This window comes from Myodes glareolus, chromosome 14, assembly GCF_982192425.1.
Source record: "Myodes glareolus chromosome 14, mMyoGla1.1, whole genome shotgun sequence".
In the NCBI taxonomy this organism is placed as follows: domain Eukaryota; kingdom Metazoa; phylum Chordata; class Mammalia; order Rodentia; family Cricetidae; genus Myodes; species Myodes glareolus.
The window spans coordinates 39,488,560-39,632,072 of NC_142039.1; the positions used below are offsets into that span (position 1 = coordinate 39,488,560).

Consider the following 143,513-nt stretch of genomic DNA (forward strand, 5'->3'; position numbering starts at 1 on the left):
TGTGGTCAATTTTCGAGAAGGTTCCATGAGCTGCAGAGAAGAAGGTATATTCTTTCCTATTTGGGAGGAATGTTCTATAGATGCCTGTTAAGTCCATTTGATTCATTACCTCTATTAATTCTCTTATTTCTGTGTTAGATTTCTGTCTGATTGACCTGTCCATTGGTGAGAGAGGTGTGTTGAAATCTTCTACTATTAGTGTGTGTGGTTTGATGACTGCCTTGAGTTCTAGAAATGTTTCTTTTACATAATTGGCTGCTTTTATATTAGGGGCATAGATATTCAGGATTGAGACTTCCTCCTGATGAATTGTTCCTGTTATGAGTATGAAATGTCCATCTCCATCTCTTCTGATTGATTTTGGTTTGAAGTCGATTTTGTTAGAAATTAGAATGGCCACACCCACTTGTTTCTTAGTTCCGTTTGCTTGAAAAACCTTTTCCCAACCCTTTACTCTGAGTAGATGTCTTACTGTTTTTGGAAGTTTGCATTTTTGTTTGTTTTTTTATTTTTGGTCACCTTTCCCATGTACTAATACTAGCTCCCTAAGATCGAAATGAGATTTCCCCCCCATCCATAACAGAATGTTCTAGTATGTCATAAGACTATTAATCACTATTTTTCAGAGGTTCTTGACTCTTCTTTTTTTAATTTTTTAAAATTTTTATTGAGCTCTACATTTTTCTTTGCTCCCCTCCCTGCCTCTCCTCTCTCCTTTAACCCTCCCCCAAGGTCCCCATGCTCCCAATTTACTCAGGAGATCTTGTCTTTTTCTTCTTTCCATGTAGATTAGATCTATGTATGTCTCTCTTAGTGTCCTCATTGTTGTCTAAGTTCTCTGGGATTGTGATTTGTGAACTTTTCTTTTTTTTTTGCTTTATGTTTAAAAACCACTTATGAGTTATACTTGACTTTCTGTGTCTGGGTTATCTCACTCAAAATGATGTTTTCTAGCTTCATTCATTTCCTGTAAAATTCAAGATGTCATTACTTTTTTCTGTTGTATAGTACTCCATTATGTAAATGTACCACATTTTCCTTATTCATTCTTCGGTCAAGGGGCATTTTAGATTGTTTTCAGGTTCAAACAATGCTGCTATGAACATAGTGGAGCACATGTCCTTGTGGCATGATTGAGCATCCTTTGGATATATACCCAAAAGTTGTATTACTGGGTCTTGAGAAAGGTTGTTTCCTAATTTTCTGAGAAATCACCACACGGACATTCAAAGGGGCTGCACCAGCTTGCATTCCCACCAGCAATGCAGAAGTGTTCCCTTTTCCCCACATTCTATCCAGCATAAGTTGTCATCAGTGTTTGTGATCTTGGCCATTCTTACAGGTATTAAATGGAATCTCAGAGTTGTTTTGATTTGCATTCCTCTGATGACTAAGGATGTTGAATATTTCCTTAAGTGTCTTTCAGCCATTTTAGATTCCTCTGTTGAGGTTTGTACTCCATTCTTTATTTTAATTTAAAAATAGTCTTTTTTTTTGTAAGTGAATTTAAATGCACTTTATTTTTAGACAACCTACATGACATGTTTTTTCTTTAAAGAAAAAAAAAAGGAAAAAAGAAAAGAAAAAAAAAACAACAATGTCTCCACTCCAGATAAATCATGGTCAAAATGAGAGCTCAAGGTGACATCAGTCCCATTTGTCCTAAGTCCTGGTGTTGTATAGATGGGAAGCAGCAGCCGGTTATTGTTATCCAATTTGTTAACATTTCTCCATCTCTAAGCCATCCTTGAAGAAAATCATGTGTGGAGTCACGCCATCTTCACGGTAGTCCGGGAGAGCAACCATGCCATTGGATTCATGTTCTCACCAATAAAAAACTGGTAGTTATTGAAATTAGCAAGGATATGCTTAATTTGCTCTGCAGCCCCAGTCATAAAAGGCTTTACTCTTTCTGGTTTCTGTTTTTCAAGTTTGCCTTTGAGTGATTTCATGTAATCTTTGATGTACTTTTTGTAGGCCTCTTTTGTGAAGCTGGTTTCTTGTAAGAAGTGGTGGTTCATGACAATGTCAACACCAGTGACTACCGTGCTTTTGGTACCTTCGCCCTCTGGGCCTTCAGCGGAAGCATTCCCACCAATGAGCGAGTCATCGTTGTTACCCTCTGTTCTACTGACCATCTTGCCCTCCACCTCCAGGCACAGATGGTCCGCGATCTCCCGGATCTTGTAGACGTCGGAGAACAGCTCGTCATGGCTGATGATGTCCCGGTAGATGATTATGGTGGCGCTGGGGACCGCGCCGCTAAACTGACAGCGCGAGAGAGCGCGGTGCAGCCGGAGACGCGCTGGGGGGGGGGGGGGGGGGGGAGGGAGGAGGGCGGACTAAAAGGAAAAATAGTCTTTAATTCTAGAAAAATATTTGTTTTTCCGAAATATCATATTTAAGAAGCGTTGACTACTTTGTTGAGTTTTTCTACCCAAGAAAAGCATATTGCTATTTAAGTTCATATTTGACCTTTTAAAGTGTGTTTTAAAGTTTCTCCCAAGCAAATGTGGTACATTTCTTGGTCTTGAATATTTCTTTATTGCTGTTTGTGTAGCTGTGGCCTTTTCATTCACTATCATATATATTAAAGCTGATTTTAGTGTTGTTTATATCCTAACTTACTAAGTTATCCTTTTAGTATATTTTTCCAATTGATCATCGTGACTTTTCAAATTTATGATCATATTACCAGTATATTAAAAAATCACACTTAAGAAGAATCATGGAAAAGGTGATAAAAACCCCATAGACTGGATTTGAGAAGCCCATCAACACCGGGAAGCATAGCTGCGTCGAGACGGGTCGGGGTGAACAACTCATTGAAGCATCACTAATCTCAGAGATACTGAAACACAAACAGGAGTTCTCTACTTCCCTATTGGGTAGACAAGCCCAGCCTGCCCGCGCAGGCGCGGGGGACAAACCACAGAGTAGAACACCACGGCTCGGTAGAGTGGCTTTGGGCGTGCGCGCGCCATCGCGTCTGCTCCGCCGTTCCGGCCTCCCTGGCAGTCTTCGAGGGCTTCCGGTTCCAGCGCGGTCTGTGTTCCCCGTCTCTACTCAGGAGCTCCTAGGTGAGCGAGCTGCTGCTCCCGGCTGGTGGGAGGGCTCGGGTTGGATGACGAGGTGTGGGGGAAGGCCTTCCTGGCACGGTGTGGCTGCCTATGCGGACGCCTGGGGCGCAGAACCGGCTGGGACCTAGGAACGCAGCGGAACTTAGATTTACAATCACAGAACTGGAGGGGCAGAAGAAAGGCAGAGTACCCTCCAACCTTTAACCTTTATGAATGATCACATCCCGGCAAAAGCCAATTTGTACATATACAGTTCTGTGTATATGATTTTGTTCCACTAGGCATCAGGTATACTGAACAGTTTCAAAAGCAGCGAGTCATGGGTACCCTAGTTGTCTGCTCTTTCACTCGTTCAGTTATTTTTGTGGTACTGGTATTGAACCTCGCTGATGGTAGGCAGCACTTGCCCTTCCCCAACGCTGTCTACTCATTCTAAAGGTCTTATTTCACATCGTTGTGTTTAACTTTAATAGTAAGTGGAGATTGTTATACCCAGATCCGCGGAGTCCCCCAGAAACCAACAAAGAGACCGAGTCCCGTATGTAAAAACAAAGACCCTTTATTCTTACACAAAGGCCGTGCGCCCAACGTATTGGCGCAATCGGAGAGCCCTGAGCACAGTTAGGGTGCGGTTTTTATATAATAGCAGAGGGATTTTTAAGGTTCAGGATCCCCGATTGACTGACGTTTGTCTAGGGGTGTACTGGTGAAAAGCGATGGGAGTGTGCTGGCAGGTGATCCTATCTTCAATGGTTGTTGGAACATTAGGAATTTTCTTTGGATAGTCTGTTTCTGAGTGGAGCACGGGTGGTCTCAATTTGTAGTCGTTCTTGGAACCAGGTATTGTCATAGGGTAAACTGAGACTCAAGCCTATCTTCCTGTTGGTCGACAGGGCCAGTCTTGGCCGGTACACACCGGCCCAAGCTTCCCTGGGTCCTACAGAGATAAGTTTATTATTAAACCTTCCTCCCCGAAGTCCTGAAACAACTTGGCATCTTTTTCACTTTTGTCTATTTTTGTGAAAGTACATGCACTACTGCTTCCGCCGAATACAGTAAATTAACTGGAGGGCAGGCTTTCAACTATCACGCTTAAACTCTTAAAATATGCAATATTTGCTTATGATAGTTTGTGTTAATAATGATGGCTTATTCCTTAGGTCCCCTCCGTAAGGACATTTACAAGGGAGTTATTGAAGTCCTGGTAAATCTTTTGTATAGCTATGATGGCTTCTACTGGTGATACCGAGATCTGTAAGAACCAGGATGTAGTTTTGGAAATAAAGATGGAGGAAGAGTGTAAGTATACCACCAGACAGGATTGGAGCCTGCAAAAGAACACTTATAACAGAGAAGTCTTCCGAAAGTTCTTCAGACAGTTTAGCTACCAGGAAACGTCTGGACCCCGGGAGGCTTTGGACCGACTCCGGGAGCTCTGCCGTCAGTGGCTGAGACCTGATACTCACACCAAAGAGCAGATCCTGGAGCTGCTGGTGCTGGAGCAGTTCCTGACCATCCTGCCAGAGGAGCTGCAGGCCTGGGTGCAGGAGCAGAACCCCGAAAGTGCGGAGGAGGTGGTGACTGTGCTGGAGGATTTAGAGAGAGAGCTTGATGAACTAGGATACCGGGTAAGAAAAAAAAATGTGGTTTCTGTTTCCTAAAATTAATTGTGGATTTGTAGGCCATAGTGAATTATATACCATTATTTCACAAGCACATTGCCACTCAGATGGATACAAAAGGGACCGTAGTTTCATGGGAATTTGGGGTCAAATTTGTATGTTACAAGCCTTGAGCTTGTAATCCTCACATCTCACCTCCTTACAGGTGCGCACCACCACTCCTATCTGGTCTTAGCTTATCTATACCTTTTCATCAGAGGGATTGTATACATCTGTGCTAAGCTACAAAATCCTATCTGATGAATATGCTGCTTGGTTCGGAAACGAGATTTATACTGCAGAGAGAAGCTATCAGACGGTAATAGATGGAGAGGGTATTAGAGAGATGGTGGGACTAAGGTGGAGAGCAGCCTTTTGTAAAGGGTATTATGTAATGTAAAACAAGTAATTAAGCAATACGGTTTTGAGCTGGGCAGGAGCACATGCTTGTCAACTAGCACTCAGAAGGGGATGGAAGCAGATGTATTGAGAGTTCGAGACCAATTTGGGCTACATAGCAAGACCCTGTCTCAAAAATACGAAGAACTGGGGGTGTAACTCAGTGCTAGAGGACTTGCTTAGTATGTACAAGGCCTGTGCTTCATCCCCAGAACTGTGGTAGCTGTGTACATGGTGATAGGGCTGTTAATATTCCTTAGCCAAAACACTGGGGAGGATACTAGCTGTTAATCCCGCTCCCCCCATACCCGCCAAGCTGTTAGTGGACAGCAGGACTCCAGTGCTGCAAATGTGATGAACTCCTCACCAGTGCTAGGGTGGGACTTGTCACCCTGATCTCGGTAAGAAACTCCTCCCCTGGACTGTAAGCAAGCTCAAGGAACTCATTGATTGGCCAAGCGAGACTTAGATGGGATCTTTATTTGGTCTGTTATCAGTGCCCTATCTGGAGCGAATGGAAGCTGGCTCACATCTCCCCAGGAAATGTCATATATCATATAGCCACTGTCCTGATTCCGCAATAAACAGTTAAAAGATGGAAAAAAAATCAAAATCATTATCCTGGATGAATGACATATGGGAGGAGCGTGGAAAGTTAGATGGGAGGGCCAGGGCGGGCAGGAAACGTTTGCAGAGAATGGAGAGTTAGATGGGAGGGCCATGCGGGCAGGACACGTTTGCGGTATAGAAAGCCCATCTGTGTGGGAAAGGTGAAGTTTGTGTAGAAAACTTGAGATACAGAGTTCATGACATTCAACATCTTGGCTTAAATTTTCTTCTAGTACAAAGGCTCTTTTCTCAGCCGTCTAAGTGAGCTATAAAAATTATGTAAAAGAGGCAGAAGAGAGAATCTTGCCTTTTTTATTTTTGTCTTAACTATGACAAGACTGGTTTTCAATCAGTGGTAATTTCTAGCCAAAGAGGACATTTGGCAATTTCTTAGAAAAATTTTGGTTGTTGTAACCTTGGAGGGCAGATATGAGTCTACATATTTTTTGCATACAAACCAGCCTCAGACAGCAATAAATGACCTTATTGAGAGTGTGTCAGAGTAGCTGAACTTAAGAAATCTCAGTATGAAGAGCATGAACCTGTGAAATAAATGAAATGTAACCTGGCATTCGAATATAAAAGAGATTGAAGAGAGAAAAGGAGCTTGTGCCAAAACGTTTAAAACAGGGTCATGAAATTATAGCTACAAAGTACAAGTGTGACTTGGATAAGAATTGAATGGAAATGATTACAGTTAGAATCTATAAAGAAGGCTTGAGGGCCAGACCTTGTGGCTCATGCCTATAGGCCCAGGTCAGTCAGCATAGTGTGAAAGACCTCGATAAATCCAGACCCATCTAGCAGAAAAAAATAGAGCCAAAAATTTAAACAGGAAGAGAAGAGCTAAAAATCTAGGTTAGCTGGTTCAGTGACTCTGTTTTAGGAACTAGCTGAAGATAAAGTCAGATTATAATCTTGAGAATAATTTTGAGAAACAGGGAGTTACCCCTTGTGATTATCACTGGTATTTTCAGAATTTTTCAGTGATCACTGGTATTTTCAGAATTTTCCAATGACACCCTGCCTACCCCCTTTCGATTACTAGGTTGTGTTTTTTTTTTTTCCTTTAAATACTCCTTCTCCCAGCTACTTGGGGTCGAACTCTACCCCTGCGTGGGAAATGAGTTTCGGCCCCAGTGCACTGACTCCTGTCCTGTCAATAAACCTCATGTGATTGCAGCAAGGATGGTCTCTCGTGAGTTCCTGGGGGGTCGTGTTATCCCGAGACTTGAGTGAGAGTCTCCCTGCTCCTGAGATCTTTCAAGTGTTTACCTTGTAAGCACAACAGTAGGCGTTTGATCCCCAGAATCTACATAGAAACTGCTGGCCATGGTGGCACACATCTTCAGTTCAGTGCTAGGAAGGCAGAAAAGGGCAGTTCCCTAGGCTCATTGGCCAATCAACCTATCCTACTTGCATTTCAGGCCGGTAACAGACCTGTCAGGGACCAGTCTAGACAAAAATACCTCTTGCCAGGGTAGAGGCGTTGTTTATTTAGAAATATAGTAAAGAATATGAAGACACAAATGAAAATAATAAAGCAGAGAAACATATAGGATAGTATCGGGAGGGAGCTCCATTTAGTACTGAAATTACCAATTGCTTTAAATACCCCTGGCCCCAAAAGGTAGGAGTAAGACAAAAAACTACATTAATGTGACGCAAGGAAATGAACATACCAATTGAAGGTCGCAGGCTACAATCATAGTTAAATATTCTGTTGCTAGAACAAAACAAGTCACACTCACACCCTAGACCAAAACATTCTGTAGGCAAACCACTCCCTGGGTGGAATCCAAAGTTATCTCAAGGGAACTGGACCCTTAGTCCTATCCTCAGACTTTTGTTTGAGGTAGAAATCTTCTTCTCTCTTCCTGAAGTACAAGAGCTGGCTGTTAGCCACACCTGTTGACAATAATCTTGAGCGATCAGAACTCTCTGAGCTACTTCTAGGCGGGACCTTTGTTGGAGGTGGAAACACAATAACCTTGAAGGAACTAGTGGTAAGTTCCTACTCTGGCCTTTGGTCATTGTGGAAATAGACTCACATTTTTGGGCCTCCATACAGACCTTGTATGAAAAAATAAGCAGATAAGTTCCAGAGGAATCAAGCCAGTGTAGTCCTCTTGGTGAGTTGTCAGTCAGTGAGAGACACTATCTTTAAAAAAAAAAAAAAAGTGTTAGCACCTGAGCTGTCTGATACACGCACATACACACACACACACACAGAAGGAAGGGAAGTTAATCTCAGTAGTCAGGTAGAAGAGGCAAGAAGGTAAGGCAACCAAAGGTAGCCTAGGCTGCATTCTGATGGGAGGTTCTTTGTCAATGGAGATGTCCTTACTGAGGAATCTGTTGTAGGCTCTGCACTCAGGGCTTAAAGCTTGTAAGAGAACTGTGATAAAGACACTTCTGGCAGAATTGAAGACTGTAGGTGGCCATTCTGCAGTAATGAAATGCCAGTTTTCCGTCACACACCATCAAAGACCCTTGGGTGCAGCAGTGAATGTCATATGCAAGTTGCTGTTCTTATGCAGATTCTAGTCTCCGAGAAGAGATAGAGGGAAAAAGATTCCAGAGATGTAAAAGGTGTCGGGTGTTGATAAATCTACTGAAAACAATAGAGAAAAAGAATAATGAAGGAATTGAGGGCTGTACCATTCAATAAACAGGCCACAGAGCTTTCAACAGAGAAAGCCTTAAGTGTTGTAGTATGCTAGAGTGGAGGTGAATTATTTGAGAAGATGAAAGAATTGAGAAATTATATCATGTAGAGCCTTGCAGACCATTATAAAGAATTTAGATTTTGGTAGATGGAAAGTCAGTTCCTAGCTTGAGCAGAAAAGAAATATAAACTAATTTTTAAAATTTAATATAAATTTTAAAATAAGCACTCTGTATTTTAAATACAAAAAAAATTCTAATATAAGCACTCAGTATATTCTACAGTGATGGTCGGAAGAAGTCATCTTAGGAAGTTGTACCGATTAACTAGAAGGACAGACAGCTGGAAGTCACGTGATTGGGATACGGGGAACCCCAAATCCCAATCCTCTGAACAGCAGCAAATGTTCTCAACTACCAAGCCTTTTCTCCAGCCACTTCTACCTAAATTCTTCTTTCCTCCTCTCTACCTTCTTTTTATCTCTTTTTACCTCTTTCCTGACTCTATTTCTTGAGCTTTAGACAATTAACAAAATGTAGAAAATTAACAAAATGTAGCTGTAGTGGGGAAGGGAAGGTTCCCTGGAGAGGGTGACATTTTAAAATGATCTTAAAAATGAGTGTGATTGAGGCAGGCTGGTGGCTGTGGAAAAGTCCTTTCGGGCTTGAGCAAGCCAGGTGCCAGTGCTATGAACACTCACTTTTGTTTGCTGTTATTAGAGGACATCTCTCTTCTCCCTCAGGCCTCAGTGCAAACTGCAGAACAGAAAGTGTTTTTGCAGGAAATGAAGACTTTAGGAGCAGAGCCAGAACCCAGTGCATCCCATCCACCTGTGAAAGCCAGGCTGAAGTGTGAACCTGCAGAATATGAAGCCCCAGAGGAGCAAGGTAAAGGAAAAAGGTGCAGACGGGAAAGCAGAGCTAAGAGGGGCCTGAGGGCTGGTTTGTACTTCCCACCGTTCTTCTCAGTAAAGTCAGGAGGGCCTGTCCAGAAGTCTGGTGCTCGTGTGTTGACTTCCAGATGTCATGGTTTGTCACTTTACTTTTCCTTCCCTCCCCCCATCTTCCTTTAAACCCAGAACCTCATGCGTGCCCGGCAAGCACTGGAGCTCTCGAAGGCACATCCACAGCCCCCTTTTTTCTTGGCTTTATTTTATTTTGCTTTACTTAATTTCATTCTTCTGATAGTTGTAATCCTTTTCTGACCTCTGCTATTTGTAGACTTTGACCTATTAAACAGTATTTTTGTCTTCTACTTAGATTGTATCCTTAGTCCTTTTAGTAATTGAGTTTTGCTCCAGGCTGTCTGCAGCTATCAAGTAGTGTGAGAGAAGAAGAAGTATTTATCTGTGAGTGAAGGAACAATAAGGAGAACATGCCAGAAATATTAGAGAAGGCGAATGGATGGGGACTTGCTGCCTTCCTCATCCTTGCTTCCTCTGGTTTTTATGGTTTTAAAAGAAAGCTTTATAAAAATTATTCAATGAAAAAAAAAGTCTGTGCCATTAATTCATCTAGTTTCCTCCCCCAACTGAAGTAAATCATCACTGTTTTTGGTTTCTTATGTGCCCTTCTAGAGACTTTTTATATTAAACATTTTCTTCTCCTTTACATTACAATGGTAGACTCTTGTGTTTTTTATTTCTTAACAGCCGCTTAGTATTAAAACGTATAGACAAACCATGAAGCAGATTAGCCAGATGCTAATTTGTCTTTGGTGTTTTGTTAGAACAAATAGTTCTATAACAGATAACATAGCTTAGTTTTCTCTTGTAGTACTCCGTGTCAGAAGTTATAAAGGTAGATGTGACATTGCTCTGCCTAACACTCTGAATGAGCTCAGAGCAGCAATGTGTGCCCATTTTGTGAGTACAGTGCACTGCCACACTAGATAAATTCAGTGAGTGGAAATTACACCTCGGGCTGATGCGGTGGCTCCGAAGTCCTTGCTATGCAAAGCTGACCCCTGAGTTTATCCCCAGACTCCATAGGAGGCGAGAACTAACTTCCAAAAGTTGTCTTTTGACCTCCACACATGTGCCATGGCATGTGCACACTCACACATAAAATAATAAAAGGTTTTCAAAAATTTTATCTGTGCTATATAACTAACTCATCTTTGCCTGACTCTGGAGCAGTTTCTCTCCCTGTGGTAAGGGCTGTGTGTTTCCTGTTTTAGAAACTGTTGTTTCCCTTTGCCTAGTTTTCTGTTGAGTTATCTCCTTACTTGTTTGTGGAGTGCTTTTTCACTTTAATCATCTTCTATCCTAATGCAGTTTTACAGTTTGTAGTAGAAACTCTGAGGTCTTGTGTGACTTTTATTTGAATAATTTTCTCTTGCTGGTTTCATGAGCTACCGTTTCCTGCCCCTGGAGAATGGGTAACACGCAGGCTCCTCTTTGCAGTTGCAGGTGTTGAGACTGGAAATGAGTCCAGGAATATAACTCTAAAGCAAGACCTTGGTGAAGGAATGGAAGCCAAACAGAATACCTCCAGTGGATTAGCAAAGGATGCACTTCAGTGTGAGGAAACCCGTGACCCTGGAGAAGAACCTTCTAGTGCTTCCAGTGAGGACAACCGGCCTTCGCCTGCTGAAAATGGGACAGACTTGCCTGAGAACTTAGACCATGTTAAAGACCAGAACGTCTGTCCAGGGCGGAAACTGTATGGATGTGAGGACTGTGGGAAAACTTATAGTCAGCACTCACGCCTCCTCGAACATAAAAGCGTCCACACTGGAGACAAGCCCTACAGATGTGAAGTATGCGGGAAAACCTTCCGGTGGAAGACTGTGCTTATTCGACACAAGGTGGTGCACACCGGAGAGAAACCTTACAAGTGTAATGAATGTGGCAGGGCCTTTGGCCAGTGGTCAGTTCTTAACCAACATCAGCGGCTTCACTCGGGAGAAAAGCACTACCACTGCAATGAGTGTGGCAAAGCCTTTTGCCAGAAAGCAGGCCTCTTTCACCATCTCAAGAGCCACAAAAGGAACAAACCTTTCCAGTGTCTAAAGTGTAGTAAAAGTTTCAATCGCCGGTCCACACTCACTCAGCACCAAGGAGTTCACACTGGTGCGAAGCCCTATGAGTGCAACGAATGTGGCAGGGCTTTTGTGTATAACTCCTCTCTTGTTAGCCATCAGGAAACGCACCACAAGGAGAAAGCCCTCGCTCAAAGGGGTCCTTCTCGGCGGCAGAGAAGCCGCACCAGGGAGAAGCCCTACACATGTGATGTCTGTGGGAAAGCCTTTGTTCAAAAATCAAGTCTTACAGAACATGAGCAAATTCATGCTGGAGAGAGACCCTATTAATGTGCTGAGTGTGGGAAGGCCTTTATTCGAAGGGCAGTCCTCAGGAAACATCTGGGAATCCACAGTGGGAGGCTCCACAAGTGTGCGGAGTGTGAGAATGCCTTCCCAGGAAGCACCGGCTTCATTCAACATCAGGGAATTGACAGTGGGGAGAGGCTCCACAAGTGTGCTGAGTATGGCAAGACCTTCTGACAGAGGTCAGACCTTAGTAAGCCCCAGAGAATTCATGGCAGAAGTGGTCCCTCTGAGTGTAACAAGTGTGGGGCATTGTCCAGGCCGAGCTCAGCTCCTGCCCATCAGACTGCTCACAAAGGAGCCGGAACTCTTTCTGTGAGGTGACTGCAGGGCAGCCGTCTCCCAGCTTGCGGGACGCAGGGCAGCCATCTCCCAGCGTGCGGGACGCAGGGCAGCCATCTCCCAGCGTGCGGGACGCAGGGCAGCCATCTCCCAGCGTGCGGGATGCAGGGCAGCCATCTCCCAGCGTGCGGGACGATGAGGAAGACTGTATTTGTACTGCTTTGTGGCCGCACTTCAGCCCTTGGTACTGTAAGAAGACCATAAATACTTGATGGCACCCACTGTTCATTGTATTGATGAAGGAAAGAAGTCTTATCACCAGATTCCTTAGAGCCCAGCCCGGGATGTGAAAATCTGCCATAGTTAGTTAAAAAGAAGGGCAGTGGATTGATGTTCAGTGTGTTTTAGAATTAAAATAGGAGAAATTCAAATTCCTCAGAACAGATTATTTGTACACCTGGTCAGGGAAGAGTTCCTGAAAGATACTGAAAATAAGAGTATGATGGATTGACTTGGTAGGCAGAAGGGAGAAACACATGTAGGTAAAACAGGTGAGCAGAAGCAAGAATCTGGGTGGTTCAGAAGCATCAGTGATGAGACTAGCCATCCTCCTAGAGAGCTGATTTTAAGTGTTTAACTGATGGGTATTAGTTGGAAATAGCTTGGGGATAGAGTAGGGGAGTTCCAATGCTAGGAATGCTAGCCAACACTTGGCAATGCTTTGACACAGAACACTCTTTTCATTGTTAAAATAGCTCTAAGTACAAGTTCATTTTAGAAATGATGTGGTTGTACATGCTTGTCTATCTCAGCACTTCTGATGCTGAGACAGGAGGATTAGGAGTTCCGTGATATCTTTGGTTTCTTAGGGAATTCAAGGCCAGACTTCAAGAAAAAGAAAAGAGGATACCAGGGGCTGGAAAGGCAGCTCAGCAGTTATGAGCACTTGTTGCTCTTGCAGAAGATTCGGATTTGGTTCCCGTCACCCACATGGTGGCTTGAAACCACCCATAACTCCAGTTTCAGGGCATCTGGTGCCCTCTTCTGATCTCTGTGGAGCACAAGGCACACAGCTGGTGCACATGCATACATGCAAAACACTCCTACATATAGAAACCTACTTCTTGGGACTGGCTTCTCAGCCTGTCTCTTATGCCTGTGAAACTCTGACGTGGTTGGACATCAGCATCACCTGGACGTCAAGTATTATTTTAAATGCCTATGTGCACTGAATGAGACCCTGGGTTCAATCCCCAAAGCTTTGAAGGAGATCAGACCCAAAATAGAGTGGAATGGGGCTAGGTAGAGCCAGATTGGCAACCCAGACTAAGGGTCAAAAGGAGGACAGCGGGGAAGTGTGTGATGGGTGCCCCAGTTGGTGACACAGTGAGCAGAGAGGGCTGTGTGATGGCCCCGAGGACATCTTTTTGTAGTTATGTAGCCCAGGGTGGTCTCTGGTTTTTGATAGCCCTCCTACCTCCGCCTTCTAAGTGCTAGGATTACAGCTCTGAGCTATGAACCTGATTTCCTTTGCATCTTAATGTATATTTTGAAATGCACAGTTGGAAGATGGGAGGAATGGAAGAACAAAGTGGGTTCAAGGAGGAAGTAATGCAGTCAGTGATTCAACAGTCAAGTAGAAGTAGCTGCTCAGGTTGTCTGACTTCTTGATTTATAATGAATTCACTTTGAGACATTTCATGGTGAAACAAAGCACAAGTGGTTGGGCAGAGCCGAGTCTCTGGAGCCCTGGAAAGACATAATCGTAAACACAGGCTGAGTTTGGATTCCATTTGCTCAAAGTCACACGGTGCAGGCTTGAACACAAGCAGCTGCGTTCCAGATCATATACTTTTAAGTTCTTACACATGGTGCTTATTTTAGTTGGACAGACCATGCATAGCAGTGGTATTCAGGACCCTGCATAATTTTCTATAGAAAATTTCAGCTCCTTTCAGCTTAAGTAGGAAAACCCAGACCCTCATCCGAACACCTCAGTATTTTGGTATAATTGTCTCTCCATAGTAAATCTTGTGTGATTTGGCCAGTGTCCCATAAACGTCAGCCCCAGTGGTAATCAGGACAGGGAAGATTTGCAGAAGACTGTCTACCTCAAAAGTGAGCCCTCATTTAAGGATCAGCTTTCATCCTAAAACCGTAATTCAGACTCTGCCTTCCTATCGAGAGATGGGATATCTGACTTTCTTCTCAGTACAAGTCATATTTAGAGAGATAGCTCAAATGGCATTGACTCAGCATGTCTGTTGTTAATTAGGATTCTTACACTGTAGCCCTGGCTGGGAAGGGAGCCTGGCGGCATAACTGTCACCCAGCACTCAGGAGACTGAGGCATGAGGATCATTAAACTCAGTAGTGTGGGACTAGTCTGGACAACAGGTTCTGTCTCACAGCAGGAAGATAGAAAGTATATTCTATAAAATGGCCCCTGGGAAGCAGCAGTTGTAGAGTAGCTTGCTTAGTCTTGGATTTGTTTTCTAGCACTGAAAAGAACATTTTCATTTGCTCCAGTTTTTCCTTTTAGAGGTCAGAAGGTGCTCTGTTAATTCTGGAGGCTACAAAACCTAGAGTAACAAGTGTTTCCACCCTGGGAATAACCACTTGCTAACTTTTACTTGAATCTCTTTCCAGCTTCTATCCCTAATTGAAAGTTCTCATACTACAACCCCTCCAAAAACTCATCTTACTAGTTTTTCATATCTCTTCCAAATGTACTTCAGAATGATTGGTAAGGCATCCTTGCACATTTTTGTAGATTTATACTGTTTCTGTATATATTGTATAGACAGTTCATATTTGTGAATTTTTATTGTAGCACAATTAATAAAAACCCAGAGACAGATATTGGGGTTTAACCTGAAGGTCAGAAAAGCAAAACAGCCAGCCACTAACTCTTATCTCTACCTCAGTACAAAATGGTGATCCTGCCTCCAGGAATTCTCAAAATGAGACTGACCAAGAGCTGTCTCCTCCCATCTTATATACCTCTTTAGTGCTGGGATTAAAGACATGCACCAGTACCACCTACCTGTTTCTATGCCAAACTAGTGTGGCTTCTGGGATTAAAGGTGTGTGTCACCACTGCCTGGTCTGTAAGGCTGACCAGGGTGACTGTTTTATTCTCTGATCTTCAAGCAAGCTTTATTTATTAAAATAAAAACAAAAATCACTATACCCTTCCCCTCGGAAGAGGAGCCGGAAAGAAAGCTAGACCAGAGGGGATGGAGGACACCAAGGAAACAAGGCCTTGTAGACAACAGGCCAATGCACATATGAGCTCAGAGACTATGGCAGCCTGCACAGGGGCTGCATGGGTCTGCACCAAGTAGGCTCCTAGAGTTGAAAGGAGAAGTGGACACGTCTCCATCCCTAACCCAGAAGCTAACTCTGATTGATAACCATTTGCAAATAAAAAGTTAGTTTTTTCCAAGAGGGTTTGACTAGGGAAACACAGTACTCTTAAGGGTAGGCCCTATGTTCAGCAGTGGACGACCAACACGGAACAAAGTCAACGGTCAGGGACATTTTTTGGTTTTGTTAGTCTTCCTTACCTTGTAGGGCTCTCTTTATATATATCATGTGCTTCCAATTTTGAGTTTTTATGGGATTCCTGAGTGTGAACATGTGTGTCCTCTGCATCTCTATGTGTTTCTTATGCTTTTTCTTTGGCTCTTTTTCTTGTTTGGTTATATTCCAATTTGTTTTTTATTTATCTTATTTTATTATCATTCCTTAGATGCTTGTTATTGGTTTGTTTTTGGAGACAGGATTTCTCTGTATAGTCCTGGCTGTCCTGGAACTCGCTCTGTAAACCAGGCTGGTGCTGTGGGATAATGCTCTTGTACACTGCAAAGATTTGTCACTTGTATTGGTTTAATAAAACACTGTTTGGCCAGTAGCCAGGCAGGAAGTATAGGTGGAACAACCAAACTAGGAGAATTCCGGGAAGAGGAAAGGCAGAGACAGAGTTGTCAACCAAATGTAGAGGAAGCAAGATGAGAATGCCTTACAGAGAAAAGGTACCAAGCCATGTACTAAACATAGATAAGAATTATGAGTTAAGTTATAAGAACTAGTTAATAATAAGCCTGAGCTAATAGGCCAAACAGTTTATAATTAATACAAGCCTCTGTGTGTTTCTTTGGGACTGAACAGCTGCAGGGCTGGGCAGAACAGAAACTTCTGTCTACAGACTGGCCTTGAACTCATAGAGATCTGCCTCCAGAGTGCTGGGACTAAATTTGTACACCACCACCGGCTAGATGCTTGTTTTTTTAAGGAGACAGAGTGTGGTCTGGATGGGAGAGGAGGTGAGAAAGAGCTGGAAGGGGAGGGGAACATAATCAGAATACATTGTTTGAAAAAACCCTTTTTGATAGAAAACAAAAAAGCTCTCCTCCTTAAGTTGCCTTTGGTCATGGTATTTTATCACAGCAACAAAAGTAATATAGTTACTCAGATCTGGAAACACCCTCATACACACACACACACACACACACACACACACACACACACAGACAGATGCCTTTCACAGGTCCAGGTATCTTCCTATTTTCATTTTTATTTTATGTGTGTATGTACTCATTCCTCAGGAGGAGGCGGTGGTGGCTGTGGCAGTGGCTGTGGCTGTGATGACAAGGATGAAAACAGCCTTGGTGTTAGCAGCATCTCTAAGTACAGTCAACATCCAAGACCAACAACCATCACATGCAGGGTGGCACCAAAAGAGATTATATGTGTGCATGCCGTTTTATAGCTAAGAAGCTCTTATCATAGCACAGATAAGCAGTTTTCATAAGTTTGGGATTATACCATAAATGAGGTAGATAGCCCCAGTCCTCTGTAGAGCAAAGCATCCATCTCATGAAAGCCTCCAGGTAGGCAGTGAGCTGAGTGGGAAGTGGTCTTATTGTTTAGAATACCCACTTATGATCAGGTTAGGTTACCGGGATTAGGTCATTTTGTGTGAAGTCTTAATCTGTGTGGCACATGCAGGCAATGCTAGTTGCCAGGCAGCTATAATACATGCAGTCAGTTCTCTGTTGGGCAGACAAGAAAAGGAAGACATAAATGAATTGGTTAGAAGGAAGAGGACTTAGTTCTTCTCATACTAGCACCCATCTTTGATTCCTTCTAACCTGTCCCAACATAACCAGGCCACCGAGGTTTTAAAGATACAATTTAGAAATAGGGAACCTTCATTTCTGAAAACAGGATAGAAACACTTTGATCTTAAGCAGTAAGCACCTGGGAATTTTATATCAAAAGAAAAGTAGAAGCAGTCAATTTTGTGAATTAAACAGGCACTCTTCTAGAATCTGAGTGTATTCTGGATGCTGTAAGAACATCCATTTCACTTATCTCAGCCTCAAGTGCTCCTCTTCTATTCTGATCTAGAAGCAGAGTAGGGAGGCTACAAACCACCTACCTTCCTTGCTCCACTACCAACGGAAAGAACAACAGAGAGAAAAGGTGGGAGAAGTCAGGTGTGATATACACACCTGTGATCCCCGCCCCTAGGACGTGCAGGCAAGAGAGGATCTGGAGCTTAACATCATCCTTGGCTACAAAGAGAAGTTGAAGTCAGTCTGGGATACAAAATACACATCGGAAGTGTGACAGCATGATGCTGAATGCGAATGTTCTGTCCGATCCTCAGCTGCAGCATCAGGAGGGTTAATTTCCTGTGTCCTCTGGACCACAGATTTTGGTCAGACGGCATTCTGAGTGTGCTTGTGAAGGTAGTTTTAGAGATTAACACTTGAATGGGTAATTCAGTAAGTACACTGCCCGCCCCCACCCCGCCCCAGCTCTCATCCAATCAGGTAAAGGCCTGAGAGAGAACAGAAAGCTGACTCTCCCTAGAAAAGTGATAGCATTTCTGCCAAAACCTTGTGCAGGACATTGGCTTCCTTAGTCCTTGGATGCAAACTGAACATTGTTCTTTTAGTCTGGAGCCATGCTGCTTTTGAACTGAAACTCACACCGTTGGTCTCCAGATTACAGAAAGCAGTGTCCGTCATCAAATAGCCCAATTCCTCAACAATATGCCCCCTCCAACACACACATACATTGTATTGATTTTCTGCAGGATCATACATAATACACATTTAGAAAGTTTAGAAACCACACCATGTATTTTTACATTTAAGCACTAACACAATAAAAATGTGGTTTATTATTATTTATCATTTATTTTTAGATTTAAATATTATTAAATGTTAACTTATTAAATTAATTAAAATAAAACTAAGCATTAAAATTCATTATTTTTAAATATGATTTATTATTGAAATGCAAACCACTTACATTAGGATTTGTCAAACACGTGTCTGTAGGTTTCTGAAAACCTTGATGTACCAAACATTGGAAACTCATAAACACAGATACCTACATAAGTCTGTGAGGGGGTTAGATTCCGAGCTTTAAAGAAATGCATTTAGTGAGAGAATATAACACATAAGCAAAATCATTGTGAAATCAAACTAAAAAAGTTTGCTATCTCCAAACTTCAGAATCTCCACATTACTACTATAACTATGGAAGATTGCTGATGCTAGAAACCAATGGAGAAATATGGCGAGATACAGTTATGGGAGTATTTCTCCTAAGAAGTGACAGACCAGTGAGTCTCAATCTGTGGGGCATTACCCCCTTGGGGGATTACATATCAGATACCTTGCATATCAGATATTTACAATTCATAACAGTAACAAAATTATGGCTATTATGTAGCAACACAGAAATTTTATGGTTGGGATCACAACATGAGTAACTGTATTAAAGGGTCGCAGCATCAGGAAGGCTGAAAACCACTGTGGATAGACTAACAAAAGTTTGCAAGAAAGCAGGTATTCTAAGACCTTTGTAGAAGCAGCTCCATTGGAAGTATGTGTAATAAATACTTTCACAGTGCTGACTTCAATTGATAAGTGTGAAATTTTCACCATGATTGAAAACAAAATAAGCAAATGAACAAATCAACCAGCCAACCAGATGCTGCTCTGCAGAGTCCAAGGCGAGCACTGAGGGCGAACATAAAGTACTTGCCTGCGCAGTTCAGCAGCGTCGGGTATGCGTGATTTGGAGTCAACACGTAAGAAAGCAAAGACTGTTGCACTGGCGCTCTGAACCCCCAAACAAGCAATCCCTATTTTCAATAGTTAGTGTGAATTCCCTGGCTTGCTCAGGTATGGACTTAGCAGGGGTAGGTTCTGTGCAGTTTATTATCCATATGTTGTAGGTGAATGATCTTCGAGAAAAGTAGAACAGCAGCTACCAGGTTCCTGAAACTTCCTATAAAAAGATGTTTAGATTTATTTGTGGGTGTTTTGCTCATATGCATGTCTGTGTACCAAGTGTGCTCAGTGGTCAGAAGAGGGTGCTGGATTCCCTGGAACTGGGTTATGGATAGTTTCAGTACACCGTGTGGGTACTGAGTATTCAACCTAGATCTTCTGCAACAACAAGTGCTCTACTGAAATACTTCTTTTTGTTGTTGTTGTTATTGTTTGTTTTTTGAGGCAGGGTTTCTCTGTGTAGCCCTAATTTTCCTAGAACTTGCTTTGTAGATCAGGCTACCCTAGATGCTGGGATTAAGCCCGGCTACTGAAATACTCTAGAGTGTTCACATAGTTCCCCAGCACTACTGTAGAGACAGGTAAACATTTGATGTTAGTTCTTTTTAGGAAGCTGGCCATACAAGGACATAGCAAACTAGCAGCGTCACTGCCTACATGGTGTTGCCTGTGAGATCCCTCTCCCTGGGGTAAACACTGGAACAGAGCACATGAAGAGAGCACGTGCTGTCTATCCAGCAGTGCGCTCCCGTGAACTCTTGTTCACACACACAGGATCTTGTGAGTAACCTGCTCGCCACACGTGCTTATGGACTGTCCCCAGCTCTGAGGGGTTTTGTTTGTTTTTATCTCTTGGTATCATAACTCCACTGCTTTAGTACAATGAGCCTGTGGTTAGGACATAAGGAGAGGAGGCAGGAGCTCCTGGTTAGGCCCAAGACAACCACCAAAGTGAGAATCAAGAGGCTAATCCTTAGACATTGATCACTTTATTCTGGAACTGGTTTTCACACTACATGAGTAGGAAAGGGTTTTTTTTTTTTCTTTCTCCCAAGAGTAACAAAATTAACAGAAAAAAAATATTACTGGAATCCTATGGGTGGCACATTCACAATGACTTAATGCTAAAGAAGCTGTTTAAGGCACTCTCACAGAATTCCTAAATTAGGTAAAGAATTAAAGGGTTCTAGCATAGTAACCTCACCCTCACCCCTCCCCTGCCAAGTCAGGGAACTTGGCAAAAAACAAAAGCAAAAATAAAAACAAGGCAGTACTACATTGACTCAATCTAAAACATCCTGTTGTTTGTTTTTTAAGATATACAAATGGCCTTGGTGAAATTTTCCAGACAATAATGGGTTTTCAGAGCTATGCAGGAAACCTCCCCAGTATATTTAATAAGTCTCTATGAGTTAGCACCTGTATACAAGGCACAAAGCAGGACATATGATTTCCAAGTCTGACCACTTGTGAAGGGCCCATTAGCCTAACAAAGTGTCAGAGTAACACCCCCAAAGCATAAGTGTCCCTCAGGAGACCTGAGATGCAGGCCAAGGGAAGGCAATTTGCCAGTCAGGAAGCCCATTTGATTCTAATGGGTGAGAACTCTTACAGACAACTCTTTCTCATAACCTCCTATGCAGTAAGTTTTTTGTTTCCCTCTGGTTACCTTCTAGCATGTAGAAGATAATGAGTCTCAGCCAGATCCCTAATATCTAAGGATGTGCATTATTAGATAGAGCCCCCAGCTATGACTTCTGCAGTCATAAGGGCTCAAGGGTGACTTCAGTTCAATGACAGTTGAACACCAACTTCGGAATGTACGGCGGGGGTCACTGTGACAGGTTTCTTCCCTGTGTGTCTTCTCTGATGTTGAATAAGGTATGAAGGTCGGGTGAAGCCTTTTCCACATGTTTTGCACTCAAAGGGTTTTTCACCAGTGTGTACTTTTTGGTGTTCAATAAGGCTTGTAATCCTACTGAAACTTCTCGCACAATCATTGCATTGATAAGACACAGGAGTTTCAATATTTTCCCAATGGCTTTCCACCCTACTATGACTTTCCCAGTAAGGTTCTGGAACAAAAAAATCTTTATCCCCAGTATGGGTCCTCTGGTGTCTCAGGAGATGTGAGCTACGCCTAAAGGCTTTGGGACACATATTGCACTGGTATGGCTTCTCCCCAGTGTGAATTCTGTGATGCTCAAGGAGGCTGCAGCTCTGGGTGAAGGTCTTCCCACAGTCATCACACTCGTAGGGCTTTTCCCCAGTGTGGGTTCGCTGGTGCTTGATGAGATCTGAGCTGTGACTGAAGGCCTTGCCGCATTCTTCACACTCATATGGCTTCTCCCCAGTGTGCACCCGCTGGTGAATGATGAGAGCTGAGCTCCCAATGAAGGCTTTGCCACACTCCTCACATTCATAGGGTTTCAATCCAGTGTGGATTCTTTTGTGTTTACTTAAGCCTGAACTCTGAGCAAAACTCTTTCCACATTCACGGCAATAGAACCGCCTATTTCCAGTGGCAGTTTTCTGTGTTGTCTGTAACTTGCCTTCCTGCTCACTGGCTTCTGTACCTGCAGGAATCTGGACAGTGTCTTCACCCAAGTAGCACAGTGTCTGCTCAGGCTTTTGTTCTGTGTACTCCTCAGCTGGAGGTAAGTCCCTAATCTTAGTCTGCATGTCCTGATCTGAAACACAAATGCCAACAACTGTTAAGTACGTTTTGTATTGGAGCACTATGATGAGTAGCATGGAGAGAATTACAAAGGTCAAACATTTAAATGTAGAAATTCGGATGGGACAAAAAGGAGGACACAGAGAAGCTAGGGAGACCTAGAGACAGGAATGGGGCTGTTAATAGACGGGTACAACTGAGAATGGAGGGAGTGGAGGAAACCAGTGAGAACCGACGACTCCCTCTAAGTTGTAATACTAGAAAGGCGGCACAGACATACACCTAAGGTTAGTACTGCACTTTCTCTGCTGGGGAGGAGTGGAGCTGAGCAAGCCTTTGGAGACCAGAAAATCATTAGTGAGTCATAGATCTTGGATACTGAACTACAAGGTGTAAAGCTATACTCTGGACTTCGGGTTTGCTTAAGTGTGATGGTTTTTATGCCCCAGTTCTTCCCTTTTGGAGTAAAGAATCTTTAACTTGTTCTTAATTTTACAGGAACCAACAGTTAAAGAGACTGGATATTTTAAAAAAGATTCTGCATTCTAAAGTGTTGAGATTTTTAAAAAGGCTATGAGATTTTAAAAAGTTATACTGCTTTATATTGGGATAAAATCTTGGGGACAAAAAAGGAAAGGTTGCTTTAATAGTGGTGCATTTTTATGTCAGGTTGACAAGGGTCAACTAATTTGTGCTGGTTACTTTCTGTCAACCTGACACAAACCAGAGTCACTCCTGAAAAGGGTATCTCAGTTGAGTAACCACCTCCATCAGACTGCTCTGTAGACAAGTCTGTGTGGCATTTTCTTGTTTGATCACTGATGTGGTGGATGTCCACCACACTGTGGGGATGCCATCCCTGGACAGGTAGTTCTGATTATACCAGAAAGTAATAGAGTAAGCCAGTTTGCAGATTTTGTCAATGGTCTCTGCTTTAGTCCCTGCCCTCAGATTCCTGTTTGAGTTCCTGCTCTAATTTCCCTCAATGGAGTCATGAAAATAAACCCTCGAGCCCTGCAAGGAGTCATAATATGTAAATCATATGGTATTTATTATTGCAGGAGAAAACAAACTAGAACAGATGTGAGAAAGACTGAGTACAGGAAGTAACAGAAAACAGGGCAAGTGTTCACATTTGCTCACGGTAAAGAGAAAGGCAGTTATGCGGAACTGTGCCGTGGCAGTGGTGGGCATACCAGAATAGAGCATCAGCTCTCTGAGACAAACTGGAGCCACTACCCTGCCACCAATGAGTTGTGTGACTTCTGACAAGTCTGACAACCCTATGTCCTTGCCTCTAGGTGTGTGTGTGTGTGTGTGTGTGTGTGTGTGTGTGTATGCATGTATATGTGTATATACACACACCTATAGCTGATATATAATGTTGCTTCATTCTCACACTCTGACTCCATGACGCATTTCTTGTGGAGAAGCTTCTCAGCTTTTTCACTAGTCATGGATGGGAATAGGAAGGGAAAGGGAAGATTTTTTTTTTTCCAGTTCATTCAAGCCACGATCTCATACATGCTAGGCAAGTGTTCTACCTCTGAGATGCACAGGCCCAGCACTCAGTCTTTACCCAGAATCTCCTCTGAGCCAGCACAGCATTAGGGGCAGGATCTACTTTATCCCACCCATCTTGACTAGATACCCAGGGAGTGTGCTACTGTTTTCGTCAACTTGACACAAATCTGGGTATATTGGGGAAAAATCTTAATTGAGATAATCCCTCTATAAGACTGGCCTGTAGGTGAGTCTGTGGGGACATTTTCTTGATTAATTATAAATGTGGGAAGGCCTAGCTCCTTATGACAGTGCCATCTCTGACATGATGTCATGGAGTATATAGTAAAACAGGCTAAATTAGCTGGGAAAAGCAAGCCAGTAAGCAGTACCCTACCATGGCTTCTGTTTCTACCTCAAGGTTTCTGATTTGAGTTTTTGTCATGACTCTGATATTGAACTCTAATGTGGAACTGTACACTGAAATAAACCCTTTCTTCCCCAAGTTGCTTTTACTCATAGTGTTTTGTGACGAAAATAGAAACCCTAACTGCGACAGAGGATAAAGAATCAAGATTACAAGCATTAAGGAGCTAGTCAATAATAGGCTTTCAAAGCGTGTTTATAATTTCAAACATAATGAACTTAATAGCTTCTAACAGCCCAACAGGGGAAGGAGGTTCTATTACAGAAAAGATAGCAAGAAGTCCGAGAAGAAATTAGCATCTTACAGTCTTACCCAGGGAAACCAGGCTGCCAGGGTTTTCCTGTATGTCGTCTTTGTAGAGGTTCATCTGAGATGAATCCTGTTCTGTCCATCTGGGAGAAAGGGCTGGAGCTACATCTTCCATTTTTAGCAACCCCTAAAAAAAATAAAAGTCCATCAAAGAGATGGAACAGGGAATATCTGGGTTGCAAGTTCACAGGCTTGAGCATTCCACCTCCAAATGGCAAAGTCTGAAGCACACTAATGGGAAGTTGAACAGTACGAAGACCTTGGGATGAAAAAGGAAATGCAGACTCCAACTAAGAATGGGGTGGAGAATGGAGGCCAGGGTAGGGATGGATGGAAAGGGGGTACACTAGTAAAGGATGTTGAAGAGGGGGACAACTCTAGCTCACCTGTAACTCGGAAGTGAGCCTGGGAGCTGCCACTCCATCTTCTCCACAGTGGACCCCCTGGGTGACTACAACAGAAAGCTCTGGGTGAGACTCCCACGAGTACCCAGTACCCTCAAATTGTGGAACCCAGGTTTAAAAGCTTGACCAATAAATTTTTGCAAATACATGTTTATAAAATATTTTCTTTTCCAAAATACCTGATTGCTACCAGAGCCAAAGATATTCTGTGAAGATACACAAAAGCTCTTGGAAAGCCAGAGTATGGGTCATTGGGAAAGCACTTGATTAGCATGTGTGAAGTCCTGGATTTCATCACATGTACTACCACAAGAAGAAAAATGACATAAAACACTAACCTCTGACTTCTGAGGGCAGGGATCCCAAAGACTCCTGCTTAAGCAGAGGCTCCATGGGCTCCATCTGGCTACTCTCTGAGCCCTGAGCTGATGTCAACAGTACTGCCTTGGAACAAAGGATTTCCTGCCCATCGTCATCATCTGGAACCTAGAAGTCATTCATTTATTTTTATTTTCCATATATTTATTAGACATTCCCAAAGTAACTTCAGTTTGACACTGTCTCCAAACTCTACAAATATGTACTTATTTAATACAGACGACTTCATGAGGGCACAGCTTACTCAAAATCACTCTACTAAATGACAAAGCTAAGAGGGGAGACCAGGCAAATGTTTCCACAGTTCATTCAATGCTTCCTATATATGTAGATTTATGAACTCACTTAGGAAAACGGTGATATAAACCCAATAATGCTAATTTCTTAGAAGAAACCTGAGGACACTATTTTTAGTTTAGTCTATAGAATGGGTGAAACCAGAAAGCCGACAGTATATGAAGCCACCCAGTAGGGCGTGGCACGTGCTATCTGAAGCAGATTTGCTTCAGATCATTGTTACAGTTTCCAAGTCCTGCTGTCTCCCACTGCTCAGCATCCCCACACCTTTCAGACTGAAGCTCAGCAGCTGTGGTGACTTCACTGTTAGAAAACTCAGGCAGTAACTCCAAGTCCAGACCTTTGACTTTGGTCACTGCTTAGAAAGTCATGTCTCCTGAATAAAAACACTAGGGAATGTAGAGAGGAAACTGTCTCCTATAATAGGCCAGAAGATGGAAGCTAAAAGCAGCTCATTTTCTGCCAGAGGGGTCCACAAGGGGTCCATAAATTTGGATAGCAAAAACCTTTTAGATTCTAAGAAAATTGTGGAATTTCCCTCTATTGTCAATGAGAACAACAAAGCAAGGTGGCTAAGTACGACAGCACTGAAGATGTCGTCACATGACAAGCCAAGAAAACTTATCAAGTCGCTTGTGCCCACTGCCCCTGTGCTCAAGCCTGTCCTCGGGTCTTACTCAGCACACCAGTTAGTTCACATCTAACCTTTCACCACTCTGCTCCACACAGTCTACCCGCGCTGCGCTAGCTTTGAGTTCTCCCCAATCCTTGTACTTTCCTTTGCGCTTTTAACTATTCTGAGGGGTGCAGGCCACTTCGCTGTTGCCTCAGGTTCCCAGTTCAGACTGAGACTTCGCAGGCTCTAAGCAATGCCTCCCTTGGATCTTGCTCGAGGTTTCTGGAAGGCACAGGGCATAGGTCTCAGACCCTAAACCTGTTCCTTCTACCTGTGGAGGCGTCTCGTCCAGCTGCCTCTCCAAGTACTCCAACAGCGCCACCACCTCCTCCCCGCTGTCGGGGTGCTGCTCGCGCACCCAGGCCTGTAGCTCCCCTGGCAGGATGGTCAGGAACTGCTCCAGCACCAGCAGCTCCAGAATCTGCTCTTTGCTGTGCATATCTGGCCGCAGCCACTGTCTGCAGAGCTCTCGGAGCCGGCTCAGCGCCTGCCGGGGTCCAGCAGCCTCTGGGTAGCGGAAAGCGCGGAAGCGCTGGCGGGAGCGGTCTGGCCCAGGGCTGCCCAGCCAACTGGCCTCCTCTGCCAAGGGCGAGGCCTCTTCCTGTTCCACCTTTATGACCAGCAACTCCATCTGGTCCTCTGCAGAGTGTGAGTCCAGGGCTGTGCTTTCCCTTGATTCTCTAGCCATCCCGAGCCAAGTAGTTCTCCTGTTTCACTGCAGCTGTGAGCTGTATTTCTGCAAGAGACTACTGAGAGGTGGAGAGGACTATGAGCCACTGGGAGTTGCAAATGCTCCCCTCCTTCTATGCCCAGGACCCCGGGGAACCTGCCAAAGAGCAGCTGGGGAGATCCCCATGTTCAAATACCTCTGTAGGTTTCCATTTGGGGGGACTTAGAATCAACTAGGTTTGTCTGAAGAGGTTAAACATAGGTCAGAAGATCCACGTGACTGCGGGTGGCATCATGCCACGTGCTCCGGCCTCACACAGAAAGGAGCCAACATGTGGAACAGCAATATTTGTCTGCTTCCTCACTACAGACAGATGAGTAGCTGCCTCCTTGTTGGACTATACCCTCAAACTGCCAAAGGAAACCCTTCCTCAGCTTGCTTCTGTCGGGTAGTTTGTCACAGCAATAAGGAAGTACCTAACTTAACTAGACCTGAGAAGAGGAGCCGCTGCTGTGATAAACTTGACCACGTGTTTCTTACCCAAGCACTAAATGGACATAACTAAAGTTTAATAGGCCATTCTGGTGAGAGTGTGGAATTCCAGAATGCCAGGAACGTGAGCAGTGGAAGCCTAGCTGACGGAGTTTCGGAGTGGAATACAGACCCTTTCAGGAACAGGAATGCAATCTCTTAATGTTTACATCCTGACAAAGAATCTGGCTGTATTCAGTCCATACCATAAGACTGAAATAAAAAATTAGCAGACTAATTTATTTGGCAGAAGAAATTCCAACCAGGATAGCATGCAGGCTATGGCATGACTAGTGCTCACTTATTCAAGTCAGTAAGTAGAGAAACCAAAAATATATGAAACTGTGGTTTGTTCAGGAAAGGCGAGTGTCCAGTGTAATGAAACAATGAGGGTGCAGGCAGATAAAGCTTCTGTAGCTATTACACTAGCATTGTGAAAGATAAATCTTGTGTTCTACATCTGGGAAATAGGAAAAGCTCTCTGAAGGCAAGACCCCACACATCCATTCAAAACCCTAACTTGTAAAATTCATGTAAAAGGGAGAAGCGAAGCTGAAAACATCACCACAAGAGTTTACTGATTCAAAATGGCAGCCTATGGAAGCATGTGCCCTGAGTCAGCCTCAAAGGTAGGCAGATACCACTATAACAGTAGTATAAAGGAATCAAGCTACATTTCAAACAAGCAATACTTGAAAGAATCATCCAAGTAGTAATGGCTTTGGAAGCATGAAAGACATAAAAGTAATCAAGGAGACTTGCACAATTCCAGAAAGACCCTCCAACTAGGCTGTGTGGTGGGGTCAGATTCCCCATAAGAAGGTCGTTGCATGAAGCTGGAAATATAAAACCTACATTGCAATGGAGATTCCAAAATATAAAAGATGCTAGGATCATGGGACATCCGCTGAGGAAAACCAAGGCACAGAGTGGAGCTGGAACGAGAGGTCATGTGCTGTAGACAACAGAGCTGGGGAGGTAGAGCTGTCCAGAGCTGTTAAGCCCAGATGACTGCATCATGAGCCTGAGGCATGCAGGATTTGATATTTTCCTCCTAGTCTTGCTTTAGTCCAATCTTGCCCTGCTATGTTCCCGTTCCTCATGTTTGGAATAGGAATATTTACTTTGAGCCCATGTACATAAGAAGTACATTACTTATATTATTTTACAGGAACTCACAGTTAAAGAGACTGCCTGAGTTTCAGAAAAAAAAAAAAAAAACTCTGCGCTTACATTCTGAATAGTGTTGGAACTGTTAAATACTATATGGATAGTTAGAAATAGACTAAAACACATTTTACATTATGAGATGAATGTAACTGTGGGGGCCAGGGTTAATATGTTCTGATTTAAGTGATGCATTTAATTATGACAAGTTAATCTTGTTAAGGTGATAGGGTTTAGGATCACTTATGAAACTCTGAGGGCATTTGTAGTGAGCTTTAACTGAAGTAAGAAGACCTACTGTGTATATAGGCAGTACCATTCCATGGGCTAAGATCCTAGACTGAATAAAAAGTAGAAAGTAGAGCACTGACATCCATCTCTCTCTCTCTGCTTCCTGATGACAGAATGTGACCCACCACACCAACCTTCAACTCTGATTTCCCCTCTATGGTAGACAGTATCTTCAAATAAACCCTTCTTTAAGTTATATTGCTAGGTATTTTGCTAGAGTAATTAGGAAATCTGAACCTTACAATAAGTTCTCCAAAGAATGTTCTGGAAATGGGTCTGACACCTCATATCCCTGGAGAGAGAAATTGAGAGTAGGGCAGCCAAGTTTCAGTGGACCTGTAATTCTAGCAGTGGGAATGTACAGAACAGAGTATCCCTAGATTGGATGGCCAACTCTTGCCCAAGTGGTGAGCTTTAGGTTTAGTGAGAGACCTGTCTCAGAAACATAAATAGATAAAGATAAAGGTGGAGAGCAATAGAGGAAGACATTCAATACTGATCTCTGGCTTCCATGTGCACATGTGTGCATGTACTAGTATGTACAAGCACACAAACATTTGAACACAAACATACCACACACACACTGTAGACTTCAAAACTAGAAAATGTGATGATTCATCTCCATGTTCTAAGCTTACAGGAAACTTAGAAACCAGAGGAGGTTAAGGAGGTAAGGACACAGGCTGCCCCCGTAGCATACCAGCAGGCGTGGCTGTTTCCCAGGGTTGAACAACAGATAGCAGATGGATGGGCAGATGTGCCGAAGAGCTGCGACACATGCAGATTGAGCAAAGGGAGGCACCCCTGCTTTTCCTTCACTGTGTAATCTCACATCTCTGTTAAATAGGCATTAATGGCTGTCCAATGGGCTTCTCAAGGGAGATGAAGTTGGCATAAACCATGTCAAAGAAGACTGGGTGAGTACCCCACCTGAGTTAGAATATGAGCACTAGAATAAGACAACATTTATGGAGGCCCTTCCTCTGCCCACTATCAGACCTTGGAAATGTCACTTGTTAACCAGTCAGTGCCTCAGGTTCTTTTTCACAGCTTCTCAGAAACTGTGAGACCTGGGATTCCTAAAAGGGATGGAAGATCTGATTCCTCTGACTAGAAGGAATGGGAGGGACTAGGCAAGAACTGCCTGAAAGTTCAGTGAGTACTGTCAGAGCGCTCTTCTTCACCCGCTGGAGGAAGACCAGAGTGAGGAAGACTGGGGGAGCAGCTAAGGCAAGGAATTTCCAAGTCTGTGCCCATTTCAAGTCCTACCTCTCACTTCAGTTTCCTACAGTTCAGGGACAGCACAGATGACAGATGGAGCTAAGGAACCTTGACTTAATTGTGCTTTTTCTTTTGGTTTTATAAGACAGGGTCTCACTCCAGTTCAGGATGGCCCTGGGTTTACCAAGTAGGCCATGGTGTCCTTGAACTCAGGGCAATCTTCCTGACTCAACTTGCCAAGAGCTGAGATTACTGGTGTGAACCATCACATCTGGATGAACATCACATCAACTGTTAGAAAAAACAAACCAAACCAAAAAAAAAAAAAAAAAGAAAAGAAAAAAACCCAAAAACCAAAAATCTTCCTCATAATTAGCTGTCACAAGAGATCTGGGATACTCTAACTTTTTCTCAAGTAAACCTAATTTAATCATACTTTAGATCCAAGAACTCAAGTCCAGGTAAAAACACAAGAGCAAATTAAAATTATTAAGGCTTTGCTACACAACAGACTCACTGGAAAGCTTTTAAAGCCTATGATAGTTGGGCAGATAAGGTCAACTGAACCAGCTTCTGGGGGTGAGCTATAGGCCTCAGTATTTGAGAACTTACTGTGTGATCCAATGTACAGCCAAGGGTGAGAACTAAGAAGCTAAAGAGATGAGATTTTTTTTTAAGTATCAGTAGAATAAAGCAATTGATGTGACGATATTAAAAACCCTTTTCCCATAAATAGTATTTTAAAGAGGAAGCAAAGGGAAGGCAGACTAGCATAGATTAGATGAGACAGGAATTCAGTACAAACTACGTAGTTTAAACAATATCCGCAAACTGTAAAAAGATATTTGTGGGTCAATCAGGAAAACATGAACACAGTGTTAAGGAAATGCTGTCAATTCTGTTTATTGTGACAGTGTGGCTAAATTAAAGTTCCTATCTTAGTACGGACATACTTGCAGATGGCTATGATGTCTTGACCTCCAGTCTGCTGTAAAATGAATGAAAGGAAGATGAGAGGGAGAGGAGAAAAAGGAAAAGGGAGGCAGGGAAGGGCAGATGGCAAGAGGAGGAAAGTGAAGGAAACGGGAAAGCCAGGAAAAACGCGAATGAAATGAAATTAAGTAAAACTGCTGAATGATGGGCTGACTGCTGCAGTCAAGTTGAAATGTTTTGCCGACTGACATTTAAACCTTTTTCAATATAATACTACACATTAAACAAAATCCTATCTTTTCTTTCCTAAATACAGTCCAAAACATTTTGTTGGGGTCAAGGGAGGTAAGAGTAAACCCGATATCGAAAGGGTGTTGGGAGAGGCTGTAGGGAGAAAAAGGAACACTGATATATTCCTAAAAATCATTTTCAGTCACTCACGTTTCATCGCCTGTCCTTTCTGAAGTCTCAGCCCAACTGGGCAGAGTTCAAAGGTACAGGATCATGACTGTTTACAAAGTGGGAGAGTTTGCCAAATAAGTAAACCAAAGACAAGGTTTTTAGTTTTTTTTGTTAAGTTACAAATAGAGAAAAGAATGCTACAGGGATCCCTGTAGGTTCCAAGAATGTTAAAAACCCCAAATTCTCCAAGAAAAAGAGGCAGATAAAAGAATTATAAAAGATTGCAAGAGACATCGATTCAATGGCAATGGTAAACGATATATGGTCAACATTAGCCTTAAAAACCTGCAACAAGAATGAAGTGTTAGTACGACTCAGTTTCAAATCTATCTCTCTAATCTGTCACCAATCTATCTAACTATCAGTCATATCGATCATCCATCCATGGGATCCTTAAGCAGGTGAGGATTCTTGCTGAGGGCCAGAAAGCTGGCAGGTCGCAAAACAGGAATGTCAGCTTACACCAGGGTCCTTAGTCTCTTCACTGTTAGATACCTCCTGCTGCTCCTTCTGTTTCTCAAGCTCCTCCTCCCCCTAAAAAAATGGCATCCCCAAGACTGTAAAACTCTGTGAGTCTGAGCATCACAACACACTACACAAACCACTTCTCATCTTTCCTTTGGGATAGGCTCTTCTCCAGAATGTTTTATTTTCCTTCCTAAAATACAGAAATTACCCATTATAAAGAGAACTGGTAAATAGCACTAAAATTCAAAAGGCAATAGCCAGAACCAAGGCTAGTCACCGAGGCGAAAGTGCTGTCCTAGTTAGAAAGAGAGACAGCAATAATAAAAGCAATCTTTACACTGCCGATTACCCCGTGCCTGGTACTATTTTAAGCACCTTGCACAAATGAAGCCTTTTACTCCTCACAGCAATCCAGTAAGTTAGGCGATATCATTATTCCCTAAAATAGCAAAATATAGAAAGTTAAGGGACTGGGAGTAAGTCACAAAATAGCACAGGCCAAAATCCACCAGGCAACCCGACTCCAAAGTTCTGGCTCTTTTCCAGTACCCCAGAATAAAGACCTTGGAACTGACCTTGTCTCCAGGAAAAGCAAAACTGTGCCGTCTCTCATTTTCAAAGCTTAAGTACAAGACCCAAGAATCCCACCTCCAAATGCCCTGAGACTGACCAGACACCCGGAACCGGCCCGAGGCGAGGCGCCCGAGGCCCTGTTGGGCACTCGGCCCAAGTGGCCACCGAGGTTTTTTTCCGGCGCCGCTAGGCCGCAGGGGAAGTCGTTCTGTCCCACCCTCCCCGACCCACAAGCAGCCCTGGCCACTGGAGGACTGTAGCAAGACGTGACCCAAACCCACCCGCGATCGCAGCACCGCGCAGCACCCCGCAGTCACAAAAGTGTCCGAAAGTCCGACCCCGGGGGGCGGGGCACAGGGCACTTCCGGCCTCTCTAGGCAACAGCGACACTCTATGGTTCGCCTACTTCCCCCCCCTTCGTGGTTGCTTCGTGAAAAATATTTTTAAAAAGTATATATTTTTAACTGAAGTAGAATTACATCACTTTCTCTTCTCCCTTTCCTCCCTCCAGCTCTTCCCAAGAAACCCTTCCATACCCTCCCACTCTTAAGTTGATAGCCTCTTTTTATTACTGTTAAATTCGTATACGTACATATGTATGTGCATGCACAAATTATATATATTTATTTATTTATATTTGCAAACGCGCGCGCGCGCGCGCACACACACACACACTCAACCTGCTAAGTCGGGTTTGTTGTTGAGGTTGTTATGTATATATGATTTCAAGGCTGACCACTTTGCATTGACAACCAATAAGACGGCTCATCCCTGGGGCAGACTAATTCTCCATTCCTCAGCAGTAAATAGTTGCCTGTGGTTCTTTGGTTAGGGGTGGCATCTAACCAAAGTTAACATGTTTATTGATGCTGCCATTGTTCCAGTCTTGTGTACGCAGCCAATTCTAGGTGGAACTGTCCTCCTCTTCCTCCATGTTCTCTGAGCCATAGATGCAGATGTAAATGTATCTGTTGATCTCTACATTGTGTCTAGCTGCAGTTTTCTGTGATGGTCTTCTCTATTCGTTGTAAAGGGAGGCTTCTTTGATGAGGGGTGGTAGCTACATTTATCTAGGAAAGATGGCTCTAGCACCAACAGACTTTCAAAACGTGATTTTCCCAAGGACAGCTACGGGAAGATAAGAAAATAACGAGTCTTTGTATAGCCTGACATCTCTGTGAGCAGAAAAAGGTAAAAAGAAAATTCTATTTTCTTGTGTCATTGCAAAGAAGTCCTAAGGAAATGTATTAGAAAATTATGCAAATGTTTAGAAACTGGATGAAAAAGAGAACTAAGGATGAGGGGAAAGTGTTTTCTTTTTAATTTATAACTAGTTGTATTTTCTGATTAAAATATTAATTATAAATACAACACATTTTAAATGAAAATTCTGAATGACTTTTACAGAAAATCCAAGATAATCTTCAAATTATAATTAAAAATTTCGGTTTAAGATTTTATTGAAAAAATTTGATGTTGATAATTACAATTTCATGACCAACCCAAATAAGAAAACATCACCATAAAAAGGCAACCATTACAGTAGCAAGAAAGTATAAAAGAGACCTAAATGGAAACATAAGGCTTTATTGATGGAGGATCAATAGTTGAGAGCCAGATATGTGGGTTTATGTCTATAATCCCAGCACATGGGAAACTGAGGAAGGAGACTCACTTTAAATTACAGCTTCACATTCAAGGCTAGTTTGGTCTACACTGGGAGTCCTGGATTACAGTGTGAGATCCATCCTCATAAAACAAAACAACCCTATTCGTGATCACACAAGCAACCGTAATTAAACTCAGTGGGTCACACACACAAAAGACATCAAAGTAGAAGAGACATGGGAAGAAGGGTTTCAGTGAGGAAGGGGGAGGGTGATGAGAGATGAAGATGATTAAAACTCAATGTAAGCATATGAAATTGTCGAATAATAATAGAATTTTAAACCATAAAAGTACATACCTATTGAAAGATACCCCTACAAATAACAAATATAAATAAATAAATAATAATAAAGATAATATACCGTATCATGTATTTGCTAATTCAACTGTATTAGGGTGTTATTTTTCCCTAGATTAATACAAATATTTAATGCAGAGTGCTTGTTTCAGCACCATAGCCTATAATTAGACAGATACCCAGATTATTATGGCACTGCACAGGATGACATGAAAATTCATAAAGCATTCCATACTCTTAAAAAATGACTCCAGAATAAATAGAAACCCTAACAGTGTGTATCCAATGGAACCTAATTGGTCTATTTTAAATTCTTACAGAATAATGAGACTCATGAATACGTAAGTAAATTTTTAAGCAAATGAAAGAAACATAAAACTGGCTTTGCCTGAAATAAATACTGGCTTAAAATGCGAAAGAGTTTCAACAGTGTAATAGAGACACCACTAAAGACAAGGAGATCTGTGAAACTGAACTAAGCATGGGGAAACAAATATGTATGTATAGATGTTCAACACATGCCAAAAGCGGCAATCTAAGTTACTGCAGAAAGAAGTAGTTACTTGACAAATAGGTGACATTTAGGTAGCCATGTGAAGGAATAAAATATGATTGGGTTTCTACTTAACATGTCACAGATCAATTCCACTGTAAAGTAAAAAAAGAACTTTTATTTTTAATATATATATATATATTTAATATATATTATATATTTAATATATATATATATTTAATATATATAAAAATATATATATATTTAAAAAAATAATATATATATTATATATATAAAAATATATATATAAAAATAATATATATATTATTATAAATAAATATATATATAAATATATATTATTATAAATAAATATATATATTTAAAAAAATATATATATTTAATATATATATATATATATATATAGGATTGCTTATTCATCAATTCTAGGCAGGATTTCTCTTAAACTGAATGTGGTGGCTTGAATGAGGTGACCTTCATAAACTCCTGCCTTTGAATACTTGGTGGCTGTTGGTGGAAAATTAGGAGGTTTGGCCTTCCAGGAGAGAGTATGTCACTGGGGCTGGGCTTTGAGTGTCAAAAGACTCCTGCCCTTTGAGTTAGCTCTCTCTGCTTCCTGTGAGTATTCGCCTGGGGCTCTGACACCTGCTGCCATGCTCCCCATGACAGTGATGGACTATTATCTTTCTAGAACTGTAAGCCCCAAATACACTTTCTCTTCTACAGGTTGCCTTGGTAATGGTGTCTATCATAGAAATTTAAAAGCAACTAAGACACTGAACAAAATACAAATTGAAGAAAAAAATCTTATCTCATTAGAAATTAGAACTATGTATATAGAAATAAAAATGGCAGAAGCTAGTAGAAATGACAGCTGAAGGACTTGGAGAGCTTATTTGTGACACACAGTATCAGGAAAAGAGCATTACACTGAATAGAAAATGAATATATCCAAATAAATAAAAAAAATCATAGCCAATGGTAAAAATGGATAAGAGAATACATTCAGGCTATTCACGGAGGAAGAGGAAAATGTGATGGGGCCTGGAAAAATTAATTATTAATAAAATATTGTCCTGTTATTCCAGGTCCTTCTGACTATGATGTGATGCATAGGAGAGGAACTGTCTTAGTCACTTTTCTATTGCTGCATGGAAAGACCATGCCACAGCAACACTTACAAAAGAAAGAATTTAATTAGGGCTTGCCTACAGTTTCAGAGGTTTAGTCTGAAATTATCATCATTTGTGGGAAGCATGGTGGCATGCAGGCAGACATATTGTGGAAAAAGTAGCTGAGAGTTCTACATCCAGATCAGCAGGCAGCAGGAAGACAGAGACACTGGGATTGGCTTGGGCCTTTGAAACCTTAAAGCCCACCTCCAGCAACGCACTCCCTCCAACAAAGTCACACCTACTCCAGCAAGGCCACACCCCCTAATCCCTGTCAACCAGTGTCCCTCCCTGATGAAAGCATTCAAACCTATGAGCCTATGAGCCCATTTCTTACTCAAATCACAACAGGAACGCTGGGAAACAGAAATCAAAATTTTGTTCATCTTTTGCAAAAATGAATTTCTTATTCTCCTTCCCATAAAAGACAGAAGAATGCATTTGAAAATTCCACAACTAGTTATTATATACCTGAGGTCCTACTAGTCTGTTTTAGATAACACCCCATCTGGCATTTCAGCTTTGACTGGGGCAACTACTTTAATTTGCAGTTACCTATCATTCCCTAGGATCTGTCTGGCTTTGCGAGGATAGACAACTGAGAAAAAGAGGGGATGAGGAGGACAACTGTGCATCTCCAATTAGCATTTCCATTGGTGAATATTCATTGTACAGGACCTTGGCTTGTTTAAGGACATTTCTCATACAACTATATAATGTACTTTGAGTATATACCTCCACAAGTCCCTTTATCCCCCACCTGTGTTTAGTATTGTTCTTCTAGACCAGTGATTTTCAGTCTTCCTAATGCTGTGGTGATCCTTAAATATCGTTCCTCATGTTGTGGTGATCCCACAATCATAAAGTTATTTTTATTTGCTACTTCCTAACTATAATTTTGCTACCATTATAAATATCCGTGTTTTCTGATGGTTTTAGGCAACCCTGTGAAAGGGTCATTCAACTCCTAAAGGGGTTGCAACCCATATGTTGAGAACCACTGCTCCAGAATTTTGCTTCTACTTTTGTGTCATAAGCATACACATGATTATAAGTGTCTATATGAAGTCTAAAAACTCCAAATGAAAGCATGCAATATTTGTCTTTCTGAAACTGAATTTGCTTAGTTGATTATCACCAATTATATCCATTTTCCTGTAAATGATAACTTTATTCTTTATGGCTGAAAATTCTGAAAAAATATATGTACACACACACACGCGTGCACACACACACACACACACACACATACACATATTAAAAACATAGTTCTGTTGAATAGATGTCCAGGTTGATTCCAGAACTTAGCTATTGTGAGTAGTGATGTAATAAACATTGATATGTAATTATCTCTGCTATAATGACCTGTCATTGGATAATACTCAGCAGTTGTATAACTGGGTCACATGGCACATCTGTGTATAACTTTCTGAAGAACCTCCATACTGATTTCCACAGTGGTGGACTAGTTCTCATTTCCTCCAGCAGTGATTAAGGGCTCTGTGTTTTCAGCATCCTCATCAGCGTTTTCTTCTTAATGTCATTCCGACTGGAGGAAAATGGAATCTCAATCTAGTTTTAATGTGTATTTTTCTGATGTCTAACAAGGTTGAGTTTTCATTTGTTTATTGGACATTTATACTTAAAGTTTTGAGAGCCATCTGTTGATTTCACTAGCCTATTTATTGATTGGGTTTTTTGATGTAGATTCTTGAACATTTTGTATATTCTAGGTATCAATCTTGTCAGTGATGTAGCAAATAAAGATTTTCTTCCATCCTGTAATCTTTTTACTCACTTCATTTGCTATAAAGACACATTTTAATTTCTTTAGAAACCATTTGTGAATTGTTGGCATTTATTTCTTCGTAATTCCTTGCCTATAAAGGATTTCTCCTACCTTTCCCTCTAAGAGTATCAGAGTTTCAGGACTTTCAATTCGGTTTTGATTCAGTTAGGGTTGATTTTTGTACAGGATCAGGAATAAGATTCTGTGTTTATTCTCTTACATAAGGATATTCAGTGCTGAGATTACACACACATCAGGCTGAAGAAGGATGTTGAAAACACTTTTATTGGGAGAAATTATTAGCATATGAATGGTAAAACTCAGTGTAAATAAGACTTTTTATTTATATTTTCACTATTTTTTTTATGTGTATGAGTATTTTGCCCGAATGTATGTCTGCTGTCACGTGAGTGCCTAGCACTGGAGGCAGCCAGAAAAGAGTCTGGAGTTACAGGGGCCAAGAGCTGCCATGTAGGTGCTGAGAGCCAAACCCGGGGCAAGAGTAGTAAATGCTAACTATTGAACCATCTCTCCAATATTTACTTATGGAAATTTTAAAAAATAAAATGAATATAAAGAGGCTTAAGATGTAGTTTCAGCAAGGAGAGTCCATCCTCAACATGCTCAGAGCCCTGGCTTCAGTACCCAGTACCACATAAGCAGAGCATGGTGATACATGTCAGTAATTCCATCACTTTGGAGATAGAGGCAGGATTTCAAGGTCATCATTGGCTACATATTGAGTTTGAGGCCAGTCTAGGATATCAAAAAGAAATGCATATATAAAAAAGAGGTTCACGGACATAAAGTCAAAGAAATAATAAACAAAGTATTGTAGATGTGTCTCATGCATTTATGTAATAAAACGATTGCTTTCCTGATTTTGCTTGAGATTTCTGCAAGACTTTAAAAGTATAACATTTGGCATGATTTTTCCATTCTAAATCTCTCTTTGGTACCTATGTTAATAATTTTGATTTATTTTCCTTAGATATGGTCTTGCAAATAGTATGTTATTTTATTTTGTATTACAACATTCATGAGAATGAGGAACTTGTGTTCATGATTATTATGTAGCATAATGTTGTATTAAACAGACTTTGAGTAATTACTTAAATTTAACAAGTCAATTAATGGCATAAACTTGTAATTCCCACATTTGGGAGGCAGAGGCAGGAGGATCAGGAACTCAAGACTATTCTAGGCTGAACTGTGAGTTTGAGGTCAGACTTAACTATAAGAGACTCTGTTTCAAAAACAAAAATGTGTCAGTTTAAGCTTCTGGCATATCTGTTCTCTATTTCTGTGATTACTAGGTTGATTCTCACTCACTATTTCCTCTCAGGGTTTTCCTGCAGTCTCTTTACGGACCTCTTTGCGCACATCCTTACCTCCTCAGAGTCTGTCTCCCACAGAACTGCTGCAAGAACACTTCTAGCATTGGACATTTATACTTAAAGTTTTGAGAGCCATCTGTTGATTTCACTAGCCTATTTATTGATTGGGTTTTTTGATGTAGATTCTTGAACATTTTGTATATTCTAGGTATCAATCTTGTCAGTGATGTAGCAAATAAAGATTTTCTTCCATCCTGTAATCTTTTTACTCACTTCATTTGCTATAAAGACACATTTTAATTTCTTTAGAAACCATTTGTGAATTGTTGGCTTCAGTACCCAGTACTGAAAAAGTACTAGCTTTTAAAAAGTAACCATATTGCCCAGGTTCCTCTGTTTAGGATACAGTTGGTGCTCTTTGCCACAAATTCTACTTCCTAGTCAGGCAGAGCTGCTCAATTCTTTGGATACATCAGTTTGGATACATCAGGTATCTCAACTTTCCCAAATAGTATTTGCTGGTTTGAAAGTATTGTTAAAGCACCACCAAAAGCACTGTTAAAATTTAATAATAGAGCTTTATTATTACCACTTATTTTAATATTTTTAAGTAAGCAAAGATATTCAAAGTTGGGGCTATTTGACTCACTAATTAATAGCTGTTTTTTTTTTTTTTCGTTCGCTTTGGTCCTAGCTGCCCTGAGCAAGGACTATTAGCCACAGCCAGCTGGGCTGATCTAATGTCAAATCCATCTGCTTTAAGTACTCCAAGGGCACCTTAAGGACTACATGTTGACTTTAGTTGCTTGCTGCTAAAACATAATTCCAGTTCGGAAGGCATTATTCCAGCTGTAATTGTTTAGTTAATGCCAGACATTTTTAAGCATCCCTTGCTTTGGTGAACTCTGGAGCACCCAGGTAGAGGGCAAATGCTGCCCCTGGTGATCCAACAAAAGGACCCTACTGTGACTGATGCAAACAGTTCCACATAAAAACACCAGTGCATTATTCCGGCTATAAAACAGGCTGTTCGGCTTACTGTTTCTGTCAGCCAGGAAATATCCTCTCCTGCATCTTCCTGGGATTATCTGTTTGAAGGCCCTGTTTTCCCTGTTGTTCACGTGACTGGAGGCTTAGACCCAGGATTGAGGACTTTTCCGGTACCATTGCAGGATCCGGGATGAGAAATGACAAAAGCTGGTCATAAGTACCTTCTACTATTCTTACCTGTGTGGCTTCAGCCTTGATGGGGGAGGAGTATCATCAGGTTTTAGACAGAACCTACTTAAATGATTAACATACCTATATGCAGAGTTGAGCAGGACCTGATGTAAAGACTACCAAAAAAAAAAAAAAAAGGCAGAGATGAGAGGCTTTTGCAGTGGGTTTAGTGACCTTGTGGGTCCAGGTGAGGGCTATTTTTCAGCAAGGCAGTGTCTACTTTACCCGATAGGCAATTACAGAATTTACTCCTCTAATCGACTTACAAATATTTAACTCATTTCATACGCCAAGTCAGTCCTCCAGTTATTTGCCTACACATTCGTCTTTTGGGGTTTGAGATTCCAGAAGAGAAATGCAGGGGGAGTTAGGAAAAAACAAAAACAAAAACTAAAGGGGAACAAGTTTATGTTTTCGCTTGCCGCCTCTCTTCTCTCTTCACACTGTCAATTAGAGTCAAGATTCGGGACAGATTCGTCACCGGAACTAAAGGGTAAGAGATACCAGTGGGAAACTAGCAGTCCCTTCCTGTCTCCTTTTTGATTTTCGTTCCCGCAACAGCGCCCCCTATAAACTCAGCCTCCAGCCGCGGGGCTGCGGTTTGTGGCCCAAGCCTGACAGCTACAGGTCACCGCGGCGTAATAATCTTGTAATTCCCAGAGAAAAGCTGCTTTTTGAAAGAGGGAAGGAAGGCTTAATTTGGCGCCTGGGCTCAGGGCCAATGACGCACTTCCCGTCTTTGTGGCGGTCAGCTGCTCCGGAGCTGGGAAGTTGAGTCCGGACGGCTTGGCCGAATCTCAGGCTTCCAGGAGATTTAAGGCCCTTATTTGGAAAGGGGCGAGGGAACAATTGCGCCTGCGCGATGTGGCCCCGATTTGGCGTTCAGAGACTGGGTGAAATCCGGAGTCTGAATCCGGAGACTAGGCTCAAACCTAGTCTCGAGGTACCTGAGACGGGTAGAGGCGTTGATGATTAATTGATTGTGCTGGGAATGGAACCCAGGACATCCTCTTACTTTAGGCAAGCACTCTACCGCCGAGCTCCAGCCCTTATTTGTATTTTATTATGTTGGTTATTGAAGCCAGGGCCATGAAGCTAAGCGCCAGTCTAGCGGTGAGACCGGTCTGCCAGTCAGCTAGACCTCTAGTCATACCATCACTCTTACGTCATAAATGTTAACACGAGCTAGCATTTTTTCATATACTTTTCTTTGTTGTAAAATAAACTACAAGTATCACGACATGTCATCCCCCAGTATATATTTTTTTAAGATTTATTAATTTTTGTTTATGTGTTTGAGTGGTTCACCTGAACGTATGCATGTGCAGTGTGTGCTGCCCGGACACACTGACAGGATCCTCTGCAAGAGCCACTGAGCCATCTCTCCAGGCTTTAGTACATTTTTAAGGACATTTTCCTACATCACCGTGTTATTAGAGGACACAGTTACGAGCAGGAGCGTTCTCTGATACTAGTTTACACTCAGATTCCCTCTACCCCCCGCAATTGTCCCACAGATTTATTTTGCTGTTGATTTCTACCACCTAGAATGTAATTGTAGGCCACTTGGTATATGTAGTTTCAAATTTTCTTTTAGTTATAATCCCACCTCTCCCCTCCTTTCTTCCCATTCCACCATCTTGAGATTTCACTGGCTCTCCTGTAAATCATATGCTTACAAATTTGCTTGAGTCTTCATGGTACCTAAGGTATCCCTCTATTTTCCTGTAATTGTGACCCTGTATCCTTTGGGAATTTTTCTGTTATTGCTGACTATACCAGAGCTAATGAAAAAAAATATTCTTATACTTTCTCTCAATTTTTAGTCATGGAAGGAGGAAAATGTGAACACATAAAACTGTAATTGCTTTACTGCCCAACACACATTAGGCACTTAGTAAAACCTACAAAAGGACTTTGTTTTTGTGGATTGCTGTGAGATAATGCTCTTGTACACTGTAAAAATTTGTCACTCATATTAGTTTAATAAAATGCCGATGGGCCAGTAGTCAGGCAGAAAGTATAGGCAGGGAGACCAGACTAGGAGAATTCTGGGAAGTGGAAAGGCAGAAAGTGAGTCACCAGCAAGATGCAGAGGAAACAAGATGAAAATGTCTTACTGAGAAAAGGTACCAAGCCTTGTGGCTAAACATAGACAAGAATTGTGTCTTAATTTAAGTTGTAAGAGCTAATTAATAATAAGCCTGAGCTAATAGGCTAAACAGTTTATAATTAATATAAGCCTCCTGTATTTCTTTAGGACTGAACAGCTGCAGGACTGGGCAGGACAGAAGCTTCCATCTACAGTGGATTGCAGGTAATTCATAGACACTGAACATTAAATTTAGGAAGAACACTTGTAGTTCTTACAGGAATATACTCTGAATACACCTTCCAAATCACACCCTTTCTTTCAATGTATTATAATTGTATCCAGGAGCTATAAACTAGTTCCAGATCCATTGTCATCTGTTGAATAAGGGAACTCCATTTTCGAAGTTTACACCGTTTCTCCTTTCAGTTGTATCTGTTTTTCAAAATTATATCTTTTACAGAACATGGCCATGTCTTACCTAAATGCAAGTCTTTATAGATTTAGTGCAATAGCTTCCATTCTTACATTCTTCCAGCCATCTTTCTGGCTTCTGTTCTTGCTTTTGTTACCATTTTCCCACTCAGCACAGAACTTATCAAGACACAAATCCAGTCTTGTCACCTTCCTTCTTGGAAGCCTTTACATCAATGGTTCTTAACTTGTGGGTCAAGACACCTTTGGCAAACCTCTATCTCCAAGAATATTTATGTTACAGTTTATAACAGTAGCAAAATTACAGTCATGAAATTCAATGAAAATAATTTTATGGTTGGGGTCACCAAACATGAGGAACTGTGTTAAAGAGCTGCAGCATTAGGAAGGTTGAGAACCACTGCTTTAGAGTTTCCCTGTTCATTTATACAATTTAAGTTCTTGTGTTCTTAATCTCTCTTGCCAGCCTAATGCTTTGGTACTTTTCTCTTCTGTCTTGGCTGTAGATATTCCAGTCTCCTCTCATTCCTTTGCCCTGTGATAAGGTCTTTGAATAGTCTCCAGTGCTCTTCCCATCCTCAGCCCAAATGTGTAGTTCCCTCCTTTTGTACTTAAGGATACGACTTAAATGATACCCAGCCTCCCCTCTCAGTTTTCCATGGAAGAGTCTAAAATTTTTAGCTCTTTATTTCAGAATGATGACTTTTGTATGTATGTGTTTGCATGCACGCACAGGCATAGTGGCAGACACTTCTATTGATAGCATCTTCTGGCCCTCTAAAGAATGTTCTTAACTTCCTATATCACACAGTTTTTTTTTCACTCATGCTTCCTTTTTATAGCTAAGTCACCAGGACCATTTGCCTATCCTTAGAGACATGATGTATACTCTTAAATGCATTTGTTCATGCCATTTGTCTGGTCCATGATATTGTTTCTACTTCATTTTCCTTTTCTTACCATGTAATCTCGATTATTTTAATCTAATTCTAATGCACTTGCTTCTAATCCATATTTTTCAATGTTTCATATCCAATGAGAATTTTTAGCTCCTTTTTTGTCCTTTATAGCTTTCATTACTTCTTTCTAAAGCTACCATATATTATCAGATATTTCAGTCACTACACTCTGAGCCCCCCTACTTGGAATACACATTTTATTCCAAATTTAACAGTAACCAAGAAAGAGTAGACAAGCAAACTATGCAGTAAAAAGTACACTCATTTTCCTCTTTTATTCCACAGGTGCATTGCATCCTCATTTCTATATTTCCATTACTTGTTGCTATGATAGTGCCGTGTGATTACTAGCACTGGGTCTTGGGGCACAGCTCGCCAAGAATGGGTAGGACATATTTGTATGTTTGCTGTCAGTTGTAGAGTGGCCAAATAATTCTACAGGTCTTAAATTAGGCCCACCCACATGTTTGCCAGCTTCTCAATTTTTAGCTAGTCTAGGGTGCTGCTATTTTCAGTGGGGTATCTTAACTCATCTTGTGTCTTATTTCATCTGAAGACTTGCTGGGCATAACCTTATGACTTTTGGAGGTAGGAAGCAAACCAAGCCCTACAAGTGCCTTTCAGGTCTTGGGCTTGCCAATAGCACATGAGCTGATAGCCACATGGTTGAGCTCAGCATCACGATTCAGGGTTGTAGCATTGGAGGATACAAATACAAGGCTATAGGGAAGAATGGAGACTTGAGACATTAATATGTATTTTATCATATGCTTTTTCCAAACATCTATAAGTAATAGCTATATATACTTTAAAATTGTTTTTACTTTTAGATAGGATCTCACTGTATATCCCTGACTGGCCTGGGACTCACTATGTAGATGAGGCTGTCATCCAAATCTCAAAGATCTGCCTGCCTCTGCCTCCCAAATGCTGAAATTAAATGGTTGTGCCACCATGACTGGCTACTTTTTATTAATTAAAATTCTATTCATTGTTTCTATTCTTTGTATATTTCTCACTACTTTTATTTACCATTGACATATAATATTCTGTTGTCTGGTTAATGCTCCTTAAGAAGATTGACTCAAAGAGTCTTCAATCGTAACTTTTTTCCAACTCATAGTGCTATGATCCCTCTAAATGAATCTGAGAGTGGTTTCAATAGCAGAACAAGATGTACTTAAGATTGTGAAGGTAGAGGAAGGTCCTCTCTGGAACCAGGAAAGCTATCTTCCAGTGAACAGCTTTTCTGGCCAAGAGGCCTCATGCCAACTCTTTAGGCATTTTTGTTACCAAGATGCTCCTAGACCTTGGAGCTGGTTGTAGGAGCTCTGCAGACAGTGGCTGCAGCCTGAGACTCATAGGAAAGAGCAGATCCTGGAGCTGCTGGTGCTGGAGCAGTTCCTGACCATCCTGCCGGAGGAGCTGCAGATCTGGGTGGGTGAGCAGGGCCCTGACAATGAGGAGGAGGTAGTGTCTATGCTTGAAGGCCTGGAACAAGAACTAAGTGAGCCTGGACGCAAGGTGAAATGAGAAGAAGGGGTTCTAGACACTGAATCCTGAACAAAGAGCAAAGCTCAGCTGCCTATGGCTACATGTCTGAGTTCTATGCATCTGCAATCACCTCCTAAATCTTTTACTTTTCTTTTCCTTTCCTTTATTTTTCTTTTCTTTTTGAGATAGCATTTTCTCTGTGTAACCCTGGCTGTCCTGGAACTTGCTCTGTAGTTCAGGCTGGCCTCAAACTCACAGTTTCTCATGCATCTGCCTCCCAAGTTTTGAGATTAAAGGCATGTGCCACCACCACCTGGTAAATCCTATATTTTAATAGCTTATAAAAACAACAGTGTTGTTTGAGTTTTTGTGAATTGGAAATCTGGCTAATGCTTAGGAGGATCTCATGAGTTTTCCAATGAAGATGTCAGTCAAGACAAGTATAGTCATCTGAAAGCATAAATAAGGCTCATCAACGACTTCCGAAACAACCCAGTTGTGTGGTTGTTAGTAACATCAGCTGCTCACCATCCATTGACAGGAAGTTTTAGGTCTTTGCTACATTGACTCATCTTTGGCATTCCACTTAGAGAATAATCCACAGTAACCTTTAAGTTTTGAGTGAATAGTTTAATTAAGTCCTTAGCAAGTAGAAGTAAAGGAACAAAATAGCAAAAATGTCAAGTCAGACACATCATCCAGCAGAAATGACTGGGGAAGCATCAATCAGTATAGGCGGAGACTGCTCATTCATTTCCTGGCTGCCCAGACCTGAAACAATCATACAAAAATTATATTAATTAGAACACTATTAATTAGAAACTATATTAATTAGAAGCCTGTTAGCTTAGGCTTCTTATTAACTAACTCTTACATCTTAAATTAACCCATTTCTATTAATTTGTGTATCACCAGAAGGCTGTGGTTTACTGGGTAAAATTTCAGCATCTGTCTCCTTCAGCAACTACATGGTGTCTGTTTGACACTGTCTACTCTCTCTCTCTCTCTCTCTCTCTCTCTCTTTATCTCTTCCAGCCTGACTATATTCTGCCCTGTTATAGGCTGAAGCAGCTTCTTTATTAACAAATGGTAATAAAACATTCACAGCATACGGAGGGGAATCCCACATCATCTCCTCTTTTCTGTCTAATTAGAAAGGAAGGGTTTAAATTAAGCATAGTAAAGTTACATATAACAAAACAGGTATCAATAATTATAGTTACAATATTTATATCTACTTTATATTTTATCAAAACTAAGGAAAACTATAATAGTATCTATTTTTCAACTCCATCAAAGACTCCAGACATATATATTACCAAGTAAATAGGAAGAACATTGTAAGCAACTTCTAAAACTCTAGAATTGACAGAGACACCTCACTGCCTGAACAGTCACCCAAAGTTCTTCTGTTATGTTGGAGCATCCATTTTCAGTATATAGGTCCAAAATATCTGGCAGACTTTTCCATGAAGCAGGAAATTTGAAGATCTGTATGCCTTTTACTGGCAAAGTTCATCAGTTGCTTTCTTCTGTGTCTGACAATGTCTGGCAGACTCATGAAGCAAGAATCCAGGATTGTCTCACCTTTAGACAAGTTCAGCAGTCATTTTTCTGTAGGTCTTGCATGTCCAGTTCATACGTCATACCATCAAGCAGTCCAGACACGAGCAGTTTCTTGCCCGAATGACTAACAAAATCCACAAAGGAGCCTCTTTGATGTCCATTATTCTCTTGAAGAAGTTTGGTGCTGCCAGGAGTATATGTGCCTCATTGTCATGAAAAGTCCTAAGTTCTTAAAACTTTTTAAATGCCATGTTCTGTATATCTTTGAAAGATTTGAAGAATACCTATCCATCTGAAATATATCATCTAGAAGACCTAACTTGACTACATGTTTGACTATTATAAATGACTATCTATTTATTTGTATTTCTTAATTATAAATTACATTTTAAGTGAGCTGCACAAACACAAAACCTTAAACAAGAGTAGAAATACATATAATAAAATTGACCTTAAGTTTATATCAATAAACCAAGATCCATACCAATGCAAAGTTTTTGTCTCTATAGCATATCCTCTTTACGTGTAAACAAACATTTATAAACAATCATTTAGAGAATTTGGGTGTTGTTCTCTAGACTACTTCCTGTTGATTGGGGGTGCTGTTAATCAGGCCTTTCATGGGGTATCCTGTGTGGTAGATCCATCTCAGCCAGCAATCCCGAAACTGTCATGGGTGTTGGACTAGCTGGGCCATTGCTTCAGGGGCTCTTGTTTGATCAAACCATATTAGCCAGTAAGGAATCCATAGCTTTCTATTCTCTGTGGAAACAAAAGCAGAACCTCTTTTCCAAAGCAACATATCCTTAGGCCCAAATTTTGAAGTCAAGATACCTTTAAAATATATATGTTGGTTTAGCTTTTTAACCTGTAAAATGAAATATCTCTCTGTACTTAGCTCATTCACAGTCAAAAAACTCAAAGAAAACACAATAATATACATAATCCAAACTCTCTCTGTACTTTCCACCTGTACATGGATTATTTTTCTTTTTGTTTATTTAGTCTATTACTTTTTAATGTTTATTTTACTATCTTTACTCCTTTATGACTGTCTGTACTCTGTCTTTTTAAAGACTTTGCTTATTTTGAAAAACTATTTCATTTTATTACTGTCTATACTCTTTTCCTTCTCTCTCCCAAGCCTACATACATTTATCCAACACTGTGACCCATGCAGAGGTCTTTTTCATATTAATCTGTCTTTATTGTATATCTGTAATTATTTTTTGATCAGGAGTGTCTTTTTTCTTTTTTTAAATGTTAAGTGGGTGTGGCTAGGACCAACTCCACAGCCCTGTCTGTTTGCTCCACCCAGTTCAACATGGTGGAGATATATTCACTGCCTCTGCAAGCCATGCTCCCTGTCCCAGCTCCAGGGACACAGCAGGTCTATAGCAGCGGGCCTACGTTGCCATTAAGCAAGTTGTAGAACACCGCTCACAAACCCCATTTAAGTGCAGGACCTCCCCAAAGAGCCAGAGTTTATGCTACTAATATGAACCAGCAGGGCCACCATTATTTTAAAGAAGCCCCGCAGTTTTTACTGCTAATGTTGAATCAGGAAGCCTTCTTTTATAGGAGTCACACCTCTGCTTGCTGCCAGCAAACACAGCCTATCTGGAAAAAAAAAAATGTGGCTGCCAAGAAACTGTACTTGGCTCCTGTTCTTTTTAGAAGCTATTTTAGGTCTTATGTGGATCCATGCCCCAGGCAGTGAGTGTCATTTTGTAGGTGGAGACTTCTCATTCATTTCCACCCAGACGTGAAATAATCACACAGAAACTATATTAATTAAAACACTATTTGGCCTGTTAGCTTAGGCTTCTTATTAACTAGTTCTTACATCTTAGCCCATTTCTATTAATCTGTGTATCACCACAAGGCTGTGGCTTACTGGGTAGAGTTCTGGCATCTATCTCCTTCAGAAGCTACATTGTATCTCTTTGACTCTGCCTACTCTCTATATATATCTCTTCCAGCCTGGCTATATTTTGCTCTGCTGTAGGTCAAAACAGCTTCTTTATTAATAAATGGTAATAAAACATATTCACAGCATACAAAGGGAAATCCCACATCAAGTCAGGGTCTCTATCCTTTACTTTATAAAAGAATATTTATTATTGTGCATGTGTGTGGTATGTGTTTATAAGTTAAGACATGTATGTGCTATCGTATGGTGTGGAAGTCAGAGGACAATATTTTGGGAGCTGGCTCCTTCCTTCTGTCTTGTTGAGGCGTGGTGTCTCCTATTGCTTCTGTTTTTCTGTATACTCCATGCTAGCTGGCATGTAATCTTCTGGACAATTCTGTGTCAGGTTCCATATATAGCAGCAGGGATTGCAAATGCAAACTACTACACCTAACTCTGTGGTTCAGTGGATCAAACCCAGGCTATCAGGCATACATCACAAGTGCCTTTACCCACTGAGACCCCTTGAAACTCACAATTCATTCTTTTTAAAAATCTGCCACCGTTCTCAGGAAGTCACTGCATATATTTCATCCAGGGCTCTCGCTGCTCACTGGGGGCCAGAAGGAGGTGGCCTTGAGTCACCTTCACAGGGATCAGGTGCCCGGCTCCCTCAGTTGTATTTTATCGCTCGGTTGATTGGGTTACTTGTTTCATTCACTATTAGAGTCATAGTAACTTGCTCATTGGCAAGAGGGTCAGCTTTAATGATCCTGATACAGATTCTTGCTGTGAAGCTATCAGCCTCCCCAGTGAACTCTTCATACTTCATAGTTTCCTTCACTTTTTTGCACACAGTCTTTAAGGAGTACCATACGAGACTAGATGAGGGCCAGGAATCATAAGTCAGGTCTTTGCCCCTTGTATTTCCCTCACGGAACCAGTTTCAAAATGAACTTTTCTTGCAGTGATAATGTTCCCTTTCTTTTTCTCAACTTATGACCCAGATTTCTTGGCAGCATTACCAGATGGCTCCACAAGTCCACCATCTCCTTTTCTAATTGAACTCTTTACTGTCTCATTCAATCTCGTTCCTCGGTAGCTTTCCCACCTGGAATTAAAAAGTCCTATTATTTCTCTCAGTAACCATTTGCAAAGCCTCAGCCACATGGTGTAACTTCAAATCTTTCAGTTTGTTGGATCACTACTGCTCACTAAGATTAGTGGTGCACTTTGCTCATTCCTGAGCCAACACATAAAAGGGAAGATATTCCCAACTGCGCAGCATTGGACTATTTACTCTTTAGAAAAGGTGCTGACATTTTGTAGATTCTTACAACTTTCCCAGTTATATTCATTATGGAGAATAAACCGGCCTACCCATGCTTTTGGTTTCAAAATGAGTGAGCTTATTAAACATAGGCAAACAGAAGCGCACAACACTGCAAGCAGCAGAATTAGAACATCAAGAAAAGATGAGGAAGGACTGGGAGGCCCAGTCACACAATCAGCTGGAGCCCTGATAAACAAAGAAGGCCCCAGGCAGAATTTCTTCCCACCACTAGCATTAAAACAGAAATCACATCCATGTATTTGTTTCTTAAAATTTTATTTTAGATTTATTTCATTTTATCGAATGGTTTGTCTACATATGTATGCCTGTCATCCACAGAGGTCAGAAGAGGGTGTTACATCCCCTGGAACTCGGGTGATCGTGAGCCACCACGCGTGTTAGGAAGCAAACCAGCCTCTCAAGGACGTGGTAGTTCTACTCTTGGCAGTTTTACTGCTCTCTTTTCCTCTTGCCTCAGACTAGGGCTGGGTGGTGGGGCAGCGTATTCAGGATCTTGAAGGATACTTCTAGACAAGCATGCTTGGACCTGAAGTGGAGGAGTCAAGCCCTCTTCTAAAACCAGCTTTTTAGTGAGCTTAAACAGTATCTGGCAATTTACTAAGGCAAACCATATTTAATAAGGTGTATTACAATAGAGTTGCTTGTTATTAAGGCATTTCATTTAGTCTTCTCCAGTGGTGAGAAAGCAAGAGGGAAAAGCCACAAAGCTTTTTTTAAAAGAATATTTTTCTTAAGGCTACAGTCCTTATACTTCACAATCACAGAAGCATAGACCTGCTTCTGCAAGGCCACTTCTGTGCTATCACTTTAAGATGAAGCCAAACCAGACGTGGTGGCCCACACCTGTGATTCAAGTGTCTGGGAGGCTGAGGAAGGATTGCCAACTTCAAAGGCAGTTTGGAGTATTTTGTTGTTGTTGTTTGTTGTTTTGAGACTCTGACTGAAAAAGGGAAGAAGGGAAAAGGAGGCAGGGGAGGGGAAGAAGTGAAGGGGGGGGGGGAGAGAGAGTTTAATCTATACAGGAAATAAACACATTCTGAGGACCTTCTGTGTAATGAATGTGTAGCAGTACTTTCTCGTTGGACTATCTTTGGATGACCAGCACCCAAATAATGAAACAGAAACACTATTAATTGTGAAAGCTTGGCCTTTAGCTCAGGCTTGTCTCAACTAGCTCTTATAACTTAAATTAACCCATTTATATTAATCTACATTCTGCCACTTGGCGTCACCTCTCTTCCATCTTGTGCCTCTTGCTTTTTCTTTGTGTCTGGCTGTTGACTCTGCCTTTCCTCTTCCCACAGTCCTCTCTGTCCCCAGAAGTCCCATCTAACCTCTTCCTGCCTAGCTATTGGCCATTCAGCTCTTGATTAAACCAATCACAGTGACTCATCTTCACACTGTGTAAAGAAATATTTCAAAACATAGATAAACTTGTCCCACAAGAGGACTGCTGAGATGGCTTGGTAGTTAAGAGCACAGGCTACTCTTTCATAGGACCTGGGTTCAATTCCTAGGACCCCCACTGTGGCTCACAACCATCTGTAACTCCAGTTCCAGAAGATCTGATACCCTTTTCTAACCATGGGGCATCAGATACTTATATGGTATACAGACGCACATCAAACAGGGGACTCATACACTTAAAATAATAATTACAAACTACAAAAAAATCCCTTTGTGGTGGTTTGAATGAGAATGACCCTCATAGGCTCATATGCTTGAATATCTAGTCCCCAGTTGATAGAACTGTTTGGGAAGGATTTAGTAGCTTTGTTGGAAGAGGTGTGTCACTGAGGACTGACTTTGAAGTTTCAAAGCCCATTCCATTTTTAGTCAGCACTTTGCCTTGTGCATGTGGATCAAGGTTTAAACTCTCAGCTACTGCTCAATGCCATGTCTGTCAGCCATGTTCCCCACAATAATGGTCATGAATAATGTCCCACCAATTGGAAAGTAACTAAGATATCATTCTACTACAGATATATACATAATAAAATCAATAGTGTGAGAAAATTGTGCCTAAAACACAGAAATGATGTCTAATCCACCCATGAGACGTCAGCAATATGGAGTCATAGTTCACTTGTTCCAAATGTTTCTCATTAGATGAACTGGATGAATAATCACTAATTACCTCAATTTAGACTTACTTATGTTAAGGGACTTTAACACGGGCTTTTTGTCAATAACCCTTTACTTGCTTTCTTCTTAAGATAACTCTGTTGTTACTTAACTTGTTTCATTATCTTTCTCTTTTTGACTTCTTCCGACTCATAGTACGACGTAACTTTTTTCAGCATTCAAAGACACAGCTTCACACCTCCACCCTGTGCACCATTTCAGGACTGGCCCTGTTTCAACTACATACAATGCGATAGAGCTGAGATATTTAATCTCTTACATCTATGTCTTGTTTAGTACATTCATCCCTTCTGAGAAGGGTATCTATTTTGGACTATGGATTCAGTGCCTTTCTATAGAGTATGATAATACCTGCACTTTTAAAATGTAAACCTCTAACGAAAACTGACAATGGGGAAATGGTAGGGTTTTGCTCTTTTAATATACAAAATAATTTATTAAGTAAGTGATTTCACGTATCTGACACAAAATTAGATATATAACACAAATATATATATATTATATATATTAATAAAAATATATTATTTTATTTTATTTATTAATAAAAATATATTATATATAAAAATATATATATGAATAAAAATATATGCACAAAATGTTTTTTAACATTATTTGCTGTAATAATCTATGACTTAAAAAATTCCAGTTACTGAATTATACCATCTCCATCACATTTGCTTTAGTACGGTAATCTAATTATGGTTATAATTTTTTGTATCTTGTTATATGTATTTTATCTGTCTTAATCAGACAGATTAACATCATGTCCCAAGTAAAAGTGTGCAACAAACCTCCGGAAACCCAAGAGATCTAAAGGAGAGCCAGGGCTATAGATCCTGTGCAGCTGCCATGCATTGTTCATGGCTACATCGATCATGTAACTAACCAAAACTGAGCACCATTTCTTACTTCTTAGCCCCACCGTATATTTGGAAATAATTTGATTCATTTTAGCTATACTTTTCCCGAATTCCTCATACAGTTTCACGATGGATGGCTGGCTCACCTGAAGGAACTCTTCATCATCAGCAACAGGGTTTACTTTGCTGACTGGTTCTATGCCCACAGCATTTGAACATAGACTAATAAAGCAGTCACCGAGCCAGTGGCAGAAAATTATCTCTTCGTTTTCTTCCACCCTGAAATCAAAATGCCCCTGTTCATCTTTTTCATATGCTCTACATTCATAAGCGGACATTTTTCGGTCCTGTTTTCACAAATTGATTCTGTAGACTTTATTCCCTTCTTCTTCAAAGCTGACATCAATTTCACGCTTGTAAAGAAGCTATCATAAGACAAGCGATATGGATAGTGACCTTTCTGCAAAAGAACATTGGCAAAGCTCAGTATTAGACTGCCACCTAGCCCAAGGTCCAGCTCCTCATGTTTCCACAGCTGCATCTTCTTGGTAGGGCTCAAACCAAACTAGATAACCTGGAGTGGTTATACCACACCAAATTTTACAGCCAATTCTAAGAGTCTTTCTATTCAGAAATTGGTCACTGTCAAAGCCTTCACACATTGACTTGTCAAAACAATAGTATTCTTCTAGGGAGGCATACAAGAGGAAATTTTTATTCATTTGCTTTATTAGAGGTCTTAATTTTGAAAAATTGTCTGTTTGATCTAGGTGGCTATTATCAGCAAAATGCAGGTATGAGAAATTCAATTCGAATCTGTCTTTTTTAAATTGCATTTCTAACCAGGGTCTGATCAAAATCAGAGACTTCCCAATATATTCCCCTCTTGCGGTGCCTTATGAATCCACTCCAGAGCAGGACACCAAATTCACACCGCATTTCCTGCACTGTGACTTCCAAGTTGACGTCTTTCTGAGAAGCATACTTATTGGCTTCGTTGACAATCAAGTTGAATGTGTCATCATCACAAAATAATTCGAAGAGCTCTATTGGGTTCAACTTCTCACTCTTGAGATTCAGAACTCCAGAGTCCAGTGCTGACCAGCTTGGAAAGCTGGGCTTAATGTCTCTCTTAGTCCATCTCTTCTCGGGGACACGGGACACCTTTAGCTTCTTTCTCTCAGGTTGTACCTCAGGCTCCTTGTCTTCCTCTGCCTCTGAGTCATCAGAGAATGCCAGGCCTTGAAGCAGCTCGCCCACCCGAGATTTGTCCTTTTCCCTCCCTTTCCGAGTAATGTCTCCGACTGCATACTGCAAGGATGTGATGTGCATCCTGGCCCAGGAGTCTCGGGGCAGGTGGCAGTTCTTGAGAGTGTTCACACTCGAAACTGTCTTTTCGCTAGGGAAAGTAGTACTACCAGGAATGTGGGGTGCACAGTCTCTGGGAAAGAAAATAAAACATCATTACAAACAAAACAAAACAACCCAAACCTCTTTTTCCAAACATGAAAAGTATAAACTAGAATCATTTTCCGGGGGGATCTACTTTCTACTCCTCGTGTTTCTTGGCATTCTGACCTCTCCTCCTCTTTCACTCACTAATTGCTGACTCTCAGAAGCCAGCACACTAAGCACAGGCCTCACTCCCTCTGTCCTGTAGGAGCAGGATGCAGACCTTCCGTGCTGCTCTGGGCACCTATTGTGCTGGGCAGGCCTCTGTGGGGGCCCTCTTCTACCATTCTAGCTCTGCCTCCAAGCACCTCATCCTGGCTAGCTTCTGTCAGCAGTAACTTGAGACTTCCATTCTTGTATCCCTGTTTTCTTTAAACTTGGACACAACCTTGTGTCAATTCACTATTGACCAGGTCTTCTCAGAACTCTTGGGATTTCTGAGAAAGGAAGGATTTAGCATCCCTTAGCTTGATACTCATCTGCTAGATAAATTTCTCTGGGGAGAAACCAAAAAGAAACTCAAATTCATTGCCCTTGAACTAATTTGTGTGGGATCTACAAGGGAGCAAGCTACCATGAGATGAAAAGTCTTATTTGACACAGGTAACATTACTTATTGTTGTGTGAGTGGACCACAGTGGTGTGTGGGAGTCAAAGGACAGCGGAGCCACCTCTTCCCACATCTCTGTGGGTTCTGGAGACTGAAGGCAGACCATCAGGCTTGTGGTAGACGCTTCACCTGCTAGGAGTCAGCCCACCATTTCATTTGCTGTTGCATGATCTGGGAGAGGAAGTACATGAATACCTGGGCAACAGGTGGCGCTCAGAAGACAACTTTGGGGAGTTGGTTCTCTCCTTCCATCACGGGACTCTGGGATGAAACTCAGTTGGTCAGACTTGAACGGCAAGTACTTTTACCTGCTCAGCCATCTTGCTGGCTTTTTGTTGTTAAGATTTTTATTTTATTTTTTAAATTGTGTGTGTGTGCCTGTGTGCATGTGTGCGTGCGTGCGTGCGTGCGTGTGTGTGTGTGTGTGTGTGTGTGTGTGTGTGTGTGTGTATGATGTATATGTGAGCTGAGGTACCCAAGGAGGCCAGATGTGTCAGATCTCCTGGAGTTGGAGTTACAGTCTCTCTCTGTAGCCCAGATTGGCCTGGAACTTACTACGTAGTTTAGGATGAGCTTGAAATAAAGGCAGTCCTATTTTCCTGCCCAAGCCTTGAAAGTCCTGGGATTATAGGCATGAACAACCTGACCTGGCTCAATACATTCATCTTGAGATGATAATGTCATGAATTCTGTCATGACATTAAAGCCTTTCAATGATGAAATCTAAACTCCAAGAGCTGTGGTACAGTAAGGCCAATATGGTGAGGTCAGGATCCTGGAGTGGGGCCTGAGGAAGAGTGAGGTAAGGGAGAAGGGAAGGATGTAGGACAGCAAGAGAATGTGGGGCTGCCAGAGGCTGGAACTCTGAAATCATGGCAGGCTGATACATCAGACCAGCTACCTCAAAGTGTTTGCTGCATGAAAGAATAAAACATTTTTATTCTTAAAAGGACTGTGAATCGTGGTTTTGGGCATTTGATGTTGTGTAGACCTACGAGCAAAAGGGCAGATTCTCACATTCCAGTTAAAACTCTATGTTAAGTTAGTGGTGCCATATCTTGTTCTAGTTTCAAGATATTCAAGTCATTTTAGGGTATGGAGTGCACAGCCAGGCCCTGAGATTACTACATAGGACAAGAAGAGGAGGAGAGGAAGGAGAGAGAGAGAGAGAGAGAGAGAGAGAGAGAGAGAGAGAGAGAGAGAGATTATCTCAGAATTAGCTTCCTGTTTCCCTAAAATGGATAGATGTTAGCATGGAGAATCTCCGCACCCTGCCCTGTGTGTGTGGCTAATTATCCCATTTTTCCTTCCACTTCCCCTACCCACTCCCCCAAGTTGTTGAAAAGGTAATGGCGTCACCGAAAGCCCACCATCTGCCTTGGATCTGATCCTTCCCTTTCAACTTTAGCAGTATCTCTGTGACACTTTATGTACGCTCCCAGTCAACACTTAAGAAGCACCTCCTACTGGATATAATTTCTCCTTCTCAGATTTCCTTTTGATCCTTTTCTTGTTCGGGTCTCCTAGCGGAGATTGGAAATGCAATGCTGTCTACCCTAAGTCCTCTCACAGCTCCGACAGCTCCTCCTCAACTGCCAGGGCAGTCTCACTGTGTTCTCAGTTCTGTCTCTTGGCTTCTCCATTTACACTTCCATAAAAATACAAGGGAGGAGAGAACAAGCAGGACAGAATAACGAGGAGATGATGGAGGTAACTGTGCTGCCTCGAGCTTTTGCAGTTGCTCTATACTGACAAGACATCCCGGCCCAGGCGTCTTAGGACCACAGAAGAGAGGTACCTGCTCTGCATTGTTCCAGAGAAGGCTTTGACTCACTGGCTTTTCAGCTTCCATCCAATGCCTTCTTGTGTCTGCAGGATCTGCATGGCTCAGGACATAGACACTGACCTGTTGGGTGTTCTTGAGTTCTTCCCGTATGGCACTATTTCCTGCTGAGCCGAGTTCCCACAGAGCCTCCTCTGAGCCAGATGGGACCACTCCTCTGAGGCAAAGGTCTTCGCTGTTTCTTCCCCAGTTTTTATCAATATCTAAAAGGAAAAGAAAAAAGTGAATGAAGTGCTAGAGATGGGGAGGTGGTTTGAACAAGAGTGGTCCCCACAGGTTCACAGATTTGAATGTGTGGTCATCGGGGAGCGGACAACTTCAGAGGGGTTAGGAGATATGATTTTTTTGAAGTAGGTGTGGTGACGGAGCCCACAGACGTGGATTCATTCTACCTTAGCCAAAGGTCAGAGTTCAGGCCTATTTGCTCCTTCAAAGTTGTGACAGAGGTTTGACCCAGGGAGTGGCTATCTACAGGATGCTTGACCTAAGGTGTGGTCACTGCATGCCCTGCCTAAACAATAGAATACTCAACTCAGAATATGGTTACTTGATGTTTGGGGTATTGAAGAGGTAATTACTCTGTTCTTTGTATCATGGTAAAGCAGTCTTCTGCCTTCTTCCCCGGTTCTGGGTTGAAAGCATATGGAAAATAAACATGGGCAGATTCAGTATTCGCTGGGTTGCCCTCCCAACTCTATTCCATGTCTCTGTCTATTTCTTTTGTATTTCTGTTTTTTCTGCCATTAGTTATTGGGTGTAGGCCCACTCAATATACTATGGCTTCCCCTTAGCTTCATTACATCTTCAATGAGCTCATTTTCAAATCAGGCCATCTTCCTAGGTACCTAAAATTAGGACTTACCATACTTTCTGAGTGGACAAAATTCAACTCACATGTTGGCTCTGCTTCAGTTAAATTTATGTCTGTTTTGTCTCTTATAATTTGATTCAATAGTAATTTTCATCTCCTGTGCACATACACCTCTATCCTCTGACTTTCCTGGTCTCCTCATATTATTCCTTTTTAATTTATAATCATTGATTGTGCATTGGTGCAAACATCTAACTACTTTGTCATTTCTCAGATATAATTATGTTAAAGCTTTTACAGTCTGGAATACATACTTCAAATACACACACACACATATAATCACCGTTTTCTTTGTATTCATATTCTGTTACAAATACGGAAATTGAGTTTATATTTAAAGTATAAACTATAAAGTATAAAGTATAAGCAGGTTGCCTTTTTCAGACAGGTAAGGTAGTAGATAAGAACATGAGGTATTAGGTCTGACTTGATTAACAGGGAGTCACAGAAAAGCAGGAAAGACAATACCATAAAGACAGTGCCCTGAGAGACAAGCGGAACAAGAGACTTACATGGGAAAGACCCCGCCTGTCCTAAGTGTCTCTGTCTCCACATACGCCTCTTTCTGTCCCTGTGTCTCTGAGAGAGGGTTTGACTATATAAACCATGCTGCCCTCGAACTTGCAGTGACCTTCCTGCTTCCGCTTTCCAAGTGCAGGAATTATAGATGTGTGCCACCAAATCTGGCTGAATAGAGTCTTACGCCACACTGTTTACTCCTACACCTGAGATCTGAATGTGTTCCCAGACGTGGTACAAAGTAAGGCCAAAGCCATCAGCATAGGGTCTCCAGATGGTGGGAACAGGATCTGGGATAGTCTGTGACCGAGGGAACGCCAAGGAACTGTGCCAGCCTAAAGGCTTTCAGGCTGAGAAGAGCAGGCCGAGAGAAGGGCAACAAACAGGTCAGGGGAAAGGAAGTCACCACTAAGGGCCCACAAGCCTGGGCAGCTGCTCACCTGGAACCCCAGTGACTTAGCCTGGAGCACTGTTGTGATGCCTTTGGGACTGTCTTCCTGGGGACAGGCTACTCCCCGAGGAGCAAATCGTATACAGAGAGGAGACAAGAGTCCCACATGAGACGCTTTTGCTTTGGAAGTTCCTTTGTTTGGACCAGTCTCCTAAACTTTCTCTTTTAAAACCTCCAGACTAAGAAACAGATTTTATCAACTGAGTAAAAGCTACTCCCATACATAATACAAATTAAAATCCTAGATAAAAGAGAAGGAAGAAGTTGCTGGTGCAGGCTGCATTCGGATAAGAGAGCTTGCTATGGTCAATACTCACACAACACCTGTGCCTTTGCTATAAACCAGACATGTGGTAGACAAGGGCCAAAGGTCAGGAGCCTTACATTTTAGAAATAGCTCTGAATCTGTTGGCTTTGGGCAAATCATTTAAACTGAATTTTAGTTTTCCTATTAATTGAAGGTACTGAATAAGAAGATGTTATAATTCTGAACAGGTGAGATGGTTCCGTGGTTAAAGTGACCAAGTGGTTAGAGTGGCTAAAGTCACCAAGCCTTGGGACCGGAGTTTGATCCTCAGGATCCACATGGCAGTAGGACAGAATTGATTCCCACAACTTATCCTTTGACCTAAGCATACTTGCTATATAGCATGTACACAAACACCTCCCCCCACTGTACAGGCAAGATAAACAATATGTTACAATTCTAACAGTTTGCAATTTTGTATCATTTTAAAAACTTGCTTTGATATGGGAATGGACAAAAACCACAGTTTTAAATACAAGATATAAACTTGTATTTATAAAAAGTGTCAAGTAATGGAAATTTAATGAATACTGTGGCAACTAACATGAATCATAAATTGTATGCCTGAGTGTCATATATTATTATTAATATATCAAGACAATGCCTGAGTATCATATATTATAATTAATATATAAAGACAATGTCTCACTATGTTCCCCAGGCTGGTCTTGAAGCCTGGGCTCTGGTTAGTCTTGGTGGTATATACCCATAAACCCAGCTTGGGAGCTGGGCACAGAGAAGGAAGGGTTCAAGGTCATTCTTGACTGCAAGGTGACTTTGAGGCTGGCCTGGGCTACGTGAGACCCTGCCTCCCCCAACACAAAAAGGGAGGTGATATAGCTTGGTTGGTAGAGTGTTTGCTTAGCCCATATAAAGCCCTCGGCTTTTTCAATTCCCAGTAAAGCATAAAAAAGACAAAATGGAGGGGTCAGAGAGATGTCTCAGTGGGTAAAGGAGCTTGCTGCTAAGCCAATCTGGATTTGATTCCCAGAACTCACAGAGTGGAAGGAGAAAATTGAATCCTGCAAGTCATCTTCTGATCTTCAGACTTGTGCCATGGCTCCTGTGAGCACAAAAATATATACATATATGGGGGTGCAGGACTTTAACCCCAGCCCTTGGGAGGTGGAGGCTGGTGGTCTAGTTCAAGTCCATCCTGGTCTACGTAGTGAGTTCCAACTCATCCATGACTATATACTGAGACCCAGACTCAAAACAAAACAAAACAAACAAACAAAGAAAACCCCAAACATCCCCAACCAAAACAATAACAGCACACACACACACACACACACACACACACACACACACACACACACGCATGGGAGTGACTATGAGATGATACTTTAATTACTTTGTAAGCAAAAACAAGAAAGAAGACCTTGAGGCTAGAGACAGTCAGCTCTCTTCTGAGAAAACCATGTATCTATTGGTGGCCTCCTCTGGTGTCTGCACCAAACCCACCATCAAGCACTCACCACTCACTTCTTGGGGCAGCTGTGGAGGATCACATGTCATGGGTGTGACCCCAGGCTGGAGGAACTGGAGGCTCTGATACTCCAAAGAGGCACCTTGATACTCTGTGGCCACCAGGTGCACATTTTGTTCCCGAACATAGAAAGTCACCTGGAGACAAGAGATTCACCTTGAATAAGTATCCTGGTGGGAAGCAGACTCTTGCAGGGGAACACAGAACAAGCTCCATTTACCCCTCTAAAGAAGGTTCAAGAAGAACTGACACACATTCATTCAGCAAATTAGCACTGCAAACTCACTCAGACAGGCTCTCCTCTGTATTTGGGGACTCAGCAATCAAGGCCGGCAAGACAGACAATGGACCTGTCCCCCAGAAACAGATAATGGATTACAGGCAAAAATGGCATGAGGACTAGGGTCTGTATACTCTCAAGATGTCTTCCACCAATTACACAGTACCCCCAAAAAGGGAAAACTGATAATTCTCTAGAGAAGAAATCTGGACACATACTCCCATGACCCTGTGACTAAGGCAAAACCACCCCATGTACCTGTGAGAAGATGGGCAAGTGAATGTGCTACCCCTGGGGTAGACAGCCAGCCAAAGGAAACAATCTGATGACCACATTCAGACTGTGAAAGCATTTCCTTATCTTCATAAATATATGCTGAAGTAGCGTGGTAAAAAGACATAGTTATAATTAATTATCAGCTGGTTAAGGGGAAAAGAGTCTGGATAAATGTGCATGCCTGTACAAAAGATAATGAATTTGGCTTACACAGAAATATGGACAGGGTAGGTAGGTTATATCCCGGAACTAGTGCTACCAACAGCTAAATCTGTTCGAAAAGGATCCAAGCGCTCTACATGGTTTTTGCGGTCCTTCTCTAATTGGATTATTTCAGAATAGAAGGTGACACGCTAGCGAACACACATTCCTACCCTGTTTCTTCCATGCTAGAACATTCCTCATCTTCCCACCTGCTGCCCTATGTCTCTGTGTTCCGGGGCTAGATTCGTCTAGCCACCTCGTCACCACTCTGCAGACGATACATCTGTACCCAGCCTTGAAGTTCTTTTGGCAGGATGGTCAGGAACTGCTTTGGCACCAGCAGCTCCTTGCTGTGGGTGTCTGGCCTCAGCCACTGATGGAAAAGTTCCCGAAGCTGGGCCACAGCTTCCCGGGGCCCAGGAGCCTCCTGGTAGCAGAACTGCCGAAATCTCAGGCGGTAAAGCTCCTGAGTGTGGCTCCTGCCCGCCTGTGAGTTGCCTGGCTGCTCCCAGCTGGTCTCTTCCTCCTTCACCGTCACAAGGGTGTCTTCATTCTCAGGGGTGGAACCCAGCAAAGCTTCATACAGGTTGAACTCAGAAGCTGCAGGAAGGTTCATTTGGCTGAAGTCTATGCTTCAGGATGTACGGCAAAACAAACATCTACAGTGGAAGAATTGAACAGAAAATTAAAGCCAAAAGAGTTTCTAAACCCCATGAAACATACTTTTATTTTTGTCTTTACCATGTTATGCACATAGGGTTCTATGCATCAAAATCTTATCCTGAACATTAAAGGAGCTGAGCCTAGAGGTAAGGGATATACCATGAGGAGAGAAAGTCTACCTATAAGGATGACTGTCCAGGCATGGTGATGTGGGCCTGAAATCCCAGCATGCAGGAGCTAGAGCTAGTGTGCACTACTTAGCAAGTTCAAGGTTAACCTGGGCTAAATATAGAGACTCTGTCTCAGTGAAACTGAAAACAACAACAGAACCTCCTAAAGTAATAAACAGTAAGAATGCTTGAATGTGTTATACTTAAGCTAGAGAGGATGGATAATTTGACACTTGGAGAAGCTATCTTGGCAGAAACACAGTATAGTTCAAAGGTCATTTATCAGGATGCATTGAATATTTCACTTTATGTACAGGTATGGTAGTATTCTTCCAAAGCTCCCAATCACCAAATGCCTTCTGTAGTGAGACCTGGTCATATATGCCTCCCATAATTCTTGACTCAGATTTCCATCCACTATTACAATAATTTTGTTTCTTACTTCTGACCGCCCATCACTAATATCTCATAAACCACAATTTTGATCATAATTCAACATGCCTCCTGTGTTAGTGTGGAATACTATTTGCTTACACATAACTCCTAAAATTCTTTGGGTGGGATAAGCTGTAAGTTAAATCAATGGCCACTAAACAATTATTTAATTAATCAGGCCTATATAATAAAGTCTCCATCAAAACTCCAAAGGGCAGGTTTTGTGGAGCTTCCAAACAGTTGGAGATTGTTGCCTTCACAGAGGGCATAGGAACACCATACCCCTTAATCTTATCCTGGGAAACACAAGCACACTTTCTGCTTCATCTGTATCCTTTGCAATGTACTTTATGACACACCAGTAAGAATGTCTCCTGGGTTCTGTGTGCTCTGGAAAGGGTAGTAAAAACCCTGGTTTCCAGCCAGTGTGTCAGAAGCATAGGTGAAAAAAGCTGGAGCTTTTAAACTGGATGTTGAAAATGGGAACTAGTCTTATGTTTGTATACTTCAGCCTCAACATAAAGGATCTGTCCATCTACATTGAATTAGGGGGAACATCAAATGGTGTTTAGCAAACAACTGGGGAACAAATCTCTGAGAAGTGTTTCACACTGATTGTTGCAGGGTGAAAGAAAAGTGAAAAATTCTTTTTCCTACAGACTGCCATTAAGGGGTGTGTGTGGAAAGAGGGGGGGACAGATGATGATCACCACCACCACCACCACCACCAGCAGCAGCAGCAGCAGCAGCAGCAGCAGCACCACCACCACCACCACCAGTATACCTCCACCCCCAGAACCTTCACCAGCACCACCACCACCGCCGAGTTTCAAACACTTCTCCTTGAACTAACTTCAGACTCCGAGAATCTGATCTTACCTGTGTTTTACTTCCAGTTTACCACATCATATCAAACACCTAACTATTTTCCAGGTGTAAAGTTAATCTTGGAATACAAGAAGTTAGTTCCTACCTACAAGAAAATCACAGTTTTCTCAACTCCACAGGCTGACATTTTCCTTCCCCACTTTGTCCTGGGCCATCCTTTCAATTTCCCACTGGCATGTGGCCTACTCTGTACGTGCATAATCTTTCGTGGCCACCCTCAAACCTAATGTACGAATGGAGAAGACAGCCACACAGGTGGCAGCACACCGGTTGGTGTATGCACTTCGCTCTCCAGCTTTTATTACAGATCACGGAATAGCCCCAAGCAGACCTCTGCGTAGACTCTTCAAACGCAGCACGTACCTGGTACCCAACACAGACTGATGGACTTCTTGACGTATGTAATAGATGTGCCTGAGCTGCATTACCCAGGGCTCTAGCGCGCCCAATCTATGCTAAGACTCTAAGCCAGCGCTTGCGCACAGCAGTTAAGTGTGTATTTGCTGCTTAAAACTTTAGGGGACGTGTGCAAGGTGGATGTGCCGAGCTCATGAAAGGATGCTACCGGAGTCAGGAGGCCAGAGCGCCACAGTCTGGCTGTGCCTGTTGTTAGTCCGAGCCCCGCGATGGTGCAGTTCGGCGGGGTCCAACGGGATGAGGGACTGGGGAAGGAGCAGAGGGAGCGGGGCACCAAGGAGCACTTCCTGTAGACGGAGCTGGAGCCCAGAGGCAACTTCCGGCTGCCTCTGTGCTCTTCAGGAGCGAGGCCCCAGTCTTTGGTGCTCCGGTGGAACCAGGTCGAGGTTTTCCTGCTCGGCACCAGCCTCTCCTGGTGGTTCCGAATCGCTCAGAAAGGAGTATATTTATATCAATCATTTCAACCAAAAAACCCGTGGGATGTACCTGAGGGCGAGCTCTTGCTTGGCATACTTTTGGGTTCAGTCCCCAGCACCTCGAGAGAAAAAGTTTCTTCCCTAGATAACTAGCATCTGAAAAGACAAAGCCGAGATACCTTTACCCGGCCTTGTGCGGAGAGCCAGAAGAGTAAAAAGGCACAAAGCCGCAAGGAGAAGAAGTACACAAATTTTATGTGTGACGAAAACCCAGGTAGCGTGAATTCAAGAATCACCATATTTACATTTATTTGCGGTGTGTCTGTTCGAATGGGGGTCAGAGGACAACCTGGAGTTGGTTCTCGTTTTGCTATAAAGGTACTAGGGATTGAACTCAGGTTGTCAGACTTGGCGGCAAGAGCTGTTACTCATGGCCCCACTTCCACAGCTGCTGAGTTTTATAAATTATAAAATTATAAATTATCAGGACACGTTTTCAAGACGTTTTGTTCGGAGAGTATATTAGTGCTTGAAGCACTTGTGGGACTCACAATGGAATTTTGCACTTCCGTTTTTTCTGCTAAGATAGCATGGAATATTTTTTCCATAGCAGCTTTAAAAAAAAGTGTTCTGTATGCGAGCTTACGAGCATGCACATGTGCATGTGGGTGTGGAGGCCAGAGGTCGATGCCAGATGCTCTGTTACTCTTATTTTTAGACAAGGTCTCTCACTGATTCCGCTGTCATTGACGGACCAGCAAGCTCCAGGAATCCCCATGTCCCCAACGGTATTACAGCTGTGTGCTACTATCTCTACCGGTTTACATGGGTTCCGGCAGTCTGAACTCAGGTTCAAATGCTCGTGTCATAGGCATTTTCCCAACTGAGCCTCTCCCAGCCTTAAGCTTAGTATATAAACATCCCAATGGTATTCCATTGTAAAGGTTACAATGCATACTGACTATATCCTCATTAATGTAGATTTAGGCTATATTCCTTCTAAGTAACGCTATAGGAAACACCATTCAAAATCTTTAAATTCTTTTTAAAGCTTGAACTTTATTCAAAAATTACTCTGAAACTTTATAACTCTTTACAGACTGTTAAAGTACTGTCAATATCGCTATTTCCGTAAGAAAGTATTCTCTTTATATTATCAATATTTAAATTATGTTTTTTACATTGTTTTAAATATATTTGTTGGGTAAATATGACACACACAAACTGACAAAAAGTAATGTACACTTAAAAAAATTTGATAGTTCTTTAACTTTTAAGGACCATGCTGTTTAGGAGTAAAAGAAGATGTTAACAGAAAAGCCAGAAAAAGATTATCACTTTCACACAACCAGTGGCAAATGATTAATCAACATGGAAAAGAATGTTCAACAGTAGAAATATAAAGCGTGTTCTAAAACAGGTTCTATTTGCAGAAGGATAGCTAGCTTTCTTCTGAGGTTTAGGAATAGCACAAATGTGACAAATACCTACATGCAGGTGTTTGTACGGACATGAGTAACCCAGGCCCATGCACATGCTATACAAATGCTCTACCACTGAGATGTATCCTTAGCGCTTGTGTTTTGAGATAGGGTCTTATAAACATGTAGCTCAGGCTGGATTTGAACTTGTGGTCCCCTGCTTCAGTCACCTATGCAACACAGTATCAACTTCAAGGTTGTTTTTTGGTTGTATTATATTACTATTATAATAGTGTTGGAAAGATAACTTAGCAGAACATACTGCTCTTCTAGAACACCAGAGTTCAATTCCCAGCACCCACATTGGGCAGTTCACTCCTTTTAACTCTAGCTCCCAGGGAGATCTAACAACTCTGGACTACATGGACACCTCTGCCCACCCTCACCCCATGACACATAATTTAAAAAAGACATTATCTTTAAAAATTACTAGGAAAACACAATACAAACTTCTATCACAAACCTAAGTGGTGGGCATGATGGTACAAACCTTTAGTTTCAGCACTGGGGGTGGGGGGAGGGAGCTGAGGCAGAAGATAAGCGAATTATGAATTTATAAAAATGACAACCAGTTACTTACCCCTCTCCTATTTGCTCATATTCATTCTGTAGTGGCTAATCATATAACTGATTTACCTTCTACAAATGGGAGAACTGAGAGGTAGAGACACCCCATCTTCTATTACACTTTATTTGGATATTAAAGGCAGGATACTATCCAAAGAGTAGCTTAGACCAAATAACCAAGTAATTCTGAGTATACAGGGTTTCCAATTTAAAAATTTTTCCATCAGAACAAGATAATCCTATCTATATGCTTCCTTACTAAACTGAAATAAATCAGTTTTAAATTTTACCATGGAACTGTTTAGGTATTGATCTTAGTATAGTCCTCAAATTATTTGGGAAAAGTACCCAGAACATCAAATTAATTTTGTCCGTAAAGGCAGAAGAAAAAATAGTTTTAGCTCATAAGCAACAGAACTGACTTTAATGAAGGTTTTCAGTGTTTCAAAACGCTACACCCATCTCTTACACATTTGGTGTCCCTATAGAAGACGGTAAGCTGCTCCTAGTCGCTTGCTCTAAGTAGGGAACAGGCCAAGGACTGCTGCTGGGTGCGGTTGTGACATCCACCTTCCTTTCATCCCTTTAGCCATGTTGTTAGCTCTGCACAAAACATGACCGTCTCCTGCTTCCTTTGTCGAAGTTGTGGCCTAAGACACACATGCTAAGCAAATTTGGGGAAAGCTGCTCAACAAGGGCTGACTGAGCCAGGCAGAACCTCTTTTTACCCTCCTTTTGTCCCCACTAGGCACGTGATAGGAGCAACTGCAGCAGTCATATGGCCTTAAAAGCCGATGGCATGGACTATGATGATGGAGCCAAAAGGTCAGAGATTCAGACTGTAGTGAAAGTATGAATCATCTTTGACCCCAGACTTTTCTATTGGACAAGGAACATATTTGTAAACCAAGTGTAGTGAAACCAAACTGTAATCGTTACAAAGGTCCACTTGTCCTCCCAGAGTGGCATAACTCAAGAGGCCTTTCTGGGAGAACTACACCCTGTGCTATCCCAAGCAATGTTCACCATCCTGGCAACGTGCCAGGGAAGACTCCAAGCTTACTCTACATCACTAGCATCAGTATGACATAATGGCCATGATCATCTCTCCAACCGGATTTTATTTTAATAATCAAAATTATTTCAAAAATAAATATCATTTAAAATTTGCATCATTGGTATTAAAGGGAAAAAGTCATTTTCCCCCAAGGGACATTCATTAAAGTGTTTCCAAGCGGTCACGCTAATGGCACTGGAGTTGCCATGTAAGAAAGCTGCTGCTTAGATTAATTCAACACAATTCATTTAAATGACTCAGTCTCTTGCATAGTTTAAAGAAAACTTTGATTTATAACTTAACTTGATACTGTGGTTAAAACAGGTAGGAAATGTAAAATAACATGAGCTAATCCATGAGGGGTAGGCTCCACAGTTAAACAGAAAAAAATTCTCTTTGCTTTCTGAAGTTGCATTCATTGATAGTTCACTGGTAAAGTGGATATAAGGACCGTGTGTGGGTAAAACCAGTAGAAAAAAGGTTTAGCTAACCCATGTTAGACTTTTGAGAATGTGTACATATAAGCATTATTATGTTTATTTTGGGCTTAATTTTTTTGACGATTTTTTAATTTGTGTATGTGTGTACTTGTGTGAGCTTATGTGGACCATTTGTGTACAACAGCGTACATAAGAGGGCATCAAATCCCCAGAACTGGAGTTACAGGTGGTTGTGAACTGCTCTCTAGGTGCTAGGAACTGAAAATGGATGGATTCTCTGCAAGAGCAGTGTGTGTTAACTGCTGAGTCATCACTCCAGCCCCTTGGGATTATTTTTGTGTGTGATGTTTACATGTGTGGGTATACATGTGCACTTAGATTAACACTGGAGTCTGCCTTGATCATTCTACCAACTGGTCACCAAATTCTCCCACCTGAATCCAGAGTTTGTTGATAGAGCTAGGATGGGCAGTCAGCTTGCTCTAAAGATCTGATTTCTGCCTCCTGAGGGGTGGGAGCACAGGTGGGCCGCATACCCGTTTGACCTCTACATGAATGCTGGAGACCCAAAGCACTGTCCTTACACTTGCATAGCAACTGGCTCAGTCACGGAGCCATCTCCCCAATCCTCATTAGTTTCATTTTACAGGAACCTGTTGCTATAGTACTTGCAAAAATATCAGCTCGCTCCCATTCTGTATAAATCTGTAGGCACTTTACTTGCTGATTTAAAAGATTTCATTCATACACAAGACTATTACTTAGAGATAATCATGTACTTATCACATTAAAAGCTCTGTGACATCCTTTAGTGAAGAACTTTTAACTTTGCTCCTATAATCTAAAGTAAAATTATTATAGTCTAATTATGGCTTTAAGTAAAACAAAGAAGAAAGAAGCAATGGAGGCAAATGGTTTTCAATTTAGCCTCCAAGAATTGATGCCATGGTGATTTTACAAAGCACTGTTTGCTTGTCAATGTAACATTCCGATATCTCAGGCGGAGAACCTCATTAAGCCAGTTTCTTTTTGTGGTGATGTCTCTGATGCTGAAAGAGACCCGACTTCTGCCTGAAGGCTTCTTTGCACTCACTACACTGGTAGGGTTTTTCTTCATTGTGGATTCTGACATGCTGGTCGAGGTGTGAGTTTAGACGGAAGGCTTTCTGACACACTTTACATTTGAAAGGTTTTTCTCCAGTGTGAATCCTGTGATGTCGAATAAGGTCGGAAGTCAAACTGAAGGCTTTCCCACACTCATTACAATGATGTCTTTTGAAGCGACCATGGATTTTCTGATGGTGTCTGAGGAGTAGGGCCTTACTAAAGGTTTTTCCACAGTCCTTGCATTGACTGGGCTCCTCCTGACCATGAATTTTTTGGTGTCGATTAAGATGAGAATTTCGCCTAAAGTTCTTTCCACAATAGATACACCGATAGGGTTTTTCTCCAGTATGGATTCTGAGATGCTCCAAAAGACCTGCATTCTGGCTAAAGACTTTTCCACACTCTTTGCACTTGAAAGGCTTCTCACCAAGATGGATTTTCTGATGTCGGACGAGGTGAGAACTCCTCTGAAAGATTTTCCCACACTCATGGCAGGGGTGACCTTTCTCTCTAGAGAGGATTTCCGGGTGTTCAGTAGGAACAGAGCTCTGGTACACTGTAGATTCACAAGACTTTTCTCCTGCATATGCCCTTTCATGTTCAATCAGGTCTGAGGGCTGGGCATGTCCCTCCTCAGTTTCCAAGCACTGGCTGCTAGTATTCTCCTGGGGCATGGCAGGTTGCTTTTCCAAGCTTAAGTCCATACAGAGGGCCTGGATGTGTTCAGACGTTGTGTAACATGATTGTATTCTTCCAAAAGAGTCTGCCACTACAATGAGCTTCCCATTCTCATTCCACATTTCCGTACCTAAAACATTAAATATATATATACACATCACTACTTATTTCATTTTTGGTGCTCAGGAAAAGAAATATGCAAATAGGAAAAAATATTTAAATCAAGCCATGTGTACAAATTTAAAAGAAAATAAAACATTTTACGTGTATGAATGAATGTTTTACATACATGTGCTCCACATGCATGTAGTGCCCATGACAACCATAAGGGGTGTCTGGTTTCCTGGAACTGGAGCTACAGAATTTTGTGAGCTGCAGTGTGGGTGCTAGGAACTGAAACTAGGTCCTCTAATTAGAGCAGTCAGTGCTCTTAGCAGCTGAGCCATCTCTTCAGTCCCCACAAAGTAAAAAAACAAAACAAAAACCAAAAAATCCACAACAAACAAACAAAAAAAACTTTGCTTATGGTTATTTAAAATATATTTATGGAACGAGTCACAAGAATCTGTGGTTTTGATTTTTGGTTTTTCTTGAGAAAAGGTTTAATATGCAGAACAACCTGGCCTAACACAAAGCCTCAAAGCCTCTTCCCTCAACCTTTCAAGACCTGAGATTACATTCATGTGCCAGCATATTCAGCTTGACATCCAAGAAATTGTTAACTATGATTGGCTTGGGGGGAACAGGGGTTGTAGTGGGAGGTGAAATGTTCTAAATTTTATTATGTGATATAAATCACAGACACAGAAGCAACTAAGCATGAATGCATATACTTGATCATGATTTGTTACATGGGGAACAAAAAAGCATAAAACCATAAAACTAAGTCACCCAAGGACAATCACATTAAAAAGGGATGGTAGGTTGAAAAATGAAAATATGTTGGCATAGCGACAGTTGACCACTGAGCAGAATGTAACCTTAGGAAAGCAGTGTAAGTCCTTATCAGTAAATCAACAGCACTGGGACCACAAGACCTTGAGAATAATGAACTCGCAAAAACATCATGTGTTGAAACATGAAGTATTCCCTCCAAGAGGGGAACAGAGGTTCTTTAACTTACACATGTACGGGAAGAACACAGAAAGTCAGATTTAGAAATAAGAACAGCCAGACACTAGTAGATACGGTTTACTCAAGGGTAGGGGCTGTAACAGATTCAGAGCACAGTACAAACCCTGCCCTTTAACTCTGGAAAGAGAAGTAAGCCAGAAACAACAATTTAATGTACCATGACAGCACACGTGGGGCACTGACCCAGATTCAGAGGAAGGATAAAGGGAGAGCAGGGAGTTAGAAAAGTGGGGAACAGAATGAATGAGGCAGGACAGACCCAGGAGAGAGGACCTAGGAGGAAATGGGAAATGAAATGGGGCATGACAGAAGTGCCTGTGTGTGGGAGGCAGGAACAACTTGCTACTGAACTTGGGGGTTTGCTGAATTCTGCTGCTCTTCTTCTCAACATGGCCAGTTTTCATATATGAAAAAATAAAGTGCCCAGTTCACTAAGGCTTTTAGGAAGAGAAAACAATACATTTATATTTAAGCAACAGAAAAGAACAGAGGGACACTATGGAGAAGACACTGTGGAGATTTCAAGACCAGCCTAGTCTACATAATTGCAGTTGAGATCAACCAGGGCTACAGAGGAAGACTCTGTCTACACACACACACACACACACACACACACACACACACACACGACATGACACTAAATGGGGGAGAGAGATAAGGGTTGTATCAGACTAGAAAGAAAAATATAAGCAAAAGAACAGTTGCAAAGGAGAACCAAAAAACAAAACCAAACCCAACAACACCAACAAAACCAAACAAAAAAACCCAGACCAACTAACCACCCTCATTACTTGCATTTATAGTAATTTGAAGAAGAAAGTGCATAAGGAAATTTGTGCCTGAGATCCTGAGATCCACTGTCTCGGGTAAGAAGAGAAGGTAGGTCCTGGTCCAGATCCACTTCTCCTTGGTGTGTTGTTTATTCAAATTTGTTTATAGAGTGGTTGGTCTTTTAAATCCTGACTGTGGTACTAAGTTTATTGTATGTACAAAAACCTCACTGACTAATAGTGAGGCTACAGTGTGGATTATATATATAAATTGTACCACAACACATCTGATAAAATCAAAACACAAAAAGCTAAGAGTGCCAAGGCAGAGGGTACTGCAAGGCTACCATAACTCACATGTAAAAGGTGCCATTTAGTCCTTACCCTCCTCTTCCTCGGGCTTCTGCAGCTCATGCTCAGGTAGGACCAGCTGCTCCTGTGCTTCTTTGTGAGGGGCCGGCCCTCCAACCAGCACAGTCTGTCTGTTTCCTTGGGTTGGGTCCTAGAGGTAAGTACAGATAATTAGAAAGCTGGTTTACAAAAAGCCACCTCAGGGTTAGAAAAGAGAACAAAGAGAAACTTAAGAGTTAGGAATGGAGGGCCTCCTCACACCATGGGATGGCAAGGGAGAGATGAGGCCAAAACTGACCAGCAGTGAGTAGTGACCCCCCCACTGCTGTGTTCATGTCCACCTATTTGACCTGGGGGCTCACTTACTTTCCTGCAAAAGGACACCTGTACCCCTTACCTTCCGTTGTACTGCTTCTCCACGGTCCCGCTGCAAATCTTCCAGTATTCCCACCAGGTCCTCCCCAGTCTCTGGGTGGTGCTCGAGCACCTGGACCAGCAGATCGCTTGGCAGGATGGTCAGGAACTGCTCCAGCACCAGCAGCTCCAGGATCTGCTCCTTGCTGCGGGTCTCAGGCTGCAGCCACTGTCTGCAGAGCTCCCTGAGTCGGCGTAAAACCTCTCGAGGTCCAGTGCTTTCCTCATAGCGCAGCTGCCTGAACTGTTTGCTCAACGGCTCCTGCCCAAGGCCTTTTCTGTTTCCTTGAACTTTGAATCCCTGTTCCCAAGCACAGTAGTTTTAACAGTGGCTTAAAGCACAGACTTGGATCTGCAACTATCATCTTTTTTGCTACCTTAAACTTGGAGTCAGATTTCTACTTAGCTCTGCATATATATCCTAATCATTTAAGCAGTGTCTCTCTGACAACTGGCACACAAAGCTTGATAGTCCCTAATTTACCTAGTCTTGATAATACCCCCACTCTTCTTTCTTCTGACACAGCATCTCACTATGTAACTCTGGCTGGCCTGGAATTTGGTATGTAAATCACGCTGACCTCACAGAGATCTACCTGCCACTGAGTGCTGGGATTAAAGTCCTAAGCTACAACGCACAGCCTCTAGTCCCCCTTTCAGGCTAATATCACTAAGAGCCCAAGAACTTTGCAGACAGATCACCCATGAGATGGGATCCACAGGCACCAGTACTGGCTGCCTCAGCAGTAGTGACTCCGCTGGGAGTTTTCAGGACCTTACAGAACCAGCATGAAACAATGACTGATCAATTTGTCCAAGACAGACTGACAAGGACTATGTATGCTATTTGTCCCTCTTCTTCTCAGATTTTGCCCTTTTCCATTTAATCCTGAAGCTCTTGTCAGGGTCCTAAGATGGGGCTTAGGGCACTGTCTTCCTGGTTCCTCCCAATATGGACATGCTAAGTAATAAATCCTGTTATCTCCCTACCACTCACCTCTCTCACTGGGCTGAGTGGCAAGTCACTAAATTTAGTCTGCTAGGACCCCCAAGGTCACACCTGATTCCATGAACAGCAATGATCCCCTCATTACCTGAAGCTCCTCCTTCAGACTCAGGGGAGCCAAAGAGTATGCACGCTTGCTAGGGTGGATCTGGGAAGAGGTATGTGTGGAACAGAATATGATCAGAACATGTTGAAAACTCAAAGAACTTTTTCAAAATAAGAATGCACATGAACACACACTCACCAAGGCCAGTGCCATCCTTTGCTGCAGGCACTTTGTTCTGGAGAACTTTCTGTGGACTGTATCCTCAGGGGCACTCCTAAGGACACAAGAGTTCAGAAACAACAATGCTAGTAGTAAGAACAGCAAAATGAGCTTTCTTTAGAGTTGTTTTCTTTAAAATAAGCAAAGTGAAGAAACTTTATAGGATACCACATAATCTAGCAATAGTGGAGATCTGAAAAAAAAAAAAACACTGGTTCTTGTTTGTTTTTTTTGAGACAGGGTTCTCAGTATAGCTTTGGAGTCGGTCCTTGATTTCCTCTGTAGACTAGAATAGCCTCAAACTCACAGAGATCTGCCTGTGTCTGCCTCCCAAGTGCTAGGATTAAAGATGCATGCTACCAAGACCTGGCTTAAAAAAAAAAAAATCGCCATTTTTAAACTCTCAAAAACAAACGATTCAGTTGAGAACCACAAATGAATGCTAAAACCACTGGAGCAAAAGAAGGAAGAACAGAATGTTCTCAGCATTAACCACCACACTGTATTAATGAAGGGAAATAAAAGTATCTGGCAGCTGCAAATATAACCAAATGATCAAACTCAGCAGCATCCATAGTAAGATACCAACACCAAGTACCCTATCACCTATGGAACACTTTTAATAAGTATTATTTATCATAAATTTGCTGAGGAAACTTCCTGAGAAATCCAGAAGTCTAGTCCATCTACAACAGACATGGATCCAATTTCCCCAAAACATAAAGCAGATTCTGGGAGGTTATTGTTCTAGGCTAAGGAGACACGACTAAAGAAAACATGAAATTGGTGCATTAAAAACAAAACATCAAACATCTAAAACCAGAGTTGGTACTTCAGGTCTATATCCCAACATTCCAGAAGCTAAGGCAGAAGGTTTGCATGTTTTGAGGCCAACCCAGGCTATATAATGGGATCCTGCATTAATAAATAGGGGTCACTGGCAGTAGCACCAGAATTTATCCCTACTGTTTGTACTGGCTTTGTGGGAACCTATACTCTTTGGAGGGATACCTTATTCAGCCTAGATATAGTAGGGAGGGCCTTGGATCTTCCCCAAAGCAATGTGCCTTACCCTCTCTGGGGAGGGGATGGAGGGTGGGGTGAGGAGTATGTGGAAGGGATGGGAGGAGAAGAGGGAATGGGAACTTGGATTGGTATGTATAATGAGAAAGTTTATTTTCTTTTTTTAAGATAAATTCAAGTTAAAAAATAATTAAATTTAAAAGCTAAGCATATTATTCTTTTGTTTGTGATGTGGTCTTGCTAGGTTACTCAGTGTAGACTCATATGCCTGTACTGAAAAAACCCTCTCTATTTCAACTTTTCAAGTAACAAGAATTTGCAGGGCTTGCATCACCATGTCCTGTTAGTAGAGGTTTGAAAAAGTCCAAGAAAGTGATGATTATTAGCCAGAAAATGTAGTTTGGTATTGTGGTAGTCAATTCTGGGAGAAACAGTGTGAAGACATTTGGTCAAACATTACTTTGGATGTTTCTGTCTTTTGGGATGAGATTTAGTATGTAAATTAATAGACTGCAGACAGGAGTAAAAGATTGTCCTTCATAATGCACTGGGCCTTGCCCAGTCAGCTGAAGGTCTGAGAATAGAAAGACTGATCCTCTCTCCCATGTAAGGGGATAAGACTTCCTCTCTAGCAGCTTTTGAACTCAGATACTTCTGCCTTTAGGTCTGGACTGAGACTTCAGTTCCTCTGGGTGCTAAGTCTCTTGTCTTTAGATTTGAACTAAATAATCAACGTTTGCAGTTCACAGGTCTTTGGCTGCACTAGAATGAAATCATTTGCTGTTTTATTGTTAGCTTAATTCCCCTGAAGATATTGGGACTTGATAGCTGCCACAATCATGAGTCAATCCTTATAATAAACCTTTGACCTTTTTCTCTATTCTTTTTAAAATTAGCATTTATTAACTATGCACAATGGATTTCATTATGGCACGTCATACACATGTATCTCAATCACTTGCCACCCCACTCCCATGATCCTGTTCCCAAACAGTCCCCTTCTACTTTCATTTTTTAAAAAATAAATCTCTTTTTAGATATCTACTAACCAAAACTAATATGAAAAATGGTCCTATTTCTTTAAATAACTAATAAGGGACTGAAGAGATGGTTCTGTGCTTAGGAGTGCAGCCTGCTCTTGCAGAGGGTACCATCGAGGCTCCCTGAATCCTTGCTGGGGGGCTCACAACACTGACAACTTCAGCACCAAGAAATCTGAGTACCTTTCTTGTTTCCAAGGACAACAGTCCAAACCAAGACATACATAGACACATACATAGACAATTTAGAAGTCAAATCTCTTTTTAAAGGTAGTAAAAACTCTAGTACAAGCATAACACATAAATTAGTGGTGACTCTTAATCAATCTAATTAATCAAATGTGATTAGTAATTAAATATAATAATTAGATGAAATATATTAAGTAGATAAGTAATTATATTGAAATGTGTTTAAATATAACAGCACAATACACAATATAGTAGCTTTACCTGCCTTTGGGAGGGCCCAGCTACCTTGAGATTAAAGACAGAAAACTGACCATTCCCTCCTCCTCCTCCTTTCATATTTTATGTGTATAATTAATCAAGTTCCTGTAAAAAATTGTGTATGGATGCTTTGCCTGCATGCATGTCTGTGCATCACAAGAGTGCCTGAAGAGAGCCAGAAGAGGGTGTAGATCTCTTAAAATCCGAGTTACCAACAGTTGAGCTGCCGTGTGGGTGTGGGGATTTGATTCCGGGTCTTCTAGAAGATTGGCTAGTGCTCCTAGCTATTGAGTCTCTGCAGCAGTCAGTCCCATGTTCTTTTGCTTCTACAGCTTCATATCCCTCAAACACATCTCTCTTGTACTTCTTGATGACATGGTCTCTTACTTGGAATACTCCAAAGCAGCAATTCTTAATCTGGGGGTCGTGACCCCTTTGGCAAACTTCTATCTCCAAAATACTTACATTACAATTCAATCAATAGCAAAATTACAGCTATGAAGAAGCAATGGAAATGGTTTTATGGTTCGGGATCACCACAACATAAGGAACTGCCTTACAGAATCGCAGCGTTAGGAAGGTTGAGAACCACTGCTCTCTTCCTGACACCAACCAATTTCCCACATTGCACTTGTGATCTTCCTAAGGAGGGAATGAAGCACACCTCCCCTGTGACTGTTGCGTATAAACATGGGCCATCACCATTAAGATCAAGCTCAAGACATTTAATATGGTCTAAACTTCTCTTATGCTTTAGTGAACTACTTTCAGTTTCTCACACTTATAATACTTTGGCTTGTTTGTTTGTTCTTGGGCTCTTAGAAATCTCGCTCTTACATGAAAAACCCCTTAAATCTCTTTTCTTCTTATTAATGACCAGCCACATGTCATGTCCCAGCATAATAAAGCCAACAACAGAGTTGCTCCACCTGCTTTTCACTTGCTAATTCAATCTCCTAAGAAATATTTCTAACCTTATACTACAGATAAAACTTGACATGGAGAGTTGGGGAATTTACACAAGATCTTAAATCTTCTGTCCAAAAAAAGAAATTAAAAAAAAATTTTTTTAATCCACAGACCCAAAATTTTGAATTTATTCTTCCCTTTTCTCTTGCTTGTGTGCATCTGATTCAGAAGCGAATGCTGTGGGCTCCACCTAGCCACAACCACCACAACAGACTTCCCACCAATTTTTCTCTTTCTTCCAAGAGTCTCATTCTGCAGTCAGTAATGGTAATCCTCTTACTTCAGTATCCCAAGTGCTAGGACTATAGAAATTAGCCACCATGCTCAGGTGTAGATTTTTCATTGCATCCAACTTTGAATTATTCTTGATTTCATTTCCGCCCGTCCTCCCATCTATTCCTATTATGGATTTCCAATTACAAACGCTTTAAAACATGTCGGATTATATCTTTCACGCCAAGACCAAGTTCCTCACACAACAAAATGCCCACCTTTTCGTTTTCCACACACTTATCCTTTCTGACAATTTTATTCACTGCTCTCAAAATACCACGGCGGCCTTGTTATTCCCTAAATAAGACAAACAAGCTCCAGCTTTCGGGTCTCTGTGCTCTCGATGGTCGCTTGTTTTTTCCCCCTTCTGTTTTTGGTTTTTCGAGACAGGGATTCTCGGTAGCTATGGAGACTGTCCTGGAACTAGCTCCTGCATACCAGGTTGGCCTCGAACTCACAGATATTCATCTGCCTCTGCCTCCCGAATGTTGGAATTAAAGGCATGCGCCATCACCTCAGGCCCCACCGCGCATGCCTCTTAAAGCCATCTACGTCTATCCATCTTCCTCGGATTATCTACCCAAATATTCTGTTTATTTGCAGTGGAAACTACTTAAACATGCAGCAGAAGCCATGTGTGGTAGCGCCAGCCTATGAGCTAGGCGTTTGGTTCAAATCAAAGGTATCCTCCACTAAAGGATTGAGGCCAATATGGGCGTCACGAAACCCTCTCCAAACAAAACCACAACAAAAATAAAACCGACAGATGCCAGGCGTGTTGGATCACGTTTGTAATCCCAGCACTCGGGATGCTGAGGCAGAAGGATGTTAGGGAGTCTCACGTCAGCCAGAGCTACATAGAGCGTTCCAGGATAAGCACGAAACTGCTTCAGCGTCACCCCCTCCCATGCCCGAGAACGGTAGCTTTCGCCACGCACCCGCTTCTAGTTCTCCCAGCTCCGAGGCGTGGACCGGTTCTGTGTTCCTGCCAGACGCGCTGCTGCAGTGTCCCAAGGTTGCCGTTCTGACCCCGCTCGAACCCGACGACCCTACGTCCTCTCGCCCTGGCCGCAGGGTCAGTCACATGGCCCCCCAGTGTTCCAGCCCAGTAGCTTCCGGCTCCACTCTAGGACGGTGGGAGGACCACGACTCGACTCGGTGGTGCCCTGGCTGGATCTAGTCGAAATATTTTGTTGACACGAAACAGTCCATTTCATTGGACTTTTCACACACAGCGTCCTCTCTCACTGGAACGACAAAGCTCGTGCTGTAACTCAAGCCACCAAGGAATACCACCACGCCAAAGAAGCCACTTTAAGACGCCATCTCAACCAGAAGTTTTCTAGTCAAGCAAACAAAGTTAATTATTAGTGTTCAAGCTTATTCTTTATTCCCCACCTTTTCACGACTGAATTCCAAAGACTGCTATCTGTGCTTCCCCATTGTTTGACTTCTGAACCTCGGCACCCAACAATGCTTAGTCTGACTAATGTCCCCTGGTGTCAGATAAAAGCTCTGCACTCCCTAGGCCAATGGAATGTAACGTTAACTCAGAACAAACACAGTATTAAGATGGCTGTGTGTAGACTAACTCAGAACAAACAAACCACTTTGTTTAAGTGCAGAGTCCTTTCTAAAGTGTCCGTTACAAAGTTCCCTACCCTCTTCCTCTCCCCATCATTCCCCATTATTTTCCATTTACTTAGACAAATAGGCTACAATTTTAGGTTCATCTCTAATCATCAGAGTGAGAACTCCCAACCGGACTCTACCTCTTTTATGAACATATAACTGGAAAGACTTTGGCAAGCTTGTAATTTCTGTAGCAGGAGCAGATGTTAACGCAATTCTTAAAGGTTCAAAAAATCCATAAATATTCCTGGGTTCATTTAAAACTTCATAAAAGGTTTAGCTGTGAGATCAAAATTTGGGATCAAATTTTACAGTAATCTGCTATGCCTAGGAATACCTTCAGTTGCCTGAGAATTGTAATGGTTTGTCCATTTGTCTGTCTGTTGCTGATTTCCAAGCAGACTTCTTTTTCCAGATAGCAAAAGGAAACCCAAGAATTTCTAAGTCTGCTGATAGATTTGGGTCTTGCAGTAAATGCTTTAAAATCTTCTAGTTTCTAGTTTCCAGAAAGTCATTGACATCCTGCTGTGACATGTCCACTTTCAATATGAGGGCTTTAATTCTTATTGTAGACAAATGGTCCAGAGGTCAAGAGCTTCTGCGGCCCTTCTAGAGGACACAGTTTCCAACAGTCTGGCTCTCAGCTGACAACAGCCTGTAACTTCAGGGGATTCATAGGTTCTTCTGACCTCCTGCAGGCATCAGTGTACACACGCACAAACACACACATTTAGAAAGAAAATTGGCACATCTTGACCCAGCACCTCTCTAAAGATCACTGAATTCTAAAACCAGCCCATGCTCACTCCACCTAAGCTTCCAAAGTACTGGCAGGTATGCAGTTAAGAGTTGTAAATTGCTGAGTCTGGGTCCTGTCACTTAAAAATGAAAAGGATCCTCCAATTCCAATAATAAAAACATGAGCTATATCAGGGAATGTGGTTCACCAGACTGTACTGGAAAAGAGGAGCCTAGTATACAGTTTGCAAAACATCAAGAACTGCCTTGAGGTCCTATATAAATGTATTTATGAGAATGGGGCTTCTCCATTAGTAATACTATTGGCAATGTGTGGATAAGCTACCAGTAAGTCACAGTTCTGAAAATAACTTCATAAATACTGTTTCAATAAAATTTAAATTACCAGTTTATTTTACTTCTGTGCTAATGGCCCTTAGCTCCTCGGATGCACAAACCTCAGGATTTATCTCAGTTGGAACCTCACTAGGCCATACTTGGCAGATACTTCTTCCAGAATGAGTTACCAGGAATGTTCTAGAGGAAACTGTAGATGTTACTGGTGGTCTTCTGGAAAAACAAGTTTGTTTGGCCGTATTTGATGGTACCTGGGAACTTGGAATATAGAGGAATTTGTGTGTTACCTAGGTTTCTAGGCACTCAGGGATTTCATTTTTCTTCTTCACACACACCCTACCATGATTGACTTTACAATAGGCTCACTGAAGATCTCCAAAACTGTTTTAAATGTTGTTGTGTATGTGTGTGTGTGTAGCTGTTTTGTCTGCATGTCTGTCTGTGTATCACGTGCTGCCTGGTGCCCATGGAAGCCAGAAGTTGCCATCAGATTCGCTGAGATACGAGTGATTGTGAGCTACTAGGTGGGTGCTATGACTCCAACTTCAGGGGGGAACAGTCAGTGCTCTTAACCACTGAGCCGTCTCTCTGGGCCTGCATTGAAGATCTTCTAAAACCTTATCCTTGTTTCCCCAACTAGTGCTTTGATTCCCAAAGTCCTTTCTTCTTGGAAGATATGGGGGGGGGGGGTTGACTCTTCCTAAGCTCATGGTTGTTTCACACTGTAAAACAATGTCCCCCAACTGAGAGGGCCATGTCCACACTCTTTCCTACCTTTTGTAATTTCTTCCTAACGTCATGAATACTTCGTGAAGCATAGATCATACCCACCATCACAGCATTTTCCAGGATGTTAGGACCCATATTGGCAATTTCTGATATAATTCATAGAATTGCTTCAAGAATTTGGATGGTCTTCACTGGATTTTGTTGTAACATCAGAACTATGCCTCATCATAGATTTGAGACCACTTTCTAGGTCCTTTGAAGATACATCTCCAATATCTTTCTGAATGTAACTGCTGCCCATTTAGATTCGAATCCCAGTTGTCTTCTAGTCTGGAGGCTGGGAAAAGAACCCTGGCCAGGTGGTTTTGATGCAGGCACCCCGTTTGCTCTTCTGCCCTTAGCCAGTACCAGCCTTCTCAAGGCTGATTATGAGGACAAGCAGGGCCTGAGTGCCTGCCCAGGTAGGGCAAAAGTAAGAAAAATGGAGCTAAGGAAATCTGCCCCTTTTGTGTGGTCTTCCTAGCAAGACGGCCCCAAGTTTTCTTCGTTCAGAAGGTGAATGGTGGAAAGTGTGGGTCCAGTGATACCCCAGTGGCTGGTAATCACGGCCTACACCTGAGGGAGATTTCAAATTTTTTACTTTATTTGTTGTGTGTCTTCTACAAGTGTGTGTGTGTGTGTGCGCGCGCGCACACACACACACACACACATACACACACATGTGAGCTACCACATGCGGAGGACAACTTGTAGAATCTATTCTCTCTTTCCATTACATGAAGATTCAACTCAGGTTTCCAGGCTTGTTGGCAAGTGAAATCAGTAGGGAGAATTTCATAGCCCATTTCTCGGAATTTTTAAAAACAAAGTTGCTATATATTCACAAAAACATACATATTAATAAATACATCTTTAAGAGGATGGATCTGGAGAGATGGCTCAGTGGGAAAGAGCATATATTGTTCTTTCAAAGAATCTGAGTTCAGGTCTCAGAACCCAGCTCACAAATGCCTGTAATTCTAGTTCCGGGGACCCAACACCTCCTTCCAGCCTCCATAGGTACTCACACATATATGACATAAATTCACACAAACATATACCCATAAATAAAAATACATCTAAAACCCAGAAAATTTTGTGACCTACAATTATTATAAATAATGAAAATCTTATGAATTAACCTAATAAATTTAGCTCAAAGTTAAATATTACCAAATCTATAACTTTCAGTTACCATACAAATGAAATAACAAAATTAGGTGACCTGCACTCATGCTAAAAATTTTAGTAAAACTCAGTATGCATTTCTGAACAAAAGAGTTTGAAATAGTAAAGAAAGAATTAGGGGACACTTCTTATATAAAGCAAAAATAAATACATTGTCAACCCTAGCTTCTAGCTGATGGTAAACTATTAAGGATACCCCCATAAAAATTTAGCTGAACTTGTTAGACCATACAGTCTTTTGTTCTCCAAAGGCTTCATTCCCAGCCGGTGGCAGTACTAGGTCATGTTAAAGCTTTCACAAAGGGCCCGGTGGAAGAAATCTAGATCACCAAGGGCATGCCCTTGAGGAACTACTAGGAGGACCTCAACTCGTCTTATGTTTCCTGGCTGCCATGAAGTGAACATACCTCTACCAAATGTTCCCTGACATGATGCCCTGCCTGTCCAAGGCCCAAAGGTAGAAACTTTGTAAGGAAGCCAAAATAAATCTTCCCTATTTCAAAGCTGTCTTAGGCATTTTGTCATGACATGCACACCTAACAGAACAGTGGTCACGAGGTGGAGACTTGCTGTGAGTATCCTCATGACGTGGACCAGAAGCCTGTGGAATTGCTTTGTGCAGGGAAGGAGCAGGGATAGGTTGGAACAGCAGACTCTTTTTTGGTTGTGAGCCTAGCCTTTAATGGCTGAGCCATCTCTCCAGCCCAACAGCAGACTCTTTTGTGATCATGTTTTGTCTGCCCTAGGCTAAGACAAGAATTTTGTCAAATTTGAGCCAGCAAGATGGTTCGTGGGCAGTGGGTGACATTGGGGGCGGTGAAAAGCACTTGTTGCCAAGCCTGACAACTTGAATTCAATTCCTGAAACTCACTTTTGGAAGGAAAACCAAAAAACTTGTATGTATATACACATAAAAATAATAAATGTAAAACAATTCAAAGAAGAATTTTGCCAAATCTGTTTTTTTTTTTTGTAGATGTCATGATCCTCTGCTTCCTGAATGTCAGAATTATATTTATGTCCTACCAGGCCCAATTATTAGCAAGCTTTTTATAGCTAAGAGTCAGAAATACCTTTCTTTGTGCTTCAGATACTTAAAACATGGTTTTGTTTTGTTTTGTTTTTGCACTAAGTTTGTGCCTGGTACCTGCAGAAGACAGAAGATGGCGTTGGAGCTCCTGAACTGGGGGTACAGACTGCTGTGAGCATTCATGTGGATCTGGGAACGGAACCCATGACCTCTAAAAGAATAGCTACTGCCCTTGACCACGGAGCCATTTTTCCAGATCTATGCTAGAGATATTAAAAGAAAAAAATTGCTGGACTGTGGTAGCATATACCTTTAATCACAGCACTCAGAGGCAGGTGGATGTCTGAGTTTGAGGCCTACTTGGTCTATAGAGTAAGTTCCAGGACAGAGAGAAACCCTGCTTTAAAATACCAAATCAAACATATACACACACCCTTCACCTTATGTGATTTTCACACTGTGAAATGCTGTATTTTTGTGAACTCATAAAATAATGGCCTATGAGAACATTGTGCTTTAGATATTTACTTAATCATCAGCAGAGACACTAATTTAGTTTCTGTGCACTAAAACAATTCTGGACACTTGATCAACTTCCTGTATCAGCAGAGTTTACTAATAAACTGATTCTAAAAGAAAAGCAGAGTGTAACCGCAGCTGAGGCTGAGGCAGGAGGGTTACCTGGAGTTTGAGGCTAACTTGGGATATAGCTTGAGTTCAAGATGTAAGATAAGCCTCTCAGAGAGAGAGAGAGAGAGAGAGAGAGAGAGAGAGAGAGAGAGAGAGAGAGAGAGATTCTAATGATTTCTTCAAATGTTAGCCATTTTGTCCTATTTTTATTCTACAACACACAATTAAGTAATTCCTTGAAAAATCACTTCAAAGTAAAAGTTGTTCTCTGTTTATATCACAGACCCCAGGCAAAGATGATATACAACCACATTTCATATCTCCTTTAAGGCAGATGTACCAGCCGGGTCTCTTTATGATGGCAACATCCCATGGTAAGTTGTATGCACTTTGAAGCTGTAGCTGCTCAGTCAGCTGGTTCATCTTCTCAAGCAACAAAGACAAAGATCAGAAAACCAAGCAAAGAAAAGTGACAGGGAAACATTTGCAAGACAGTTGATAAGAAGTTAACTTTTTTTTTTATTACTTAAGAGCTTTTATGATGAATAAGAAGTCCAACATTCCCCAAATAAAACCACCAAACACTAGAGTGAACACTTTATATTACAAGGACTACAAAATAAGAAATACCTAAAAAGGAGCTTTTACTTTACTCTTGACAAGGGAAAATAAAATTGACAGTGAAAATCCACTTTCATTGACCAGAAAAACAAAGACAGAAAGCTTGTTGAAAAAGTACAATGCTGGGGGTGATGTTGGCCTGTCAGTCTTCCTAGAAAGCATCATTATAGTATCTACTAAAATTTAAAAGCATGAAGATTAAATGTGACATTTAGTTTTTCACTAATAACTGTCTCAGAAAGTTTAATTTCTTAGATTTCTAGCCTTATATTTTTTATAGTGTGATGCAATTTGTAATTAAACATTTTCAAGTTTGACGTATGTTGATCATAAATTCTATGGTGGCACTGACTAAGGCTAACTTACAGACTTCTCTACAGTACTTACAACACACAAAGCACTATTTTCCTCTTTACACAATAAATATTTGTGCAGAGAAAATACCTTCCAATGCTGGTGCTCACAGCCGATGCAAATGAGCGACCATAACCCACTTCTGAAAGCCTCCCCAGTCCTTGCCCTTGCCTGGGTCCCCAGCCTGCTGTCTTTCCACCACTGCTCTTCTCAGACCAATGCCATGGACCAACCTGTCTTGTTGGGTTGAGTTCATTTCTTTTGACATTAAGCCAGAAGAATTCCACATGTCCCAGAAACACATACGATGGAAAACATAAAATCATTTAAAAAATTAGATTTCTATGTACTGATACATAACATAAGATGTACTGTTAAGTGGAAAGAAGTGTTCCCCACTGTGTATAGTGAAGCATAGTTTCCATAGATGGAATGTGCAGATGTACAAGCACAGCTTTCACCAACTTCCTTTGGGGTGACCTGAAACAGGTTACAGCACTGAATGAAGGTGTCCTTCCATACCATACTGCCCTTCCAGATTCTGGAACCCACTCCATGTTGTCAACTCTATGGGGCTTACTAACGTTTTGAGCCTTGTAAAGCAAGCTTTGCAAATGAGACGAGTTAGTTTGGGTAGTGCTATGATATCGCGGTCAGTAAATATCAATGTCCCTATGGATAACAAATGCCTGGTTGTAGATTTGAGGTCTTCCTTAGAAACAAAAGATCTCGTCATATGCTTTGCACAGTCTTATCCCCTGTATCTCCACAAATGTTCTTTCCTTCTAGGTGGCCCTAATCTACTCTTTGGAAGATTTCAGCACCCAGAATCTTAAGCTTTTCTATATTTATTTATGGATAAACCCTGTGTCCTTTTCAATCAGGAGTTGGCCAATAAAATCAAGCTTTTCTTTGTAAACTACCAGCACCTGTTATGAACACACACATTTTAAAATTCAAAACTGCAGCAGGCATGTGTTGGTTGTCTATCTCCCCTGCCCAACATGGTATTTTCAGATAACCGTGTCCTCCTTATGTGGCCTCCCTATTAATCGCACATGCAGTGCCCCAGAGTAAGCTATTCGGTTCCTCAGGCAACAGCACTTATTCCAAGCAGATTTGTAAACTATGCCAATCAACTAAGGCGAAATCATGTTAAGAATACCACGTCAGAAATATTCTTTCCTGGAAGTGACCTTGGAAACCCTACAAATGTGGCCCTGTGGGGAGAAGAATGAACTACAGAGCCTATGGTATGACCACTGGGTGCTGGTGGATGAGGGCAGGTGCTCTTGAGAAACTATACACAGGACCCACACTTTCCTCACTATGATCAAACAAACGGGAAAAATGTGGTATTAAAACAGTCTGAAAAGGTAATTTTGCAGAGCAATCTCTGGGAGGTGTTTACTATAGTCTACCTGAAGTTGGGACATGATTAAAAAGATGGATTTGGTGCTTTGGAAAATGTGAATGTTGCCAGTGAGCTCTTCTCTCCTCGATCACGAGAGGTAACTGTAGTTTATGAAGAACTATTAGAAAACCAAGAGCATCTCAGCAGATCCTGCTTAAAATGCTTCACATAAAGATGATTCTAAATACTTCACGGGAAGAACTCAGTGAAGAAACATGAGAAATACACAAAAATCTGGAAATAAATATGACATCGTACATAAACTACTATGAAACAACTTATTCCAATATGATTGTCTTAAATTAATAGTGGATAAAACTTTCAGTAATGTAGTAATATATATGGAGAAGACACTACTCTCAAGTACTGCTTTTGGGAGAAGATGCCTCAGCTTCTTAATGATTGCAGGTAAACACTATATATATGTATATATATATATATATATATATATATATACTTTCAGACTAAACTAGGCTCTGATGTTCAAAATTTATGAACTCATCTCTTTCAAAAAGTGGTTATAAAAGTTATATCAATAGTTTAAGCAATAGTACATATTAACAAATTACCAGAATATTGCTATCTTTAGCCTTGAATACCACTGTAATTTGGTCATATGCATCCCATTTTGGCCAAACACATGATCTTCCCATTGGCAACAAGAGGGAGCAGAGGAAAACTGCGGCACAGGGTCAGATGAAGAGCAAGACTATCCTAATTGTACAATGCATTGAATTAAAGTAAGAAAACATCCAATCACTTCCAAAGGAAATGTTCTTTCAAGAGATTTGGCGTTCTTTTTTTTTTTTTTTTTAATAAGGGAAACCACTCTAAGAAAATGAGTCATGGAAAAAGAGAAAAAGCCCAAATTCTATTAACATTATGTTGGAAACATAGGTTCCTAGGCTTTTTAGTTACAAAACTCAGTTTCTTTTACCAAGTTTGGTAACTACAGCCAGCAGAACACAGTCCACTGAATCCAGATATGTCCCAATGGTTACTTTCTTGGTTATATATAGCTCTCCAAGTTCTTTTTGTCCTTCTGGGGCAAATGACTCCAAAAGGTAAACTCTTGGGGGAGGGGGGGAAATCACAGTAACAGATGGGGTGGGGCACTCTTCCGTTTACTAGCACTAACTTTTGTTCCGCAAAATATCTTGCATATGCACAAAACCACGGAAGAACATGGAAGACAATTTGCTTTTGGAAAGGGAGTGGTAAATCAGGGACTGGAGTGACATTCACCTTTTTACTCATTCCCTGAAATGTTTGTAAAAATTTCTAATGACATCTCAAAAAGTGTTTCCCTAGGGTACTTAGTAGCACAGTGGGCACAGTGTCACTGGTGAATGGTAGGACCATTTACTATTATTTCCGCCATACAAAACCTTTGTTGTTTAAAAGTCCCGCAGAGCAACAGACAAGTTCTCACTTGTCATTCTTCCCTTTCGTCTTTCTGTATACCATTTCTCGAAAACTGGCTAGGATCTTATTCTCTCTCTTCCGCCTCTCTTCCTGGTTAAAGGATGCAAGGGCTCTTTTCTCATCAGCACTGTAAATCTGGTTCTCTTTCCGCAGCCTTACAGCCTCCATCCGGCGATGTCGGCTACCACTCATGACGTAACCTGAACCCTCAAAGGAGGCGATCTCTTCACTCGTCAACCCAATTTCACCCCTTCGTGGGATACGCTTTCCAGCTTTTACATATTCAGCCATGGCTGCGCCTTCACCTGGAAGCAGAGCGTGGCCATAATTCAAAGGTTTCTCATCTTGAGAGGTATGTATTACCGGTGCTTTTGGGCCTATTAAATCCAGGGCATCTGCACTCACGGACTGTTCCATCCACGCATCTTCTGGCAATTCCCTTTCTAAAGCTTCGCAGCGTATCTCGCTGGATTCTTTTCTGGTCCTCCTCCTCTTCTTCAGTTGTTTTGCTCGGTGTTTCTTTTTCTTCTCTTTCTTCCTGGCTTTAACTTTCCTTTTATCGCCCCCAGAGCTAGACTGAACGTCAGAGTCTGAATTGTTGTCACTGTCACAATACTTTCTACGTTTCCTTTTGGAGGGCTTTTTCTTCCTTTTTCTCTTTGCTGAATGACCGGTCTTCGTGCTTTTTTCTTCACTGGCGACGTCTGAACTGCTGCTCTTCAGATTCTTCACCTCCTCTTCAGCTGGTGTGTGTTCATCCGAATCTGGCTCAGGAAACTTAGGCGACAGTCCCCACACCTCGGGCGCGCCCAGCTCTCCTATCCTCTCCCTTTCCTTCAGCCTCCTTTGCCGATAGCTCTCCTCCTTTTCCTTCTCCTGGTCCTCCGCCCACAAACGCTCTCCCGCATAGTGGTGGTAGCGGTAGCCACCAGAGATGGAAGAGGAGGACCAAGAGGCGGCAAACGTGCGGATCCCTGGCGGTGGCGGCCGCGCCCCAGACCTGGGACCGGGCCCCTCTGGACCCCGCGGAGGCCCGAGCCCCTCGGACCCGCTGAGCTGAAGACCGAAACCGCCTGCCCAAGGGGATCGTCGAGTCTGTAACACCGACGGTGGGCTGTCCGAGGCACGCGTTTTTTTCTCAGAGCCCAGAGTGTCCTCATCAGGGCGGGATCGGGACACAGGCGACATGGGCCGACTTCAAACCATTGGCGGGGCGGTTACTCCAGAAAACGCATCATGGAGAGCACATGACTACCACACAGGCTGGCGCACTAGGAACTGCGCAGGCGCACTAGGGATGGCGCACAGGCGCACTAGGCTCAATTCTTCTGTGCGGCCCCGGGAAGGGTTAGTACATACCTGGTGCCAGCCTCTGATGGAAGGGAAAGCGGCCAGGGGTCTGAGCAAGAGCCCTTCGTCAGCCTCAAAGAAATAGACACTCATACCACATTTCACGATTTACATTCGCTACATTGAGCTCCTTGGGATAACAAATGAAATTATCATTAATAGTCTTTCTGCTGTATGTATGCATGCATGCATGTATGTACTTTCTATCATCTATGTACCATCATCATCATCATCATCATCATCATCATCATCATCATCATTATTATTTTGAGATGGGGTTTCTCTGTGTTATAGCCCTGGCTGTCCTGGAACTCTCTTTGTAGACCAGAGTGGCCTCTAACTCGCAGAGATCCTCCTGCCTCTGCTTCCTGAGTGCTGGGATTAAAGACATGCACCGCCACCGCCACATTATTTCCTATTATTATTAAGTGGAGCATTTGCAGCCCAGCTGACTTGGAGCTTGCTAGGCAGAAAAGATGATTTTGAACTTCTAATCCTCCAGTTTCTACCACACACTGAAATTAAAGGTTTTCATCACCACACCTGTGATGGCTAAGGAAATTTAACTCTGTACCAGTCATCTCCTTATTAGTGTTGTGCCCAGTCCATGGGAGCCCCAAAAGACCACCAGGGAGACCAACTCACCAAAATGCAAAAGCAAGATTTATTATTGTGCATATAATTGCAAGCCAGCAGGGACTTCCTCAGTGCATCAGCAACAGGAGGTACCCCACCCTTCTAGAGTGCATTATTTAAAGACAAACTCCAGGAAAGTTACATTAGCAGGATTTGGGGTAAAGGGTTCAATCCTGATTGGCTCATATCTAGGGACTTTTCACAAATTTTCATTTTCAAACCTTGCCTGTTGCTTGTCAAGTTTTCTTATCGACTGATCTTCAGATAGGGACATTCATCTATACTTTCCAGGTGGTTACCCTGTTACTTTTGCCCCTAGCCATTTCTGAGTACTGTAATGTTTTATGGGAAGTAGCTTACACAAGACACAAGATGGAGGCGGAGGACAAAATGGAGGAACTTTAGTTCTTCAATTAGCTGTTGATCTTTGCCCTAAATTTCCCTAGGTTCCTAGTGTTGTGATCTGCTGGCCTGGGTACCCTGTCCCTTTAAGAGACAAGCCCTGCCTGCTCCCAACCCTCCCCTTCTGCAGAGGCAAGCTAATCTCCTGCCTTCTCCAGTCTGCTCGCCCCCCCTTCTCTCTCTTCCCCTCTCTCTCCCTCTCTCTCTTTCTCTTTCTCCCCTGAAGAGGTAACTTCTGCTCTCTCTCTCCCACATCATTCCCCCTCTCTCTAATTCTCTCATACTCTCTCTTTGTCTCTCTCTCTCTTCTTCCCCCCTCCCTTCCCCTCCATAACCCACTAAATAAACTCTATATCCAAATTCTCTCTCTGCTTGATGATGTATCTCTCTGTCTTTCACCCACCATAATCTCCTACCCACCAAAGGGTCACCCATCCTGCTCCTCATGGGGCCTCTGCCCCTCGTGGAACTGACCCCCCCATCCTTATAGCTTTATAAAAGAATAACACCCAGCATAGCGGCCTGCATCCTCCGCAAAATGATGTTACTGCTGTGAGTAAGGATGAAAGAATGGTGTACCTGCTTTGAGGTAATTCACCACTTGCCCTGGCTGTCATTAACCTGCTTATCCCTGTAGGAAAAGGAACAAAGCAGTTTTCTCTATAATGTAATGTATAGTGTAATGGGAGTGAGAGACAGTTAAGGGGAGTAGAGCGACTTCCCCACGGGCAGCCGTGGATTCCACAGAAGCGAGATAATTGTAATGGCCACCTTAAATATTCTTCCCCTAACCATCTATGGCTCTCGATTTGGTTATATGGTGCCCATCCTTCCTACTACTGTGGGACCCTCACCCCTTATTCTCAAAAGGGCAAGAAGAAATTTCCTAGCAGAATGTTTTAAAATTAGAAACCCTGGGCTAGCTTCATGCTCCCAGGAAGGATAGTGGCCCCTCCTGACTCGGAAGACTACAAAGCCTAGAGTCAGGACAGGGCCATCTGGTGATAAGGATGTCCTGACTCAGGAAAGGCATGGCCTTGCTCGCTAACAAAAAAGGATGAAAGGAAGCAAAGACTTTGCATCCGTGTCAGATTCCTCCCACCCCCTTCTACCAGTAAGAATAAATTCATTTGATTTTAATCGAAATTTGGATTGAGTCTTGTCTTTCCCAGTGGATTTGAACTCTCCAACACAACTGTCTCTTCTCTTGGGTTTTTGTGTTTTACCGCCATGTAGTTCACCATTCCACTTTCATTTCTACCTCCACCTTTCTGCTTAGTGGAGAACTCTTGTTTACCCCTAGGCCCCGCTCCAAAGGCACTAGTCAGCCACCTCGTGTTGCAGGTCTGCAGTCTAGCAACGAAGGAAACTGTGGCAAGGTGATCGCTGGTTCAGGGTCTTGTGGCAACTTGATGAGATTCTGCATCAAAAAGTAGAAGAGTGTTCAGAGTGTTGCTTAGTAGGGGTGGAGTATGCCTAGCGTTGGTAAAGCCAGAGGCTCAGTTTCTGGTGACTCACCAAACAAGCCTGTTTGTCCCTATTGGAAGCAAAACCTAGATTACTTCTGGAACCAAAGTTCGAGCTTAAGTTTCTGATCATGGAAAATAAGTAAGTAAATAGGTAAAGGGTAATTCCAGAGTCTTGTTTTACTTAGTTTCACAGTCTTCCGCTCCAGAGATAATAGATGCATTAGTCTGGAAGATTCCTCTTTTTCTAGGGCTATTTCTTCAGAAGCACAATCATTTAGAATTACTTCCTGAAGGCAGTTTACATCACATAGTCTGAAATGGCAAACTTTCAAGTATGATATCATTCCCTAATCTGACAGTCATTGCAATCTAGGAGGCTGAGCTGAAAAATTCCCAAAGTAAGGTAAGTCAAAATTTAGGAATGATGCTTTGCTGAGGCTCTGCCTAGTTTTTGTTTTGTTTTTAAAAGGGATTTTGTTTATGTGCGTGAGAGAGCATATACCATCTGTAGTGCTTACAGAGGTCAGAAAAGGATGCTGTGCCCCCAATAACTGCAGTTACGGGCAGTTTTGAACTGCTTCGTGTGGGTACTGGAACCCAAACTAGGTCCTCTGCAAGAGCAAGAAGTACTTTTAACAGCTGAACTGTTTCCTCAGGCCTCTGTTCTTGCTAATTTTTTATTTAAGACAAAGATTCACATAGCCTAGACTGACTTCAAACTCACTAGGTAGCTGAGGCTGACTTTGAATTCCAGATCTTCCAACCTCCACCTCTGAAGTGTTTGGATTATAAGCATACGTCACCACACAGCTCTGATACTAGGACTCCTAAACAATAAAATAAAATGAAATTGAATAGAAATGGGAAAGGGTGTACTGTTCTAATAATATCCTTCAAATAAAAACGTCTTTAAAAGATCTAGAATTGGGCTGGAAAGATGTTCAGTGGATAACACTGGTTGTTCTTCCAGATGACCTGAGTTCAGTTTCCCAGCTCTCACGTGGCAGTTCTCAATTGTCTAATTCCAGTTCCAGGGAATCTGATGCCCTCTACTGACCTCTCAGGCACCAGATATGCACTTGGTGCACAGACATATATGTAGGCAAAGCACCCATGCACATAAAATAATAATAATTGTAAAAATTGGAAACAATAGAGAATTCATTTAATGGTTGTGGATTGTATATAATCTCTTTAATCTATATTCTCTGCTGAATCGTCATAAATGACATGCATGTTTGTTCTTTCAAATTCATATGTTGAAACCTTATTACCAGTGTGTTGGTGTTAGGAAGTGGGCCCTTTGGAAATTATTAGTGTGAGGGCTTAGTCTTCATATTTGGAGTCAGTGCTATTAAAAAAGAAGTCTCAGAGAGCTGCCTTGTCCTTTCTCTAGCTAGATGATACCTTCAGTTGAGAATGAAAAATGCCTGCAGATTCTCATATTCCAGAACAATGAAAAATAAATTTCTGTTGTTTATAAGTTGTTCAGTTTATGGTATTTAGTTATAGTAATAAAAAAGACTGAGATATACAAAACTCTGCTCAGTTCTGGATACATTAGATTTTGAGAGCCTTGTCTCTGGACAACTCCTGTTTCATGTGGTGTGTGTGTGTGCGCGCGCGTGTGTGTGCATGTGTGCACACATGTGTGTGTGTATGTTCTGTGTATCTGGTGCCTTATTTTGCTTTCTTTTCCTGTGATAAAACACCATGAACAAAAGTAACCTGGCAAGCAAAGCCAGGAACCTAGAGGCAGAAACTGAAGCAGAGATCATGGAGGAACACTGCTTGTTGGTTTGCTCCTCATGACTCATCTGGCTTGCATTTTTATACAACCCAGGACCACCTCCTCAGAGATGGCACTGGCCCTAGTGGTACAGGCCTTCCCACATCAAGAATTAATGAAGAAAATGCCTTCACAGACTAGCTTACTGAGACTCTGATGGAGACACTTGCTCTACTCAGTTTTGCACTGCCTATATGATCCTACTTGATGTCAAATAACTAAAGAGCTAACCAGCACATCTGGATACCTATGTTTATTTCTGGAGGTAACTACAAGTAGTGAGACCTTGGTTCACATTGACATCTCAATCCCAATCTAATACTATAGGATGCAGTTTGAGTTTTTCCAATATCTATAACTTCCAAAGAGAGTAAAAACGTACTAATATCTTTAGCATTTGCTTGGTTAATTAATCTTATTTATATCAGTTTCCACATCTCTTTTCACTTCTCTCATTGGGCTCAGTCCTTATGTTATGACTGGTGTGGCAATTAACTTCATTAAATTAAGATGTGTGTGTGTGTGGTGCTAGCACAACCCAGTCAGCAAAGTGCTTGCTGTGAAAGATGAGGAGTTGAGTTTGATCTCTAGAACTCATGTAAAAATTATTGTAATTCCAGTGCTGGGGAGGTGGAGATGGGTGGATCCCTGAGGCTCATTGGCCAGCTAGCCCAGCCTACTTTGCGAGCCCTGGACCAACAGAACTTAAACCTTTTTAAATGTTTTCTGTGGCCTCCACATCCAGAAGCATGTGCTCAAGTGTGTGTACACACACCTATCCCAAATAAATAAATACCTGGTGGTACTAATTCAGGGTACCCTTGGTTGTGTCTGTTGTACTGGCTTTTCCAGAAAGGACTGACTGAAGAAGAAAGGACCATAAAGGCTGAGGGATGGCACTGTCCCATAGGCTAGAATCCCAGATGAAATAAAATGAGAAATAGAAGAATGGCAGATGGACATCAGAATTCATCTTTCCCTACTTCCTGATATTGATATGCCAAGATATAGACACGGCCAAGTAGCTTCCTATTATTTCTGCTGCCATGTTTCTGCCATAATGGACTGTACCCTCAAGCTGAGAGCCCAAATATATTTTTCTTAAGCTGCTTCTTATTGTCATGTTTTTATCACAGCTATGAGACAATAACTAACAGCACTGCTATATTAATTTTTCTGACACTGTGTCAATATCCCCAACAGAAACAGCTTGGAAAGATTTATTTTGGCTCATGGTTTTAGGTAGATTTCAGTCCACTGAGGCAGGGAAGGAATAGTGGCAGTAACAGGAGGCAGGGGCTCTTCACATGTTGACCAACTAGGAAGCAAAGAAAAGGAGCACAGGAAGGAGCCAGAGAATGATACAGCCCCTAAGGGCAAAACCTCGAAGACCTACTTACTCCAGTTAGGCTTTGCCTCCTGCTTTGCACTTCCACCCAAATTATATCATCATATAATATAATCATCAAGACATTGTACTGCTTGTGGGGTTATAGATTTTGCGGCCAATCTAGAAGGTGTGTGTATTATTGATCTCCTAGGCTCTTCTGAATCTACTCAAACTGACAAGATTAATGTCAACTGGTTAAGGACCTTCACTCTGGGCTGAACTGCCGTCTCCTTTCCCATCTCTTTTAGACTTACTTAATAGTTTTTGTACTGAAGTATTCACTAATGAAGGAAGGTAGGATTTTGTTTATTTATAGAGAACATTACAGTGAATCTCCATATGCCTCCAACCCAGCTTAAACTATTACCAAATCGTGTCATTTGTTTCTTTCTTCCTTTTTTTTGATAAGTATTTGCTTCAGCAAACCTCAAACATCATATTGTCTCATCCATCTATACAGATATTTCAATATAAAGTTCTAATGAATGATTATAAAAAATTATAGAGTCAGGAGCGATAGTTCAGTGGTCAAGATCATTTGCTTTTCTTCCAGAGGACCTATGTCGGTTGGTTTTTGCCAATTTGACAAAACTAGCATCATCTAAGAAGAAGGAATCTCAGTTGAAAACAATGCCCCTATCATACTGACCCGTAGACAAGTCTGTGTGGCATTGTCTTGACAGATGGTTGATGTGAAAGAACTGAACCACTGTGGGCTCGGCCACCCTTGGGCAGGTAGTCCTGGGTTGTATAAGAAAGCAAACCAAATGAACCAGGAGAGCAAGCCAGTAAGGAGCATTCTTCCACGGACTCAGCAGCATTCCTCTAAGGACTCTGCTTCAGTTCTCTGCCTTCTTGCCTGGTGTTTCTGCCCTGACTTCACGATGGATTATGATTAGAACTTGTAAGCCAAATAACCCCTTTCCTCCCCAAGTAGTTTTTGGTCATGGCGTTTATCACAGCAAAAGAAACCCTAACTATGACAGTGAAAGACCCCCGGAGTGGGGAGACTCTCACTCAAGTCTCGGGATAACACGACCCCCCAGGAACTCACAAGAGACCATCCTTGTTGCAATCACACGAGGTTTAGTGACAGGACAGGAACCAGCGCACTGGGGCCGAGACTCATATTCCACGAAGGGGTAGAGGAGTTCAACCCTGAGTAGCTGGGAGAGAGAGTATTTAGGGGACGAAACCACAGCCCAAAGAGGGTAGGGAGGGCGTTATTGAAAAATTCCGAAAATACCAGTGATCATCACAAGGGGGTAACTCCCTTGTTTCTCAAGATTATTCTCAAGATTATAATCTAACTTTATGGTCAACTAGTTCCTGGAACAGAGTGACTGAACTGGCTAACCTAGATTTTTGGTTCTTCTCTCTCTGCTAGAGTTTTGGCTCTATTTTTCCTGCTAGATTTTTGGCCCTATTCTTTCTGCTAGAGGGCTCAAGGTTTATCTGGGTCTTTCAACAGGACCTGAGTTTGAGTCACAACTGCCTGCAGCTCTAACTGACCTGATATCCTCTTCTGGTTTCTACAAGCATTAGCACACGTATGCATTACACACATATGACAGGCACACATAAATAAAAATAAATCTTATAAAAATGATAGTATCATTCTAACACTTAAATTGCCAATAAATGCTTAATATTGCTGCTTTCTAGTTTTTCCCATTTTCTCAGCTGTATCTTTTTACAGTGATGGGAAGCTTACCAGGCATGGCCCCTCAGACACAGCCTATAGCCAATTGAAGTCTTTATTCTGAGGCTGGGACCACACCCAGGTGTTCATAGGACCTAGGTGTGGCCTACTGTCCAGAACTGGGGTTTTTAAGGGTAGAGACCTCTTGAGGCTTCCCCCAGGCAGCTGAATGGAGACTTTGCAGAGTAAGCAGTTTGAAGTCAGCAGTTTTAAAAGAAGCTCAGATAAGAGGTTAGCCAATCTAAGGGGGATTCTGCACAAACAGACAACTAAGATAAAGCTGGAGGCAGTTCCGCACAAACAAGCAATTTCAACAAAGGTTAGGTGCGCTAGATAGGGCATCCTGACCTTTGGTTCGCAGCAGAGAGCTGGGTAGTTTTCCATGAGATACCCCAAGGAGTTCAGATTCTAGTTAAACCTGGAAACGGCCTCAGCAGGAATCTAAGATGGAGGAGCTTGTGCACCATCTTGCCCCATCACAACAGTTGTTTTGTTCTAATCAGGGTCGAAATAAAGTTTATTGCTCCTGGCTGACCTGTGTATTGGGATCCTTTTAATGGAAGACCGTCTGCTTTTCTCAGGTTTGGGAGTCTCTGCGTCTAACACTTGTGCTAATGTGTCAGTCCTGTTTCTCAGAGAAACAGGAAGGAATGAAGTAGGAACGGAATGTCCCCAAGGCTGTGGACTAGAAGGTTTCTGGGAGTGCACAGAGATAACTTGAGTGCTCGCCTTGTGCGAGCTTTGTTGCTGAGGCGCTCAGCAGAGTGGGACTCTAGCTATTTGGGCAGGTGCCATAGCAGCGGCCGCACTGGCGCTTTTACCATTCCATAAAATGGTGGGCGGTGGGGACTAGAGTCAGGGTCGGGATGATTTTCTCTCAGATAGTTTGGCCCGGAGGGGGATGAAAGGGAGAGGCAGGAAGAGGGCGGGACCGGCGGCAGTCACACTCTCCAGACAAGTGAGTGTCTTGCTTCTTTCGTGGTTTCTAAGAGGTACCAAATTTCCTACCAGGTCTCATCTTTGCTTTCTGCAAAGTCTACTTCCCGGTTAAACTTTAGTGTCAGCATTATGACAACTATGAAGGAAAGCTTTAGATCGGAAAAGAATCAAAGATCCCCGGCTTAAATATCCACTCCAGTATGACCCAGGTGCTAAAATCCTTCCCTCAACAATCTTCCTTTGAGTTGAGGTACTGATAGAGTCACTAATGAGTTAATTCTGATAGAACCACTGAGAAGAGCATCCTAGAGAGCCCAGGAAGTGGCTTGGGTTTCCACAATGTTTCCTGTGCTCCAGCCAGTGTCTGGATGTAGTTTATTTGACCCGGGCATTCATTGGGAATATTTGTTGTGGTGTTAGATTGGAGTGCAAAGGAGGATTCCGCAAAGGCAAGCCTTGTCGGAGATATCGGTGCAGCTGTGTCTCTGTGTGTCCCGGGGAACGAGAGGAGGAGACAGGTCTATACTGAGTTCCCATCTTCAGGGGATCCTCTGAGGATCCACAGCTTGCAGCTTGCGTGAGCCAAGGCGTGGCGCAGAATGGCTAGAGAACCACAGGCGAGCGCAGCCCAAATCGCTCCATCGGCAGAAGAGGGGGGTGGGCTTCTGGTGGTGAAGGTGGAACAGGAAGAGGTCTCCTCCTTGGCAGAGGAGACCAGTTGTCTGGGCCTCCCTGCATCCGACCACTCCCGCCAGCGCTTCCGCGCTTTCCGCTACCCAGAGGTTGCTGGACCCCGGCAGGCGCTGAGCCGGCTCCGAGAGCTCTGCAGACAGTGGCTGCGGCCAGATATGCACAGCAAAGAGCAGATTCTGGAGCTGCTGGTGCTGGAGCAGTTCCTGACCATCCTGCCAGGGGAGCTGCAGGCCTGGGTGCGCGAGCAGCACCCCGACAGCGGGGAGGAGGTGGTGGCGCTGTTGGAGTACTTGGAGAGGCAGCTGGACGAGACGCCTCCACAGGTAGAAGGAACAGGTTTAGGGTCTGAGACCTATGCCCTGTGCCTTCCAGAACCCTCGAGCAAGATCCAAGGGAGGCATTGCTTAGAGCCTGCGAAGTCTCAGTCTGAACTGGGAACCTGAGGCAACAGCGAAGTGGCCTGGATCCCTCAGAATAGTTAAAAGCGCAAAGGAAAGTACAAGGACTGGGGAGAACTCAGAGCTAGCGCAGCGCGGGTAGTGTGTTGAGCAGAGTGGTGAAAGGTTAGATGTGAACTAACTGGTGTGCTGAGGAAGACCCGAGGACAGGCTTGAGCACAGGGGCAGTGGGCACAAGCGACTTGATAAGTTTTCTTGGCTTGTCATGTGACGACATCTTCAGTGCTGTCGTACTTAGCCACCTTGCTTTGTTGTTCTCATTGACAATGGAGGGAAATTCCACAGTTTTCCTAGAATCTAGAAAGGTTTTTTCCTGTCCAAATTCATGGACCCCTTGTTTGATCCTCTGGTAGAAAATGGCCTGGTTTAACTTCCATCTTCTGGCCTTAAAAACAATACCGGTGTGTGTGGTGGGAGGAGTCTGTACACATTAACTATGTGTCTCCATTATATTTACCACCAACTTCCCCCTTTATATAACCCTCCTCTTTGTAACATACTAAGTCCAGTTAGTACCACTCGCTGGAATGTTGACTGATCATATTGTTTGATCTTGTTCACCATAGCTTCAGTGAGCTCCTGAGTCAGTAGCCATGTCTTTTCCAGAAAGTAGCATTCTGTAAGACTCTTCCCCATCCCAGGTTCTTTCTGCCCTATCTTTCATGAGGTTCCCTGAGCCATGAGAGATAGGGGTTGGTGTAGATGTCCTGTTTAAGGATAAGCACTCGAGAGCCATTTATTCTCAGCTCTTTGACCAGTTCTGAGTCTCCACGGTAACTGTTGCCAACTGTGTAGAAAAGCATCTCTGGGTAAGGTTGGGGAAGCACTAATCTATACATGTAAATACCTTCTGGCCTCTTTTAGGAGATTTCCTTTCTTCAGCCTCCAGTGTCCTTGCATCAGGGGACATGTGATTAGAACCTCCTAACTAGAGATCAGGAGACCAAGATTCTGGCTTTAGAGTGCTGTCCTGAGCTCTGTAACAGTGGACAGTCAGTTCAAGACTTTGTAAAAGATGTAAGAAATTCTGAGCATCATTTTACTATACATGTCTGCAAGGAAACTAAAGTTTAATGAGGATGCACCACCTATTACGTTCTGTGTTAGTTGGCTTCACATACTGCAATCAAATTTGTTTCTTAAAATCCCTGTTCGGTGGAAATTACTATGTTTATTTTTCAGACAAGATATTAATACTTCTGTAGATTTTCCCATCAGCTTCATAATGGCAGAGAGACAGAGCAAGGGAGCAAAGAAATGGTTAATCCATAGGCTCTGTGGCTGTTCTGCCTTAGCTCCCATTGTAGCATTGCTACTTAGGAGTTCCATGACATGGACAAGCTGCTTCATCTAGGCCTCAGTTTCAGCTAGAAAATTCCAAACAATTCCATATTTCACTGAATGGGGAGGGTCCCTGCAGCTGTCATACAGGAAAGTGAACTTCATGAAGAGATAAGAATGAAAACCTGATGCAAATTGTTTTCGTCAACCTGGATCAGACTTTGAGGAGTCTAATAGCAGGCTGTTTATTCCCAATGTATTAGAGCCCGGTATAGTTTAGAAAAGTTTGCTGGTGTGATACAATTCCCAGTGCACAAGGAAGCTTAATTACACTGAGTCTCAACTCAGGGTACATGTCATTTCTTCCAAGAGAATGGGATCTAGAGATAGGCCACCTGCTCTAGCTTAAGAGCCTAAGGGTCTGGCCTGGTCTCAGTCATACAGATACCATAGAGATCATTTAGCATATTAGTCATTGTGGGAACTTGGGGGAGCCTTTGGCTATAAGGGTCATTTAGATTACTAGCCACCTCCAGTCTTTGTTGTAAGAGTTTGATATGGCCTGGTCCAACAGATAACACAGATCACCAGGACGTTAATCACCTCCAATTCTCAGCTTTCTGTTTGGAAGAACAGGTTTTTCATCTTTCCCTTTGGAAAGACAATCCTGTATGCTTAACATTTCTGCTTTCTCTGAAGATCTGTTGGTGCAAGAACCTTCTTGCTATGCTCCCAATACTTCACAGGGCTGTCTGTATTTCAATGAGTTAATATTCACGAAGCTCTTAGAACCAGTGCATGGTAATAGAAAGTCCTCACACAGAGTGTGATGGGAAAGTTTGGTTGAATAAATAAAAGTAAACAAATGACTTTTAGGTCCCAAATGGTGAATGGAGTGGAGAACGTCTCTGCTGCAAGGGGACATTGTTGAAGCCACCCCAGAACTCACAAAGTAGCCACTCCCAGCCAATGAAGAGTCTGCTCAAGCATTCATCTCAGGAATCTTCAGAGTGTTCACCCTTACAAACAAGAGGTGAGAGAATGTTTGTGTGTGTGTGTGTGTGTGTGTGTATGTGATGGGAGGGATCCAACTCAGCACTTTATACATGCTAAGTGAACATGCTACCACTGAGGTACCACATTCCCAGCCTTACACTGTGTGAATTATCATAAAGACTTCATTTAGTTTTATTTAACAGTCACCTAAAAGATGGGTCTATTTGACAATTACTTTCTATGCCCACCACCAATTATTTCTAAGACTGACAAAGGGAAATTAAAAAGAAAAATGTAAACTTTCCTAACCAATCCTGTGAATCCTAAGTTGTAATTAAATTTGATATCTAGAAAGAATTAATTTAGTTTTAGCAACATACTGAGCTCAGTTTGGTGTGTATATGTTGTATATGTGTATGTATGTAGGTAGGTATCTTTAGAGGCCTCTCTACCATAGCATTGTTGTTTGGTACTGGGAATATAACCATCAGAAAACTAAATTTTTGCTCTGATAGATGTATATTCTAGTGGTACAAGATAACAAAAAAGTCAATAGTGTAATTTTGGATATTTAAGAGTGTTACAAAGAAAACAAAGTACAATTTGTAAAGTCAGAGTATCCCGGTGTCTTACTTACTTTTCTATTGTTGTGAAAAGATACCACAACCAAGGCTACTTATAGAAGAAAGAGCTTATTGGGGCTTGCTTACAATTTCAAAGGGTTAGAGTTCATGGCCATTATGATGGGGGTATGGCAGCCAGCATGCAGGCATGGCACTGGAGTTGTAGCTGAGAGCTGGCATTTTGATCCGTAAGCATAAGGCAGAGAGAGCTACCTGGGAAGGTATAGGCTTTTGAAACTTCAAAGTCCACCCCAGTGACATACCTCTTCCAATAAGACTATACCTCTCTAATCCTTCCCAGACAGTTCCATCAACTGGGTACCAAGTATTCAAACCATTTGAGCCTATGGAAGCTGTTCTCATTCAGACCACCACACCCAGCAATAGTAGAACTTCTGTAAATAAAACCTACTGAACCTTGCAAGGCATGGAGTCTGAACCACAGAGTGGACCTTATCCAGAGACTCCTGTCTTAGTGATCCAGGTCCACAGGCCAGCTCAGGGATACAAGAGCAGGGGAGATTCTATGATAGCTTCCAGACCCTCTCCACAGCCCCAGGTGAGATTCTCGTTCCCTCTCTTCAACATTCCGTATCTTCCTTGCTGTTTCTCTGTAGAGAGCTGCTTTGTGCTGTGCCTTAAAGATGGTGCTGGCTTCTGCCTTCCACTCCCCATCCCATGGTGTGTGCTCTTGGTTGTAAATAACTCCATTTATGGCCAAAACTTATATTCAGGCTTGTTTCTGCGTACCTGGGCCTATCCGCATTTCCCACATGGCTTGCTGGGGTTGGCTACCCAGAGGCTATTCTAGCTTCAAGCGGGCTTTCCCCGGGTCAGAAGATTATTCAAGGTTCCTGATTAAACTGCAGTTAGAAGAGTCTGTGTTGCGTCTTCTTTGCTGGTCAAAGCGGACGCGACGTTTCTCCTCCCATTAGGTCCTTGTGGTGGTTAGAATAAGAATGGCCCCATAGGTTTATATATTTGAATGTCTCGTCATCAAGGAGTGGCACCATTTGAAAATGATTAGGAGGTGTGGCCTTGCTGGAGGATGTACATCACTGGGGATGGGTTTTGAGGTTTCAAAAGCGTATTTCCGACCCAGAGTCTCTCTGTTGGCCTACAGATCAGGTTATGGTTCTCAGCTACTGCTCCCACACCACGCCTACCTGCTGCCACGTTTCCCATCACAATGAAAATGAACTAAACATCTGAAGCCATACAATTAAACGATTTTTTTTTTAAAAAAAAAATACAAGTTGCTTTGGTGGTGGTGTCTCTTCATAGTAATAGGACAGAGACTAAGATGGTACTTTTCTCTACAGTTCTCTATCCTCATCTGAAATTTACACGAGACTTAGAGTTCCTTACCATTTTATATCAGCAGGATTCTTCCTTTTGGGCTCACTTCAGAGAACTTTTCTGTTCTCTTCTTTTCTGCCTTAGAGGATTCCCTGTGTTCTCAGATCTCTTCTATTCCATTCATTGCTTTGGTCAGGCCCTTTATTCGTGGGGTTTCTTTTTTAACAAGGACAATTCAGGTTATGCAAATTAAAGAATATTTTTGGTGATAATGGTAGTTTAGGTGTTTTGTTTTGTTTGTTTGGGGCAGTGTTAGGGTTCCAGCTGAGGGCTTCATACATGCTAGGCAAGCATACATGCTAGCTCTGCCATTCAGCTATTGCAGAAGCTATATTTTGTTGTTCTAAAGTATAATAAAGTATACTCTCAATGAAGGACAGAAAGACCGGTATTCTACCCTCAAAGACTTATAGTTGGAGGGAACAGATATAGCCCATCCTCTTGGGCTACTAAAATGGTGATTATACAATATGGATTTTCATATTCACCCAGTTTTTCATGTCCTGCTTGAAGTTACCAGTGTTTGGGATATAATACTATTCACTACTTTTTCTTCTGATTTATTGCTCACCCTAGACCCAGACTTTATTTTATTAAAAACATTAATGTGATAAGCCCCTACCTTTAGTTTACCACATCTTTGAAAGTTTAGAGATGGTTTCCTAGGACCTTGTTTTCTAAACCTGTTCGTTTCCTGGGTCATTTATATATTCATAGGAAAGGACTTACTCTCAAGCATGTAGTAGTTTCTACCATTTATATCGCCATATGAAAGCACTTCCCTTAATGCATGCAGTATTTTTAATCTTTGACAGTTTGTTTCTTTCTGAGGCAAGATCTCTCAGTATAGCCCCGGCTTGACTTAAGCTGAAATCTTCATGGTTTAGTCTCCCAAGTGCTTCGATTACAGTCATGCACCATTGTGCTTGGTTAAGAGTTTTGCATATAGAGTTAAGAAAGTGAAGGTCTGCATTAAAAGACGTGCTCCCCTTAAAAGCCCTTTTAAACAGTTTGTACCATTGCCTGAGCCTTGGTTTGGGAGTATGAGGAAGAGGTACTAGCGGGGTCACTTATTTTCTCAGGGGATGCAGACCTCTCACCTGGGTGGACAGAGCAGGATTAATCTCAGAATAGTCTCTGTAGAGATGAGAGGCAGGAGAGCTCTGGTATACTAGCTTTCATGGGAAAACCCGAAAGGCACTGTCTGCTTTCAAAGTCTTTCCTGTTGTGTGTTATTTGAGTTAGGTGGTGGTGGCACACACCTTTGGTCCCAGCCCTTGGGAGGCAGTAGCAGGTGGATCTCTTTAAGTTCAAGGCCAGCCTGCTCTACACAGCAAGGGCTACACAGAGAATCCCTGTCTCGAAAAACCAACCCAACCCAAACAATAAACAAGAAACTTATTTGATTCTTAGAAGCAGTTTTGCTGTGTTTGGTTTCAGAATTACCATTTCTGAGTCCTGTTAGTGACCAGTTGTGGAACTAACTCCTAAAACCCTCCTTGCTTTGTTCTCTCCTGCTGGTCTACAAGGGGGAAGGAGCAGAAGCCAGTGAGTAGGGTTGGATGGCTATTGTGTCTATGGAGACAGATCTCAGGGATACAGTTTAAGGGTTACAGCTTTCTTTATTCCAGAAAGAGAGGGAGATATAAAAGCTGGGACAGTGATTGGGTCATCACCCTATTTGCATTAAACAGCTTGCTCCTACGTAAAGCTCCTAGTACAAGCCATAGTTATAACATGTGGAAGCAGACCGTAAAGCTCCTAACACAATGTCTAGTTACCATATGGGCAGCAAGGGGAGAACTCTAGCAGGGAACTATAGAGATAAACCAGACATCCAGGCCTAGGGACAGCTGCCAGAGGAGGTCAGGCTCCAGGCCTAGAGACCTTGTCTAGAAAGGCAGCTGGAGAGCAGGAAGTCTCACAGAGGAGGGAGTCCTCCATGTTGTCGAGCTGGGAGAGGTCTGCCAGGCCATGGCAGACTGCAACCTCTAACCAGCAAGACCTTCCAACAGGACACTTCAGGAAGTGGCCACAAAGTCATAGCCTGGGAGTCTAGAAGTGACCTTAGGTGCTGACCACAGTTCCGGACCTTAGAGGGGAGAGTGCCAAGTCACAGGGGGCAGTGTGGCTTATCAGACGCCATGGAGTTCTTTGATGGTGTCTCCACCTCAGAAGAACTCCTTGTCAGTGATTATTGGGAGCAGAGGTGAAAATGCGTATCACCGACTGCTGATTGACTTTTGGGAGTCCTTACTTCCTTAGTTTATTAGAACATGTTTCAGAAATATTTTTACTTGCTCCTTTGTTGCTTTGTCCCACCTTTAGTATCTTAGGTGTATATCTGAGGTATATTTAATATTAGGTGTGTATCTCAGCCTTACTCTTCTTAGAGTCCGTGCCCTCACCCGTGGATCACATCGCGGCGCTTCCTTCCTGTAGGCTCCTGAGCCTAGAGCCTGTCTAGAGAGGAGGGGAATACAGAAAAATAGTTCTAGAATCTACTGTCCTGGACACTGGAAAGGATTTATAAAGTACAAAAAGTGACGCTTTTCATGTTTTATTAAATGGTTTTTAGGAATTTTTATGCTGATTGGTTCATCATTGGGTTTCATGGTCTTGGTCCTCACCACTTTCCCCACTTCCTGTTTTTCCATTGAATTCCAGTTCCTATCAGGTTTCTTTCCTCCCCAGCACTCCTGTTGTTCCCTGTATTTCCACCCTTATTTCTGCATTGAAATATTAAATTTAAACATAAAAAGTTTAATGGATATAATTTAGATTATATTAAAATTTAAAATTAATCAACATATTGATAAATAATTAATAACATACTACCTTATTTATTAAAAATAAATTAACTATTAAATATTTACTTTAAATATTTGTCCTTGGCATTCAGAGAGTTCTATAACTTTTGCCTCCTTGCTGTTTTTCTCAGAGCTTTCTCCCTTGCAGACATAGTAAACACTTCCTGACAATTGTGTTTCAGGTCTGGAAATGAAGACTGAAACCAGGGGCTTGCCTCCAGCTGAGGAGTACACAGAACAAAAGCCCGAGCAGCCAGTGAGCATCCTGGCTGGAGACACTGTTCAGTTTCCTGCAGGGGCAGAAGCCCGTGAGCAGAAAGTCAAGTTACAGGCAACACAGAAGAACGCTGTCAGGAACAGGCGACACTATTGCCATGAATGTGGGAAGAGTTTTGCTCAAAGCTCAGGCCTGACCAAACACAAGAGAATCCACACTGGAGAGAAGCCCTACGAGTGCGAAGACTGTGGGAAGACCTTCATTGGCAGTTCAGCCCTTGTCATTCACCAGCGGGTGCACACTGGGGAGAAGCCCTACGAGTGCGAAGAATGCGGCAAGGTCTTCAGCCACAGCTCAAACCTCATCAAGCACCAGCGAACCCACACCGGGGAAAAGCCCTACGAGTGTGATGACTGTGGGAAGACCTTCACCCAGAGCTGCAGCCTCCTTGAGCATCACAAAATTCACACCGGGGAGAAGCCGTTCCAGTGCAACTCGTGTGGCAAAGCCTTTAGGCGGAGCTCACATCTCCTGAGACATCAGAGGATCCATGGGGATAAAACTGCTCACAGGTCTTTGCGTGGAGAGGCTTGGAAAGGTCAGAGTAGGAGGGAAAGCCAGTGGGATGGTACTGAACCTCCCGTGATTCACCAGTGCAATGAGTGCGAGAGAAGCTTCATTCAGAAGCGAAGTCTTATCGAACATAAAAAAATCCACACTGGCGAGAAGCCCTACCAGTGTAACTCATGTGGGAAAGGCTTTACCCGAACTTCATACCTTGTTCAACATCAGAGAAGCCACGTGGGGAAAAAGATTGCATCACAGTGACCTGTACCATACCTGCCAGAGTTGGTACTCACTTGCCAGCGAGCTGAAGGCTCTCTGGAGCCCTTACTGACTGCAGAAGGAGGGATGTTACCAATACGCACCAGCTCGTGTTAGATGTTATAATCTGGCTGAGGTGAATTATATTTTCTGTTCTAAAAGTAATTAGAATAAGACTCGCTAATAAGGAGATATGGGAGCGTTCTCTGGATGAGGGGCCACTGAAGTCTCTTGTTCCCACTCTGTGGATCTACAAGGTCTTCCAGAACAGGTGCCCTTAGCCAGCACATTTTACTCCTGGGTGGATGGCTCCAGATATTGGGTCATATTCTTCGTATGAAAACTTGGCCTTTACCTTAGGCTTGTTTCCTACTAGCTCTTGTAACAACCTATATTTTTTAATATACAGTCTGCTGTGTAGGTCAGTTACCTCTCCTTGGTATGGTCTGGTGTGGTCCCAGTCTGCAGGCCAAATCTATGCACCTGGATTTTTCCTCCTTTTCTCTCTCCCTGGAAATCCTGCCTATCCTCTCCTGCTTACCTATTGGCCATTCAGCTCCTTAAGAAAATCAATGAGAAGGCGCCTTGGCAAAGTCATATCTTCACAGTGTACAAAAAGATTATCCCACAACATGAACTAAATCGTTCATTTTTCTGTCTCCTATTTGAGTAAGAAATTGGTTATGGTATTTTTCCCTATTCAGGTAGAATGGTAAAACCTTTCAGTGAGTGGCCCTTCTAAATTCCTTCTTTTTCCCATTTAAAATTGTTTTCTAGTGCTGGGATTTAGCCCAGGAACTTACGTATCTGACGTGCTCTACCACTGAGCTGTCCTCATGCCTCTTTTTGCTTTTTATTTTGAGATTGGACCACACTTCTTACCAAGTTGGCCAGCAGGCCTTGAATTGACTCTATAGCCCATGCTGGCCTTGAACTCACTTTGTACCTCAGGTTGGCCTTGAACTATCGATGCACCTTCCTCAACCTCTGTAGCTGGAATTGTACCTTGAATTGATATCACCAGGCTAGATTTCTTCTTTACCTTGGCAAGGAATGGGTATTACTGTAAAAGGTTTTCTCTGCCTCTTCCTTTACTGGAAAATAGAAATAGCGTTCATAACTTACCTCTTAAGATTGTGAGCATATGCTTATATGAGCAAGAAGTGTTAAGTGAATACTCTGGAAATGCATACTGGAGATTAAACATTTTGTCATCTAAAACCTCTACTAGAAGTCTGTTTGTTAATTGTAAAGATTGTGCTTATAGGTTTCTTACAGCTTTGGGATGCTGTTGCTCTCCTTCAATCCAATCTGTGCTATCATCTTCCTAAAGATCAATAAGGACTTCATCCACCAAGAAACTTAGGCAACTACTTTGTCTTTTAATTCATCTTTGTTTTTCTCATGAGAGTCAAAAGTAAATTCAACAGATTCATCTGAGCAAAGTTTTTTTTTTTCAGTCAGCTTTATGTCCTGTCTGCACATTTCAATCATTTCTACCACAGAATGACTTGCTTTTTTGTGACTTGTATGTGTCTGTAATAGAATACTCTGACTAAAGCAGCTTACGGAAGAAAGGGTTTGTTTGGCTATCAATTCCAGGCTACAGTCTGTCATTGTGGAGAGCTCAGGGTGGCGGGAACTTGAAGCAGCTGGTCATACCACATCCACAGTCAGGAGCAGAGAGCAAAGGATCAGCGCATGCCTGCCAGTTCTCAGCTAGAGTTCTCCACTCTTAGACTTTTCAGAATTCCCTTCCTAGGGGATAGTGCCACCCACAAAGGGTGAGTCTTCCCACTGTGATTAACACAACCCAGATTATCCCTTGTAGATAGGCCAACCTAATGTAGATAATCCCTCCTTGAGTCTCCTAGAGTGATTCTAGTATCCAACCGACAAATAAAAGTAAGCGACACACTGACCAAAGAAAGATGCTTTTGCAGCCAGGCAGTGGTGGCGCACACGTTTAATCCCAGCACTCCGGAGGCAGAGGCAGGCAGATCTCTGAGAGTTTGAGGTCAGCCTGGTCTACAAGCAAATTCCGGGACAGGCTCCAAAGCTACAGAGAAACCCTGTCTCGGGGGGAAAAATGTTTTTACATTTGTGTCTACTCATACTTTTTGCGTGGTTTCTGGAGTTAGTGATTACTCCTTGTTTAGAACACCAGTCAATCCAAGATGCTGAAGTTTGAATGTAGCAAGTTTCTGTCTTCTTTCTTGATTAAGAGTTGAACAGAGAAAAGTCAGGTGTGGTATTACAGAACTGTACTCCCAGTGTTTATGAGGTGGAGGCAGGAGCTCAGCTCCATAGTCAGTTTGAAGTCACTCTAGGATACATGAGAGCTTGTCTCAAAAACCAAAAACCAAACCAAACCAAACAAAAACAAAAACAAAAAGATACCATATTTTCATAAACTTTGTGTGTTTCTTATTAGAGTTTGGGTAATTACCTAAGAATCACATATGATTTCCAAATCCTTGAGGTGTCCATTTGCTCATTTGTTTCTCTTGAAAAACCAATTCACACAAATGCTTAGAGAGCTGTTACGGATGTAACACAAAGGAAGTGCACTGCCTTGCCCGACTAAGACTACAAAGCCCCCCTCTCCTTTCTCCTGTTGCTCTTCAGCTTCCTCTTCCTCATGAACTCACTATATGAGGAACCAGCATGGGACAATGATGCGGGACCTGGTGTGATTACCTGGGCGTGGTGGGAATGAAGGCTTAGGGGAGGAGGCTAGTTGGCCAGTTTTCATGAGTGGACCCAACTGAGACACTCACGGTCAGATCTAGGACTACCAATCTCAGTGTTCTTCCTCTTCCTGGTCACAAGCAAACCATCTTGGGCTTTCCTGGCATCCAGTTCCTGAAAGTAATGAATTTTATAATATGAATTTCATCAATACATGCAATACATATGAACTTTAAGTCAAAACACCGATAAGACAAATACCATTAACTATTGAAAAAAATGCCAATTTTAAATTTAAAACCACATTTAAAAAAAAAAACCATATTCTTTATGGTTTAAAAAAACTCTGGACAGTGCCGAAATCAATAAAGTCAAAAACAGAACATTCCCATTCCTCGCCAGTCCTGTCATCTGTGGCAGCGGCTGCCACTGATAGTTTGGATTTTTGTGTTTATCTTTCTGCCATTTGTGTGACTTAGCTTTTCCTCCCACCTCATGTTAATGCTTTCACTTCATGTACTGTGTCTTAGACATCTTTAATCCTTCATATATGCTACATTTATTGGTAGAATTAAGAGTCCATAGGGCCCATGTGTAATGTTCTCATCATCGCCCACTCTTCTCAGTTTCCCCACCCCACCTCTGTTCCTTTCTTTCTCTCATTGTGCTGCAAAAATCACCAGGGTCCATAGGAACTCTGCTAAACCAAGGCGAAACCAATTAAATAAACACCATTTCATGAGAACATAATTACTGTTATTCATAATTTTATTGTGTCAACTGGAGTAGTGGCATGGATAGGCTAAACAGTGTTTTGTTTAAACAGAATCCCATTGTTTATTGCTGTGGACGCATTCTGATCTGCATGACTGCACTCGTCTCCCCCGGGGACAAGGCTGCTTTTGCTTCAAAGCAGACTGGCCTCAGAGTAAGACCCCTGCTGCCTCCGAGTAGGACTAGAAAGAGTTAATTTTAAACTCTGGCTGCATTTCTTTTATGGAATTCATACAAGCACTATAGAGAGAGATTTCCACTGCTAAATTTGAGTAGACTCAGATCTTAGGAAGCCTGACCCCCACTGGCCCCAGTGCCTTGCACAGCCAGCCTGGACCATCTGGTAACAACCACATTGTAAAACTCATTCCTTAGCAAAATAATGGGCAATGTCTACCTGACCTTGTACCACATGTGAACCTCACCCACGTAACTGTCTCAGACAATAAGACAGAACATTTGTTTTTTAAAAAAACTCCAGTAGGAAGGACTTTCCCTCCCAGTGGTGTGATCATTTCTCCCAGAACTGGCCCACCAAGGCTTTGCCGCATCTTTTTAAACCTTCTTTTCTACCTCTGGTCTTTGGTGAATTTGTTCACAGCAGGAGCATCACTAGCCTGTCCCTGTTGTTCCCAACATGGTAATTTCAGCAGTGAGAAGGTACTTCTTGTATTGGTGGAGGTTCCATGTCATTTTTTAACAATTCTTAAAAACCTGGAGCTCTATACATTTCTTTAGCCGTTCTCTCCAACCTACTCTTCCAAGGGTATTAAATAGGCCCATGCTTTACTTCATTTTCTTCCACATATGTAGGCAGCCATTAAGAGCACTAGCTAAGTCCTCACTGCTTTCCACAACACTCCATGCTCATTTGCAAAGCCTCATTACAAACTTCTTGATGACTATGTAACAGGAGTAGATGTCCAATCACAATTAGACCCAGAGATGGCCTCTATTTGTAATAAGTAGGCATGATTTCCATGTTTGTGGGAAACTTCTCAAATGTCTCACCAACAGCTGGTTAGGCTCTGTAAGTAGTGTATGTGTGTTCACTAAGTAGGTCACCTACAGAGCTCAGGCAGGTGCCGCCTTAGAGTTAAGTGGGCAGCACATTGGCCTTGAGGTAAAGACATGCACGCAGGGATGTTCATTTCCTTTCCATGGATGTATAATATTTGTTACGCAGATTTATTTAGCATAATTCTACATATGGGCAACTAGGAGAGTTCAGCCCTTTTCATATTTGTAAACAATGCTGAACTAAGTAGTTTCAAGCATATATCATGCTACACACATGTGAATTCAACTCTAGGGTACTATTGAAGAAATGAAAGATTATGTGCATTCATAAAATCTCTATGTACTGCTAACTTGACTTTCAATGAACTTGTGTAAGCGTGCTCTGTTAGAAACATAGATACATACTTCAGGTGTTTCCTCAGTTACAAGTCCCTCTCTTCCCACTTAGATCTAGCTTGTATCAAGTTGACATAAAACTAATCAGGATACCCAGAGAACAGGAGGAAGGAAAAACCGAGGAATTAGATCTGCAGCAAGAAGGTTAACGGGAGTCTAAGGTGGCAGGATCTGCTGCGGGCGGGAGTAGTACCTGTACTGGCACCAATAGGATGGCACCAGTCTTCTTGCCCTTCTCCACCAGTCAGAAAGCTAGCAAATCTTTGCAGTTAGGGATTCTATCTTTTAGCTGTTTTAGAGTGTGAGTGTGTATATGTGTGTATATATATTTATATGTGTGTATATGTGTGTATGTGTGTTTATGTGTGCGTGTGTGTGTGCTTGTGTGTGTAAACCAGAGGTCACATCAGTTGTCTTTCTCAGTCACTCTTCCTCTTGTTTTATGAGACAAAATATCATACTGAACCTTGATCGGCTGTCCAGCAAGCCCCGATCCTGTTTTTAAAGCACTGGGATTCCATAGGTTCTGAGTGTCCTTTGTCAACTCAGGTACAGGAAGCATCTTCTCAGCCTTTTTTCTTTCTTTCGTCCTGAGTCTGAGGCTCTGTGCTGGCCAGGCTGGCATCAGTCTCCTCGGTCAGGTAAGCCTTGCACTCTTACACTCACCTGATCTCTGCTAACTCCAGCCCCAGCCATTTACAGTTTCAGTCACTCATTTCCCAGTCCTTCCATATCTGGCCCTCACCCTCCACAGCATCCCCCCCAAAAAGAAATTTAAAATATTAATTAGAACAAAACAAAACAAAACAAAACAAAAACCCTACTTCGCTCCTCTATCTTTCCCTCTTCTACAACATGTCTTCAATCGTCTTAGTGGCCTCGGGAGCTGCAGTGCGTCACACAGTACACCCTTTTGTCCACTCAGCTTTACTTGCAAATGTACCCGGAAGCTTAATGTTCCATCATTTGCACACTTTATTTCACAAAAGATGCACAAGTCTAGTAGCAGTGCATGGCGTGAGGGGTAATGAAGGAGAAGTTTTGATGTGTAGATTTTTATATTTTTTGAATTATGTGAATGCAGTACTTGCCCAAAATAGAAACAATAAAGTAAAAATGTGAGGACACAGGCTATTCATTTTCTCTTTTAAAGATCAGCTGAGAGTAAGCGACAAGTAGAAACTGTGCAGTGCTGGTATTCTTTCTCCAGGAAGAAATCTTCAGGATTAACAGGGACTGTTGAGTAGAACGGGCTTTTCTGTTTGTGATATCTCCAAGAGAAACACACGTTCTTGTCAAAGGCAGGGTCTGTGTACAAAGATGGTAGCTTCCAAAGTTAGCAAGGAGTCAGGTATGATGACTTGAGTCTCTTCCCATTGAGGAAGATCCTGTAAGTCAGCAGTTCAAAACTAGCCTGTGCAATATTGTAAGACCCTGTGAAAAAAATAACTAAAGATAAAGTTATCATAAAATATAATTACCAAAAACTGTAGCAATAAGATTGGCTTTACTTTTGTATACACTCACACAGTTTCTGTTATCATTTGTGTTTGAGGCTGAGTCTTTCTGTGTTTCTGAGGCTGACCTGGAAGTCACTGAGTGGCCTTAGGCTGGCCTTGAACCTGTGGTTCTAACTCTTCGCATTAAAGGTTTTTGTCACCATGCACAGCTGAGACACACATTTTCCCAAGTATAACTCTGTAGATGATTCTTTTTTTTTTTTAGCTCATTTAGATTGCTGTGCAATATTTTCCTATGGTCTTCAAATCATTTCATTCTTTTAGTGGAGTTCTGAGGGAAAAATCAAGTAAGCTGCCTGACAAAAGTGAGTTCACAGCAGCGATGAAGACCAAGTGTGGTAACAGAGGATGGAAAGACTGGAGGGAATTACTTAACTGGTGATTAACAAAGAATGTTATCAAATGAGAATATCATTATCTGTCAGGGCCCACAGATGTGAGTTCTTCCACTTTGACCAGAGGTCAGAGAGTTGGAGCTTGTTTTGCTTTTTCAATGTTGTAGACCACAAGTGGCCACAAAACAAAACAAGAGGTCCCGACCTAGAGTGGTTAATTAGTATTTTGAGTATAGAGGTGCATCAGCTCCATCTTGACCAAAGGGCAGAGATGCTCTGTTTATTCTTTTTATCATGTTGATGAAGACTATTGCCTCTCCACTGCCCTTTTGGAGTGGGTATTATAGAAAACACATGTGGAAAATAAAGGGCCGTTCAGCACTCACTGAATGTCCCTCCCAATGCTATTTCTGTGTTTCATCTCTTAATTCTTTCTTATCTCTGTTCCTTTTGGCTTGATAATTCCAGTCCTCACACTCCTACCCTGGAACATGTGAATCCAGTCGAGGCTAGTCCTCAACAATTATCTAAGATTCCCTCTAATGTCCAAAACAAATTTAAACCCCAAAGTAAAAACAAAACCCTTAAACACTTGGCAGATAGAACTGATGAAAAAATCCACTTGACAAGTCCCGATGAGGATGGGATTCGAACCCATGCGTGCAGAGCACAATGGATTAGCAGTCCATCGCCTTAACCACTCGGCCACCTCATCCTGTGAGATGCTACTCCTTATAATTTCTTCCCACATGAAGGAGTCCCAGGAACGTTTTGTATGACTGTTTTAATAGCCTTCCTCTAGCTAAATCTCCAAAATTGTCTGAGTCATAAAAGAAATTTAAAACCACAACAAAAGGAGAAGCGAGCTTATTTGGCACATATTTGATGGGTTGAACCAGTGCCTGACACACAGGACTGGACAGGCAAGGCAATGGTCTTGGCTTGGCTCCATTCAGTCCTGGTTGGAGTTTGTATTCAAGGGAAGGAACATTCTAGCCTTTCATACAAAACCTCTCCCAATTCTGTTTCTGGTTAACCTGACTCTTTGATTCCTTTTCCTTTGCTTCCCCCCACCCATTACCTGTCTCCACTTTATGGTCCCTGGGTTTGGTGTTGATCACCCTATGGTGGGTCAGTGTGAACTTCTTTTAAAAAACAGAGGTGAACTGTAAGCTGCCCCGGCTTTGGTGAAAGCAATGAAAGAGGTGTTGTATTTAAGGCAAGGTTGGTTCGACTGGGAACTTGTACAGTTAACTAAAGAATTTTATTGAAGTTTGACAGAGGTCATTGTCTCTCCAGGTGCAGGGTAGAGAATATATTTGCATTCATCTTCTTGGTCACTGGTTATTTCAGTGTCTAAGTAAGTAAGTAAACAAAACAAGAACAAAACACCAAAAGAAAGCAAAACAACAAAAACCCCACCCCTAAATTGTTGAATTACTAAAGCAATCTAAAGTTAATTCAAAATCTAAGCACTGCAATAAGGTGAACAGATATTTTCAACTAGTTAAACCTTTTCAGCTAATAATCAATGTTTTCCAAAGAAAAAAAAATTCAGGCTGGGTGTAGTGGCTCATACCTATAATCCCAACAATAGGGAAACTGAGGTAGGAAGATTGGCATGAGAGTGAGGCCATCTTTGAAATTAGCTGGGCAATGATGGGGCACAACTTTAATCCTAGCATTCAGGAGGCATAGGCAGGCAGATCTCTGTGTTCAAGGCCAACCTGGTCTCTAGAGCTGAGTTCCAGTACAGCTAGAACAGTTACACAGAGAAACCCTGTCTCTAAAAACCAAAAAAAGGGGCATAAAATTATGATAAATGTTAAATGTGTTATCCGCAAAAGTGCTCAGAAAGTTAGAGAACACATGATTACCATTGTGAGGGCCATTTGGTGTGAGGGTTGTTGTTTATCACCTAAACTAACAGTACAGATAAAATACTAATCAAGTACTTGCAATAATGTCTATTAAGAAAAAAAATTTTAATAGAGAAAAGCTTTTTCTGTCAGGCGGAGGCAGGAAGACTGCCCTGGTTATTAAGTGGGACTGTCACAACAACCCTCCGAACAAATGAGTAAAATAAAACAGAGAAGAAAGGGTCAGTAGGCACTGAGAACAGTGTTGTATCATACACCCCACACTAGAATAGCACCTACCCACAGCAGTACATGATGGGTGGCTTTTTTAGGGTGTCACCCTAGGCTTGAGTTCCCAGGGCCTCCTCTCCAAGTCAGTTGTCAGAGACAGGTCTTTCCCGTGTGAAAGTTTCAAGTATGGAGGTGGGGATTCGTCTGGTCCATCTTCATCAGGAAGAATACCCAATGAACCACAGGAATTTAGGCATGGGTGTCTGTGGGGGTGTCACCCCTGGCTGCTCCAATGCATGGTGCACCCAAACTTTTCTCCAGGTACTACTTTATATGAGACTCCAGGAGAGTGCCCAGATGCTCTCCTATTCTTCCCCAAGGTAAAGTTAAAGGAACTGAGTGAGAACTGTGGCATGTACCAAGTTTTAGGGCCTTCAAGAGCCGACATGGTTATGTTGAACTGCTCTTGTCTCTTCTCCAAGAACTGAATAGAGATAAATCTGATGGCAATAGCTATTGTTTTTCACTCAGAAATGCAAATCAGCTGGATCCAGGGTGAAACTTCCAGGGCGCCAGTCTGTGCTTGGAGGCGTCCAGCTGGTCAGTCTTGCCGTTAGGTCTTCATGGCTGCCAAACTTTGCACTCAGAGAGCAAGGGATTGCATTCTTAGATTAATGAACCAATCAATGTTCATGGGTTATTTTGTCTATGTTTATATTTAATACTGCAGCTGACTTATTTTGTACAAGAAATTATAAACATGTTTAGAAGTCTCTCTTAACATCACTTTTAGGAGAAGAAAAACCACTTATATTCTTATAGAAATATGAGAGACCTGTTCATTTGTCCTTAGTGAGACTCTAGTACCAACCCTAAGATTTGTCCTGCTTATAGGTCAGGCTGTTTCCCACTCCCTCACACCTCACTACAGTAGGTCTAAAATGTGTGCTCCTTCTGCCATAGCCTCTGTGGGTACTGGGATCACAGAGGTTTACCTGGCTATGTGTTCCTTATGAAAGTTTGCTTGCTAACCTAGTGCTGAAGCTGGAAACAGCATTTCCACTGAGGTAAAAATCTCCCGTAAGTTATTACGTCAACAAATGCACCATTCTTTTGCTTAGTGTGTGGAGACATTTCCCAGAGGAAAATATCTTCATATGAATGAATCGTGGAAGAAATACACTTCCTCCCTACTGTCAGCATTCATGTTCCCTACTAAACTTTTTCATCTCCATTTAAAACTTTGTTTTTGGAGGACTCGCATGTAAGGCTTTGAGAACTTGAAAACTTTGAGAACTACTCTTTGAAGATAAACATTGGCTATGTTTTCCCAACCTCCAGACTTCTGGTAAAACTTTTTCTTTTTTTCTTTCTTTTTCTTTTTTAGATTTCAGGGTCTTATTTATTCTTGACTGGCCTTGAACACCTAGTGAGGTAATTATTTAGTGGGGGGTGGTCATGAATTTCTAATCCTCCTGTCTCTACCTTCTAAGTGTTGGAATCATAGTTGTGGAGATATGCCGTTGTCCAGTCGCAGTCTGGGTTAGGTCCTGAGAAGGGAAGGAGCATCAGCACAAAGAAATGAATTATCTGACTAAAAGACGAGTTTGAAACAAGTGGCTGGCTCTGAATAGCGCCAGCCATCGTTATTTATACATCAAAAACAAGCAGGTTTTTCCATATTAACAAACATATTTTTCTTATCCTCCAACATTAACCGTAAAATTATGTAAAATATGTTTCCCCAAATTTTACATCAACACATCTTTAAACCCAAAACAGCACTTACCATTTTGCTAGCCGGGCCACATATCGAACCAGATACATACTGCCTTTATAAAACTAAAAGGTGATTGACATGTGCACATATTTTTCAAGAACAACAATCTTGTTCCAAACACATTTACAGAAATAGGGGTGCTCTGCCTCTGATCCTGTCTGCCCTGAATCAGAACAGCTCCCAGGGTCTGCAGTGACAGCTAGCACCCCAGACAAGAAACCTGTGAAGCTTCAGCTCCCAAGGAATTTTAGGGAAAGATATTCGAGAAAAAAAATGGGGTTTCCAGGAATGATCACGTCTGTCCCATGCATGATTGACAAGATGATACTGAAACCAGCAAGACAATCATCAATATTACAAGAGAGAAGAGAGCATGCAGGCCCTGCAGCTCCAGCAGTACTCTGTGCTCTCTAGGGTGAGTAAAACTGTCCCTATGGGCTTTTGCCTCATCTGGAGACCAGCGGGACAGGCACTCATATGCTTGTACAGAACTAGACTGCATTGCCCCTAGCAGTGATGAAGTGCTGTCTAGCATTCCTAATCACAGGTAGAGTGTGATGTGCTGCACAGAGAAAATGTGTGTTAGATAAGCTCTGTTCATACACAAGTTATGGTCCTGTGTCTACAAATACAATGTTGATGAACTGCCACAGCTATCCAAAGGAAGTTTGTTAATCCGTATGAGGCTTGGAAAGTGCTAAAGTAACTTCTAGAGTGCATGATAAATCTATGAAAATGTGATTATATCTGTGGGTTCATGGAATGACAGCTGATTCCCCCCTAAATATCACAGTGGGCAGCACCATCTTGAGGTTATAGACCTTATTGGGAATGCCGAAGAAATTGATGGTTGTGTTAACCAGGGTGAGAAAAATGTCAAGTTCTTGGCTACGGCTATCCGGTTCACACAATTCCACTTAGTGTGGAAAATGCTAAGTTTGCAGGTCAGGCAAGTTTTATGGATCAGGAAGCTTTGGGGGCATTTCCAGGATTCTGGCTCAGAGTTACATAGGGCAAGTCTGGGTCACAGTACTGACACACCTACTTTATTTTACAAGGACTGGCAACAAACATACAATGCAAGCCGCAACCTGATGGGTGAGAATATGACTAAGTGTCACAGGACTGGCACTCTCTAGGAACAGTAGCTTGGCATTTGTTAACTCTATGCAGCAACTCTGCAGAACACACCCCACTGTGAATAATTAAAACCACCTATATCTGACCAAAACAAGATCCACTTGAAGGGCACAGGACCTGAGAAGAAACGACCTTAAAAAATATTTATTTTCAGCTTAAGGAACTGGCAGTTTTTAGAAATGATTAAATTAAATGACAAAAATGTATTTGGACCCCCTATGTCTCAAACATTTAGGAGGTATGTATTCAAGAAGGCTAATGTTCTCATGGGTCACTGAAGAGTACTTATTGCTGATATAACATCATACCTTCTAGAGGTATTTGATACCCCCATTTAATTATAGTAATGCAACTCTCCCTAATATGATGAAGAACATAACTACAAATATTGAAAAAGAAGAAATGCTACTGCAATTAATTGTAAGTAGTATTTATAAACTACTGGACTAAATACAAATAAATTATTGCAATGCTATCCATGTTCATGGGCTTGAAGACTCATTTAGAATTGTTCTTTTCAAATTAATGCATGAACAAGGATAGCCTTTTGTTTCTGTAGGGTAATGTTTGCTTAATGTTTCTTAATAATGTTTTATTGTTTCCTTTGCCAGAGGTCTTTGCCTTAGATAGGGTTACAATAGCTGTGATAAAACAGCATAACCAAAGGCAAGCTGGGGAAGAAACGGTTTTATTTGGCTTATGCTTTCATATCACTGCTCCCCACTGAAGGAAGTCAGGACAGGAACTTAAATAGGACAGGATCCTGGAGGCAGGGGCTGATGCAGAGACCATGGAGGGGTTCTGCTTACTCGCTTGTTCTTCCTGGCTTGCTCAGTGTACTTTCTTATAGAGACCAAGACCACCAACCAAGGGATGGCATCACCCACAATGAGCTTGGCCCTCCCCCATCAATCACTGACAAATGTCCTAAGGCTTGCCTGCAGCTCAATCTTCTTATTTGTGTGTGTGTGTGTGTGTGTGTGTGTGTGTGTGTGTGTGTGTGTGTGTGTAGGCACTGGATCTCATTATAGATGGTTGTAAACTACCATGTGACTGCTGGGAATTGAATTCAGGACCTCTGGAAGAGCAACCAGTGGTCTTAACAGTTGAGCCATCATCTCTCCGGGCCCTACAGCTCAATCTCATGGAGGAAATTTCTTCTTTTTTTTTAACAGCTAAAATTATTTTATCAGTATGTACTCACAGAATTCAACCAATGATTATACATTACAAAGCTGATATATGATGTTTATATGATTGATTAAGAGAAGTTTTGTTTTGTAAAGACAAATATTCTGATCTCATTTAAAATTTTTAATATTGAACAGTTGATTGCTTTTTAGTCTCACAGAAAGTAATTAAATCATTGCAATTACTTGCCTTCAAAGTTGAAACTGTGGCATGTTTTCTATGTACCCTCCAGTGATTTTTTTCTGTTAAATTTTAAATAATTTTGTTATTATTGTTAATTTTTACATGTCCAAGTGCAATTTCTCCTCTCTCCACTCCTTCCAGTACTTCCCTCCCACCTCTTCTCTGCCCCCCCCATTCCCACCCACTCCTCCCCTGTTTCTATTCAGAAAAGGGCAGGAAGAGGCACTTTCTTAATTGACATTCCCTCCTCTTATATGACTATAGCTCGTGTAAACTTGACAAAAACTATCCAACATAGTCTTCAATTCTGTTGGATTTATTCTCAGGCAGTTTGTGTTATTTCCATTGTCAGTTAAATCATTTTTAAAATTGGCTTTGTGCTGACACAGATTTTACTTTTAAGTAGCATTGTGACCCAATCCCAGCAACAACTTGATACCTATTCAGGGGTGACTACATTGACAGTTGGTTTAAACATTATATGTAAGTTCAAAGGCCCAGGAATGACCTAATCATTTGAACTAGGAGAGAAATTGTTCTCAAGAACTGGGCTGAGCTCCCAGTTATGATGGTAAAGCAAAACAGGTGACAGTAAAAGATCAGAGGTTCTGTCTTTAGTCCCTGTGATAGCATTAGCAAGAAGAGGAAGGGATAACCTCAGGAAGTGCCAAGCCAGGGGCAGAAGAATCAGAACAGATATGGGAACTGTTTCTCTACCAACAGAACCTCAAACCAAAGGCTCTATCTATATAACAGACTTGGGGACCCAGAGAAAGATGAAGGGGAAGTGTTAAAAGTGGGAAACAATTGGATATTGGGGAGGGGTAGGTCTTCAAGATTCTTTATTCACAATAAAGGGGTCTTAGTAGATTTATTTGAAGAAAGTCCCAAAAAATGAAGCCCCAGAATGGAGATGTCTGGGTTTGGAATGTACATACACCAAACAGAGTGGCTCATCAGAAAGATTGAGTCTTGACTCAACTCCCTTCTAAGAATACATTGAACCACCTGGGCCTCAAGTCTGGCATGAGAGAGTAGCTTTCTCTCATAGAGGGGAAATCTTTTGCAGCTGTCTAGGCTCGGGTAAGAGTTGACCTACCTTTAGAGTATAGACATTAGCATGACATGTGTAACATGAGGGGGCCTGCTTGTTGGGGTATCTATCTCATCCAGTACCCCACAACCAGCAAGCCCCAAAGAAAATCACACACAGGACTCCATAAGATTATAAACTGATTGGCCCATTAGCTCAGTCTTCTTATTAACTAATTCTTACATCTTATGTAAGAATAATACATAATCCTTGTCTGTGTTAGCCATGTGGCTCAGTACCTTTTCCAGCAAGGCAGGTTACATCTTGCTTCTCTGTGGTCTGGGCGGGAATGGTGGAGGGGGCTTCCTGCTTCCCAGAATTCTCCTGTTCTCATTGCATCACCTCTACTTCCTGTCTGGTTTTCCCACCTATACTTCCTGGCTGGACAATCAGCATTTATTTAAAATATGATTGACAGATTACAGACAGTTCTCCCACACCAGACATGTAGGCAGGTAAGAGATCCAAGGAGGACTTATTTTGCCATTAATGGAACATTGAGTGACATTGAAAGTGAATTTTTCTTTTTAATGTTGTATATGTGTTGCTGTGTGGGTAAGCGTATATGAGTGCAGGAATTGTGGCAGCCAGAAGATGTTGTCACAGAGCAAATGCTTGATTAGTTTACTATTCTATCTTCACAATTCAGACTGTGTGGAGAATGTGGACTCTTACCAATCGCATCCCTAGAGAGCAATCCAATTTGACCTCCAAACTCTAGCTATAATAGCCTTCCTGTCTTTTTCCTTGTTACAGATAATCTTTACAGTGGCAATATGCATCTCTGCCAATATACACCCCTAAATGATACTGTGAAAATGACTGTTGAGTAAAATAATAACATTGAATGCCCACTGAGTCACATCTTACAAAAATGAACACAAACCAACCAAAGGAGTGCAGATGGACACTAAAAAATGATCCTATGCTAGCTCAGAATTGAGTATAATAAAGGGTTATTTATTTAGAGGTAGACTCACAGATCATAGTCCTCCATATAAATGGGGAACAGGAACAGAATCCAGAAGCCGGGAGAGAGTGAGCTTTATGTCACGCTCAAGTAGGCTGGTATCTTAAAGGCTACTGGCTGAAGGAATTCCTACAGCACCTTCACCTTTTGTTTAAATAAGAGAATTCCAAACCCAATACAAAATATATACAATAAAAACAGATATCAAGTATAAACAATATCATGCAAGAAACATATGCTAAGTGTTTCAATAATTATCCTATCCTAAGGAATCTAAGTCTTGTATTAGAAATCGCTTGGCCAAGTCATCAGAGGAATGTAACTACAAATGTCTAGTCTTCAACCCCATCAAAGGGCTGAGAAGGGAGATAATATTACTTGAGTAGGCACGAAATACAATCAAGCAACTTCCAAAATGTGCAATAAATGACATAGACAACTGGCTACCTGGGCAATCACCCAAAGTGTCATTTGCAATGTTGGAGCAACCAACTTTGGCTAAGGCCTAGAGCAACTGACAGAACATTTTTAGAAGCAGGAGAATTTTCAGAACTGTCTTAGCCTGTAAGGCAAAGTTTTACAGTCTTTTTTCTTATATCCTGCTTGTGCTGTCCAGACACTGTGCATTTTGTCAGTGGTAGAGGCATGAGCAGTTCCTTGTCCAAAGGCCAGTTTTACAAAGAAGAAAACAAGCTCCAAGTGGAGTGTCTTTGGTGTTTAACATTCTCTCAGGAATAGCTTGGTGCTGCCAGGAGCAATTGTGTCTCACATCAACAGAAACCTAATTTATTTAAATACCATATTCTACAGTTCATTGAAGTGGTTGAAGATTACCTATCTATGCGGAATGCAATCTCTATGTATCTAAAGAGCCTGATTAGTCTAACTATAAGTATGACAAACATGGATGACTATTGACCTGTAATTCTTAATACATATATAGCTTTAAGACTAAGATATCATATTAGAATATTAAACAGTCTCTAAACAACTGTGCAGCAAATGAGGACAATGACCTCAAAATGTAAACAATGTATAAGTATCTTGATCAGAGGTAGAAATGTATAGTAAAATATGATAAATATATCCTAAAATTGTATCAATATACAAAATGCCTTAAGCAGAGGTCGAAGCATTCATGCATGCAATATGACAAAATAACTTTGCCTAGGAGTACAAATATTATAGACAGAAATAGGAGCATATTCAATATAATTTGAATTTGTATCAATACAAGAATCTATACCAATGCAAATTGTCTATAAATAATAGCTCACAAGTATTTACTCTATTACTCATTATTATCATTAGTGTGCATAAGCTCACACTAATCTACCTATTACCCCATCTAATTCCCCCCTTTTAAAAGAGATCCCTGAGCCCACATAATTTCTGCCCAAACCCCTAACCCATACCAGTTATAATCAACCCCTAATCAATGTCCCTAACCCTGAGGACAAATTTTGTTGGGAGAGGGGACATCATCTTCTATAATTACTTCCAGCTTTCATGGGGGCAATGTTCTTTCTGTGGAATCCTGTAAAAGAAATATGATGGTTAAGTTTCAAAATTACTCTCTGGTATAATTGCAAATAGTCTTTAAGTATTCAGTAGGATTTTTCTGAGGTACCTATTTGGAGTTCTGGCCAGAACAGTGTAAAAAGGTACACCATTTTAGCTACCAGGTTGGAACCATCTTGAGCAGCTGGTAACCAAAACCGATCTTATAGTAGCACTATCAGCATCATGACATCATATTAACCATGTGGAGTCATTGTTGTGGGGCCCCGTATTCTTCCTGGAAACTTCAAAGATTACTGCAGAAAAAATTCATTGTTCATTGTAGAAAACTTAAACATTATTCATATAGACATGTATTCAACAAAAGATATGACTTAGACAAAATAGGTATGGAGAAGAGTAAAAGTTTTCCTAAGGTCTTTATACTTTCTGTCCCATAACAGGTAACTTCTGACATAAGAAAGATACTCTGAATTTTTTTTTAACAACATCTTTGGATTTAGAGGATAGTCATTATCCAATTCCAAAGCCAGCCTTGATTTTTAAGTGAGTTTATATTTCTACTGGGTGTTAGATATTTATATATATGCACAGAGAATGTACATATAAAATTTTACCCTGCAGATGACCTGTTCTCATAAGGTATACTTGTCTTTGTTTGGTGATTATTTCTGGATAGTTATCATTTCCACTTAGGCATCTGAATGTCCAAGGGTCTCTTGACTTTTTGAAGATGTTTATTTTCTGGCAAAGACAAGAACAGAACCCTGTTCCAACCCTTATGAGACTACCTTACTACCTGTATGATTGTCACCTCTGTGGATGAGCTGTCATTTCTCTGTCTCAAGAGGTTTCTCCTTTTCAAATTGAATCTTTATTAATTTTGATGGTATCCATAGTTTTTCTTATCCTGTGGAAACAAGAGCAAAGCCCCTTCCTCAATGTAACACACCTCCTGGTTTCCATTGTGAGGTCAACACATCCTTGAAATACACCAGCTGATTTAATTCAGAAGTTTTTTTTCTATTATCCGATGTCTCTCTACTGCTGTTGTTCCTTTCTCATTAGCGTTAAGAAAATTTAAGGGTAGTAAAGCATTATGTAATCTATTTCTGCAGTTATTTTCTGTCCCTTTCTTTTTAACATATCATTTATAGTTTGATTTGACTTTTCTATAACTGCCTGACCTGTAGGATTGTTTGGTATATCTATGCTTTATATTATATTAAAAATGTTTCATTTTCTTAGATACATATGCTGGACCATTATCTGTCTTTATTTGTGCAGGTATACCCATGATGGCTATAATGTCTAATAAATGCATGATCACTGAATTAGCCTTTTCTGATCGCAAAGCAGTTGCCCAGTGAAAACCTGAATAAGTACCAATGATGTGGTGTACATATTTTAATTATCCAAAATCTGCCAAAGGAGGACCTCAAGGTAGAGACAAAATTAGGCATCTATGCGCCCACCCCTCCAGAAATTCAGTGTTCAGCAGATCCAGCTGGTCACTTCAGACTGCAGTTCGATGGTCCAGGTGGCACAGGACTGTGGCCCAACCCAGTGCTGGCCTCGCTCAGACCTCGCCAAGGAGGGGAGCCCACTTTGCTTGTGTTGAGGAGGGGGAGGGGAAAGGCGAGGGGACCATGTGAGAAGAGGGGGGCTGGAGGAGGAGCAGGGCAAGAACAAGTTTGTCCTTCGCAAAGTCCTGAGGATGACCAGAAGCAAACGAACTCACTGGGAAACCAACTGACTTTGAAGGCCTGCCCAATTTTTCCCATTTGCACCCAAATGCTTGGTGCTCTCTAGGACATTGGAGGTTTTCTTTTCTGCAGTCAGTAAACTTGGACCAGCTGGGTGTGAAGGAAGGAAGTAATGATTACTCTGAATGTCATTGGCAGCACTTTATTTCTTTAATCATGTAGAGAAGACAATACAATTCCCAGCAATGACACAAGTTTTAAAATGGCAAACACACATCCCTTTCTGGCTACTGTCTGGGTTCATCCATCTCCTCTAAGTTCATACAGTTTACCCCTTTCTTAATGGCAACCAGACTCTCCACACCACCTCTCCAGTAGTTCTGCTTCCTTTCCCATTATTGGTGTTCTTCAGGCTGTCGCAGCCAGCTCAGAGTGTTGGCCTCAAGTTATTTTATTCATAGAATCACTGGGACCAATGAAATCAGCTTTTCTGTAACATGCTGTCACATAGTGTCTGTCATTGGAGAGCAATTCACTGATTCTTTTAAGAAATCCTCAAGTAAAAGAAAAAAAGGATTATTTTGTTAAAATAATACAGGTTGCCAGAACTGTTACCGTAACTACAAAGTATCATGGGAGAAAAATGCACAATGTCAAATAGAGGGCAAGTTTGCTAAGGGTGATGAGTAACTTTCTGGGGGAGCAAGTTGGAACTGGTACCTCCCTACCATGCCTTTGCCTTCACCTTCAACACTGCTGCAGAAGGTGGAGAAGCATCAATAGATCTGCCTCAGTTGTTGGAAGGTGAGCCTGGTGTGAGTGAAGATAACTACAGCAAATGGTGACCTATTACAAGCAAGGTGAAATAAACAGGTCTATTCTTCATTCAAAAGGAAATAGCATGGCCAATTCAAGCATAGGTGGAAGAGAAAGCAAGCAACTCCTGAATTCAGAGCACCTGATATTATTTTCCAGTTATTTACACACTCCTTGCCCTGTGCACTTTTTTTAGGGGAAGTAACTTATGGCTAGTGTGATACCTACCACCTGTGTCAGGAGCACACTTGCAGTTCAGACCCACTGATGATGGCAAGAAAAATTACAATTGTGTTCCCAAGAGGAAAGCAACTCCAACTCATGACAAAATTGAATATTGAGAAAACCTTTTTCCTCAAGAGGATGCATTTGGGTGCAGTCTCTGTATCCCTTGCTTTCTGGGGATCCTGCTTGTGACCTACACATCTGAGATGCATATAGAAAACTCCCTCTCAATTCAGCAGGGAACCATCTGGCACCTGCCATGTCTTCTGGAAAGACTGAAATTTCAGTTCTTCCTAAGAGGGGCCAGGTGCTTCAAAAGCTCTGGGTAAGGCCTGACTTTGCCCTCATTAACTCGGACTGTAGTTTCTTTTTCCTTGCTCTGTGGTTGCTGTCTAAATTTGGTTCTGCTTCATAACCCTTTTGTTCCGGGTCATCAAGACTCTGATTTCCTATTTTACCTTTCAAGAAAGTGAGTTTTGCTCCCTTTTTACCGAGGTACAAACACCATTGAATCTTGGGGTTTAAAGTCATTACAGCTATGAAACATCTCTAGTGGGGTTTCACTATGACCATAGGAGCAATGGTCTTGGCAGTGATCCTGTGTGCTATTTTAACGACTAGAGACCAATCACAACTGATTTCAAAAGGTTGATTTACTGCAAAATTTCTCAGGCCACTCATCTAAGAAATTCTAAACCAGGCATGGTGGAGCATGCCTTTAATCAGAGCACTTGGGAGGCAGAGGCAGCTGGATCTTTGAGAACACATGGCCAGCCTGGTCTACAAAGTGGGCTCAGAACAACCAGGGCTGCTATACAGAGAAACTCTCAAGTTAAAAAAAAAAATAGCTTAAGACATTTTAGCCAGTATGCTGGTTTGGACATACAAGCTGATTAAAAAGAATTCATTCTTAAAATGAAATACTTAGGGTAGTCTTAGGTGAAGTCATCCATCCCATGGCAAGAGCATGGATTAAAAACACAGTATACCTATCAAGTGACACAGTGCAAGTCAGTTAGCTTCTCTGGCCCTTCAATGTCAGAATGGGTTGACAAGCTAAGTGATACAACACCATTCTTTAGACTTTGACTACTTCAACACAACAGAGCAATGCCACTCTTTGGTGAGTCACACATCAGCTGATTTGCTAACTCTGGAGTTGATTCTTTCTTACCTTGTTGACGGATGTACCACTGAACTGCAAATGGAGACTATAGTGTTTTCAAATGCTGGTTTAGCTACTCAATTTAGTGAATCACATTTCCTTAGAAACCTGTCTTCTAAGTAATGGATTAACACAGAGTATGTAAAACCTCAGGACTGAGTTCTGCTTGCAAATGGAACATTCTAGTTCACGGTTTTCTTGGACAAATGGCAGCAAAATCGATCTAGAGGCCAACAAAGAGTGTGTTTATTGCCATGTTGTTCCCAAGCTAAAGCTTTGATAGACCGCAGTCTTCTTTCCTTTTCTTAACAGCTAGCCGCCAGTATTTTATCTCTGATGGGAGAGTACAGTAATGAGTCAACACATGAAAGCTAGACTTGTACTCTCACCTGCCATTCAGCAGAGGCCGGTGGCAGACCTAATGTTGAAAACAACCACGAAACATAAAAGGCACAAGTGAACATATATAGTTTTCTTGTTTCTTTTGAAGTGCTGTCACCAAATGTAAGGCCTTGTGCAGGCAAGGCAACTGCTTTACTTACTACTGAGCTGTATCTTCAGCCTTGAAACTTGTGTTCTATAGAACTGAAGGATAACTGCAGTTGAGAAAAATTGACTGCATGTTTAAAAATAGCACTTGCAACACACACACACACACACAAACTGGCAACAGATATGCCAGTCGTCCTAATTTGACCACTATGCATTGTACATATTCCAATGCTGTTACCCCATGAGTTACTATATGCCAATTAAAGAGAAAGTACTAAAAAAATTTATCCAAAATTTTAATGTTACTGTGAATCTCAAATATTAAGGCTTTCCTTAACCACAAAATAGAATCACCACCACCCAAGATTCCATTACAAAGGATAACTTCAAGGATGCTTCGTAGCATCTTTGTATTCTACTCACTAGATGCTAGAAGCATCCCAGCTGCTCACCAATTGTACAATCCCAAATGTCTCCAGACACAGCTAAACTTCCAAACTACTAAGCAAACAGCAGATGCAAACCCTATTTTCCAGCTCCTTTTACAGTTGTGCTTTTATCAGAATAAGTTTGTGTGTATGCGTGCTTTCTATTTTCTTTTCGCTTTGATTTTGGAAATAAGGTCTCTGGTAGTCTAAGTTGGTGTGAAACTCCTTATGTAGCAAAGGTAGACCCTGAACTTCTGGTCGTCCTGCCTTCATCTCCTAAGTGCTGGGATTCTAGACTTGTGGCACTCATACGGCTTGTTTTCTATTGTCTTTCTTTCTTTCTTTTTTTTTTTTAAATTCAATAACTTTGGCCAAGAATTTTTTTTAAAACTTTATTTCTTCTTCTCCTCTTCTTCCTCCCCAGCCCCCCTTTTTTTTTTCACATAGACCCTCCCAGAATTTAGGGCTTCACTCCTTGATAAAGGCTAACTCTGTTACATTATATCAGAGTTATATGGAGAGTTTATGGAGACAGGTTTTTTTGCTTTTTGTTTTGTTTTTGATACAGGGTTTCTCTGTGTAGCCCTGGCCACTCTGGAACTAACTCAGTAGATCAGACTGGCCTCTAACGCAGAGACTGGTCTGCCTCTGTCTCCTAAATGCAGGGATTAAAGGTATGGACCACCACCACCCCAGCAGTTTCATACTTTTTCTGTGCACAAAATAAGACACACCATGAAAAGCCTTAAAAATTTCAGTATCACAAAAACCCACACAATAATTCAACAAGCATTTATTAAACACCTACTGTGTGCTCAGCACTGTACTAGGCACTAAGAGGATGCAGTGATACAAATGTTAGTTATTATCCCTGCCCTCAAGGAGCTTACAATTTAATTTTGGAAACAAATACAAATGTGAAACTACTATACATACTTTTAGAAATAATTACAGAGCAAGGTATTAGTAACTTGAAAGTTAACAGCTCAAGCAGCACAGACTAAGGGAAGATATTGATGTGAGGTGAACTCAATCAGAAGGTGCTCACTCAAAAGACATACAGCAAGTGAGTTTAAAGAGTGAACAGGAGTTGCGGTCAAAGAGTAATCAAAAGGGGAAAAACCATGAGAAAGGCACCGAGGCGAAGGTCTGTAAGACAACAGTAGAGAGCTGGAGGACGTTTGAATGTGATGTGTGAAGGTGAACAAGCTAGAGAGTGATGAAAGGTGAGGCAGATTCAGAATGGAGAGCAAAGTCATGGAAAACTACCACTCTGGTGAGAATTATCTGCTGGGGGAGGAGTAAAACATGATGCCATGAAAGTGGAGTTTGAGGATCATTTTTCAAGTGTTATATATATTCTGAAAGGAAGTATGAAAACCTGAGCCTACGTGATGTAGACCTAATTGGAAGACTGTAACGGTATCATAGAAATAATAATAAAAAAAAACCCTAAGTGATAATGAAAATGAACCCCAAGAAGAAAACAATTGAGATAAACAAGATTCTAGACTTAGGGAGTGGAAGGCAGAAAAAGATAAAATGATAACTTCAATGGTGGAATGAGAAATACAAAGGGCAGCGATACTATTTAGGGTACAGAGATTATTTGAAAAGAAATACAAATTGAATGGTGAATTTCAAATATCAGGTTGTGTAGATATCTGAGGAAAATACCCCAATTAGAGATGACATACAAAGTGGGAAATATGAAGTCAAATACAAGGCATGACAAAACAGATAAACAGGAAAAGAGACAGAAAAAGTGAGCAAAAGTATGATATAGGGATTATTTTAGTATAAAAGAGAAAAAAGAATAATAAAGAAAAGCCAGGTATTAGAGAAAAATGACCCCAAAAGATGCTATAAAACAAAGAAAGAAAAACAGAATTCTTGAAGTATGGTTATTAGTCAAGGTTCTTTAGAGAACAGAGCTTATAGAACGAATACACACACACACACACACACACACACACACACACACACACACAGAATGGGATTTCATTAGTGGCTTATAAGTTGTGGTCCAGCTAGTCCAGCAATGGCTGTCTATCAATAGGAAATCCAAGAATGGACCAGCTGTTTACTCCACCAGGCTGGATGTCTCAGCTGGTCTTCATTATACACCAGAATCCTGAAGAAGTAGGCTCTAACTCCAGTGAAGGAATGGACTTGCCAGCAAAAAGCAAGGAAGCAAGAGCAAAAGTTTCTTTCTTGCATATCCTTATAGAGGCTGCCATCAGAAGATTTGGCGCAGATTAAAGGTGGATCTTACCACCTCAAAAGATCCAGATTAAAAGTGGGTCTTTCTACTTGAAATGATTTAAAATAAATCCCTGACATGTGTACCCAGCAATCTACTTTTAGTTAATTCCAGATGTAGTCAAGTTGACAGCCAAGAATAGCCATCACAAATCCACCCCTTGTCAACTTGACACACAATCATATCTCCTTATGTCATGCTTAATTTCCAAGTGAAAATAATAATCATGTCATAATTATACAAAAGATGATATAAATATCACACATATAATTGCAAATGTATTATATATTTAACCAGGTCATAATTATACCTACATGATATAACTATCCCTTGTACAACCACATGCCCATTATAAATTTTAAAATAGATGGCAATGTCCCTTGAAGGGCATTCTTTTGGTATCTCAAAACTTAAATATGGTAACTACAGATATTTTCATGTTACATTACATGATAAAGAAACTGAGGAAAGAAACACAGATATCTGAACACACTCTTAACAAAATATGACAGAAACAGTCATGTCAATTATAACTCTCATTTCTGCAACTGGTTCCATGACCATAGATGGTATTTAGAGCTACTCTTTCCTACTACCCATTCTGTAGTTCCACAAAGTAGAAAAGGCAATGTTTAAGGGGTGGGAGTACATCTGCTGAGGGCAGAGAGACTATTCCCTCAGGTGAGATAAACCCTTGAGAATTGGAGGGTTGAATCGACAGGGTCATCTCACATTTCAGGATCCAATTCTTTACCAATTAATGCTCTAACTGAACCACTAATACCCTCTGAGGCTGGGACTTGATTTTTTTTATTATATATATTTGGTAATTCAGCCAACCTTAGAATGAGGGCTTTGGTTTGATTTTCCACAATTTGAGCTGTGGCTGCTGAACAGAAGATTCTCTTCAAGGGCACACGTACTTAGAAACCTCTAGACTGTTTATGTACATCTAGAGTCAACCAGTTTTATCACTGAGCACATTATTGTTCTTCACTGTATTTTGATGCTAGAAGTTGGTTAATTCTATCAAGGAGTACATTCTTTTCCTTTGTCAATTTATCTAGAGATGCTAAAAGCAATGAACTACTACCATCATTTTATTTTTCTACAAATTGTCAAAAGTTTTATATACAGAGTCACCAAATCTCTTACCTCCCACAATGGTGAATCAGGACAACCAAATGCACTTGTCTCTTAAGTCTGTAAAATAGTTCACACTATAGGCTTTTAATAAACCCTGAGTTTCTGAGAGGAAAGCCTATTCCAGATACTTAAAAAATTTTATCCTTATACTTCTATTGCTCTAGAATCACTTCTGGTACAAAATTCTGTATTAGTCAGGGTTCTCTAGTAGAACAGAACTTATAGAATGAATACACACACACACACACACACACACACACACACACACACACACACACACAAAGAGGAATTATTAGAATGGCTTACCCGCTGTGGTCTAGCTAGTTCAACAATGGCTGCCTACCACGAAAGACCCAAGAATCCAGTAATACTCAAAATGACAACCAAGATTAGCCATCACATATGGGAAAATTCAACATTATGAATATAAAAGAGATTAAGGAAGACAACAACAACAATATACAGCCTTATATTACACACTGGTCATTCTACATTCATTTTAGTGGAATGTTGACTATGACAGCCAGTAAGGAAATGTTTTAAGAGCTAAGGTAGAAATTGGTTAAAATAAGTAACTTATTTGAAAAATCATGGAGAAAACAAGACACACAAAATGCGCAAGAAACTTGAAGGTTTTCTCTGTAGGCTATGGATAAACTTACTGCTGCCATCTTAACTGCCAATATGCCCAACCTGGAATCTACTCACTTCTTTCTCCCTTTGGCAGTCTGCAGAGAAATGTTACTGTTTTACCCTCCTAGTTACTCCTTTACACATAGTCTATTGACAAAATTTACCTTTCTTGTACTGAAAATCAAGATTATCAATGTCTAAAGATATTCTTACCCCAAATAGTATTTTAATCCAATTTCCCAGTATTTGCAATGGATCCATACTATACTATTGTCCACTAGTCTACCTAGTATCTCTTATGACCAGGGGCACATGGTTTCATTTGGCAGGCCAGAGTTTAGTCAGTGTTGGTAGCGTAGCACAGTAGCCATCACAGGCTCTAGCACCAGACTGTATGGGTTAGAATCTTGTCATCTGCTGGCTATGTGATGTTGGCTAGTTCTCTAAGCTCTTATTTTTATCATTTATAAATGGGGTATGTAGTGATATTAGCTTTTAAGTGGATAAATGTTTAACTTAGGGTTTGACTCACAACAATTGTTCAAAACAAAACAAAAAAGTCAGCTATCAGTCTGGAGAAGCAGAAACAAGAGCAAAGTTATACTGGCCCATGTTGGAATCAATCACCACATTCTTGAATACCTATCTGGTCTCATGGAGAAATTCTTTGAAACCGCAAGGTTTTTCCCAGTGGTATGTTGATGACAAGTGAGTCAGGGAAGAACCACTCTACCATGCCAGATCCTAAGATGAGCAGCTGAGGACGGTAGAAGAAAGTATTGGTGGACATTCATTTCAGGTTGAAAGAAAAAAATTGACTCTATAGGATAAAAGCCTAATGAATGCCATTGATAGCTGACACCTCCAGATAATGTAATATGGATTAATTAATGCTTGTTGAATTCAAGACTAAAAATGACTTCCATATTCTTCTTCAAAGACTCCAGTCTTTTCCATTATCGTATGCTATAACATTAGGCCTTTTCTATACATGTGCTAAATCAGCTTTGAAAATTCATTAAAATTTTATTATTTGTGATTATGTATCTGTCTATGTGTACCTGTGTGCAGGGGTCTGTGTAGGCCAGATATGTTGGATCCCCCTGGAGCTGGAGTTACAGGAAGTTGCAAGCCACCCAACATGGGTGTTAGGAATGGAACTCAATGGTTCTCTGCAAGAACAGTCCACATTCTCAACCGCTAAGCCATTTTCTAGTCCCAAATTACCTTTTTGGTTTTTTTTGAGACTGGCCTCACTATATTCAAGGCTGGCTTTGAACTTGCTATACAGACTTGGCTGGCCCATGAGTGATAGGATTAAAGGTGTGCATCACCAATAATGGATCTAATAACTAATTTTAAAATGACAACCTTTTTCATATTCATGCCAGTGTAACATTAATCTTTCTAATCATATTCTTTTCTTTTCTTTGAACTTCTTCCAGTTGCAGACTGAGACTTAAGTGATCTGTACACATTACTCTAGATACAAATGCCAAAGGGCAATTTATTGGAAATAAGGCAGATACTCATACATATATGCACACACGCAGACTTCTAGCTTCACTAACAATGTACTCATTCTATGTAACTTTTGCACCCAAGGTAGCATTGACCTACATAGAAATCCTGTCATCTGGAGAAGGTAAGGCACAATTCAAGCAGTTGGGGCAGGAGAGGTGGCTCAGTGGTTTAGAGTTTTAGAAGTGTTAGGAATGATAATCTTTTTTAAATTGGAAGGAAGCAAACAGAAAGGAGGGTAAGAAAATAAAAAATAATGAAAAGGACTGGTCTCAGAGAGTTGGCCAAAAAACTAAGGTGATCCTTTTCAGGACAGTCACAATGGAAAATTGTTTTCCTGGAGATTTCATCAGAACCTGTCTTCTGAGTAAGATTAATGTAATAATTTTAAATGTGAGGATTAAAGTTAAAGCAAAAGTTATTCACCTTCAAGCTCACTAATCAAATGGCCAAACATGAAATATAATTAAATAGTAAAAGATGGTTTTCTTGCTCTTCATTAAATGAGAATTCTAAGATGTCCGCAGTATCTGGAGGTCTAGCAGCACTACTAGAATAAGTAGGAAGTAGAATTACTCCTCTGAAAGGACACTAGATTTTAGATGCACAAGATCTGGTGTGCTATTTTACACCAGTCTCATTACTTTACACACTATCCTATGTTATGCTGGAAGTTTTAGAGGTGAAATACAGGGCCAGGGGACGAGGAGTGTAACAGTCTATCTTTACAGTTAGATGACTGAGGGAGTGTGCCAGAATTCAGAATAAGGAATCAGAGATAAGGAATTTGATAGATTACCACTGTGGATATTGAAGATATGCAAATAAAAGGAAACAGATAGATAACGATGGAGCTGCAGAGGCCATCTGAGAAGGTCAGTCCAGGCTGACCATGTACTCAGGAAGTTTACATACTAGGAACCTGAGAGTGGTACTGTAATGGGCCAAAAGGGATGATGTACATTCTTTGTAAGGATTTTTAATGTCTTTTCCTAGCACCTCTATTTCCTATTTGGTGCCAAAGCTTTGATAGTGCAAATATATTTTGAACCACAGTGTACAGTGGGAAGGTGAAGGAGAGTCAGAAGTCACCTTGAGGTACACTCTGTCCATGCTCAAGACTAGCCAGGCTGAGTCTCCACTCACCTCTTTCTTGGCATCACTCCCACCATCATCACTAATGCAGCCACTTCTTTTGTTGACACAGGTACTGAGACTGGGGGTGGTGAAGGATGTGAGCTCAGGGATTCAATGGAGTCAGTAAAGGTGCTAAATGAAGAAAAATGCTACAGTGCTGTTAAAAATATAGCATTGAATTTGTAGAGGATTATGGGTTTATATCATCTAAGAGTACTAGAATAATACGTTAAATGTTCAACCATTTCCCTCTAACTAGGGTATTAGAAAGCTAAATACAAATCTTAGTCTCACTGAGGTTGCCTTGGACTCAAGTGGCTTCTCAGATTAGGATTTACTAGGGCATCTTCAGAGGCAGAAAGGGACCACAGAAATGGGAAGAAGAGAAGCTTAGAGGAGTGGTCCCTCTCTAACTTATAGCTACTCTTGGGAAAGACAAAGTATAGTGTTTCAAGTAACAATAAGCAACCTGCTGTCATTTTAAAGTTCTGAAGAATATATAAAGCTGCCAGGGCTCTGCTTCAACAGATGCCTCCAAAGACAGTCAAGCCAATCAATCTGTACCAGGGACTGTGCTCAAACTACTGAAGTGCTATTCTTAACTTTGTCACCACCATCACCACCACAGATTCTGCCCCTTTCACTAGACTTCTCCACTACTACATGGTTTCTCTAATGTTGAATAATGCTCAGACGACAACCAAAGCTTTTCCTAAACTCCTGTGGTTTCAGGCTTTTCTCCAGTGTGGATTCTCTGATGTCGAATGAGGCTCGATCTCTGAATAAACGCTTTCCCACACTCACTGCATTGATAGGGCTTCTCCCCTGTATGTATTCTCAGATGCTGAATGAGACCAGTGTTCCCATTGAAAGCTTTCCCACATTCTTTACACTTGTAGGGTCTTTCTCCAGTATGGATTCTCTGATGTTCAATCAGGCCTGATTTCTGACTGAAGGCCCTCCCACACTCATTGCATTTGTAGGGTTTCTCCCCAGTGTGGCTTCTTTGATGGCCAATAAGATGGGAGCTGCGTCTGAATGTTTTCCCACACTCATCACACTCATAGGGTTTCTCCCCAGTGTGGATTCTCTGATGTCCAATGAGGTGTGAACTGTGACTGAAAGCTTTTCCACATTCATTACATTCATATGGTCTCTCCCCACTGTGGATTCTCTGGTGCAAAATAAGGCCTGCGCTCTGACTAAAGGCCTTACCACACTGGTTACATTGATAGGGCTTCTCCCCAGTGTGGATTCTCTGGTGCAGGATCAGGCCTGTGTTCTGACTGAAGGCCTTACCACATTCTTTACAGTGATAGCGCTTCACTTTGTTGTGGATGTCCTGATGGGAAAGAAGGGCTGACCTATAACTGAAGGCTTTACTACACACATTACATTGATAGGGTTTCTCTCCAGTGTGTATTCTCCAGTGTCGAACAAGGCCTGAGTTCTGAGCAAAGCTTTTCCCACATTCATCACATTTATGCCGTCTCTCTTGTGTGGGATTTCCCTGCTGCCTCTCTAATCTGTCTTGGGTTTCTCCGTGCGCAAGGCCCACGGTAACATCCCCGTTGCACTTGGCAGCTGTTTGTCCATGTGGCTGGATTCCGGTTGATATTACCTGTTTTGAAAAGAATTCCTTGTTCTCACTCCTGGTCTCACCATCTGAAATAAACACATAGTAAGCAATCATTCTCAAAGTCACTTCCTACTTTCTATACAGAAGGGGGAAGTGAAGTTGTAATGGAAGCTACAAGCAAACCAAGCTTCTCTATTCAAAATAGGAAGAGATACATGCAGGTTGATCAAGTAAAATACCAAATGCCAAGTGGGAAATATATGTCAGGAAAAAATGGTTTCCTGATAGGTGAGTAGTGTTGGAAGGGATTAGCTGAGAAATGTAAGTTGGGGAGCAGGAAGAGATAAAGAACTCTTACTAGGCGTACTGAGTGGGACAGAATGCGCCAAACGGTCCTGAAAAGGGGAGAAGTACAACTGGCTCATAGGAGAGAAACACTCTAATATGAGAAACACTCTAATATCCACTATCATGATGGTCCAAGGGGACCTGAAGAAAGGTGTGAATGCAGGGAGTACTACAAAGATGCCACTTTCTAACTGGCAAAAAGAACAGTCTTCACTACATAGATACAAACTGTAAGGACTTCTGGGTTGGAGAACAAAATGCTTCATATCTTAGGAATCTCAATCTAATACCCATTTCTTAAATTCTGAGTTTCTTTTCTTTGCAATTCATTAAAAAATTTAAAACAAATTTATATCTATGCATGTCACATGTGTAAGGTATCTGCAGAGCCTATAAGAAGGCATCATAGCCCCCAGAGTTGGAGTTCCTGGTGGTTACATGGTACCTGATGTGGATGCTGGGAAAAGAACTCTGGTCCTCCAAGAGCAGGAAGCACTCTTAGCCACTGAGCCATCTCTACAGCCCTGAATTCTGAGTTTAAGTTCAACTAAGTCCTCCAGAAACCTTATAAAGCTACCAGAAACACAGCAAAGAGAAAGTTCTTAAATTATAATAACTACAGCTCTCCTTACCCAGGGAGAACATGTTTCTGTATTTCTCGGGCCTGTTATCTCTATTCAGATCCTTCTGTGATGGGTCAAGAAGCCACTCTTCTCGAATAAGAGACACAGCCATGTCTTCAATCTTTTCCAAAGTCTGAAACAAAAGAAGACCCTCATTTGGGGCCCAGACAGGTTCCAAAGCTCAAAACCAGTGTTTGCGATAACTACAGTGTTAGGAAAGGTGAAGAAGCTGGAATGTGCTAAGCAAAGGGATGTAAACAGCTGGGAGGAAGTGGAAAGTGCACTGGATTTATTGTGGAAAATCAAAGGCTAGTTTGTTACTAAGTAAAAAGGGTTCAGAGGAAGTTCTTAAACAGGTACCCCTACAGACAGATTTGCTACAACATTGTCAGAGATATGGGCTTTTAGTGAGAAGGAGCACAACTCACCTGGAACCCTGCAGTGAGCAGTCTAGCTGTCACCTCCTGATCTCCAGAACTTCTTTTCTGGGAAGGAGTAGGACTCTGAGAAGCGGACATGGCTGAGAGGAGAAAGGAGCTATGAATTGACTAGTCTTGTTGTATGGTTCTGGGAGCCAGCATTTACTTATCCAAAAATTACTTTTATTTCAGCATACATATGCCAAGGATTTTGCACATAAAGTGCTGACATCTTGGACTCTGGCTCATATTCATGGATGTCCACAGAACATCTATACTTTAATGTACCTGAACTTACACATTTAAATAAACAAAGTATACTGATTTCTTAACAGGAGCAGCTTTCTAATTTAGTCTCTACCCAAAGTACTATCTCTGTATAGCATTTCTTCAGAACCTGAATCCTAGAAAACTGGACATGGGAACCAATCAAACTGTTACCTTTCTAGTAACTGCGGTGGCCGTAGTGACTACTTTTCATGGATAGTGAGCATCTTATTACCAAAAACAACCTCATAGTTAAGCAAAACACGTTTTGAACAACAAGATTTAAGACTTCAGCTAAGAATTATATAGTTAACTAAATGAAGTATTTCTGTGCTATTTCTTAGAAAACATTAAAAATTCTTAGTCTTTTGTCTAAGTTAAAGTGCAGGAATATTAAAAATTCACTTATATGTTGGGGTAGCAAGTGCCTATAGTCACAGCACTTATTGGCAAAAGGACCATCACAAGTTTGAGGCCAGGCTTATCTATCTAGTGAGGTCTAGGCTAGGCAAGACTACAGAGATCCTGTTTCAAACAGAAAAAAAAAATCACCTATAGAAAACAAAGCATTATAAATCCATAAATAGGGGAAAACACATAAACATACCAAAGAAAAAACCCTACAAAGACGAATAGCCTAGAATAAGCTGTTCTGTATAAAACAGGGCAATTCTCAATACACAATAGAAAAATGTCACCCCCCCAAAAAAACGAGACAAACAAACAGAAACAAACCAGGGAAACCAGATTTAAGGGGCTTTATCTGGTCAAATATAATTTAAGTACAGTTAACACAAAATTTCTTGAACAAAGAATTTATATATCCATGGGTAAATAATAAAAATAATAAAATGGAAGGGTTGAGGACATAGCTCAATTAGAAGAGTGCTTGCCTTGGATGATTAAAGCCCTGGGTTAGTACTGAGCACTGCCCAAAACAACACAGACACACCCACCCTCCACACACACTCAGGGCTGGAATGATGGCTCAGTGGTAAAGTGCTTGCTATGAAAGTAAGAGGACAGAAGTTCAGAATCCCATCACCCACATAAAAGCCTCGTGTCCCGAGTCTCAGTGTTAGGGACTGGAAGAGAACAAGGACAGGCACATCTTAGAGCCTGCAGGTCAGGTAGTCTAGCTGAAATGGTAGAACTACATGTTTAGGGAAAGATTTCATCTCAAAAAACAAGGTGGAGGGGCCAAGGAGAGCTTGGTGGGTAAAAGTGCTTCCTACATAATCCTGAGGACTTCAGTTCAATTCTTGGAACCCAAGGTGGATGACAAAAGCAGCTCTTGAAGAAAGTTGTTCTCTGACCTCCAGGTGCATGTCTAGTACATACACTACTACTACACTACTACTACTCCTAGCAACAACAACAACAACAACAATAATAGTAAGGTAGGGAGACACAGAAGACACCCAGCATGACTTCTGGTCTCCACATGAGCTCCTAGGGGTAAGCTAAAAGGAAAGAAGTGAATGTTTTCTCTTAAGATTAACAATGCAATAAGTTAGAAGAAATGACTGAGAAGTTATCATTTGTAACTGGTTTAGTAATAATCATTGACTTAGTTGAGAAGCATTCATAAAATACAGTAAAAATGAAACATCGATAAACATTGAAACTCTTGTTTTAACAATAAGTCTGATAAGGATTAAGATATCCACACACCTTGATGGGAAATTCCTCCTAAATCACTTCTTAATTATGAAGGGAAGCACAGTAACTTTACAGTATTAGCCTAGCAAGATTAATCTTAAGTCATCAAAGATAACATCACAATAGGTCAAATTTCTGAAATGTCCATTCTAAATATACACAAGTGGAATCTAAATATGAGACAATACCAAACAAACCTAATCTGCAGCCATTCCAATTCTAATCTACGTTCTTTAAAACTGGTAAGGTCATGAAAACACTAAGAAATAATCCCCAAAATGTGTAATTAAAGAAGACTGAAGAGATTTATGACTAAATGCACTGTGGTCATAGGGTGAACCCTGAACCAGAGAAGACATTGAGACAACTGGAACGTGAGTATGAGATGAGGATGGGATCAGCACCACTGCTGCACCACAGTTCCTAACTATGTCACCCTACTGTGCTCATCAAAAACGCTCTCATTAAAAGAAAGGCATATTGAAGTAACAGTAAATAAAATGTTAAGATACCAGAAAAATTTTTTAAAAAATGTCTGCTGTAAATGTACTGGGGTAACAAAGTTCTTTGTTCTTTGCTCATGTCCTTTGGGCATGCCATGGCCACTGCCCTCCTGAACTCTTAGCCGTTGTGGCTATATGCATAAGACCTGCAAAAGATTGGGCGTATTAACTTTTGCCACAGAGTGGGGAAAAGAATCACAAGCCCCCTCCCCCATTCCCATATAGGCAATTAAATGGTGCTAAGAGATATCTCTAGTGGTATGGCTGCTCCTAAGCTACCTATGTATGTGTGTGTGTGTGTGTGTGTGTGTGTGTGTGTGTATATCTCCTTTATCCTATTCCTAATTAAACTCATTGGCTCACAAGTTAAGTCTTCAAAAAACTTGTTTCTTTGGTGCGTCCTTGGTGCCCCATCTGGGGTGAAGAGCTGCTTGTGCCCACAGGAAAAGTTCACATACTACTTCTATAAACATTCAAAACCAGAAGCTGGGGACTACTAAAACACGGACGCCACTTCCTGACTGAGACAGGTACCCCAAACATAAATCTCTTTCCTTTCCATTTTCCTCACCCTTAGAAGTGAAATCTGGCCTCTCTCCTCTGTCCTGTGTCTTCTGGGGCACTGGAGATTTATGTTTGGTTGCCATGGGTCGAAACTGAGTACTTGGAAGTTCTGGTGCAGATTCTGAAGGTACGACTTCCTCCCAGAGAACTCTGTGCCCATGTGTACGAGCTGACACCTAGAAACAACAGAACAGCTGAGTTACGAAGAATTCCTCTGAGAGAGTAAATGAAGGCAGTAGTAGAGCCTTTGATGGGAGTTGATATTAGGAAAAGCAAGCAGTATAATCTCATTTACTTCTTAGGGCAACAAGAAATACTACATTAGCACAAAAAGAAGGGATTTGTTCTGTTCAGTACTGAAAAAACAGATTTATATTAATATTTCTCTACTACATCTAGCACCAATATTTGTACTTCAACTCTAGGACAGAGAATGAATAACAGAGAAAACTAAAACAGGGCCATACAACACTAAGACACTCTTCTGACAAGGAACTGGGAAGCCTCAATTCTAGTAAGCAGTCATCTCTAATTATGTAGGCAAAGCAAGCTGACACAGAACATAGTTTAGCAGGCTGGGCTTTACTTGATTTGTACTAAGCACCCTCTGCCCCCAACAATGTACCTAGCATCTGTTGGCAATCTAGGACTCACACCTGCATTAAGTTCTGCCCACACCTTACTCTGAACAATGGAATAAATGTCTCCTTTTCTTAACAACCATGAGACCTAGACAGCTTGTCATATTCCCGTTATATCTGGGTAAGGAAGGTAAGGGGGTCAAGCAGACCCAGGCTGACGTTGGGTACATGAGCAGTAAGGCAAACTGTCCTTTGAAAAACAAAAAACCATCTCATCATGCCTGTTGGCAAACAAACTCTTTTTATTCTCAAACTTCAGAAAAAGAAGCTCCAAATAAAAGTGGCCTAGCACTGTTGACTTTGTACTCTTGTTCTGCCATTGATAAAAGTTTCCTTACTACTTGTACAATTTGTGTGGGTCTTTAACTCCTTGAATAGGAGGTAAAAAATGTGGAAACACTTGACCCAAACCCTGACCACTGGTACCATGGGTACCCCAGAAGAAAATTAATTTAAGCTCCTTGTGTATCATGATTAAGCAAGCAAGGGTAATAATTCAACTGTAGGGATGTTATGAGGAAAAAAAATGGTTTCTATACTTTACAAAACTACAATACAAAGTGCTTTAAATAATATCCATTCGCATTCAACAGAAACCGAGGCATAGAATTTATTCCTCAATGTGAAGCCAGTGTGTGATGATATTTTGTTTGTGCTCTAACAAATAAAGCTTGCCTGAAGATCAGAGGGTGGAGTTAGCTACCAGTTAACCATAGAGGCCAGGCACACCTTTAATTCCTGCACTTTGGAGGTGGAAGCAGGAAGATCTGGAGTTCAAGGCCCCACTGGGTTGGTTACAGGAGATTTAACCAGTCAAAAAGAAAAACAGAGCTCACACCTTTGTTCCCAACACTTGGGATCTCTCATGCCTTTAATCCTAGCACTAGGGAGGTGGAGACAGGAAGTGATATGGCTGGGCAGAGAGGAATATAAGGCAGGAGACAGGAGCTCAGCCCCTTCAGTCTGAGGATTTGATGGAGGTAAGAAGTCTCTCTGGTGGCTGGCTCTTTACTTCTCTGATCTTTCAGCATTTACCTCAATATCTGACTCCAGGTTTTTATTATTAAGACCAATAAGAATTTATCTACACCAAAGTCTTTCTACTCAGCTTCCAGGAATTCAGTCCCAGCATGCACAGCTACTTACTGGTCGTCCTAGGATATTAATCTGCCTTTGCAAGTCCTCCAACAGGGTCACTACCTCCTCTCCATTTTCTAACTGGTGTTCCTTTACCAGAGTCTGCAGCTCCCCTGGCAGGATGGTCAGGAACTGCTCCAGCACCAGCAGCTCCAGAATTTGCTCCTTGCTGTTCAAGTCTGGCCGCAGCCACTGATGGCAAAGTGCTCGTAGCTGGATCAGAGCTTCCCGGGGTCCTAGTGTCTCCTGGTAGCATAGCTGCCTGAAACGCAGGCGGAACAGTTCTTGGCCAGAAGTATTATTTTCATGCACGCTAGATTCCTCATCCCAACCATGATCCTCCTCTATCTTGACAATTACAAGGTCCTCTTCAGGAGTCTGGTCTGGCGGAGATGGGGCCGAAGAAGGCTTTCTTGATTCTGCAGCCATTTAGGGCCAGAGAAGCTTAAAAGGCCCCTTTCCTCTACCTTCTGAATCTTCTGAAGTCTTCCGAGGACCTCCAGGGTACTTCTTCCAGAAGAGAAAATGATAAATATGTTAATGTAAGGCAAGTCATAGTAAATTACCAAGATACTTCAATAAGCTTCCCTAAACAATCAGTCACACCAAACTTACCCAGGGTACAAACCTTTCCTTCCAGTTTCCCGTTTAGGGTTGTGGGGGATGGAGACTCAACCTAACTGAAATTCTGCATTTATTAGCAGGTAAGTCTCAGTACCTCACTGAACTCCTCGTAGCACCTTGTACACCTCCCATTCTCAACTGATTTTGTACTTCAGCTTTCAGCCTTGCGCTCATTCTCGACAGATGAGGTTAATTTCTCTATCCTCTACTTCAAGAACCTGTCTAATCCTTTCCTCCTTACTACCTAAGATTCTGCATCCTACTACGGCTTCCTGTCTTCCCTCCAGTCTCAGGGCTAACTCTGGAACTCCTCCTCTTCCTCCTAAAAATCTACTTGAAGCAGTGGATCTGCAAAAAGCCAGGATGTCTTATGAACATCTTTAATGCCCAAACCTAAGCCCACACACCAATGACCTTCCAGAATCTATCAGAATAAAATGCAGTAGTGTTTGAGTTTGACAAATTTCACTTAGCAGAAGACACCTGATATTAATCAATGTTGTGTCTGTTTATTCTTATGTAAATAAATATTTATCTTCTCCCCACCAGGTGAGTTGTTTTTTGAGCTGATTAGGAAT

General features: G+C 41.7%; 7 protein-coding genes, 1 non-coding gene and 1 pseudogene across 15 annotated transcripts in view; 2 read left to right on the forward strand and 7 right to left on the reverse strand.

The window, feature by feature from the left end:
* Positions 1-1,501: 1,501 nt before the first annotated feature.
* Positions 1,502-2,244, reverse strand: LOC148119801 (translationally-controlled tumor protein-like; annotated as a pseudogene).
* Positions 2,245-2,939: 695 nt separating this feature from the next.
* Positions 2,940-16,169, forward strand: Zscan12 (zinc finger and SCAN domain containing 12). Its single transcript, XM_048460953.3, has 4 exons — positions 2,940-3,080; positions 4,241-4,708; positions 9,160-9,304; positions 10,822-16,169. Exons 2-4 carry the CDS (start codon positions 4,304-4,306, stop codon positions 11,727-11,729), a joined length of 1,458 nt encoding a protein of 485 aa, XP_048316910.1. The 5' UTR covers positions 2,940-3,080; positions 4,241-4,303; the 3' UTR covers positions 11,730-16,169.
* Positions 16,170-20,096: 3,927 nt separating this feature from the next.
* Zkscan3 (zinc finger with KRAB and SCAN domains 3) lies at positions 20,097-32,478 on the reverse strand. 5 transcript variants are annotated; one of them, XM_048461222.3, is made up of 6 exons: positions 32,392-32,478; positions 26,066-26,543; positions 24,782-24,929; positions 24,426-24,490; positions 24,043-24,166; positions 20,097-21,813 (listed from the first exon to the last, which is right to left on the reverse strand). In XM_048461222.3, the coding sequence occupies exons 2-6, from the start codon at positions 26,480-26,482 to the stop codon at positions 20,909-20,911; spliced, it is 1,659 nt and encodes a 552-aa protein (XP_048317179.1). In that variant the 5' UTR covers positions 26,483-26,543; positions 32,392-32,478; the 3' UTR covers positions 20,097-20,908. The 5 variants fall into 5 exon arrangements, with proteins under 5 accessions (XP_048317179.1, XP_048317182.1, XP_048317184.1 ...); XM_048461225.3 differs by having other exon boundaries at positions 26,066-26,540; positions 32,392-32,472; XM_048461227.3 differs by lacking the exon at positions 32,392-32,478 and adding an exon at positions 32,113-32,323 and having other exon boundaries at positions 26,066-26,540.
* Positions 32,479-52,632: 20,154 nt separating this feature from the next.
* On the reverse strand, positions 52,633-64,032 carry Pgbd1 (piggyBac transposable element derived 1). The gene is given in 9 exon segments (XM_087896667.1): positions 52,633-53,215; positions 53,218-53,447; positions 53,449-53,750; positions 53,752-54,364; positions 56,596-57,031; positions 60,455-60,602; positions 61,435-61,475; positions 61,478-61,884; positions 63,745-64,032. Coding segments are annotated over 8 exon segments (2,544 nt in total). The 5' UTR covers positions 61,842-61,884; positions 63,745-64,032; the 3' UTR covers positions 52,633-52,805.
* A 1,221-nt stretch (positions 64,033-65,253) lies between these two features.
* Positions 65,254-78,333, reverse strand: Zscan26 (zinc finger and SCAN domain containing 26). 2 transcript variants are annotated; one of them, XM_048460671.3, is made up of 6 exons: positions 78,175-78,333; positions 73,464-73,539; positions 73,308-73,367; positions 72,197-72,514; positions 71,833-71,950; positions 65,254-69,674 (listed from the first exon to the last, which is right to left on the reverse strand). In XM_048460671.3, the coding sequence occupies exons 2-6, from the start codon at positions 73,476-73,478 to the stop codon at positions 68,773-68,775; spliced, it is 1,413 nt and encodes a 470-aa protein (XP_048316628.1). In that variant the 5' UTR covers positions 73,479-73,539; positions 78,175-78,333; the 3' UTR covers positions 65,254-68,772. The 2 variants fall into 2 exon arrangements, with proteins under 2 accessions (XP_048316628.1, XP_085555406.1); XM_085699280.2 differs by lacking the exons at positions 72,197-72,514; positions 73,308-73,367.
* Positions 78,334-87,316: 8,983 nt separating this feature from the next.
* Positions 87,317-88,667, reverse strand: Nkapl (NFKB activating protein like). The gene has a single exon (XM_048461171.3). The coding sequence runs from the start codon at positions 88,579-88,581 to the stop codon at positions 87,397-87,399; it is 1,185 nt and encodes a 394-aa protein (XP_048317128.3). The 5' UTR covers positions 88,582-88,667; the 3' UTR covers positions 87,317-87,396.
* An 8,714-nt stretch (positions 88,668-97,381) lies between these two features.
* LOC125417494 (zinc finger protein with KRAB and SCAN domains 4-like) lies at positions 97,382-107,553 on the forward strand. Its single transcript, XM_048461078.3, has 3 exons — positions 97,382-98,086; positions 100,379-100,535; positions 105,473-107,553. Exons 1-3 carry the CDS (start codon positions 97,670-97,672, stop codon positions 106,333-106,335), a joined length of 1,437 nt encoding a protein of 478 aa, XP_048317035.3. The 5' UTR covers positions 97,382-97,669; the 3' UTR covers positions 106,336-107,553.
* Positions 107,554-113,701: 6,148 nt separating this feature from the next.
* On the reverse strand, positions 113,702-113,783 carry Trnas-gcu (transfer RNA serine (anticodon GCU)). The gene has a single exon. It is a non-coding gene; the product is annotated as a tRNA-Ser (tRNA).
* Positions 113,784-134,573: 20,790 nt separating this feature from the next.
* Positions 134,574-143,513, reverse strand: part of Zkscan8 (zinc finger with KRAB and SCAN domains 8) — a 12,468-nt gene continuing 3,528 nt past the window's right edge. Inside the window, exons 2-6 of one of the 3 annotated variants that reach the window (XM_085699278.2) lie at positions 142,321-142,818; positions 140,541-140,709; positions 137,547-137,638; positions 137,128-137,251; positions 134,574-136,233 (exon numbers count right to left, since the gene is read on the reverse strand). In XM_085699278.2, the coding sequence (XP_085555404.2) occupies positions 135,281-136,233; positions 137,128-137,251; positions 137,547-137,638; positions 140,541-140,709; positions 142,321-142,740 (1,758 nt within the window). In that variant the 5' untranslated portion in view covers positions 142,741-142,818 and the 3' untranslated portion in view covers positions 134,574-135,280. Of the gene's footprint in view, positions 136,234-137,127; positions 137,252-137,546; positions 137,639-140,540; positions 140,710-142,320; positions 142,822-143,513 lie in introns of all 3 variants that reach the window. The other 2 variants (XM_048460627.3, XM_085699279.2) reach the window with 2 other exon arrangements.

Bases quoted from the DNA above. Each gene is read 5' to 3' on its own strand.
- Zscan12 (XM_048460953.3), top strand. From the start codon at position 4,304: ATGATGGCTTCTACTGGTGATACCGAGATCTGTAAGAACCAGGATGTA. The intron at 4,709-9,159 runs GTAAGAAAAAAA...CTTCTCCCTCAG, and splicing joins TTGATGAACTAGGATACCGG to GCCTCAGTGCAAACTGCAGA. The intron at 9,305-10,821 runs GTAAAGGAAAAA...TCCTCTTTGCAG, and splicing joins TGAAGCCCCAGAGGAGCAAG to TTGCAGGTGTTGAGACTGGA.
- Nkapl (XM_048461171.3), bottom strand. From the start codon at position 88,581: ATGTCGCCTGTGTCCCGATCCCGCCCTGATGAGGACACTCTGGGCTCT.
- LOC125417494 (XM_048461078.3), top strand. From the start codon at position 97,670: ATGGCTAGAGAACCACAGGCGAGCGCAGCCCAAATCGCTCCATCGGCA. The intron at 98,087-100,378 runs GTAGAAGGAACA...AATGACTTTTAG, and splicing joins TGGACGAGACGCCTCCACAG to GTCCCAAATGGTGAATGGAG. The intron at 100,536-105,472 runs GTGAGAGAATGT...ATTGTGTTTCAG, and splicing joins TTCACCCTTACAAACAAGAG to GTCTGGAAATGAAGACTGAA.
- Zkscan3 (XM_048461222.3), bottom strand. From the start codon at position 26,482: ATGGCTAGAGAATCAAGGGAAAGCACAGCCCTGGACTCACACTCTGCA. The intron at 24,491-24,781 runs GTTAGTGTTTTA...TTTCTGTTGTAG, and splicing joins CCTGCCCTCAGAAGTCAGAG to TCACCCAGGGGGTCCACTGT. The intron at 21,814-24,042 runs GTAAGACTGTAA...TTTGTGTTTCAG, and splicing joins TGGCAGCCTGGTTTCCCTGG to ATCAGGACATGCAGACTAAG.
- Zscan26 (XM_048460671.3), bottom strand. The intron at 72,515-73,307 runs GTAATGAGGGGA...GCTTGGGAACAG, and splicing joins GTCTGAAGGAGGAGCTTCAG to GGATTCAAAGTTCAAGGAAA. The intron at 71,951-72,196 runs GTAAGGGGTACA...ACTTACCTCTAG, and splicing joins GAGAAGCAGTACAACGGAAG to GACCCAACCCAAGGAAACAG.